General features: G+C 35.7%; 1 protein-coding gene across 1 annotated transcript; it reads right to left on the minus strand.

Annotated features, from left to right (window-relative positions):
• Positions 1-50762: 50762 nt before the first annotated feature.
• Positions 50763-121670, minus strand: LOC142347859 (uncharacterized). The gene is made up of 4 exons (XM_075398996.1): positions 121141-121670; positions 88850-89117; positions 87400-87447; positions 50763-52388 (listed from the first exon to the last, which is right to left on the minus strand). Exons 1-4 carry the CDS (start codon positions 121636-121638, stop codon positions 51568-51570), a joined length of 1635 nt encoding a protein of 544 aa, XP_075255111.1. The 5' UTR covers positions 121639-121670; the 3' UTR covers positions 50763-51567.
• Between the last annotated feature and the right edge of the window lie 6988 nt (positions 121671-128658).

A 128658-nucleotide genomic window follows, 5' to 3' on the forward strand; every position in this document is an offset into this window, starting at 1 on the left:
CCTCTTAGCTTTTTATGATAACTGTTTGTCGAAAAAGGGTCATATATGATATCCCGGTAATCATACAAAATCATTGATGATTTCCTAGCAATCATACAAGGAGCCTTAACTTTTTATGGTATCCTGGTTGTCGAACAAGGGTCATATATGGTGTCCCGGTAATCATACAAAATCATTAGTGGTTTCCTAGCAATCATACAAGGAGCGTACTAAGAAATAGCGTATGATTTGTATGACATCATATATGATCCTTTTATGACTACTAAGAATTAACAACCCGGGATCATGTGCATGTATGATAGTTTGATAGGATTTCTATAGCATTCAAAAGTTTCCCTCTAGTTTTTAACAACCTGAGAAAATTTTTGCGAAAGCAGTGTATGTAGAATCTCCGACCCCTTCTCCGTATTAATCAATAGCTAAAAACAAAAATGTCTAGGAACGACGACTAGGAAAAACAAGAGAAATAAAATTAGTTTCTCTCTCATTCTGATTGTGGAACAAAAGCTTGTGAGTGCTAAGCTAAGATTAAAAAGGTATGCAGACATCGAATTTCAAATATAACAAGGAGGCTGGGTCATGTGCGTTTGCACATACTGTTCCGTCCCCTCTGAGCCACATCCGTTTTGACTGAATTATCTACCAAAGTAGATACACAACTTTCAAAAAATTTAAAAAATTGTTCGAAAAAACTTACATGTAAATAAAAATTGCTTCAACATCAAACTACTCTGCATTGATAACTTTTAAAAAACTACTATACAAGGCATATATCCGAACAAAATATATGCAAACCACGACAATTAACTACGACAAAAACTTAATAATAAATTTTTTCTAAAAAACATAAAAACACAGTAAAATATAGCAGCAGATAAAACTTGAAATAACCCGATAAAACTGTACTTAATTTGAAAGGAAATGGGATCTGAGTATAGACCGTGTGTTGTTGAATACTTCTGAGCGCATTTTTGTACTCTTTGTAATTTAATTGCTCTTTATTGTTTGTGTGTTGTTTCACGCGGTCTCCATATCAATTAGCGTCAATCTCATGGGACAAAAACTGGTTGGAGAGGTTGTATTATGATCAGCACTATGATTCTGATGACTTCCGGCTAGAAGTTGCTTTGCTGACATTTCTGTGTGATTTTAACAGGCAGCAATTAAACAATCATTATGTAAGTCATTAATGTCAGAGAACTTTACACAGCAAGTAATTATGCGAAAAGCAAAGATCTGCTGCGTTTGCAGGTGATTCCGGTTTGTATTACTGATTGTAGAAGCCCAACTTGGAGCACCACAGTTCAGGACGCTACCACCGTTAGCTTTATGTTGCTGAGTGTCTCTTTTGTGAGACCCCAGTCGCTACCAGCGATCTTTTTCAGTATATCATCAAGCTTTTGTAATTTCTCTTGGGTGGTTCTTTTATGTTCTCCAAAATTTTAGCCTCCTCCCTCCAGGTTGGGAACATAGTTGCACTTGATCTTTCAGCTGATAACCTAAATTTTTGTGATTCAAGCCAATTGTGTATTGTATTTAGGTATGGAGTGTTCATGTCACGTAATTATTTAACCTGCTGGTGAGAGGTAGTTAAACTGCTCAGATGTATTTGAAGTGTTGAGATATAGTTGAAGTTTTGAGATGTAGTTAAATTGGTGAGATGTAGTTGAAGTGTTGAGATGTATTTAAAATGGTGAGATGTAGTTAAAGTGCTGAAATGTAGTTGAAGTGTTGAGATGTAGTTAAAGTGGTGAGATGTAGTTAAAGTGCTGAGATGTAGTTGAAGTGTTGAGATGTAGTTAAAGTGGTGAGATGTAGTTGAAGTGTTGAGTTGTAGTTAAAGTGCTGAGATGTAGTCGAAGTGTTGAGATGTAGTTAAAGTGGTGAGATGTAGTTGAAGTGTTGAGATGTAGATGAATTGTTGAGATGTAGTTAAAGTGTTGAGATGTAGTTAAAGTGGTGAGATGTAGTTGAAGTGTTGAGAGGTAGTTGAAGTGTTGAGATGCAGTTAAAGTATTGAGATGTAGTTAAAGTGGTGAGATGTAGTTGAAGTGTTGAGATGTAGATGAATTGTTGAGATGTAGTTAAAGTGGTGAGATGTAGTTGAAGTGTTGAGATGTAGTTGACGTGTTGAGATGTAGTTAAAGTATTGAGATGTAGTTAAAGTGGTGAGATGTAGTTAAATTGATGAGATGCAGTTGAAGTGTTGAGATGTAGTTAAATTGATGAGATGCAGTTGAAGTGTTGATATGTAGTTAAACTGGTGAGATGTAGTTGAAGTGTTGAGATGTAGTTAAATTGGTGAGATGTAGTTGAAGTGTTGAGATGTAATTAAATAGTGAGATGTAGTTGAAGTGTTGAAATGCAGTTAAATTGGTGAGATGTAGTTGAAGTGTTGAGATGTAGTTAAAGTGGTGAGATGTATTTAAAGTGGTGAGATGTATTTAAAGTGGTGAGATGTATTGAAAGTGGTGAGATGTATTTAGAGTAGCCACTGTACTTCATTTTTGATCTCTGGTAGTAACTCTCCTCCTGCCGTCTGTTCAAACTATTTGCAAGTTTTCAGAGAAAAAAAACGTTTTTTTTATTCAATGTACAGTGGCAGCGAAATATTGGCTTTTGGTTTCACTTTAAGCTATTCAATTTCTTTACGTCTTTCTAATTTCACTGGAAGTTGAGTTTTAGGTCTCAACGAAGAGACGTAGACAATGTTAGGCAAATCATTTATATATCGCCTCGATGTTTATTGACGGCGAGCTTAACTCTCTTGTAGCTCTCTTATACTTTTGTTAAAGTGTCTATAAACATACTTAGCAAGGCAAGACATGATTATAAACTACTAAGTGGGGATTCAGAGTGGGATATTGGTAATTGGACCACTAAGCTGGGGTTGCTATAAAGACCCTAAAGCTTTCCTGACCAGCTGTGTGTGAAACGTCAAGAATCCTTCGAGCCGTCTTGTTACATAGTTCTTTGCTGTTCAGAGGAAAGACAATTTTTTCTTGTACTACAAAAGTCGGGATACCCTCTGAAAAGCAAAGCACTATGTAACAAGACGGCTCGAAGGATTCTGACGTTGCACATGGTGAGATGTAGTAGAAGGGTGACAAAATTGAAGCATCAACAATTGCGTGCCACCTAAGTGTCCCTAAGTGTCACCTAAGGGTCAGGATATCTTTAGGGTCTTTGTCATTATAGCAACCCCAGCTTAGTGGTCCGATTACAAATATCCACACTCAGAAAGCAAAATGAAAATTAAGAATTTCCCCTCCCCAACAATGGGTGGTCCGGGGCCCTCTCGGCACTAAGACTTCATAAAGCATTTCGTATTGCTCAAATCTATCAATAAAACAAAAATACTAAACATCCGCTGACAAAAAGGAAAAAGAACAGACAGACAGTCCTAGAACACAAATAATTTATGGCGAAAGTTTCAAACTAACAGCTTCCCTTCCTCAACAACAGCTAAAATTGAAGCATCAACAATTGCGTGCCACCTAAGTGTCCCTGAGCCTCGAAAGCAGCGGAAGGAATTCTCGAACAGCATAGTTGTCCACTTTTCGCGCTGGGAGCTTCGATGCCAATTGTTTCAGCGCATTTTAGGCTGGTGGGCCAGCTCCACCGGTGCATTTGAAGACAAGTAGAAAAATATTGCTTCCTCAATATCAATTACTCTTACTTCAGATTTATTCTTTTTTATAGATATGTAATATTTGTAGGCTTCGCTACTGCTTTCAGGACATTTTAGGGGGTTGAGAACGTTTACATTAGGAGCGTTTAGTTGGACCTGGATTCCCGAAGTCCGCCAGCCTTGATATGTAATCTTGCATCATCAGTTTTCGTTGATTTAAGAGCGAAGATTTCACCCTGCAACGGTTGAAGATGAAGTTTCATCTCGTTATCATCACAGTTATCACTTACCAAATCCGCAAACGAATAGCGAAGTTCATTATGTCTCATATGGTTGTATTCTCCTCTTGGACAGCAGAGCGCATGTGCCACAGTAAAGATTTCACTGCATGCAAATATTGACGATAATTTTCCTGTGTCCCTATTATAGCGAAGGACAATGTCATCACAAAACTGGCCATCGTTAGGTCAAAGTGATTTTGCTTTAATTGGATAGCGTTCAACCAGCTTGATAGTCCTTTTTTAACTAACTAAAGATTACTAAGACAAGTGAGCGAATCTCGTCTTTCTTCAATTCGCTCTTAATTATTGTCTTCTCCATTTGATATCAATCCCTTTCTGAGTATATGTTAGAGTATAGTTCTGGGAAGCCTAAGGCAATTAGAGCTCAGAGCCGAGGGCGCTTGCTTAGACCTCAATATACACTGAATTATTTAGACCTCAATTTCACTGTTCAAAACTCAAAGAGAGATTTCAATTAAAAGTTATATTAATCCTTTATATTATTCCTTTTTCTCTCCTATATTAATCCTCCTATATTATTCTTTTTTCTTTATGCTCTTCTTGCTCGCCAAACATAACCAGTTCCGTTCCAAATGGGAATCGTTGTCGAAAGCATTATCTCATTAGCTCCTTTCTGAGTTTTTTTTTTGACGTTTGATCTTGAATAAAAGTTTTTCTAGGAGAAGTATTTTTATTAGCATTGTCTTTCAGACAGCTGCCTTGCAGATACGAATAGTATTTACTTGAACATTGAATAAGTATCCGTTCGTTTTCTTCGTTCGGCTCATCGCTTTTCTTTTTTTCGTTGAGATGGATCAAGGGTGATGCTAAGGCGTTTTAGGTTGCTTTTTGCACCGAGTCAGATCGAACATATTCTTGCAAGGCAGAGCTACTTCTTTGGCCGGTAGCTTTTTCCACCGAAACCTCTGGGAATTGTTTTTCCATCAATCTAGATGCAGCGGTTGCTCAAAGAGAATGTTCAGTCCACAATTGAGTTGTATCCCAGCTGGCTTCAGAGGCTATTCTTTAGTTATGCCAAGTTACATTTTTCCAACAGGTGAATTCTGATACCGTTTTTTAATGTTAAAGTTTGAATTCGGTCTTCAATAAAATTATTGGAACCAGCCCAAGTTATTTTGATGTTTTTTATAAGAGAAACCTGGCAGAATCTACAGACAAATTTGTGATTTTGGACAGACTTGTGCTTGTAATCTTTCATGCCGCCTTTGGCGTGTGCTTGTATTCTTTCATGCCACCTTGATATTTCTTTGAATTCGTTTCACCATACACGATCAGTTCTTGTCGTTCATTCCCTCAACTTTTATTTGTGCTTCAACGCCTGCACTGAGATTCATATGTTCCTGATAGAGATCGAAGAGCAAAGAACTTTCCAACGAGGAAGTAAACGTAATGCAGAAATGTTCTTGGATCATCGATTTCCAAATTATTTCTCTAGAACAGGTCAATTTCCATGTCTTCATTAACTCTGTTGGCCTGTATTTTTGGTTTTTGAAAACCGTCCAAAGTTCTGTGTTTCAGTGTTTCGTCCAGATAACGACGACATCTCTCGAAGTCCCTGTCTGAACACATATTGTAATCCAACTTGAGTTCCTTTGCGTACATGTTGATTATATATAACATTTAATTTAAATTTTTCGGTGGAAAAAGCGAAGCATCACGTTTGCGAATATCTAAGAAAAATTTTGCAAGGTAACCATTTATTAGGGGCCTGAAACTTGTTAGCAGGCTCTTCAAAATGCACTCTGGTTGGCGCTGGTTGGCTCTTGTGCAGCGAATCAATCCATTAATTGAATAATCGTTCAACCCGAAAGAAAAATTTTTTCTGAATTCCCTTTTATTATTTGAGGAGCGAATGGATCGCAGAGGTCGTCAGCGGCTCTGTTTGTATCACATTCATTGTCACTCTTTATGGTTTCTGAAGACAGCAATTTTTAAAAATAATTTCTTAATATTGACTCAATTATAGACCACAAAAAAGAATCTGCCGAATTTGTTATATTTTGTGACCGTTTCCTGTTTTCAGTGATCCTCCTTAGTTATCTTTGAAAAGTGTATGCTTTAACTCATGAGAAAAAATTGGGTTTCTATTAAAAATTTTGAACAAACATGCCTTAAGTCTTCCAAGAATTTTTTCCAAGAAGTTTGCTTAGTTGATTGCTGATCTTATACATTTTTTAGGTAGAACTTTTCGAGACAAGTGTGAAACGTGAGCGAAAAGCTGATTAAGTTCAAAGCCTAGCGTGATATGAAACGTGAAACCTTGAAAAAAATGGGACGCTTGAACAAGTATGAAATAATGACTTCTTGCTCGATCAACTTTCAAAATTAGTGATCGAATCTAACTTTATTAATGATTTTCCCTAGCAGAAAAATTGAGGTCTAAGTTATTTCTTCATCTAATTGCCTAATTGCTGCTTTAGGTTAGGACAGAAAAACAGATAACGCACACAGAAGCTGAACTGATTGTTCGATTTCCTGAAAACGTGAAATAGTGTTAACCACTTTTTTTCACAAGCTATAATGTGCAAACGTTGAAATCAACACCAAAGGAGCCATAAGTGTTGTAGAAAATAATATTTTTCAAGAGTCTACACATCGGATTCCACCAATATTCTTTTTGAAAGGAGAGTACGGTTGTAGTCTCATTGAAGCAGAAAAAACACTGCGAGCTCAGAAAACAGTCGACAAGCAGGAAGGGGAGAAGTCCGAAAAAAAGAAGTTGAGAGTAGCGAAAACTGAAAACTTCTTTAAGCTAAACAGGACTTTTTTCAACCTGGTTTCCAACGTCTACAAAAAACTCGCAATGACAATGCACAAATAAACTACTGGCACCTCAAAAAATTCAACTACAACCAGGAAAACAAGTGTACATGGCACTTTATGTGGTTGCAGAAACTGTAATCCCATGAGAAAAATCAGTCAAAGTTCAACTGGACCAGCAAACTAGGTACAAATGTTTAAATCTAATTTTGCATCATCAGTTGTCGTTATTTTACGAGCAAAAAATTTCTCTTGCATTGGTTGAAGATGAGGTTCAATATCGTTGTGATCCCAGATATCAGTTGCCAAATTCGGAAAAGAATTGCGAAGTTCGTTATGTGTCATGAGGGTGTGTTCTGCTTTTGGACAGCGGAGGGCATGTGCCACAGCAAAGTTTTCACTGCATGCGAATAATGACGGCATTTTTATTGTGTCCCTACTATAGCGAAGGACAATTCCATCACGAAACTGGCCTGCGTTCGAAATGTAACAAACTGAATTTCAAAAAACTTCCTGTGTCCAAATGAATCATAAAAAAATGAAAATTGCACGAAATGAAAAGGATTTGGGAATCATTGTATCAGACACTCTAAACTGGAATGAAAATGCAAACAGGCGTCACTCCAAAGCACTACGAGCACTGTGGTCACTTAAGAGAAATCTGTCATCGTCCACTCACATGAAATCCCGGCTCAACGCTTACATCGGCAACATTGTTACCATAATCATGTTTGGTTATATAAGTAAAACAGACCTGAAGCTATTTGAGAAACTGCAAAAAGAGAAATCGAAATGGATATGCTGGTCTGAACCTGATTCGCTCTACGTTGAACTCCAAAGACTTTTATTGTAGTGCTCAATTATGGATGGATGGTACGATATCAAAATTAGCAATTTCATCAACATCAAGGCAAACGAGAGAACAATACAAAGCACGAACAACGATATTCTAAGACAGAAGAACAGACTAATTAAAACCGATGAAAAAACTTTGGCGCAGAGTGGCAATTCTTTTAAAAATGGTATCGAAATCAGTCAACCTGCAAGAACCAAACAAGAGGAAAGCTAGAATCACGGAGACCTACTGGAATTTCTTTCACAAGCACTACAATGAGCATAAATTATGCACATGGAAAATACTCTGTTTTTGTAGAAAGTGCAGCCCGCACAACATAGTCATTGTCCACTGAAAATACATAAGGGTACTAAAAACACCCCCGATTTAGGCCGCAAACCTGACCTACAACTACTACATAGCTTTCAAGCAGCTCGATAGTCCTTTTCACTATCTAACACAAGTTAGCCCATCTCGTTCTTCAATTCGCTCATAATTCGTGTTTTTTTTTCAATTTGATGTCAATCCCTTTCTCATTTCATGAATGATCTGTTTTTGCTTTAGTATTGTGGAGGGATAGGGATAAGAAATTTGAAAGTTGACAGATGGTGCGAATTCATTAAAACGTGAAAACGTTGAAACCAAAATCAAAGAAGCCAAAATGTTATAGAACTATTTTTTAAAAAAAGAATTAAAATATTAAACATCAGCTGAAAAAATTTTAAAACAACAGACAGACAGTACTAGAAAAACAAACAACGAGTGGCGAAATTATATAAGTTAAACTAGGAATTTCCCTTCTTCAACATGAGCTCCTATTGAACCATCAGCAATTGCGCGCCGCCTAAGTTTCCCTGAGCTTCGAAAGCAGCGGATAGAACTCTCCAACAGCATAGCGGTTCTCTTTTTGCGCAGGGAGCTTTGATTCTAGTTATTTCAGCGCTTTTTAGCCTGGTGGGCCAGCTCCACCAGTGCTTTCGAAGACAAGTAGAAAAAAGTTGCTTTCTCAATATCAATTACTTCTTAGTTCGTATTCAGTCTTTTTAATAGATTTATGATATTTTTAGGCTTTGATGCTGCTTTCTGCTGTCTGAAGGTTGGGAAGGTTAAAGTTTCTGGTTGAGAACTTTAACGTCAAAGAAGGCTCAGCTGAATCTGGATACCCGAAGTTCGCAGGCCCTGATATCTAATCTTGTATCATCAATTGTCTTTGATTTAGGAGCAAAAGTTTCATCCTGCAACGGCTGAAGATGAAGTTTCATCTTGTCGTCATCACAGAGATCAGTTACCAAATCCACAAAGGAATTGCGAAGTTCATTATGTCTCATGTGGTTGTATCCTCTTCTTGGACAGCGAAGGGCATGTGTCTCAGTGAAGTCTTCACAGCATGCGAATAATGGCGGCATTTTCCCTGTTCTCTACTATAGCAAAGGACAACGCCATCACGAAACTGGCCTTCGTTAGGTCATTTTGGTTTTGCTTCAATTGCATTGCGTTAAAACAGTGTGATAGTCCTTTTTTAATAGCTAAGAAAAGGGAGCTGATTCTCGTTCTTCTTCAATTCGCCCATAATTCGTGTCTTTTTTTCGATTTAATATCAATCCCTTGTTAAATTCCTGTATGATTTTTCGCTTTTGGATTGGGGCAGATAAAGAGATAGGAAACATGAAACGCGACTGATCCTTCGAATTCTTTAAAACGTGAAAACGTTGAAACCAACATCGTAGAAGCCCATTATTTATTCCACGTACAATTTGTTTGTTCTTGCTCTAAATTAAGGCAATTAAAAGTTCAACTGATCGCCCAATTTCTTTAAAAAATAAACTGGACGAATTTTTTCACGAGATATAAGGTGCAAAAAATGAAATGAACAAGAAAAAGGCTAAAAAATCTTAGGAAACTATTTCTTTTAGCAAGAGTCAAACCATCTGATTCTTGTACACTCCCTTTTGAAAGAAGAGTACCATTGTAGTCTCAAAAACGCAGAAAATAAACATTGCGAGCTCGGAATACAGTTGAGCAGCATGAAGCAGGAATTCCAATTACAGAAGTCTAGAGTATTGAAAACTGATAACTTGTTTTAGCGAACAATGATCCTTTTCAACCTGGTTTCCAGCGTCTACAAAAAATTCCCGATTGCAATGAACAAATCAATTCCGACAAAACTGCAATGGCACTTCATTGAATTGAAATGCACCCAAGAAAAAATGCAGAAGGAGATTTCTATGCAGATGCGGAAACTGCATCCTCATGAGATAAATCACTCGAACTTAAACTGGAGCAACAAACTAGATGGATGGGTTGATATCCAGTAAAGCATTATCAGTTGTCGTTGATCAGAGAGCAAAGATTTCATTTTGCATCGGCTGAAGGTGAGGTACCATCTCGACGTCATAACAGATATCAGTTACCAATTTCGCAAAAAAATTGCAAAGTCCATAATGCCTCATGTGGGAGTACCCACATTTTGGACAGCGAAGGACATGTGCCACAGGGAAGTTTTCACAGCATGCGATTAATGACAGAGATTTTCCTGTGTCCCTACTATGGCGAAGGGCAAAGCCATCACGAAACTTGTCTTCGTTAGGTCAAAGTTATATTGCTTCAATTGCATAGCGTTCAAATAGCTTGACAGTCTTTTTCCACTAGTTAAGACAAGTGGGCGCATCTAGTTTTTCAACACACTCTTAATTATTGTTTTTTTCAATTTGATATCAATCCCTTTCTCATTAATTACTCCACGTACAATTTGTTTGTTGTTGCTCTACATTAAGGGACTTAAAAGTTCAACTGATCGTCCAAATTCTTTAAAAAATAAATTGCATGAATTTTTTCACAAGATATAAGGTACAAGAAATGAAACGAACACGAAAAAGACTTAAAAATCTTAGGAAACTATTTCTTTTAGCAAGGGTCAAAACATCTGATTCTTCTACTATTCCTTTTGAAAGAAGAGTACGATTGTAGTCTCGAAAACGCAGAAAAAAAAACATTGCGAGCTCGGAATACAGTTGAGCAGCAGGAAGCGGGAATTCCAAATACAGAAGTCTAGAGTATTGAAAACTGATAACTTCTTTTAGCGAACAATTATTCCTTACAATCTGGTTTCCAGCGGCTACAAAACCCCGATTTTTCGATTGCAATGAACAATTAAATTCCGAAAAAACAATACTGACTTTTCATTCAATGGAAATACAATCATGAAAACAACGCAGAAGGAGATTTCTATGCAGATGCGGAAACTGTAATGCCATGAGTAAATTCAGTCAAACTGAAATTCAATTAACGAACTAGGTGGATAGGTTTTCTAGTCTTGCATCATCAATTTGTTGCTGATTTAGGAGCAAATATTTCTTCACGAATCAAGTGAAGATGAATCAACTCAACGTCATCACAGATATCGGTCACCAAAATTGCAAAGGAATCGCGAAGTTCATATCCCATGCGGGTCTAACCCACCTTTTCGAGAGCGGCGGGCATGTGCCACAGTGACGTTTTCACAGCAAGCGAATAAAGACAGCCTTTTTCCTGCGTGCCTACAATAGCGAAAGGCAATGGCAAACTTGCCCTCGTTAAGTCAAATTGATATCGCTTCAATTGCTTAGCGTTCAAACAGCTTGATAGTCCTTTTTCACCAGTTCAGACAAGTGGGCCCTCTAGTTCTTCAACTCACTTTTAATTATTTTCAATTTCAATTTGATCTCAATCCCTTTCTCATTATCTATTTCATGTACGACTTTTTTGTGTTGTTGCTTTAGGATAGGAGCAGAGATAGGAATAATGGCCTTGAAAATTGAACTGAACGTCGGAAACATACGAAACGTGAAATACTGTAAACCATTTTTTTGGTAAAATATAAGATATAAACGTTGAAACGAATACCGAGCAGGCTAAACATGCTGTAGAGAATTTTTCTTTCTACAAGGGTCTACACATCTGATTCTTCTACTTTACCTTTTGAAAAGAGAGGACAGTTGTAGTGTCGATAACTCAAAAAACACTTCGAACTCGGAATACATTTGACAAGTAGGAAGCAGAGAATTGCCAATACAGAAGTCGACGTTATCATAAACTGATTTCTTTAATCGAACAAGGATCCTTTTTAATCTGGTTTCCAATTTGTACGAAAAATTCGCGATTGCATGGAACAAAGCAACTCCGACAAAACTATACTGTTACTTCACTGAATTGAAATACAACCAACAGAAAAATTCAAAAAAGTGAATTCTATGTAGATGCGGAAGCTGTAATCCCATGAGTAAAATCAGTCAAACATTAAATGGATTAACGAACTAGGTGGAAAGGTTTTCTAGTCTTATATCATCAGTTTGTTGCTGATTTAGGAGCAAAAATTTCTTCATGAATCGACTGAAGATGGGTTTCCACCTCGACATCATCACATATGTCAGTTGCCAAAATCGCAAAAGAATCGCGAAGTTCATATCTTATGCGGGTGTAATCCACCTTTTGACAGCATATGGTTTGTGGCACAGTGACATTTTCCCAGCAGGCGAATATTAACGGCATTTTTCCTGTGTCCCTACTATAGCGAAGGCCAATGCCATCACGAAACTCACTTTCGTTAGGTCGAAGTGATATCGCTTCAATTGCATAGCGTTCAAACAGCTTGATAGTCATTTTAACTAGTTAAGACAAGTGGGCGCTTCCAGTTTTTCCACTCACTCTCAATTATTGTCTTTTTCATTTTGATCTCAATCCCTTTCTCATTATTTACATCATGTACAATTTGTTTGTGTTGTTGCTTTAGGATTGGGGCAGAGATAGGGACAATGGCGTTGAAAAATAAACTGATCGTCTAACATTTTCGAAACGCGAAATAGTGGTAACTAATTTTTTTACAAGATATGAGATGAAAACGTTCAAACGAATACCAAACAGGCTAAAACTGCTGTAGAATTTTTTTCATTTTACAAGGGTCTACACATCTGACCTTCTACTATACCGATTGAGAAGAGAGTACAATTACAGTATCAATAACTCAAAAAACACTGCGAACTAGGAAAACAGTTGACAAGTAGGATGCGGAAAATTCCGAAGACAGAAGTTGACGTTATCATAAGCTGACAACTTCTTTAAGCGAACAAGGATCCGTTTCAATCTGGCTTCCAACGTCTACAAAAAATTTGCGATTGCAAGGAACAAATCAACTCCAACAAAACTATTCTGGCACTTCACTGAATTGAAATACAACCAAGAAATCATTGCAAAAGGAGATTTCCATGCAGATGCGGAAACTGTAATCCCGAAGGTAAAATCAGTTAAACTTAAACTGGATTAACAAACTAGGTGGAAAGGTTTTTCTTGTCTTGCATCATCAATTTGTTGCCGATTTAGGAGCAAAGATTTCTTCATGAATCAACTGAAGATGGGTTTCCAACTCAATGTCATCACAGATATCGGTCACCGAAATTGCAAAGGAATCGCGAAGTTCATATCCCATTCAGGTCTAACCCCCCTTTTCGTGAGCGGCGGGCATGTGCCACAGTGAGGTTTTCACAGCAAGCGAATAAAGACAGCGTTTTTCCTGTGTGCCTACTATAGCGAAGGGCAATGCCATCACAAAGCTCGCCTTCCTTAGGTCAAAGTGATATCGCTTCAATTGCATAGCGTTCAAAGAGCTTGATAGTCGTTTTAAGTAGTTTAGACAAGTGCGCGCTTCCAGTTTTTCCACTCAGTCTCATTTATTGTCTTTTTCAATTTGATCTCAATCCCTTTCTCATTATTTATTTCATGTACAATTTGTTTGTGTTGTTGCTTTAGGATTGGCGCAGAGATAGGGACAATGGCGTTGAAAATTAAACTGAAGGTCCAAAATTTTCGAAACGTGAAATAGTGCAAACTAATTTTTTTTACAAGATATGAGATGCAAACGTTCAAACGAATATCAAACAAGATAAATGTGCTGTAGAAATTTTTTCTTTTTACAAGGATCTACACATCTGATTCTGCTACTATACCTTTTGAAAAGAGAGTACAATTGCAGTCTCAATAAATCAAAAAACACTGCGAACTAGGAACATAGTTGACAAGTAGGATGCGGTGAATTCCAAAGACAGAAGTTGACGTTATCATAAACTGACAAATTCTTTAAGCGAACAAGGATCCGTTCCAACCTGGCCTCCAAAGTCTAAAAAAATTTGCGATTGCAAGGAACAAATCAACTCCAACAAATCTAAACTGGCACTTCACTGAATTGAAATACAACCAAGAGAAAAATGCAAAAAGTGAATTCTATGTAGATGCGGATGCTGTAATCCCGTAAGTAAAATCAGTCAAACTTAAACTGGATTCAACGAACTTGGTGGAAAGGTTTTTTTTCTTGCATCATCAATTTGTTGCAGATATAGGAGCAAAAATTTCTTCATAAATCAACTGAAGATGAATCAACTCAACGTCATCACAGATATCGGTCACCGAAATTGCAAAGGACTCGCGAAGTTCATATCCCATGCGGGTCTAACCTACCTTTTCGTGAGCGGCGGGCATGTGCCCCAGTGAGGTTTTCACAGCAAGCGAATAAAGACTGCAGTTTTCCTGTGTGCCTACTATAGTGAAGGGCAATGGCAAACTTGCCCTCGTTAGGTCAAATTGATATCGCTTCAATTGCTTAGCGTTCAAACAGCTTGATAGTCCTTTTTCACCAGTTCAGACAAGTGGGCCCTCTAGTTCTTCAACTATCTTTTAATCATTGCAAATTTCAATTTGATCTCAATCCCTTTCTCATGATCTATTTCATGTACGAATTTTTCTGTGTTGTTGCTTTAGGATAGGAGCAGAGATAGGAACAATGGCCTAGAAAATTGAACTGAACATTGGAAATATACAAAACGTGAAATAGTTAAAGCCAATTTTTTTTAGAAAACATAAGATGCAAACGTTGAAACGAATACCGAGCAGGCTAAACATGCTGTAGAGAATTTTTCTTTCTACAAGGGTCTACACATCTGATTCTTCTACTATACCTTTTGAAAAGAGAAGACAGTTGTAGTCTCAATAACTCAAAAAACACTGCGAACTCGGAAAACATTTGACAAGTAAGAAGCGGAGAATTGCCAAGACAGAAGTTGACGTTATCCTAAACTGACTTCTTTAATCGAACAAGAATCCTTTTCATTCTGGTTTCCAACTTCTACGAAAAATTCACGACTACAAGGAACAAAGCAACTCCGACAAAACTATACTGGCTCTTCACTGAATTGAAATACAACCAAGAAAAAAATGCAAAAAGTGAATTCTATGTAGATGCGGATGCTGTAACCCCATGAGTAAAATCAGTCAAACCTTAACTGGATTAACGAACTAGGTGGTAAGGTTTTCTAGTCTTGTATCATCAGTTTGTTGCTGATTTAGGAGCAAAAATTTCTTCATGAATCGACTGAAGATGGGCTTCCAACTCGACACCATCACATATATCAGTTACCAAAATCGCATAAGAATCGCGAAGTTCATATCTTTTGCGGGTGTAATCCACCTTTTGACAGCGAATGGCTTGTGGCACAGTGACATTGTCAAAGCATGCGAGGATCTTTTCCGTTTGTGCCCCCCAGCTTAGCGGGTGCATATTATTTGCAGCCCCCAGATGCACGTGCAATAATTTTACATAATGATTTACTATGTAATGACACGTGCTCTGTAACTGGGGGGAGCATAACGTACTGGGGGGGCACAAACGGAAAAGATCCGCATGCGAATATTAGCGACATTTTGTCGGTGTCCCTACTATAGCGAAGGGCAATGCCATCACAAAACTCGCCTTCCTTAGGTCAAAGTGATATCGCTTCAATTGCATAGCGTTCAAACAGCTTGATAGTCCTTTTAAGTAGTTTAGACAAGTGCGCGCTTCCAGTTTTTCCACTCAGTCTCAATTTTTGTCTTTTTCAATTTGATCTCAATCCCTTTTTCATTAATTATTTCATGTACAAATTGTTTGTGTTGTTGCTTAAAGATTGGCGCAGAGATAGGGAAAATGGCGTTGAAAATTAATCTGAACGTCCAAAATTTTCGAAACATGAAATAGTGCAAACTAATTTTTTTTACAAGATATGAGATGCAAACGTTCAAACGAATACCAAACAGGATAAATGTGCTGTAGAAATTTTTTCGTTTTACAAGGGTCTACACATCTGATTCTGCTACTATACCTTTTGAAAAGTGAGTACAATTGCAGTCTCAATAAATCAAAAAACACTGCGAACTAGGAACACAGTTGACAAGTAGGATGCGGAGAATTCCAAAGACAGAAGTTGGCGTTATCATCAACTGACAAATTCTTTCATTGAACAAGGATCCGTTTAAATCTGGTGTCCAACGTCTACAAAAAATTGGCGATTGCAAGGAACAAATCAACTCCAACAAAACTAAACTGGCACTTCACTGAATTGAAATACAACCAAGAAATCATTGCAAAAGGAGATTTCTATGCAGATGCGGAAACTAAAATCTCGTAAGTAAAATTAGTCAAACTTAAACTGGATTCAACGAACTAGGTGGAAAAGATTTTTGTCTTGCATCATCAATTTGTTGCTGATTTAGGAGCAAAGATTTCTTCGTGAATCGACTGATGATGGGTTTCCCACTCGACGTCATCACAAATATCAGTTACCGGATTTGCAAAGGAATCGCGGAGTTCATATCTTACGCAGGTGTAATCAACCTTTTCTATAGCAGAGGGCATAAGCCACAGTGACATTTTCAAAGCAAGCGAAAAAAGACGGTATTTTTCCTCTGTCCCTAATATAGCGAAAGGCAATGCCATCACAAAACTCGCCTCCGTTAGGTCAAAGTGAAATCGCTTCAATTGCATAGCGTTCAAACAGCTTGATAGTCCTTTTTCAATAGTAAGGACATCTTTTTCAATCTGGTTTCCAACGTCTACAAAAAATGGCGATTGCAAGGAACAAATCAACTTTGTCAAAACTATACCTGCACTTCACTGAATTGAAATGGAAACCTGAAAACAATGCACAAGGAGATTTCTGTGCAGATGCGGAAACCGTAATCCCATGAGTAAAATCTGTGAAAACTAAGCTGGACTAAGGAACTAGGTGGACAGGCTTTCTTGTCTTGCATCATAAATTTATTGCTCATTTAGGAGCAAAGATTTCTTCGTGAATAAGCTGAAGATGGGTTTCCACCTCGACATCATCACATATATCAGTTACCAAAATCGCATAAGAATTGCGAAGTTCATATCTTATGCGGGTGTAATCCACCTTTTGACAGCGAATGGCTTGTGGCACAGTGACATTGTCAAAGCATGCGAGGATCTTTTCCGTTTGTGCCCCCCAGCTTAGCGGGTGCATATTATTTGCAACCCCCAGATGCACGTGCAATAATTTTACATAATGATTTACTATGTAATGACACGTGCTCTGTAACTGGGGGGAGCATAACGTACTGGGGGGGCACAAACGGAAAAGTTCCGCATGCGAATATTAACGACTTTTTTTCGGTGTCCCTACCATAGCGAAGGGCAATGCCATCACAAAACTCGCCTTCCTTAGGTCAAAGTGATATCGCTTCAATTGCATAGCGTTCAAACAGCTTGATAGTCCTTTTAAGTAGTTTAGACAAGTGCGCGCTTCCAGTTTTTCCACTCAGTCTCAATTTTTGTCTTTTTCAATTTGATCTCAATCCCTTTTTCATTAATTATTTCATGTACAAATTGTTTGTGTTGTTGCTTAAAGATTGGCGCAGAGATAGGGAAAATGGCGTTGAAAATTAATCTGAACGTCCAAAATTTTCGAAACATGAAATAGTGCAAACTAATTTTTTTTACAAGATATGAGATGCAAACGTTCAAACGAATACCAAACAGGATAAATATGTGCTGTAGAAATTTTTTCGTTTTACAAGGGTCTACACATCTGATTCTGCTACTATACCTTTTGAAAAGTGAGTACAATTGCAGTCTCAATAAATCAAAAAACACTGCGAACTAGGAACACAGTTGACAAGTAGGATGCGGAGAATTCCAAAGACAGAAGTTGGCGTTATCATAAACTGACAACTTCTTTCAGCGAACAAGGATCCGTTTAAATCTGGTGTCCAACGTCTACAAAAAATTGGCGATTGCAAGGAACAAATCGACTCCAACAAAACTAAACTGGCACTTCACTGAATTGAAATACAACTATGAAATCATTGCAAAAGGAGATTTCTATGCAGATGCGGAAACTAAAATCCCGTAAGTAAAATTAGTCAAACTTAAACTGGATTCAACGAACTAGGTGGAAAAGATTTTTGTCTTGCATCATCAATTTGTTGCTGATTTAGGAGCAAAGATTTCTTCATGAATCGACTGATGATGGGTTTCCCACTCGACGTCCTCACAAATATCAGTTACCGGATTTGCAAAGTAATCGCGGAGTTCATATCTTACGCAGGTGTAATCAACCTTTTCTATAGCAGAGGGCATAAGCCACAGTGACGTTTTCAAAGCAAGCGAAAAAAGACGGTATTTTTCCTCTGTCCCTAATATAGCGAAAGGCAATGCCATCACAAAACTCGCCTCCGTTAGGTCAAAGTGAAATCGCTTCAATTGCATAGCGTTCAAACAGCTTGATAGTCCTTTTTCAATAGTTAGGACATCTTTTTCAATCTGGTTTCCAACGTCTACAAAAAATGGCGATTGCAAGGAACAAATCAACTTTGTCAAAACTATACCTGCACTTCACTGAATTGAAATAGAAACAAGAAAACAATGCACAAGGAGATTTCTGTGCAGATGCGGAAACCGTAATCTCATGAGTAAAATCTGTGAAAACTAAGCTGGACTAAGGAACTAGGTGGACAGGCTTTCTTGTCTTGCATCATAAATTTATTGCTCATTTAGGAGCAAAGATTTCTTCGTGAATAAGCTGAAGATGGGTTTCCAACTCGACATCATCATATATATCAGTTACCAAAATCGCATAAGAATTGCGAAGTTCATATCTTATGCGGGTGTAATCCACCTTTTGACAGCCAATGGCTTGTGGCACAGTGACATTTTCAAAGCATGCGAATATTAACGGCATTTTTCCTGTGTCCCTACTATAACGAAGGGCAGTGCCATTACAAAACTCGCCTTCGTTAGGTCAAAATGATATCGCTTCAACTGCATATCGTTCAAACAGCTTGATAGTCTTTTTTCACTAGTTAAAACAAGTGGGCGCATCTAGTTCTTCAACTCACTTTTTACTATTGTCGTATTTAATTTGATCTCAATCCCTTTCTCCTTACTTATTTCATTCATTTTTGTGTTGTTACTTTAGAATAGGAGTACAGACAAGGATAATGGCTTTCAAAATTGAACTTAACGTCCGAACTATCCGAAACGTCAAATAGTGCTAACCAATTTATTTTACATGATATAAGAAGCAAACGTTGAAACAAATACCAAAAAAGATAACTATGCTGTAGAAATTATTTCTTTTTACAAGTGTCCACACATCTGATTCTTCTACTATACCTCTTGGAAAGAGAGTACGATTGTAATCTGAACAACTCAAAAAACACTGCAAACTTGGAAAACAGTTGACAAGTAGGAAGTGGAGAATTCCAAATACAGAAGTCGACACTATATTAAAATTACAACTTCCTTAAGCGAACAAGGATCCTTTTCAATCTGGTTTCCAACGTCTAAAAAAATGGCGATTGCAAGGAACAAATCAACTGCGTCAAAACTAAACCTCCACTTCACTGAATTGAAATAGAACCAAGAAAGCAATACACAAGGTGATTTCTCTGCAGATGCGGAAATTGTAATCCCATGAGCAAAATCTGTCACAATTAAGCTGGACTAAGGAAGTAGGTGGACAGGCTTTCTTGTCTTGCATCATAAATTTATTGCTGGTTTAGGAGCAATTATTTCTTCATGAATCCACTGAAGAAGAATTTTCATCTCGACGTCATCACAGATATCAGTTACCGAAATTGCAAAGGAATCGCGAAGTTCAAATCTTATGCGGAAGTAATCCAACTTTTCGAGAGCGGTGGGCATGTGCCACAGTGACGTTCTCACAGCAAGCGAATAAAGACAGAATTTTTTCTCTGTTCCTAGTTTAGCGAAGGGCAATGCCCTCACGAAACTCTTCTTCGTTAGGTCGAAGTGATATCGCTTCAATTGCATAGCGTTCAAACAGCTTGATAGTCCTTTTTCACTAGTTAGGAAAAGTGGCGCATCTAGTTCTTCAACTCAATCTAAACTATTGTCCTCTTCAATTAGATCTCAATCCCTTTCTCATAATTTATGTCATTCATGTATGATTTGTTTGTGTTGTATTATTAGGATAGGAGCCGAGATAGGGATAATGGCCTCGAAAATTGAGCTCAACGTCCGAATTATCCGAAACGTCAAATAGTGCTAACCAAATAATTTTACATGATAGGAGATGCAAACGTTGAAACAAATACCAAAAAGGCTAAATATGCTGTAGAAATTATTTCTTTTAACAAGGGTCCACACATCTGATTCTTCCAATTTACTTTTTGGAAAGAGAGTACAATTGAAATCTGAATAACTCAAAAAACACTGCGAGCTTGGAAAACAGTTGACAAGTAGGAAGCGTAGAATTCCAAATACAGAAGTCGATACAAGCATAAACTGACAACTTCTTTAAGAGAACAGGGATCCTTTTCAATCTGTTTTCCAACGTCTACAAAAAGTTCGCGATTGCAAGGAACAAATCAACTTCGCCAAAAATATACTGACATTTCACTGAATTGAAATAAAACCAAGAAAACAATGCACATAGAGATTTCTATTCAGATGCGGAAATTGCAATCCCATAAAATCAGTCAAAATTCAGCTGCATTAACGAACTAGGTGGACAGGCTTTCTTGTCTTGCATCTTCAATTTTTTGCTGGATTAGGAGCAAAGATTTCTTCATGATTCAACTGAAGATAGATTTCTAACTCGACGTCATCAGAGATATCAGTTACCTAAATCGCAAAGGAATCGCGAAGCTCATCTCTTATGCGGGTCTAATCCATTTTTTCGAGGTCGGAGGGCATGGGCCGCAGCGACGTTTTCACAGAAAGTGGATAAAGACAGCTTTTTTCCTGTGTCCCTGCTATAGCGAAGGGCAATGCCATCACGAAACTCGACTTCCTTAGGTCAAAATGATATCGCTTCAATTGCATAGCGTTCAAACAGCTTGGTAGTCCTTTTTCACTATTTAAGACAAGTTAGCGCATCTAGTAACTCTTCAACTTGCTCTTAATTATTGTAATTTTGATTTGATATCATTACCTATCTCTGTTATTAGTTCATCTGCTTTGATTTTGCTTTAGGATAGGGGCTAAGATTGGCAAAACGGACATAAAATAAGACTGAACGTCCGAAATAACCGAAACGTGAACTAGTGCTAACCAATTTTTTGTCACAAGATATAAGTTGCAAACTCTGAAACGAATACCAAGCAGGCTAAAGATGCTGTAGAATTTATTTCGTTTTACAAGGGTCTCCACATCTGATTCTTCGACTATATTTTTTGAAAAGAGCACGATTGTAGTCTCAATAACACAAAAAACACTGCGAACTCGGAAAACAAAAGACACGTAGGAAGCGGAGAATTCAAAATACAGAAGTCGGCACTATCACAAACTGACAACTTCTTAAGCGAACGAGGATCCTTGTTGCCAATGCAAATGCGTTCAAGCGAGAGGAAATAACATGTGCGTTCGCACAGATTGTTCTATAGCCCATTTCGCCGAGCGGTTAAGACCTCTGGCCCGCGCCCCAGAGGTCGCTGGTTCGAATCCCGTAAAAGTCAGAACTTTTTGCCCCCATAAAATTTTGTGTATGGTTTTTAGGTTAAACTTAATAGGTTTTTGACCTCTTTTCGACCTTCAACTAGAGATCAAAGATACGTTTGGCGGACGACCTTCTGGTTGTCTAATGCAGTAAAAAACATGCGGTTTTCTCTCGTATAGAGAGCTTATGGTTTTTTTTGTGTGTTATCATATGTAATGTTATCGTCTTGTACGTTCGAGATACGCTTGTTACACATGTTTCTATACGTAAATAGATCATGAAAATTTCTTCGTGTGTTTGTCTATGTCCCGATACATAGTAAAGCCTTACAAATTGAGTCTTGAATTTTATATACTTTTTCTTTCAAGAAATATTCAAACTTATTACTCGATACGAGAACGAGGCACAACATTTGGTCCACCGACAGTGATAACGAACCAGAATCATTTCACAGCCGATTTCCGGACTCCACAAAGAGAGAGAAGTGTGGTTTTGGTCACCAACGCTAGGAGTGAAACTGATGACCGAAGCACATTGAGCGAGGCTTCTGGAAAACCAAAAGTGAATGTACTGAGGATTTCAAGGGCGAAACGTCAGAAAAACTGTAAGATCGAAACATTTTAAATGAAAAAACTGGGATACGACAGAAATTGATGATATAGCGTCAAAATAGACGAAAAAACCCGACAACTGACAAAAAACTGGTTTTAGTCGAAAAACTTGAACATCATATTTGGGCATTAATTTGATATTAGCCAAACGTGTCTGAGGGGTGGGAACTTGAAAAACCAGCTTTCAAAAAAATTCGATAAATTTATCGAATTTTTTTGCAATTTTTAGGTCGAAAATTTGAAAAATCAAAAATTTGGTCGAAATTTTGAGAAACTGGTAAATTATTGCTCAGTATAGTTGGGGTAACACTATAATACAGGTATTCAACAAAAAATTTGAATTTTGACCAAATTTTTGAAAATTGTCGATTTTACCAATTTTTGAAAAAAAATCTCAAAAAACATCAAAAAACAGGAAAGGTTCGTAGTTTTTTGTCCCCATACAGTAAATACACGTTGATGTGAGCATATGGTATTCATTTTGGGTGCTAGTTCGTTGTTCCACGCCATAAATATTCCACCAAAAAACAGTCAAAATCGGTATACAAGCACTGTATTTTCACTTCCCGGTTTAAGCTTGAATCCTTTCGCTGTTAACTATAGAAAAACGGTACAATATCAGTTGGATAACGTTTTCCGGCACAAAAGTGATATAATCATCTGGCACGACGCCATAAAGAATTTGTTAACATCGCATAGAACGAATAACTACCGCGAACTTGCGTTGCCGGAACTTGCTACCGTATTAGAACATTATCAAGACCGTTTGAAAGCAATTGTTTATTGTCCGCGTAACGGCGCACCAAACATCTTTGGTTTTCTTAAGCAAACAAGCATAGTGACTCTTCATGTGATCACTGATTTAGTATCGAAGCGCAAGCAAAAGGACCAGAACTTGATTAAAGAGTACTATCAATTGCATCAGAAAAATCATCTTGAATTAAAGTCACTTACATTAGTATTAAATCAATCAGAATTCACTTCGTTGCTTGCTTAAGAAAACTCGCCATAGTAAGCTCAATAAGCGACGCCGTAGAGCGAAAAAGAATAAAAAACTCGCCGCTGAAGCCGCAGCGGCGTCGATTTCTAACTAGGTTTACTTCTTTCTGGTTTTGTGACCTCAGTTTAGCTTACAGGGGTTATTAAGCTAGTTAGTTGTGATACCTAGTCGTTCCGCCGTGTCTCGTCTTCGTTGCGCGTCGTCCGTGCGTTTAACCGCTCGCTTTTCGCGTCCGCTCATCCAGAGCTTGCTTTCGTTCCTTTTCCCGCCTTTGCGTTTCCGTTTCCGCCGGTCGCACTTAAATCGTTCGGCTTCTTCACCTCGTTTCGCACGTTGCATGTTTCACTCGCCGTCCCCCGTTTTCTGGGTCTCAAAAGCTTTTGAGTTATTGTGTCCCCGGTTCTAACTACAGGGGTTACGAGACTCAAGAGTGTTTTGAGACTCAGCCGTCCGCTGCGCTCGGTTACGTCTCGACCGCCGTGCGTTTCCAGCACCATTTTTCGATACCGTACTACTTGTCCGCCTTTACACCCCGTGCTTCGTTCGTGCTCCACGACTTGGCCTGACTTCATTAGTGTTAACCCCTTTTGTATTTTTGTTTCAATTGTGTACGTTCAAGCGTTGAGACCATTATCCCCAAATCCTTTCAAAAGTAAACCCGTAATAAATCAGCATGTCAAAATCTATTGGAGAGCGAGTTCTTAAGTTTCTTGACGCAAGAACGAAAAATGAGAGAGAGCTTTGCACAGCCTATGGGAGTATCGATGACGCAATTCAGGAACGCGCCAGACGCGTAAAAGTAGAGAGGCTAGTAACTAGGTGCAAAGTTCTCTTAATGAGTGCCATCTCTAAAAATGATCAATTACTAGCACTCGCCGCGAAAACTGAGCAGGCAGAGAAAAATAAAGCAGAAGTTGAGGAATGGCTAGAAACTGTTAACAAAAGGCATGATGATTACATGAAAACCGCTCGAAAATACATAGACTCAGTCCTAGATACTGATAGTTCTAGCAAGTTGTCTCACCATTCCAAAAAGACTTCCACATGCAGAACAGCATCAAATGCTTCCACACTGCGTAGAAAAGAACTACTTTTGGCTAAACTCAGACGCGAGGAAATAGAAGAGGAGAACAAAGCCGCAGCGCGAATTTCCGAAAGAGAATATGATTTTGAGATGGCTCTAAGGGAGCGAGATTTGGCCGAAATGAAACATGACATGGAACTCTTCGCTAAGAAACGCCAAAATGATCTTGATAAAATGCAGGAAGAAAACCGTAAACGACTCATTGAGGCAAAAATGCAAGAAATTGATCTCATGGATACTGAATCGTTGTTTAGCTAGAGTAAGGCAGACAAAGAATCAAGACGTGGTAGCTACCATTCAATGAAGAATGACGACCTTGTAAATGAATGGCTTGAGTCTGCTGACAATGAAAACACGCTCACTGCTCCAGATAAGACAGTTCAAACGAATTCCGGTCAAAATCAGGAGCACCGAACGAAATCAGGTCACAACAAGGAACCGTCATCAGATCCAGCCCAGACTGCAGACCGTGATAGTCAATTACCGCCTCTCATTCAGCAATCTTCCTTTGACGTTAACGAAACTGGCATAGAAAACGGAAAAGCTTCATTCCCGTTCCCCCGATCGAACGAACCGAGAGAGAGTTCACTTGCTGGCGAACTTGTTGATCGAGCGCCTGAAAGCGGCCGATTGCCTAATGTTGAATATCCAATCAACTTGAACACAAACACAAACCATTTGACAGATCCCTTGATTAACACATCAACGCATGTTTGGAACACATACGCAGAGCAAGAAGCCGCATACTATCGTAGTTTACTGGCTTATTCACAAAACTTTTTCGTGCCACCAGCGAACAACGTCGTCGATAGTAGCACAGTAACTGTGCCCTCGACTGCTGATTTGTTGAACACAGCACCCGTTCTGAATTTAACAACACCGATTTACACTTCTTATCCAAGACAAAATGCTGCGCAATCCGTACATAACTTAACGCAGAACATGTCGTCCAATATACCTAGTGGGGATATCATATCCCGAAACCGTCCTCAAGTATCAGTGCCCTCTTCAGTCATTATGTCCCAAACTTAGCCTCATGGAAGTTGGCCAGTGTAAACCCGTCTACCGCTACCGTAAATTGTCCCCCAAATTTGTCTCAAAGCACATCCGTAAATGTGAACAGTGTACCGGTTTCGGCCGCCACAGTTGGCGGTACAACATACTACCAAAATCCGATCTCGAGCACGAGTGTATCTGCGCAGGTACTTTCTCCAGCGTCCGCCCCGGGCTACGCGATGCCGACACTCCCGTATTACCCGTTTCCTCCTCCAATGATTAACCCCGCAATGCATCAAGTACCGAGTACGGTTACAATGAAAGACCTAGCTGAACTTCTTACTCTCAACAAGAAGGATCTCCTACCAAATTGGAACCTAGCTAAGTTTAATGGTAATCCCTTGCAGTGGCATGAATGGTACGGCCAATTTAAGAGCGCTATTGATTCGCAGGCCCTAAGTGATGACATCAAGTTGACATATTTGAAAGCTCTCGTGGTAGGTAAAGCCAAAGATGCCATTGCAGAATTCGCTTATTGTGGAAAAATGTATAGAGATGCACTGAAAAAACTTGAGCGAAAGTTCGGACAACCCCAAACAGTTGTCACTGCTCACCTTGACAAATTGGCAAACTACCCTTCAATTAAGATGCACAGCTCTGATCAAATCATCCATTTTTCCACAACTGTCTCTAGTCTTGTTGGCGTCTTCAGATCTTTGTCCTATGATGCAGATCTTCAGAGTTCATCACTCTTGAATCAGGCAGTTCAGAAATTGCCACCAAATTTGAAGGAATCATGGTCACTGCACACTGTGAAAAAAGACTTGATTGGCCCTACAATGTTGGATTTCAACGATTGGTTGAAAGAAAGAGCGGAGGGTCATGATCGCATGAAAACCACTTCTTTCAGAAGCAAACCAGAAGACACCAACAGCAATGGTGCAGTAAAGAACAAAGTGTCTTCGAAAGTATTCGCATCCAACTCGAAGTCATATAGTGTTAATAGGCAGTCTCAAAGTTCAAAGAATGATCACGAACCTTGCGTACTTTGTAAATCACAACATCCGATATGGCGATGTCAGACTTTTAAGGAAAAAACTCCGACGCAGCGTGCTAAAATAGCCGCAGAGAACCAACTCTGCTTTTCGTGCTTGAATGGTAAGCATTCGTTTCGTACGTGTCCGAATCAGTGCAAATGTAATCGCGAAGGCTGTTGCAGTACCCATAACATCTTGCTGCATGGTGCTGAGTGGATTTTCCCAGCAAGCGGCCGAAACAAATCTGCTGATGCATCACAACCAAAAGTCAACACAACAAAAACGTCACAACAACCGCTGTAGATGATGCAAGTACTCACGGAACAAGCAGCACATCAGGACTCACATCGATCACTGATGTCAAGGGTCTTTTGCAGGTCCTCGAAGTCGATCTAGAGGGACAGTCACAGAAGTGCGCACGAGCACTTGTTCTCTGCGATACAGCATGCAGTCACTCCTGGATCTCCAGTGAACTCGCGAAACGTCTCCATTTGAGAGGAACACCGTTCAATTTGACGGTGAACGGTATCAATGCGCAAGAGACAATCAACACTGAAGCTGTTCAGGTTAAAGTGACCCCAATTGTTGAGAATACCTGTTCTCCGTTTGAGTTGTTGCCGTACGTGAAAGAAAACCTTCGCGTTGGGTCTGACAAAATTGATATCGTTACCCTGCAAGATAAATATCCTCATTTGAGTGTGTTACCTCCAAAGAGTTATGATTACGCGAACGTAGAGATGATACTTGGTCAAGACGCGTACCACGCCATCCGCCCGCTCGAGTATTTCGAAACCGACTCGAAATCCTCACCCGTTGCCGTTCGTTTACCGTTAGGATGGGTACTAAGTGGTCCAATGCCGTCAGCGTCCGGTCTAATCTCGACAAGTTTTAAAGCGGTAGTTGAACATGACTCTGAGTTGGCGACACAAATCAAGTCGTGGTATGACATGGAATCATACGGGGCTGTTAAGCAAGTGGATCCGTGCTCAGCGTCCGACCGTCGAAATTCTCGATCAGTCAACCGTACACGAGAAAGGTCGTTATTTCGTTGGTATGTTGTGGTCCTCCGATGAAGTCAAACTTCCCAACAATTATTTTTCTGCATTGGTCCAGCTGAAGTCCTTAGAGAAGAGACTTAGTAAAGATCCCGACCTACGCGAACGCTACGCACAAACAATACGAGAAGATTTGAGTAAAAAGTATGTTGTTAAAGTGCAAACCGGTGAGGAAACTGAACATCAACCCGGCAGGAAATGGTATTTGCCGCATCATCCGGTCATGAACCCAAACAAACCTGGTAAGGTGCGAAGGGTCCTCAATGGTGCCTCCAAGTTTCAAGGAGTTTCTTTGAACAAAGTGTTGCTAACTGGTCCAGATCTTCTACAGAAATTGATTCACACGCTGATCAGATTCTGTCAGCATCAAATTGCTGTATCCGCTGACATTGAGGGAATGTTCCTGCAGGTAGGTGTGTTGCCATCTGATCAACCAGCTCTCCGTTTTTTGTGGCGGGAGGACCCCTCAAAGACCGTTGAGGTGTATCAGTACACTCGACACATCTTCGGCGCAAAAGACTCACCGACTTGCACAAATTACGCGTTGCAGCGAACAGCACGAGATCATGAAAAAGAGTATCCAGACGCAGCAAAGGCCGTTCATGAAAAATTCTATATGGATGATTACCTGGACTCAATGGAATCTCCTGATGAGGCGCTCAAGCGGTCACGAGAATTGGTCAAATTACTTAGTAAGGGTGGTTTCAAACTAACTAAGTTCATTAGTAACGTGCCAGGTTTACTAGAAGAGCTTTAAGATCAATCAGCTGAGTCTGTTCCGAAAGTCATTGGTGCATCAATGGAAGAGTCATCCTTCCATGTTTTGGGATTAAAAAGGGATCATACCAAAGACACTCTAGTAGTAAGTCGCGGCACTTCTTGTGATTGCAGTAAAGCTGTCACGCAAAGGTTGGTTTTGAGTTTAGTAGCCAAAGTATTCGATCCCATTGGCTTAGTTGCTCCTTTTACCGTCACAGCACGACTTCTCCTGAAAAATGTCTGGCGTTTACATGGTCAGAGCTGGGATAAAAGACTCCCCAATGAAATGATTGATCAATTCTCCTCCTGGAGTTCTGAGTTACCAACGCTGGCTTTGTTAACCATACCTCGCTGCTATTTTTCCGGTCCTTTTGAACACCTCGAATTGCACGTATTCGGAGATAGTTCTCAGGAAGTTTTCAGCGCAGTTGCGTTCTTGCGTGCACTTGTCAGTCCACCATCTGAAAATAAACGTACGGAACTTGCATTCGTGATTGGAAAAGCGCGTGTCGCCCCAATCAAGACACTCACCGTGCCGAAGCTTGAGCTACAGGCAGCTTTGCTTGCAGCCCGATTGAGAGAAGAAGTATGCAAAGCACTTACCGTACCTGTTCAAAACACGTTTATGTGGACAGACAGCACTACTGTCCTCCAATGGTTGAACTCACTGGACAAGCAACCGATATTTGTCGCAAACCGCGTCTCGGAGATTCTTGAAGGGACAAGTGTTGATCAATGGCATCATGTTGCATCTCATGCTAATCCAGCCAACGCAGGTACCAGAGGAATGTCTTCTGAAGCGCTCCAAAAAAGCAGTTGGTTGCATGGTCCCCAGTTTCTCCGAACGTCCGATTTCCCGTTCCAGCCGAATACCTATGTAGTCAAAAACATCAAATTGAAGAGTCATTCAACTGAAGCATCCTCTTCAGAGAAGACTTCCACTTTGATAACCGACGTTTTCAAAAGTGACTTTAGCCTTCCGTTCCGTAAGTTCAGTTCGTATCCTAAACTGCTTAGGATTCTTGCGTATTGCATGCGATTACTTCCTCGTCATCTCGCCTATCGGTCTTCTGGAAAGGAAATAGTTGATCCGGAAAAACTTAGCGCTGCAGAACAAAAGCTGCAGTTAATTTTTCAGTCTGAATCATTCCCCATTGAGCGACAACAGCTTGCTCAAGAAAAACAAGTTAACACGAAAAGCCGTATTGCCGTTTACTCGCCGTTAATTGGACCTGGTGGCCTACTACGGTCCACCGGTCGCATTAAACGACTCGCCGAAATTGACTTTGACTTGAAGAATCCAATAATACTTGATGGACGCCATCCATTAGTTCTGTTGTTCCTACGCCACACGCATCTGAAACATCACCATGAAGGTGTTGATTATCTCCGTGCACTTATCCAACAAAGATTTGCGGTCCTGAAACTTCGTTCAACACTCCGTTCTATTCGCTTCAGTTGCGTTCTTTGCCGAAAAAAAATGCAACACCCGTCCAGCCGATGATGGCTGATCTTCCGTCTGAACGACTTGGGTTTCAGAGTCCGCCTTTCACCAACGTGGGGTCTAGATTACTTTGGACCTTTTTACGTAACGATACGCCGCTCATCTGAGAAAAGATGGGGCTTCTTGTTCACATGTCTCACGACTCGTGCCGTGCATGTTGAGATAGCGCACTCGATGGATGCAAACACCTGTGTGATGGGTATCGAGCGATTCATCGCACACCGTGGAATGCCATCAGTAATCTGGTCAGATAATAGGACGAACTTTGTCGGTGCAGAAAAGGACCTATTGGCATGTCTGCTCAATTGGGATGCAAAATTGATAGCTTCAAAACTCGCACAGAAGGGAATCAAATGGAAATTTAATCCGCCTGCGTCGCCGCATCACGGAGGCGTCTGGGAAAGGCTTGTGCGTAGTTTCAAGCGAACTTTGTACGCCATACTCGACAACCGCCGACTTACTGATGAAATACTTCATACGACTTTCTGTTTAGTCGAACAGACGCTGAATAACCGCCCGCTGACGCCGGTTAGTTCCGACGCTAACGGCTTCGACGCCTTGACGCCGAACCACTTCCTCCTTGGAAATCGCAGTTCCTGTTTGCCTTCACTCGCTCCGGTTGATGACTTTAACCATCGTAAGAGGTATGCTAGAGCGCAAGCTTACGCGAATGAGATTTGGAAGCGTTGGTTAAAAGAGTACGTCCCTGCGTTGAACCGCCGCCCCAAATGGAGAACTCAACCAACCGGAATGCTGAAAACTGGCGACTTAGTCTGGATAGTCGATGACGACAGCCCAAGGGGCCACTATCCACTCGCTAGAATTTCGAGTATGCGTTACATTAACGATGGAATCGCGCGATCTGCCGAAGTGCAAACGCCAAACGGCACCCTATCCCGCCCCGTAATTAATCTAATGCCTGTCTTAGAATCATCACTTTTGGGGCCGGAGGATGTTGCCAATGTTACTCGATGCGAGAACGAGGCACAACAATCCTTTTCAATCTGTTTTCCAACCTCTACAAAAAAATTGCGATTGCAAAGAACAAATCAACCCGCACAAAATTATACTGGCACTACATGGAATTGAAATACAACCAAGAAAACAATGCACAAGTAAATTTCTATGCAGATGCGGAAAAGGTAATCCCATAAGTAAACTCAGTCAAACTTGTACTAGATTATCGAACTAGGTGGATAGGCTTTCTTGTCTTGCTTCATCAATTTGTTGCTGCTTTAGACGCAAAGATTTCCTCATGAATCAACTGAAGATAGTTTTCTAACTCGGCGTCATCACAGATATCAGTTACCTAAATTGCAAAGGAATCGCGAAGCTCATAGCTTATGCGGTTCTAATCCACTTTTTCGAGAGCGGAGTGCATGGGCACATCTAGTTCTTCTTCAACTCACTCTTGGTTATTGTTTGTTCGATTTTATATCAATCCCTTTCTCATTATTTACTTCAATGGTTTGTGGTATTGATTTAGGATAGCGGCAGAGATAGGGATAAAGGACTTGAAAACTGAATTGAACGTCCGAATTATCCGAAACGTGAAATAGTGCTAATCATAACCCTTTTTTCACAATATATATTATGCAAACGTTGAAACGAACACCAAAAGGCTAAATACGCTGTAGAAATTGTTTCCTTTTACAGGGGTTTACACATCTGACTCTTCAACTATACCTTTTGAAAAGAGAGCACGATTGTAGTCTCAATAAATCAAAAAACACTGCAAAGTCGGAAAACAGTAGACACGTAGGAAGCGGAGCATTTCAAATACAGAAGTCGGCACTATCATACACTGACAACTTCTTTAAGCAAACAAGGATCCTTTTCAATCTGTTTTCCAACATCTACAAAAAATTTGCGATTCCTAGGAACAAATCAACTCCGACAAAACCATCCTGGCATATCTCTGAATTGAAATAGAACCAAGAAAACAATGCACAATGAGATTTCTATGCAGATGCGGAAAATGTGATCCCATGTGTAAAATCAGTCAAACTTAAACTGGATTAACGAACCAGGTGGATAGATTTTCTTTTCTTGCATCATCAAATTGTTGATGATTTAGGAGCAGGGAATTCTTCATGAATCAACTGAAGATGGGTTTCCAACTCGATATCATCACAGATATCAGTTACCGAAATCGCAAAGATGTCTTCATGAATCAGCTGAAGATGGGTTAGCAACTCCACGTCATCAAAGATATCAGTTACAGAAATTGCAAAGGAATTTCAAATCTCATATCCTATGCGGGTGTAGTCCACCTTTTCGATAGCGTAGGGTATGTGCCACAATGCCGTTTTCACATCAAGCGGATAAAGAGGGCTTTTTCCCTGTGTCCCTGCTATAGCGAAAAGCAATGCCATCACAAAACTTGACTTCTTTATGTCAAAGTGATATCGCTTCATTTGCATAGCATTCAAACACCTTGATAGTCTTTTTTCACTTTTTAAGACCAGCGAGCGAATCTAGTTCTTCTTCAACTGACTCTTAATTATTGTCTTTTCCATTTGATATCAATCCCTTTCTCCTTATTTATTTCATGTAAAAAATGTTTGTGGTGTTGATTTAGGATAGCGGCAGAGATAGGGATAATGGACTTGAAAGTTGAACTGAACGTCCGAATTATCCGAAACGTGAGATAGTGCTAATCATAACCAACTTTTTTCAGAAGATTTAATGTGAAAACGTTGAAACGAACACCAGAGGCTAAAAACGCTGTAGAAATTTTTTCTTTTTACAGGGGTCTTCACATCTGATTTTTTTTTACTATACCTTTTGAAAAGAGCACGAGTGTAGTCTCGAAGACTCGAAAAGCACTGCGAACTCCGAAAACAGTAGACACGTAGGAAGCGGAAAATTCCAAATACAGAAGTTGGCACCATCATAAACTAACAACTCCTTTAAGCGAATGAGGCTCCTTTAAATCTGTTTTCCAACGTCTACAAAAAATTTCCAATTGCAAGGAACAGATGAACTCCGACAAAACTATGCTTGAACTTCGCTGAATTGAAATACAATCAAGAAAACAATGCACAAGGATATTTCTATGTAGATGAGGAAACTGTAATCCCGTGAGGAAAATTAGTCAAACCTAAACTGGATTAAAGAACTAGGTAGATAGGTTTTGTTGTGTTGCGTCATCAATTTGTGGCTGATTTAGGAGCAAAGATTTCTTCATAAATCAAATGAAGATAGTTTTCTAACTCGACGTCATCACAGATATGAGTTACCGAAATCGCAAAGGAATTGCGAAGCTCATATCTTATGCAGGTCTTATCCACCTTTTCGAGAGCGGAGGGCATGGGCCACTGTGACGTATTCACAGCCAGCGGATAAAGACGGCTTTTCGCCTGTGTCTTTGCTATAGCGAAGGGCAATGCCATCACGAAACTCGCCTTCCCTAGGTCAAAGTGATAACGCTTCATTTCCGTAGGGTTAAAACAGCTTGATAGTCTCTTTTCACTTTTCACTCTTGATTTTTGTCTTTTCGATTTGATATCAATCCCTTTCTCATTACTTTTTTCATGTATAAATTGTTTGCGGTGTTGATTTAGGATAGCGGCAGAGATAGGGATAATGGACTTAAAAGTTGAACTGAACGTCCGAATTATTTACCAAACGAGAACTAGTGCTAATCATAACCAATTTTTTTCAAAATATATAATGTGCAAACGTTGAAACGAACACCAGAGGCTAAAAACGCTGCAGAAATTATTTCTTTTTACAGGGTTCTACACATCTGATTCTTTTACTATACCTTTTGAAAAGAGCAGGATTGTAGTCTCAAAAACTCAAAAAGCACTGCGAACTTGGAAAGAAGTAGACACGTAGGAAGCGAAGAATTTCAAATACAGAAGTCGGCACTATCATACACTGACAACTTCTTTAAGCGAACAAGGATCCTTTTCAATCTGTTTTCCAACGTGTACAAAAAATTTTCGATTGAAAGGAACAAATCAACTCGCACAAAACTATACTGGCACTTCACTGAATTGAAATACAACCAAGAAAACAATGCACAAAGAGATTTCTATGCAGATGCGAACCTGTAATCCTATGAAAAAAATCAGTCAAACTTATATTGGATTAACGATTTAGGTGGTTAGGCTTTCTTGTCTTGCGTCATCAATTCGTTGCTGCTTTAGGAGCAAAGATTTCTTCATGAATCAACTGAAGACCGGTTTCCAACTCGACGTCATCACGGATATCAGTTAACGAAATTACAACGGATTCGCGAAGTCCATATCTTTTGCAGATGTAATCCTCCTTTTCGACAGCGGAGGGCATGTGCCACAGTTACGTGTTTACAGTATTCGAATATTGACAGCATTTGTCCTGTGTCCCTACTGTAGCGAAGGGCAATGCCATCACGCCTTCGTTAGGTCAAAGTTATATTGCTTCAATTGCTCAATTGCATAGCGTTCAAACAACTTGGTAGTCCTTTTTCACTAGTAGAGACAAAAGGGCGCATCTAGTTCTTTAACTCGCCTTTAATTTTTGTCTTTTTCTATTTTATCTCAACCTTTTCTCTTTTTTTACTTCATGTAAGATTTGTTGGTGTTTTTGTTTTATGGTAGGGGCAGAGATAGGGATTTTGGCATTGAAAACTGAACTGAACGTCCGAATTATCCAAAAAGTGAAAGAGTGCTTACCAATTTTTTTCACAAGATATAAGATGCAAACGTTGAAACGAACACCAAACAGGCTAAAAATGCTGTAGAATTTTTTTACAAGGGTCTACACATCCAATTTTTCTACTATACTTTTTGAAAAGAGAGTACGATTGTAGTTTCAAAAACTCAAAAAAAACATTGCAAACTCGGAAAACAGTCGACAATTAGGAAGCGGAGAGTTCCAAATACAGAAGTCGGCACTATCATAAACTGACACTTTCTTTAAGCGAACAAGGATCCTCTTCAATCTGGTTTCCAACGTCCACAAAAATTTCGCGATTGCAAGGAACAAATCAACTCCGACAAAATTATACTGGCACTTCACTGAATTGAAATACAACCAAGAAAACAATGCACAAGGAGATTTCTTTGTAGATGCGGAAACTGTAATCCATGAGTAAAATCACTCAAACTTAAACTGTATTATCGAACTAGGTGGATAGGTTTTTTATTCTTGCATCATCAATTTTTTGCTGATTTAGGGGCAAAGATTTCTTCGTGAGTCAACTGTAGATGGGTTTCCAACTCAACGTCATCACAGATATCAGTTATCGAAGCCGCAAAGGAATCGCGAAGTTCATATCTTATGCGGGTGTAATCTACCTTTTCGGCAGCGGAGGTCATGTGCCACAGTGGCGTTTTCACAGCATGCGAATAATAACAGCAATTTTCCTGTGTCCCTACTATGGCGAAATGCAATGCCATCAGGGAACTCGCCTTCGTTAGGTCAGCGTTATATTGCTTCAATTGCAAAGCGTTCAAATAGCTTGATAGTCTTTTTCCACTAGTTAAGACAAGTGCTCGCATCTAGTTCATCAACTCACTCTTAATTATTATCTTTTGCAATTTGGTCTCAATCCCTTTCTCATTTTTTAATTCAAGTACGATTTGTTTGTGTTGTTGTTTTAGGATAGGGGCAGAGATAGGGATAATGGCCTTGAAAGTTAATCTAAAAGCCGATTTATCCGAAACGTCATATAGTGCTACCAATTTTTTTCACAAGATTTAAGATGCAGAAGTTGAAAAGAATATCAAACAGGCTAAATATGCTGTAGAAAATTTTTCTCTTTAGAAGGGTGTACACATCTGATTCTTGTACTATACCTTTTGAAAAGAGAATGCGATTGTAGTCTCAATAACTCAAAAAAAACACAGCGAACTCGGAAAGCAGTTGACAAATACGAAGCGGATTTTTCCAATTAAAGAAGTCGACACTATCATAAACTGGCAATTTTTTTCAGCGGAAAAGGATCCTTTTAAACCCGGTTAACAACGTCTACAAAAAAATTGCCATATCAAGGAAGAAATCAGCTCCGATAAAACTACACTGGCACTTCACTGAATTGAAATACAACCAAGGAAACAATGCACAAGGAGATTTCTATGCAGTTGCGGAAACTGTAAACTCAGTCAAAATTAAACTGGAATAACGAACTGGGTTGACAGGTTTCCTTGTCTTGCATCATCAATTTGTTGATGATTTAGGTGCATAGATTTTTTCACGAATCAACTGAAGATGGGTTTCCACCTCGACGTCATCACAGATATCTGTTACCGAAAATGCAAAGGAATCGTGAAGCTGATATCTTATGCGGTTGTAATCCACTTCTTCGACAGCGGAGGACATGTGCCACAGTGACGTTTTCACATCATGCGAATAATGAAGGCCTTTTCTTGTGTCCCTACTATAGCGAAGGACAATTCCATCACAAAACTTGCCCTCGTTAGGTCGGAGTGATATCTCTTCAATTGCATAGCGTTCAAACAGCTTGATAGTCCTCTTTCACAAGTTAAGACAGGTGGGAGCAAATCATCTAGTTCTTCAATTCACTCATAATTATTATCCTTTTCAATTTGATCTCTATCCCTTTCTCTTTGTTTATTTTATGTACGATTTTTTTCTGTTGTTGCTTTAGGATAGTGGCAGAGATGGGGACAATGGTCTAAAAAATTAAACTGAACGTCCAACATTTTCGAAACGCGAAATAGTGGTAACCAATTTTTTTTTACAAGATATAAGATGAGAACGTTGAAACGAATACAAAACAGGCTAATTAAGCTGTAGATTTTTTTTCTTTTTACAAGGGTCTTCATATCTGATTCTTCTACTATAACTTTTGAAAAAAGAGTAAGATTGTATCCTCAATATATCAAAAAACACTGCGAACTCGGAAAACAGTTGGCAAGTAGGAAGCGGAGAATTTCAAATACAGAATTCGACACTATCATAAACCGACAACTTCTTCTAGCGAACAGTTCTGACGCGCTCATTTTGCCCAAATAAAAACAATTTGAAAAGTTTTAGAAAACAATCATCAAATCCAAATGATGACAGTTTCGTCAGTGAAATATTAAAGTTCACGCAGTCAAAGGCTTTGGAGAAGTCTAGATATACATCTACCTGTTCTAAGTTGTTGTCAAAATTAGCGTAAATTTCATCAAGATATGCAAGTAATTGAGTAATAGTCGAATGCCCGCGTCTGAATCCAGGCTGCTTAGAGTTTAATTTATATCGTAATTTGGATTACAAAAAATCGAAAACATTTCGTTCAAAAAGTAAAGACAATCCAGGAAGAATGGAGATAGGCCTATAAATTTCAAAATTGTTCCTGGACTCCTTCTTGTGTATTGGGGTTACAAAAGCACATTTCCAAAACTGAGGCCACTCACACGTTTCCATTATGTGTGAGAATAACTGATGAATGTGAACCGCTGAAAATTCAGCACATGACCTCCAAACAAAATGTGGTACATCTTCACAGGTCAAAAAGGATCCCGGTGGTATATTTTTCATTTCCAAGCAAATTTTTGTTGTTTCTATGACAATGTCGGAATAAAAAATGTCGGAATTGCCCCAATAGCGCTGAATACGTTGTACAATTTATTTCTCTTTACTAGGGTCTACAAATCTGATTCTTCTACTATAACCTTTGAAAGGAGAGTATAATTGTAGTGTCAATAACTAAAAAAAGCCCTGCGAACTCGGAAAACAGTTGATAAGCAAGAAACGGAGAAATCCAAAAACAGAAGTCGAAATTCGCGAAAACTGACAACTCCTTCAAATGAACAAGGATCCTTTTCAACATCGTTTCCAACGCCTACAAAAATTTGCCATTGCAAAGAACCATTTAACTCCAACAAAATTATACTGGCACTTCACTGAATTGAAAAACATCCAAGAAAGCAAGGCAGGGAGATTTATTTGCAGATGCGGAAACTGTAATCCCACGAGTAAAATCAGTTCAAATTTAAACCGAAACAGCAAACTATATGGATAGGATGATTTCTAGTATTGCATCATTGGTTGTCGGTGATTTAGGAGCAAAGATTTCTTCATGAGTCGACTGAAGATGGATTTCCAACTCGAAGTCATCACAGATATCAGTTACTAAGTTTTCTAAGGAATGGCGAAGTTCAGAATACTTTATGTGCGTGCAACCTCCTTTAGCACAGCGGAGGGCATGTGCCACAGTGAAGTTTTCACAGCATGCTAATAATGACGACATTTTTTCTATCTAGTTTTCTTTTTCAATTTACTCTTAATTAATGTATTTTTGATTTGATATCAATCCCTTTCTCATTATTTCATTTGATTTGTTGTTGCTGTAGGATATTCGCAGAGATAGGGATAATGGACTTGAAATTTGAACTGACCGTCCAAAATATCCGAAACTTGAAATATTCCTAACCAATTTTTTGCAAAATATAAGATGCAAACGTTGAAACGAATACCGAGCAGGCTAAATATGATGTAGAATTTTTTTCTTCTTACAAGGGTCTACACATCTGATCCTTCCACTATACTTTTTGAATAGAGAGGACAATTTTAGTCTCAATAACTCAAAAAACACTTCAAACTCGGAATACATTTGACAAGTAGGAAGCGGAGAATTGCCAATACAGAAGTCGACGTTATCATAAACTGAAAACTTCTTTAATCGAACAAGGATCCTTTTCAATCTGGTTTCCAACTTCTACAAAAAATTCGCGATTGCAAGGAACAAATCAACTCCGACAAATCTACATACATACTCGCACTCCACTGAATTGAAATACAACCAAGAGAAAAATGCAACAAGAGATTTCTATGCAGATGAGGAAACCGGAACTAGTGCTAACCAATTTTTTTTGAAAATTTTTTTTACAAGATATATGGTGCAAACGTTGAAACGAACACCAAAGAGGCGAAATATGCTGTAGAAGTTGTTTGTTTTTACAAGGGTCTACACATTTGTTTCTTCTACTACACCTTTTGAAAGGAGAGTACGATTGTAGTCTCAATAAGTTAAAAAAATCCTGTGAGCTCGGAAAACATTTGACAAGTAGAAAGCGGAGAATTCCATATTCAGATGTCGAGACTCCCAAAAACAGACAACTTCTTCAAAATGAACCAGGATCCTTTTCAACCTGGTTTCAAACGTCTACAAAACAATTCGGGATTGCAAGGAACAAATTAACTCCGACAAAATTTGTAAAGAGATTTCTATGCAGATGCGGCTTCTTCACTACTATAGCTCCGGGCAAAACCTCTCAAAAATTGCTTTTAGTTAAGTCAGAAAGATGTCGCTTTGATGGCATAGCGTTCGACCAGCTTGACGTTCCTTTTTCACTAGTTAAGACAAGTGAGCGCATCTAGTTCTTCTTCAACTCACTTTTAATTATTGTCTTTTCGATTTGATATCAAACCCTTTCTCAGTTATTATTTAATCTCATTGGTTGTTGCTTTAGGATAGGGGCAGAGATAGAGATAATGGACGTAAAAGTTAAACTGATTGTTCGAATTATCCGAAAACTGAACTAGCGCAAACCATTTTTTTACATAACATAAGGTGCAAACGTTGAAACGAACAAGAAATAGGCTAAATATACTGTGGAAGTTATTCCTTTTTACAAGGGTCTACACAGTTGATTCTTCTAGATTACATTTTGAAAGGATAGTACAATTGGGGTCACAATAACTCAAAAAACCTGCGAACTCGGAAAACAGTTGACAAGCAGGAAGCTGAGAATTCCAAAATCAGAAGTCGAGAAGTCGAAAACTGACAACCCTTTCAAACAGACCAGGATCCTTTTCAACCTGGTTTCCAACGTCTACAAAACAAGCCGCGATTGCAATGAACAAACCAAATCCGATAAAACTATTCTGGCACCTCATTGAATTCAGCTACAAATAAGAAAACAATACACATGGAGAGTTCTATGCAGATGCGGCAGTGGGTCACTACTATAGCTAAGGGCAAAACCGTCACGAAAATTTTTTTTAATTAGGTCAAAAAGATATCGCGTCGGCGGCATAGCGTTCAACCAGCTTGACGGTCCTTTTTCAATAGGTTAGACAATTGAGCGTATCTAGTTCTTCTTCAACTCACTCTTAGATATTTTCTTTTCGATTTGATATCAAACCCTTTCTCAGTTATTTTTTAATCTTATTGGTTGTTGCTTTAGGATAGTTGCAGAGATAGAGATAATGGAAATAAAAGTTAAACTGAATGTTCGAATTATCCGAAACCTGAACTAGCGCTAACAATTTTTTTTACATAATATAAGGTGCAAAAGTTGAAACGAACAAGAAAGAGGCTAAATATACTGTAGAAGTTATTGCTTTTTACAAGGATCAACACATTTGATTTTTCTACTATACCTTTTGAAAGGAGACTACGATTACAGTCTCAATGACTTGAAAAAAAAACCGCGAACTCGGAAAACAGTTGACAAGCAGGAAGCAGAGAATTTTGAATTCAGAAGTCGAGACACGAGACAACTGACAACTCTTTCAAACAAACCAGGATCTTTTTCAACCTGGTTTGAACGTCTACAAAACAATTAGCGATTGCAATGAACAAATCAAATCTGATAAAACTGTACTGGCACTTCATTGAATTAGGCTACAGCTAAGAAAACAATGCACATGGAGATTTCTATGCAGATGCGGCATCTTCAGTGGGTCCCTACTATAGCTCAGGGCAAAACCGTCACGAAAATTGCTTTTAGTTAGGTCAAAAAGATATCGCTACGATGGCTTAACGTTCAACTAGCTTGACGGTCCTTTTTCACTAGTTAAGACAAGTGAGCGCATCTAGTTCTTCTTCAACTCACTTTTAATTATTGTCTTTTCGATTTGATATCAAACCCTTTCTCAGTTATTATTTAATCTCCTTGGTTGTTGCTTTAGGATAGGGGCAGAGATAGAGATAATGGACGTAAAAATTAAACTGAATGTTCGAATTATCCGAAACCTGAACTAGCGCTAACCGTTTTTTTACATAATATAAGGTGCAAATGTTGAAACGAACAAGAAATAGGCTAAATATACTGTAGAAGTTATTCCTTTTTACAAGGGTCTACACAGCTGATTCTTCTAGATTACATTTTGAAAGGATAGTACAATTGTGTTCACAATAACTCAAAAAACCTGCGAACTCGGAAAACAGTTGACAAGCAGGAAGCTGAGAATTCCAAATTCCGAAGTCGAGAAGTCGAAAACTGACAACCCTTTCAAACAGACCAGGATCCTTTTCAACCTGGTTTCCAACGTCTACAAAACAAGTCGCGATTTCAATGAACAAATCAAATCCGATAAAACTATTCTGGCACCTCATTGAATTCAGCTACAAATAAGAAAACAATGCACATGGAGATTTCTATGCAGATGCGGCAGTGGGTCACTACTATAGCTAAGGGCAAAACTGTCACGAAAATTGTTTTTAATTAGGTCAAAAGGATATCGCGTCGGCGGCATAGCGTTCAACCAGCTTGGCGTTCTTTTTTCAATAGGTTAGACAAGTGAGCGTATCTAGTTCTTCTTCAACTCACTCTTAGATATTGTCTTTTCGATTTGATATCAAACCCTTTCTCAGTTATTTTTTAATCTGATTGGTTGTTGCTCTAGGATAGTTGCAGAGATAGAGATAATGGAATTAAAAATTAAACTGAATGTTCGAATTATCCGAAACCTGAACTAGCGCTAACAATTTTTTTTACATAATATAAGGTGCAAACGTTGAAACGAACAAGAAAGGGGCTAAATATACTGTAGAAGTTATTCCTTTTTACAGGGGTCTACACAATTGATTCTTCTACTATACCTTTTGAAAGGAGAGTACGATTGCAGTCTCAATGACTTGAAACAAAACCCGCGAACTCGGAAAACAGTTGACAAGCAGGAAGCAGAGAATTTTGAATTCAGAAGTCGAGACACGAGAAAACTGACAACTCTTTCAAACAAACCAGGATCCTTTTCAACCTGGTTTCAACGTCTACAAAACAATTAGCGATTGTAATGAACAAATCAAAACTGATAAAACTGTACTGGCACTTCATTGAATTAAGCTACAACTAAGAAAACAATGCACATGGAGATTTCTATGCAGATGCGGCATCTTCAGTGGGTCCCTACTATAGCTCAGGGCAAAACCGTCACGAAAATTGCTTTTAGTTAGGTCAAAAAGATATCGCTACGATGGCTTAGCGTTCAACCAGCTTGACGGTTCTTTTTCACTAGTTTAGACAAGTGAGTGTATCCAGTTCTTCTTCAACTAACTCTTATTTATTGTCTTTTTGATTTGATATCAATCCCTTTCTCAGTTATTATTTCATCTGATTTAATGCAAAAGATAAAAGGTGCAAACGTTGAAACGAAAACCAAAGAAGCTGAATATGCTTGTGATACCTCTTGCTTTGGGAAGTATGCAAATGAGCTACAGGTACGAAGTAGATTATTGGAATCGGATTAGAGGCGCTAGTCCACAGTTTTTACTAAACGTCGGAATACCGCTTTTATTTCTATTCTGCAATACTGATACAGATGAAGCTCTATCATGAGGACGTGGAATGCTATCTCGAATCCAGATAGAACTATTCTGACTGAAAACTGAAGAGATTGACAACATCTGAATTTCAGGAATTAAGTTAGGCGAATGAATGTTAACAAATATAATAGTGGGAACAAACTGAATACCCGACTTTATAGACGGCGCTTAAGTTTTAGTGACGTGAATACAATATTGATGACTTCTAACTACACGAGGACAACTTAAATAATTAAGCACAGATAATGAAAGTCTGGTACAACCGTAGCACATATCCACCACTTCAGCAAAATTTTAAACTGCACATGTATAAAATTTTGTAATACTATTAACATGTGTACTGGTTACTATAAAAATATTTTTTAATATTCACTTGAACAATAACTGATGAACAGATTTAGTGCACGGGAATTGTAATAACAATTCAACTTAAACATTAAGGGTTATGTAAATGAAGCTCCATTCGATTCGTATTTAAATGATTAGTGCACAGTATTAGTTTTTTCCAGTGGAGATTAGATGTGATATAAACCAATTAAATTTTACCGTTAGATTTTACCAATAAACTTAAACCGAAAGCAGAAGTTATTGCTCAAAGGTAGCGCTATTTCTGTATCATTTAATTCAACACCTGACAAAGACACAAAATATTGTGGCAATATGAACAGCTAACAAAATGAAATTATCCATTAGAATTAGGTTATTCAGTTTTTCGAATTGAAATTGAACATTAATAAGTCTTATTTTGGTTGAATGTCAAAAGTTTCTGAAACTTTGAATTTGATTTTCGGCGTCAAATACAACCATGCCTATCTCACTCTCTCATAATCCTCATAATTGTACTCGTCTGGGGACCAAGATCCAATAGGTTGAGGTGCTGGAGGGCTTACGACCGGCATTTCGAAAGAAGTCACTGCTGCTGGAGATAGCAAAGCTTCTTCTTGAATCACCGTCTTGATTACTGGATTAATTTGTTTCGGTCTCTTTGGTGCTGGGACGGAATCGATATCACTGACGGTGCATACTGAGCTCTTGAAACCGAAATAGTCGGGTGCTTTTCTTGCACTTTTCGAATTTGAAGAGGTGGGAGTTGTTGACAAGAGAAGTGACTGACGACGCAGCAACTGACCAGGCATTGGACGTATTAGGAGTTGCTGAAGATTGCCGTGAGCGGCTTTTCCCTGCTTCAGGCTTCTTAGGCTTCCAAGAGGACATTGCTTTACAGATGTTGCTATTTGCAGAGGAAATGCTGGATGCATTTTCAGTTGTTGTTGGGCGTTGTCAAATCTTAATTGCACCCCGGTACTTCTTTTTGAGTTCCTTGAGTGCTGAGCTATTTTCTCCTCCTTTGTTTTGTCATAAGGGAGGGGCCTTCTCTGTGCATATTGCCAAAGTTTGGTTTTCCTTTCTGTTCGTGTTCCAAACATAGCAATGTCACTGTATCCAACTTTGACCTCAGGAACGCAAAGTTCTTTAATAGCAGTTGTTTTGGGCGGTGTCCTGACCACTGTGCTGCCTGGGGCCAGTGTCTCCCAAAGCCCCCTCAGATCCCATTTAGAGCGTTTGGACAATTTTCTATCTAGCTACAGTTCGAGGAATAGGGTTAGTCAATTTACGGTCAAGATAAATCTAGAGATTGATTTGTTTTTGTCACCATTGTACCTCCTGCCTGCATCTTCTTGGACTTTTGACATAGCCTCCTCGATTAGAATGTCGCTGCGGTCGCCCGTCAACCAGCTATTATCGTCTACATATTCTTCCACTGGGACTGTATCAGCGTCTAAATCTTGGTAGAGAATATTTTCATATGACAAAATAGATGAATTTGGTATCGTGCTAATGTTACTTAATGGTGTTTTTGGCTTTTTTCCAAAGTGTGCTTGAAGAAGTGTTTCGTTTGTCGTCTTTTGTTTACCTTTGCCTAATTGATATACTATTGACTTTATTGCTTCTTTAATTGTGAATGTATTGTTTCTATTATCTAATTTCGTGCAGCTTAGACGCCTTCTAATTGTTTGTATCAAACGCTCCACTAATCCAATAACTCTATGGTCATTACCAGGAGCAGTGATAATGTTAAGATTATGTTGTTTACATAAATTCTTTACTTTATATCCGATTAAATATCCTGCTTGATCTAATCTAATATTTCGGAACACCGTGTGTTTGAATATATTCATCTAGAAATTTAATTACATTGGGTCCATTAGCTTTAGCAAAAATTTCTACTGTAGGGTATTTAGAAGAACGGTCATTACATGCGAGGAAATGTATATCTTGATCGTTTTCGTTTGTAATGGAACCTCCGAAATCAATTTGTATTTCTTCGTTAGGTTCGGAACAATTTAATAAAGGTTTCCATTTTGACGCTGGAACGACAGCCAGAATGCATATTGTCTGAGTGTAATTGTACCCCAACTGCCGGGTTGTGTGAGGTGGAGAGACTCAAGTACTGCGTCTTGTATTGAGTGGGGAATTGCTACGCATTCATCAACGCAGACGCAAATGAACATGCAGATCCCTCCAGTAAGAGTAGAGGTATGGGTTGACTTCCATGCATCTCTGGGCATCATTCTGGAGAATGCAGTCTCTCATCTCCTAAAACTGCATCCTTGCTTGTCAACACTGCTAGGAAGCCTTTAATGAATAATTGTGTCAAATTACTCTCAAAGACTTCCTCCTTTGAGAAGTCAACATTTAGAGCGGTTTGTCCGTCATTGGATGAGCGGGTTGAATTGACTGCCGAATTCGGCGTTGATTGGAAAGTTACTCTACTGGTTGCGGGTGTTGGTGGAGTTTGAGGATTAGTCTTTGGGCTGCTCATGTTTGAATTGTTATTCAAGTGGAATTGTGCTGCGTTTTCAGTATTATCAAGAAGCAACTGAATTGTATGGCGATTTAAGGCAGAAAGCAAATTGGAATGATTTGTTGAGTGAGTATTTCAGGCACGTGTGGAATGTGTGTGATTGACGCCGCTAAAGTGCTGTGATTGGTAGTTTTGTGGTGTGGTATTTACATAAATTTCTGCAATCGCGTCACGAATGCGGGTAACTGTTGCTACCGCGAATTCCTCATCATAATTGTAATTTTTCTGGTTGATTTGGTCGGCGGGGAAATTAAACTACCAGCCCCAATTTTTTGCCTGGTATGTGTTCGATGTTAAAATCAAATGGTTAAGAGTCGATCCGCCCAACGGGTTAAACGACTATTATAGGACTTGTTAGACCGGTGTTCTCTCATTATTGAAAGGTTTGCTCCATGATCTGTAATGATAATGAATGATTCTCCGAATAAATAATATTTAAAATATTCTACGGATCAACGGATCACAAAACCTCTAATACTTTTAATTCATTAATACTGTAACGGTCCGCGTATGAGTTTAGGAAACCAGACTCATAAATGTATGCCAACCTGTCGTGAACGCTTTTCTAATGCTGCTCCTAATCCTGCTCTAGATGCATTGGATTTGATCCGGGTTTTCAAATGTGGATTAAAATGCGTGTTTTCTGTTGCGTTTGCCAAATTATTTTTAATCGATTGGAAAGGAGTTTCGAGTTCATCATTCCAAACAAATTTTGTGTTCTTTTTAAGCAAAGGTCTAAGTGGATGACATAATTAAGAAAGATTAGGTATAAACTGCCTGAGATAATGAACAGAGCCTAAAGATGATCGTAATTGTTTCAAATTGTTAGCTGCTGTTAAATTTGAAATTGCTGCTGTTTTAATTTCAAGTGGTTCGATTCCAGATTGAGTAAATTTATGGCCTAACTATTCTATTTTGGTTTTAGCGAAGTGACATTTAGGTAAAATTATTCTCAAATTATCTTAGTCAAATTTTTTTAGACACTTTTTAACTAACTTTAGATGATCTTGTTTAGAACCGGGGCTGACAATTTTAATATCATCTAGAAAACAATAGGCATTATCTAGGCCGACTATTGTATGGTCCATTACTTTTTGGAATGCTGCTGTCATGTCAGTTAATCCGTAAAATCCTGTAATGAAGCGGTATGTACCAGTACCCTCGCCACTAACGATGTTTAAGTTGCAATGCCTAGCCGTTTCCGGGTCTAAATTATGTTGGCTGGACGCGTACTTCAAATCCGGAGTTGAAAAATATGCTGTTTCGTGAGATGCGTTTGCATTTAAATTTTGTTGTTTTTGTCAATTAAGTTGTCTAAATTTGGCATCTGATATTTATTTTTATGAACAGATTTATATGAAATTTTTAAGTCTAGGGCCAACTTAACTTTTTTCTCTTTTTACCGTGATAACTATTGGTGATATGAAAGTTTTATCAGAACAACTATTTAACTTTATGATGTGTTTTTCATCGGGTATTTTTTTTAATTTCTTCATTAATTAAAGGTTGAAGATCAATTGGGACCCTACGTCTTTTTGGTGTGTAGGTGTAAAGACTTTATGAAACATAGATTTAACTGAATGTTTGATTGATTTACCAATTCTTGAGATTAGACCTGGAAAATCAAATGCTATCTGTTTCTTGATTAAACATAGATTTTGGTCAACATTTGAGACTTGTTTGATTTGGCTAAGTGAGAGACCAAGTTGTGAAAAGAGATCTCGTCCAATTATTGGTCCATGGCCATCTTCCACAATTGTGACATTAACATCTGTTGCTACCCAATCGTTACATTTGACTGAAGTCTTGATTACTCCGATAGTTTTAATTAATTCATTAGAGAAAGTTTTGAGTTCAAGCATTTCTAGTGATTGTACCCAAAAGCTCTCTTGACAATCCGACACTATTGCGTTCGCAAGACTTTTGTTAATGATGGTGCAAACGCTTCCCGAATCCACTAAAGCTTTTTTACTGGTATTCCGGGTGCAAATGTTTACATTCATTGGCTCTACTTCTCTAAGGTTGTCAATGGAGATTGTTGCAACACAATTATCATCAAATTTGTCATAATCAGAATTGAAGTTTTCATCGTAGATACTGTTTTTGAAGCAATCTATCAATATGATTAACCTGCTCTCAAACGGATGCTGAACTCGAAAATGGAATCATTAACATTGTTGACTCTAGGCTTCGGCTTAAATGGTTGTTTAGGCTTTCTACATATTTTTGCAAAATGATTTGCAATTCCACAGTTTTTGAAATTTTTTCCGCTTGCAGGACAATTTTGTGGATGAGTGGCCGACCACCCATAGCCACAACTAGGACAAATTGTAGGTTTGACGAAATTGCTCGTTGAGGGTTGAGATCGGTTCCATGAACTTTGTATGTTGTTGATGATTGTTGTCGTGACTTCATTTGTAGTCTGGTGAATAGCGGTTCCAGATACCTTCAACTGATTCGGTATGCCCATCTCAATACTCATTGCCACTTCCAAATCCTTTTTAGCCGATATCGTTTCTTTTAGTAATTCTCTCTGAATCTCACTGTCTTGCATATTTGCTATGAAGACGTCCCGAATGATGGATTCCTCGTGACTGCCTAGATCGCAATTCAAAGACATTTCCCGGAGACAACCGTAGAACTTTTCGACTGGTTGTCCCTTTCTTTGTTTCCTCGTTAGGAATGTATAACGGTCGAAAGTTATATTGTACTGCTTTGTGTATAACTGATCTAAACTCTCCCCAAGATCCTTTGTAGATATCCGATCAATATGAAGAGTTGGTTCATGGGAACAATTATTCGACGTATTTCCATCCCGAGACTAACATGAGTCGGCGAGACCGCTTTGTTGTCACAAACTTCCACGGCATACGGCCGCACAATGTTCCTGCGAGTTCAATTTTCTGACATCTGATAAGCCATGCATTCTTGAGTTGTTCATTCCGAGTTTTGCTATCTGTTTCACTTTCCGTCGTGCAGTTTTCTACGTTTTCTTCGTAGATGGGTTCGGCAGGAAAGGTGACTTTGTCTGGTGGAGCTTCACGGAGAGTATTGATCGAAATAACCTCTTTAGCAAGGATGGCCAGCTTCAACATTATCTGCCAACGTTCCCATCGCAACTGTGGTTCTAAAGTCGGTTTTTCCCAAAAGGGTTCAATTCCAAGAACGACACGTTCTTTGACTACCGACTGCGCCATGTGATACCTCTTGCTTTGGGAGGTACGCAATTGAGCTACGGGTACGTAGTAGATTATTGGAATCGGATTCGAGTTGGAAATCCACAGCATTTCCTAAACGTCGGAAAACCGCTTTCCTTTCTATTCTGCAATAGTGCTACAGATGCAGCTCTATTATGATGACGTTGAATTCTATCTCGAATCCAGATAGAACTATTCTGACTGTAAAACTGGAGAGATTGAGAACAACTCAATTTCATGAATTAAGTTAAGCGAATGAATGTTAATAAATATAAAAGTGAGAACAAGCTCAATACCTGATCTAATAGTCTGCGGTAAAGTTTTAGTGACGTTAATATAGTATTGGCGACTTCTGACTACACAAGGACAATTCAAATCAATTAAGTACAGATTTTGAAAGTACCACAATGCTGTAGAATTTACAAGGGTCTACACATCTGATTCTTCTAATATACTTTTTAAAGGAGAATACGATTGTACTCTCAATAACTCAACAAAAAACCAGCGAACTCGGAAAACATTTGACAAGCAGAAAGCGGAAAATTCCAATTTCAGAAGTCGAGACAACTGAACGCGAAAACTGACAACTTCTTCAATCGAACCAGTATCCTTTTCAACCTGGTTTACAACTTCTACAAAACAATTCGCAATTGCAAGGAAAAAAAATCCGAAAAAACTATACTGGCACTTCATTGATTTCAGCCACAACTAAGAAAACAATGCACATGGAGATTTCTATGCAGATGCGGCATCTTCAGTGGGTCCCTACTATAGCTCCGGGCAAAACCTCACAAAAATTGCTTTTAGTTAGGTCAACAAGATATTACTTCGATGCATAGCGTTCAACCGGCTTGACGGCCCTTTTTAACTAGTTGAGACAAGTGAGCGCATCTAGTTCTTCTTCCACTCACTCTTAATTAATGTCTTTTCGATTTGATATCAATCCCTTTCTCAGTTATTATTTCATCTGATTTGTTGTTGCATTGTGATAGTTGCAGAGATAGGGATAATGGCCTCAAAAGCTCAACTGAACGTCCGATTATCCGAAACCTGAACTCGTGCTAACCAATTTTTTTCACAAGTTATAGGGTGCAAACGATGAAACGAACACCAAAGCGGCTGAATATGCTGTTGAAATTATTTCTTTTTACAAGGGTCTACACATCTGATTCTTCTAGAATACATTTGAAAGGAGAGTACGACTTACGCTCAATAACTCAAAAAGAAACAGCGAACTCGGAAAAACAGCTGACAAGCAGGAAGCGGAGAATTTCAAATTCAGAAGTCGAGATTCGCGAAAACTGAGAACTCCTTCAAACGAACTAGAATCTTTTTCAATCTGGCTTCCAACGTCTACAAAACAATTCGCGACTGCAATGAACAAATCAACTCCGGCAAAGTTATACTGGCACTTCTCTGAATTCAACTACAACTCAGAAAACAATGCAAACGGAGATTTCTATGCAGATGCGGCATCTTCAGTGGGTCCCTACTATAGCTAAGGGCCAAAGCGGCATCTTCAGAGGTTTATTTAAGTCAAAAAAATATCACTAAAAACGTCTCCGAGATTAACTATTAACCAAGATGAGACGTCAAAGAAATCGCAGAGAATTAATGATAAACTATAAGCGGAAGCTGTTTTTCGCCGACGATTCCAACTTGGAACGACAATTGGTTTTGTTTGGCGAGCAGTAAGAGCATAAAAAATAGAAAAAACTAATGAAATTATCTCTAAGAGAAAAACGACTGGATGAAAAAATGTGCTCTGGAAATATGCAGACTTGCATGGTTTCGGTGAAAAACCCCAGAGGTTTCGGTGAAAAAATTACCAGCCACAGAAGTAGCTATGCCTTGCAAGAATATGTTCGATCTCACTCGGTGCAAAAAGCAACCTCAAACGCCTTAGCATCACCCTTGATCCAATTGAACAAAAAATGAGAAACGTTGAACCGAACGAAGAAAACGAACGGATACTTATTCAATGTTCAGGTAAAAACTATTCGTATCTGCAAGGCAGCTGTCTGAAAAACAATGCTAATAAAATAACTTCTCCAAGAAAAACTTGCTTAAGATGAAACGTCAAAAGATTGCAGAAAAGTGTTAATGAGAAACTATACGCGGAAGATGATTTCAACAACGAATCATATTTGGAACGACAACTGGTTTTGTTTGGTGAGCAGGAAGAGCATAAAGAAATAGAACAAACTAATGAAAATATCTCTAAGAAAAAAAGCGACTGGACGAAAAAGTGTGCTTTGGAAACATGCAGAATTGCAATGTTGCTATAAATTTTAATTGATTTCTCTCTTTGAGTTTCAGACAGCGAAATTGAGGTCTAAATAAGTTAGAGTGTAGTTCTGGGAAGCCTTCGGCATTTCGTGCTGAGCCTCGGGTGCAAGCGGCCTCGGCTCTGAGCTCTAATTGCCTTAGGCTTCCCAGAAATATACTCTTACATATACTTAGAGTCTTTCATTTTTTAATCCTTTCAAAAAGCCCTATATAAGGAGGAGAAAAACTCCTTCTTCTAGACTTAGCCAAATGTGCTATAAAGTCTTTCTCTAATTAACATTTTTTATAACTACCTACCCTAGACGGCAGGATTTGTAATTAAATTTCTAATATATGTGCTTTTTACTCAGAGTAAAACAATCACTTTTTTAAGAGGAATACATAACCTATGTTAATTAGTTGTTTGGAGGATGATAATCTGAAATTCTCGGCGTTTTCATTTCGTTTAACATTACGGAATATCGTGTGCTATCAATTTTGAAAACCTACAATCCAGAGATAACTCAGCAATCTGTTCAATTTCACACAAACTAGGCGGATAGGTTGATATCTTATCTTGCTTTCGGAGCACATAGAAAACGGATAAAAGTCATTTTTTGTTGAATTTTTTCAAATATGTTTACTAGCGATACAATTTCCAGTTACAACATTTCTTCCTATATGTTTATGTACATTAGACTGCAGATACAAAATAGCAAATATATTTACATACATACACATGGTGATAGGAGACAAGTAGATGCGCAATAATGTTCATTGTCATTAATTGGCCAATCAGTCAATCGCCACATATCCCCGTTTTAAAATAGCAGGATAGGAATATTATTACCACTTATATTACTTGAAGTGAAAAGAAAGGCGGTGGTCTTAGAATGGAAAATATCACAAAAATTTACATAATTCCAATGACTATTTATTCAATTTTGGTCTCAATGTAAACCCTAACTTTGTGAGTTTGTTAAAGTTTAACCAATATTGTTGACGCAACGTGAGATTGCTTTGGATAAATTAGCCTGAGTTCTTTATCGCGCAAATTTTTCTAGCACATACACAAACACACAGTATTCATTGTTAACTACAGTGCGTTGCTATGTATGTATACATTGGCACGTTTAGGTATATCGGATTCTACCAGCCAAAATCGTTGCTTTTGATTAGCTCTGAATTGCCTCGATCCTCATGTTGAGCGTATTTTTATTCATACCACATACAATCAACGCTCTTAGATCCCTTATACGGTAATAAATTCTCCAGGGTGGAAAGATGAAGCCTAAAGAAACGCTAGAGCCCGTGTATTAAGATAGTGAAACGAACTCGCAGACATTTGGGAGTAAGTTTCCTACTCTCTTAAATGCGTGTCAAACTACGTAGCAACGGATAGTAAAGAATCAGTTAAGGTTATCAGGTTCAACTTCAACGATACCAGTTGGGCGAATGAGAACTCTCTGTAGCTGGGCGCTCATATTTCCAGCTAAACGCTTTAGTTCATACTCATCGTTTTGATAAGCCAACCTCATCATGTTTTTCAATTTCTGTGATTGTATGTACATCATCATTTTAGCCAGCTCAGTGTAGATTCTGGGGAGGAGAGCAGTTCCCTGATTGTGAATTCCAACTGTGGTCAACAGGTAATCTTTAGTTGGTACCCCGTCCTGGTATTCGAATAGCCTTTTGTATTGCTCGCAGCAGAGGGAAATTATTCGGTCTCTTCTTTCTAGATTTGGGAGCCGATTGGAAAAAGCTCTCAATTCAGGAAACTCCCTAAATAGCCTATCCTCAATCAATGTGTGAAATTGATCAGTATCAATTGTTCTCGGTGTCACAAAATGATCCAGGACTGTCTCTTTCAAATCATAACAAATGAATTCAATCAGAAATTCACTGGGCACGCCTAGTTCCTGTATGAAGAATCGGGTCCAATGATTTCCCAGACACCTCAGAAACTCAGAGACAGTATTCACTGTGAAATCTGCACTGCTTTCAGTGTGTCGTAGTTCAACGCGATTCAATAGCTTAAACGTTATTATTTGATCTGTCCGGGATCCTAATTGGAACGAGATTGAATTATGATTGGCTAAATTGGGCACATCGGTTCGGAAGTCATAATGAAGAGTGAAAAAGTTTCCCCAGTTTCCATTCTGTCTTGGTTGAGTATTCAAGAATCGCACCGACTGAAGTTCTCCGAAATCAAGAGCTGGAGCATCGGGTTCTAAAATGTACCATTGTACTAGAATATGTCAAATTAAGCAAATTCCTCAAAAATTGCGTTAAATTGGTTATAGTAGTTTTGATTTTAAAAGCAAACAAGGATTTTCATCGGCTGTGAGTAGCCAGGAAGTAATTCAACCCATGAAAACAGTCATCCGATAGCCGAAGACAAAAAATGGTAGCCTCCTTTTGAAGTGTCCAAAAGTTCCCAATTGCAAAGAACAATTTTTTTTGCAATTTTGATTGAACAATTAGGTATCAAAAATGAAAGCTATAGTAGTAGCAGTAGTAAAGTCTTCAGGGATTATTACACCCATTGGTTCGCAACCAAATGTTGAGTTTAATGAATTTCAGTTGAAGCTTTTTGAGTTTTTCACCGGGGTTGCATGAGCCGCAGTAGCTTTTTATTATGCCAGTACACGAATCCGTTTCGCTGTATTTCCCAAAGTAAATCTAGTACAAAAACGTGGGGTCTTTACAGTGCGATCTAGAGGAACCGTAACCCGTTATTGGAATCACGTAGCGGCTTAAGCATTGAATTTTGTTGTAACCATACAGAATTTCAATAAACGTCTGAATGAGTGTAGAGAACCAATAGCTTTCTTGCATCTTTTGTCAGTATTTGTGTCCCAAGACAGATTAGATTTTATTATTAAACCCAGGATCTGATGAGAAGCTGCTGCCGATGAGAAGTTACTGGATTACCCATCAATTCCGCCTTGAGCGGTGCCTCGAAGTCTACCAGTGTGCATTTTCCTTCGTTTAGTCTCATTCAGTTTACAGAGCTCCACAATGCAATGTTTGAACAAGTCTTGTTCATTGTTGTCTGATATGTAGAAATAGCTTTTTAGTTGCATAGCAGTCGCCCGTGCGCAAGATTTACTATCTTTAGTAATTGAGCCTGGTACTTGTTTAAAAAACAAGGATTGAAGTTTAATTAATAAGTAGATAAAAGCAGAAGAGAATAAATGATGGTTTCAAATAAATGATGATCTAATAGAGTGATTAACTCTGAAGGTAGGTTTGGTGTTCCATGAATGAGTTTTATCCTCAGTTTTGTCCGTACCCAGTATCGGTTCTATCACCGTGGTAAATTAACCAAGTAAATACTGATGTGTCACAATTGTTAGTATTGCTCAAAGCCCGAGCTTTGTCTATTTCAATTTGTCGACACCTATCAAGATTGTGTCAGTCATTAATCATGTAATAAAGTAAAATTTAAACTAAATCTTTGATCTTGAAACCCAAGGTTTTTTAGTACACCTTTTTTATATACGTGTGACACTCACACAGCCCCCCTCTCAATAAGAATAGAGTGTGCCACTCACTCACATAAAAATCAAACAAACTTTACAGCTCTTGATGCATGAACGTTTTAAAATACGAAAAACTTGTACTTTTCATATAAAAAGTGTAGGTATCAGTTTTCGTCATTCATGACTTTCTCTGCCTCGTCCAGCCCGAAATTGTTGTACGTTTCTCGCGCCCCATCGTTCATCAGTATCTGGTCTGCTCGGTTAATGGTCTTGAAAAACTCCTCATCTCCACCAACATCAGGGTGCGTCAACAAGCTCATTGAACTTGAGTTCACGTGTTTCTCAAAATCAAATTCATCCCTATGCTTTTTAATATTGTCAGCTTTATTTTGTTGTACTCTTGACTTTTTTCAAAGTTTTCCGCACATGCGATTCTCGCATTTTTGTAAAATTTCTTTGGTTCTAATGTAGGGTTCAGAACTCGAACCCATACGACATCATCAACCATGTCATTCAGCGATCTCGCTATTAATAAGTGTGATTTGTATTCAAACTCTTCCATGGGTTCGACTATAATTTCTGTTTGCTGTGTTATGTTACCTTTTTCTTCGATAATTTTGCATATAATGAAACCCTCGCAGCGACGAGGTAATTCGTGATCCTCAGCAGCAATTAAAAACAGATTCTTATGACTTCTTTGGGACGGGGACAATTGTAATGTTTTCCCAATTGTCCCGCAAAAAATGTCGTTCTTTCTGAGATTTTAAATACAGTCAAAATTGTATAAGAATTCCAAGCCTAATAAAGAAGGCGTTATCTCAATTCTGGTCACTAGAAATTTAACTGTTATTTCACATGTAAGTTTTCGAAGTTGAACTTGGATATCTGCTGACCCCATTACAGGCATTTTCTCGTTGTCGGCAGCTATTATATTTTTATTGCACATTCTGATCTGGCTCGGTTCCCCCAATTACTTGTAGAGTGTGTCGCTTATAATATTAACAATACTTCCACTATCAATTAAGGCCATTATCAATTTGTCTTTTATCGTTTTTTTTGCAAACAACGCCTCCACTGGGCTGTTTCCGCCACGCAAGGTTTTTACGTAGCCGGCTGAAAAGAAACCCTGCCATTTCCAGCTAGTTCTCGTTTAATTACGGACAATTTCGTTTGAAGTGATTTGGGCTCCCACATTCGAAACAATTTTTGCATTGCCTAGATGCATAGTTTCGCTGACCGCAACGGCGACATTTTTCTTTCTCAAAACTCACCGCTGCCTTCGACTGCTCGGCACGACTCTCGTGCGATCGATCTCGGCTTCTATTCTCACCTCACGGTGTGGGCGAACGCGCTCTATTTTTGTTAGTGTTTTGTCTATGTTCAGCGCTGCTTCTGGTATAGCTATTAGTACTTCTATTTCTATCTCCGTTCCCTCTGGAACTTCGCTCACTACCGCACAGGAACTCTTTTGGCCGCGCTCCTTGCGATAAAAACTGTTAATTCTCTTACCTATTAGGTTGATTAGTCTGCAGTGTTCGCACTAAATCGTTAATCGAATTAAATAGATGTGTTTTTTCATTCGACTGGACGGCAGAAACCCGGGGCTCATTATCCTCCTCCTCAATTCTCTTGACTGCTTCAATATGTAGTGCTCTTTCTAAAGCTTTGTCTAAAGTCATATCCGCGTCACCCAAATTTTGGAAAAACTCTCAATTCAGGAAACTCCCTAAATAGCCCATCCTCAATCAATTTGTGAAACTGATCAGTATCAATTGTTCTGGGTGTCAAAAAATGATCCAGGACAGTCTCTTTCAAATCATAACAATTGAACTCAATCAGAAATTCACTGGGCACGCCTAGTTCCTGTATGAAGAATCGGGTCTAACGACTTCCCAGACACCTCAGAAACTCAGAGACAGTATTCACTGTGAAATCTGGACTGCTTTCAGTGCTTCGTAGTTCAACGCGATACAATAGCTTAAACGTTATTATTTGATCTGTCCGGGATCTTGATTGGAACGAGATGGAATTAAGGTTGGCTAAATTGGGCACATCGGTTCGGAAGTTATAATGAAGAGTGAAAAGGTTTCCCCAGTTTCCATTCTGTCTTGGTTGAGTATTCAAGAATCGCATCGACTGAAGTTCTCCGAAATCAAGAGCTGGAGCATCGGGTTCTAAAATGTACCATTGTACTAGAACATGTCAAATTAAACAAATTCCTCAAAAATTGCGTTAAATTGGTTATAGTAGTTTTGATTTTAAAAGCAAACAAGGATTTTCATCGGCTGTGAGTAGCCAGGAAGTAATTCCACCCATAAAAACAGTCATCCGATAGCCGAAGACAAAAAATGCTAGCCTCCTTTTGAAGTGTTCAATAGTTCCCAATTGCAAAGAGCAATTTTTTTTGAAATTTTTAGTTACAATGGCATAGTGAACAATTAGGTATCAAAAATGAAAGCTATAGTAGTAGCAGTAGTAAAGTCTTCAGGAATTATTATACCCATTGGTTCGCAACCGAATGTTGAGTTTATTCAATTTCAGTTGAAGTTTTTGAGTTTTTCACCGGGGTTGCATGAGCCGCAGTAGCATTTTATTATCCCAGTACAAAAATCCGTTTCGCTGTGTTTCTCAAAGTAAATCTAGTACAAAAACGTGAGGTCTTTATAGTGAGATCTAGAGGAACCGTAAATCGCTATTGGAATCACGTAGCGGCTTAAGGATTTAATTTTGTTGTAACCATACAGAATTTCAATAAGCGTCTGAATGAGTATAGAGAGTCAATAGCTTTCTTCCATCTTTTGTCAGTATTTGTTCCCAAGACAGATTAGATTTTATTATTAAACCCAGTTTCTGATGAGAAGCTGCTGCCGATGAGAAGTTACTGGATTACCCATCAAATTCCGCCTTGAGCGGTTCCTGGAATTCTACCAGTATGCATTTTCCTTCGTTTAGTCTCATTCAGTTTACAGAGCACCACAAGGCTATGTTTGAACAAAACTTGTTCATTGCTGTCTGATCTGTAGAAATAGCTTTTTAGTTGTATAGCAGCCGACTGTTCGCAAGATTTATTATCTTTAGTAATTGAGCGTGGTACTTGTTCAAAATACAAGGATTGAAGTTTAATTAATAAGTAGATAAAAGCAGAAGAGAATGGTTTTCTTATAAATGAAGATCTAATAGAGTGATTAACTCTGAAGGTAGGTTGGGTTTTCCATGAATGAGTTTTATCCTCAGTTTTGTCCGTACCCAGTATCGGTTCTATCACCGTGGTAAATTAACCAAATAAATAATGATATGTTACAATTGTTAGTATTGCTCGAAGCCCGAGTTTTGTCTGTATCAATTTGTCGAAACCTATCAAGATTGTGTCAGTCATGAATCAAGTAATATATTAAAATTTAAACTAAATCTTTGACCTTGAAACCCAAGGTTTTTTAGTACACCTTTTTTTATACGTGTGACCCTCACACTGCCCCCCTCTCAATAAGAATAGAGTTTGCCACTCACTCACATAAAAATCAAACCAATTTTACAGCTCTTGATGCATGAACGTTTTAAAATACGAAAAGTTTGTACTTTTCATATAAAAAGTTTAGGTATCAGTTTTCGTCATTCATGACTTTCTCTGCCTCCTCCAGCCCGAAATTGTTGTACGCTTCTCGCTCCCCATCGTTCATCAGTATTTGGTATGCTCGATTAATGTTCTTGAAAAATTCCTCATCTCCACCAGCATCAGGGTGCGTCATCAAGCTCATTGAACTTGAGTTCACGTGTTTCTCAAAATCAAATTCATCCTATGCTTTTTTATTATTGTCAGGGTTATTTTGTTGTACTCTTGAATTTTTGTCAATGTTTTCCGCACATGCGATTGTCGCATTTTTGTAAACTTTCTTTGGTTCTAATGTAGGGTTCAGAACTCGAACCCATACGTCATCAATCATGTCATTCAGCAATCTCGCTATTAATAAGTGTGATTTGTCTTCAAACTCTTTCATGGGTTCGACTATAATTTCTGTTTGCTGTGTTATGTTACCTTTTTCGTCGATAATTTTGCATTTAATGAAACCCTCGCAGCGACGAGGTAATTCGTGATCCTCAGCAGCAATTAAAAACAGATTCTTATTAGTTCTTTGGGATGGGGACAATTGTAATGTTTTCCCAATTGTCCCGCGAAAAACTTCGTTCTTTCTGAGATTTAAAATACAGTCAAGATTGTATAAGAGCTCCATGCCTAATAAACAAGGCGTTATCTCATTTCTGTTCACTAGAAATTTAACTGTTATTTCACATGTAAATTTCTGAAGTTGAACTTGAATATCTGCTGACCCCATTACAGGCATTTTCTCGTTGTCGGCAGCTATTATATTTTTATTGCACATTCTGATCTGGCTCAGTTCCCCCAATTACTTGTAGAGTGTGTCGCTTATAATATTAACAAAACTTCCACTATCAATTAAGACCATTATCAATTTGTCTTTTATCATTCTTTTTGCAAACAACGCCTCCACTTGTCTGTTTCCGCCACGCAAGGTTTTTACGTAGCCGGCTGAAAATGAAGCTCTGCCATTTCCAGCTAGTTCTCGTTTAAATACGGACAATTTCGTTTGAAGTGATTTGGGCTCCCACATTCGAAACAATTTTTGCATTCCCTAGATGCATGGTTTCGCTGACCGCAACGGCAACATTTTTCTTTCTCGAAACTCACCACTGCCTTCGACTGCTCGGCACGACTCTTGTGCGATCGATCTCGGTTTCTGTTCTCACCTCCCGGTGTTGGCAAACGCGCTCTACTTTCGTAAGTGTTTCGTCTATGTTCAGCTCTGCTTCTGGTATAGCTATTAGTACTTCTATTTCTATCTCCGTTCTCTTTTGAACTTCGCTCACTACAGCGCAGAAACTCTTTTGGCCGCGCTCCTTGCGATGAAAACTTTTAATTCTCTTGCCTATTAGGTTGATTAGTCTGCAGTGTTCGCACTAAATCGTTAATCGAATTAACTAGTTGTGTGTTTTCATTCGACTGGATGGCAGAAACCCGCGGCTCATTATCCTCCTCCTCAATTCTCGACACTGCTTCAATATGTAGTGTTCTTTCTAAAGTTTTGTCTAAAGTCACATCATCGTCACCCAAGTTCTTTTTCAGGTCGATTCGCACCTGACTATTTTCTATGCCTTCGAGGATTCCCCTCAAATTGAGATGTTCTCTTATCTATTCCAATTTATTAGGGAGTACTCACTTGAAAGTTCGAAGATGGCAGTTGTTCTTGTCGACTCCCGACAGCAGTCCACAATTCCTCTTCCGGGTCGAGATGTTAAGACGTCAAACTCGAGTTTAAAAGTTAGTTTTCAAACAAAAAATAGATTTTTTTTGGAAATTAGTACAACGCTCAATATTTTTGTGTGGTGGTTTTCTGTTTACTTTTAAACTCTGTCGCCACTATAGCAGCCGCCTGTGCGCAATATTTATTATCTTTAGTAACTGAGCGTGGTATTTGTTCAAAATACAAGGATTGAAGTATAATTATTAAGTAGATAAAAGCAGAAGCGAATGGTCTCAAATAAATGAAGATCTAATAGAGTTATTAACTCTGAAGGTAGGTATAGTGTTCCATGAATGAGTTTTATCCTCAGTTTTGTCCGTACCCAGTATCTGTTCTATCACCGTGGTAGCCAAGTAAATACTGATAAGTCACAATTGTTAGTATTGCTCGAAGCCCGGGCTTTGTCTATTTCAATTTGTCGACACCTATCAAGAATGTGTCTTTAAGCAAGTAATAAATTAAAACTTAAACTAAATCTTTGACCTTGAATCTCAAGGTTTTTTATTACACTTTTTTATATACGTGTGACAGTTGTCGGATTCCGGTTCACTAAGCTGAGCACCTTACTTCCAAAACGTTTGTTCTGTAATTTTCTAATTTAGGTAATTTTCTAATTAGTATTATTTTGGGCACATAGTCAAAAGCCTTCTCGACGTCTAGGTAGGGTACCCATATGTTAGATATAGCTCGTTGATCAAAGAGCTTGTAAGTTTCATAGAGATAGGATAGTAACTGCAAGATAGATCTCTTTTTACAAAACCCGAATTGCGACTGGTAAGGGTGATCTTTAACTTTTTCGTAGATATATTCAAAAATAAGTTTTTTCAATACTATGGACAGGCAGTTTCGTATGAATATAGAGACCTCCATCTTTGAATATAGAGACAACCCTATTTATCTTCCACTGAGTTTGATATATAACTTTAATAGGTAACTTTTGAAAGATTAAAGACAAAGTTTTTGATAGAGAAGGTGAGAGACGTTTTAGGGGCAAGATTCTGAGGCCGTCTGGCCCAATCATGTTAATTACGTCTGGGTGATTTAGCAGGGTACTGATGGGAGGTTCTGTGAAAATTTTGAGGTTGAACATGCAGTTCGTATGGAATTTAGTATGTAATTTTGAAAGCGCTACAGAAAAAACTATTAATTGCTTTGCATTTAGCGTTATCAGTTTTCAGATAGTTCATTACGTATCGCATTAGAGACAGAAACGTCGGTTGTTTTATCTATTTTCTAAGAAATTTCTATAACCAGCATTTTTTGCCAAATCCGGTTCAGGCACGATGCATGCGCTCAATGTGATGCTCAAGAAGGTTACAAGGTTGCAAAAAATACCAACCCTCTGGGAAATTGCCGCGGTAACACCAATCCACAAAAAAGCTGAAATGTACCTCGTCAAAAACTGTCGGCTGATCTCACTATTGAATATTGACAGCAAAGTTCTTGACATATGACATTATGTTGACTTGGACGACCATTTCTCAAAGTTTCTCACCACCCGTCAACACGGATTTGTTCGACAAAAATCCACAGTCACGAAAATGTTGTTTTCTGCAAAAGTTTCACAGAGCGGTTGACGAAGATAGTAGCAGTGCAACTGTTGCCTTCTCCAAAGCCTTTGATAAGGTGCCCCACTTTGAGTTAATATCCAAAGTAGCGGAAATCGGCATCGGATGATGCATCCGCGAGGTCTTATTCGACTACCTGAAGAACCGGAAGCAGTTTGTAAGAAAGGAAAATGTCTGCTCGCAGACGAAAGATGTTAGTAGGGGTGTACCTCAAGGGTCCCTACTAGACCTCTTGGTGTTTTGTATATTCGTTAACAATCTATCCGAGGCCCTGATTTTCATTTAAACATGATCGCAAGTTTCTTTTAATTAACCGCACTCCAGCTCAAATTCAGAGAGACCTGCATTCCATCGAAAACTGGCTTAGCTCAAAGAAAATGGAATTTACCTTAGACAAATGTGCCAAAGTGACGCTACGTTGTGATGATGACTCCTTCAATCTCTTCAATGTAGTGCTGAACAGTGAAAAAAAACTAGAGATTGAGGAATCCTAGTGACTTTGGACCTGAATTGGAACGCTCATATCAACAAACGTATAGGTAAGTAAACAGTGTCTTTTAATTACTCCGAAGAATTATTGCCTAAAATGTGAGCATGAGAGCTGCCTCTGCAAATCGCTGATACTGCCAATTCTCCATTATGGCATCCAATGCATATATTTGTCAAAGTCGAATGTTCCGATCTTGGAAACATTTTTAAAGAAAGTAGAGTCAATGGATCTGAGGTAATTTTCTAATTAGTAGTAAATTGGGCACATAGTCAAAAGCCTTTTCGAAATCTAGGCAGGGTACCGATAGGTTAGATGTAGCTTGTTGATCAAAGAGCTTGTAAGTTTGATAGAGATAGGCTGGTAACTGCAAGATAGAGATCTCTTTTTACAAAATCCGAATTGCGATTCGTGAAGGTGATCTTTAACTTTTTAGCAGATATATTCAAAAAGAAGTTTTTCCAATACTATGGACAGGCAGGTTCGTATGTTTATAGGAAGGTATCTGTTTATTTGAATTTTGTCTCCATATTTGAATAAAGAGACAACCTCATTTATCTTCCACTGAGTTGGGTATGCACCTTTAATAAGTAACTTTTGAAAGGTTAAAGACAAAGATTTTGATAGAGAAGGTGGTAGACGTTTTAGGGCATCCAATGCATATGTTTGTCAAAGTTGAATTTTCACATCTTGGAAACATTTTAAAAGGAAGTAGAGTCAAATGGATCTAAGGAACTGCTCACACATTCAACAGATCAGAATGATGAATATACTACCGCTACCAATATACATACAGTCGCTAAATTTATTGCTACTTTCACAGCTCTCAAACAAACCACAAACCAGCATTGACATACTACATATACAGGATTTGTTATCACGATGGAATGCCCTGTTCAAACTGTCAAAGACTAGGACAGGAAAAATGCGAAAAGATATTGTCTTTTGCGCATCTAAACTGGCCAACAAAGCAAATCGTATTAAACAGATGCTCTGGAGTTTCATGGAGACGAAATGCAACAAAAAAATATCTGCACCTGGCAGCTCGCACGCGATTGAGAAAACTGCGGAGAAAATTGAACAATTTTCTAAATTGAGTGCCTGGGATAAATGTACATCAGCTTTGTTGTAAAGACGTCACATTAACAACAGCAACAACAACAACAAAAACAACAACAGCAAGAACAACAAAAACAACAACAACAACAAGTATCACGCTGAACTTTCTCGCATGAAAAAAGATCTAATTCAAAGATTTCAACAAGTAGTAGACAGTGAATTTCTTTGAACTAATACCAAATTTTCCTCCGTTTTTTGAATAAATAAAGACTTGTTGTGCTCTGCAGGCTCATTATTTGGAAAAAGTTTGAAGAAAATTTAAAAACACATTGACATAAAAAAACAGGCAGAAAGTATCAGTCAAACAAAAGAAAACAAAGTAAACCGCAAAAACAAAAGTGCAAAGAATTTGTTGAATTTTTAACTCACTTTTCTAGCATTAGCTTATTTTCCAACGATTGATTGATTCTGCAGAGACAACTAGTGCACATTTCATTGAAAAAAGTTTTTCCCCAAATTTTTTTAATGAAATGTGCACTAGTTGTCTATGCAGAATCAATCACTTGTTGGAAAAGAAGTTAATGCTAGAAAAGTGAGTTAAAACTACAAAATGGGGCAAACGTTTCAGAGTGTCTTAAAAGATTAAGAAAACCGCCACCTGAAGTTTATTTTTCCAATTTAAAATTTTTTATTGGTGCTGTATGTATACAACCACATTGAACATTGCGTTTAGGGAAGAAAAAGAACAGTTCCTTTTCCTCTATTCTTATGCAGTAACGCAAAGATTTTCTGTCCTGGAGCCTCTATTAGTAGAAATAGAAATAACAGTTCCATCCATTATACGTCAACATTTTTCCATTGGTCCATCTTAGTTCTCCTCTAATGTTTTACAACTGAACTTGTATTTGTCAGAGTCTGACTCTGTCAAACAAAAAAGTTTGCTGCAAAGAAAAAATCTGTCTTCTTCTTCTGAACTCGTTTTTAAGCAAAACTTGTTTCGTTCGTTGTGCATATTAAGGACAACAAAATCATGGGAAGAGTTTCTGAATAGCATCCGTTTTAAAAGAGTAATCCAAATCTTTCTGTCTCAACACTTCCCCGTCTCTTTTTTCAGCTAATCAACTGCATTCATACCAATTGATGTGAGACAAAGATAAATCGAAAGATTTTTTATCTAACTATTTTCTCAAATCTAACCAATCGCAATCTGTCAAAGAGGTTATAGTAGAGCACCAATGAACAAAGGTTGTCTTATTGAGAATCAAAATCCTATTACGACAATTTTGTTGGTTGCTTGTTGTGTTTTATTGTCAATCATTTTCATTGGTCTCTGTATGTTGGCGCCGGTTCAAATCAGAATCAAGAGCCATCAGACAGCAAATGTTTTAATTTATTTATTCTTTGATCCTTTGGTTGTTTATTGATGATGGATTGTCATACAATTGAGGCATTTAGAGTTAGGCACATATCAGCCTTGCTTATGTCAACAAAAGCAAAAATTGCATTAATTTGATTTTTACATTGTAAATTTTGAGCTAAATCATTTACTCGATTAACCAATCAGAAACGAGTAGCAATGATGATGAAAATTAATAATGTAAATGATAATTATCTGATTAACTAATTTAGCCGAATTGTTTGAATACTGAATATGTATTGTCGCTAGAACCATTATAAACTGTTACCAAGAACCATTAGAAGTTAGCAACAATAAGGGCATTTGGTTGGTGCCTCAAAAACTTCTGCACGAGATTGAACATAGATTATCACTGAGGGTTTTCTTAATTCAGTCGACAAATTCAAGTTACAGTCCTTTAAACTCCGAACGACCTGATGAACATGTTTTCCCATTCATCCATACCGGAATCAACTACTTCAAGTAAATTGAAGTTCACAAGACGTACTTGAAGAGATGGTGCTGCCTGTTCACTTGTCTAACAACGTGAGCAGTGCACATCGAAGTCGCACAGTCATTGGACTCCGAGTCATGTCTAGCTGCAGTGACAAGATTCATTGCAAGACGCGGCTACCCAGTTCAGCGACAACGGAACAAATTTTGATGGAGCAGCCAGTGATCTGAAAGCATTCATGAACGAGTGGGATAAAGCTAAGATTGAAAGTGACTTAGAACAGAAAAATAACGTTTGGAAGTTCAAACCTCCCGGAGCCCCAAAATTTGGGGGAATGTGAGAAAGATTGGTTCAAAGTGGCAACAAAATCATGATGGAAATCTGGGACATCCTAAGTCTCAGAGGAGATGTACATATGACAACAATGTGTATTTTGGATCAAATTGTCAATGCAAGACCCCTGACAGCAGAAAATGACACAGATTTGACAGCGGGCACAACTAATGATTCCTTGCTAGGGCATGAAAACGCAAGTACCACCTTCATGCCACCCAGCGATTAATACCATGGTTTGAAAAATTGATCCATTACGGCTCAAGCATATGACGACAAGATCTGGAAAATTTGCAGTGGAAATTTTTCCAATGAAATCAGAGATCGAATTGGGCAAAAGAAGATGTGCGAAGACTGAAAGAGAGAAAACTTGATTGAATGGTAGATGATTCAGTGAAAAGATGTTATTACAAAACAGATTGGGTTATCCAAGTGTTCAAAGTCGACGATAGCGTCGTACGATCAGCAAGATTCACAATGCCACATTGTGATTTCAACATACCGGAAGCGAAATTGGCGCCAGTACTCTATGGTGGTGTTTTTCAGATCAAAAGCAGGGCGTGCGATGTTGGCGCCACTACAAACAATCAACTAGAGACATCAGACAGCAAGAAAAAGTTTTTGAAACTGAAGAGTCCTAGAATTTGTCAAAATAGTCAAAACTGGAAAATTTTACAATTTTTGTACCCAAAATTGGTACACCACCTCCCGATTTTCGGATGGAAAAATTGAGATAACCGAGGTTAGGGTAACCTCTAGACTATTAATGGACACGATGAACATTACCGCATCAAACCCAAAAGTGTGGCCATTAGCAATTATATTGTGCAAAAAGTGCATTTCATGATTTTTTATTGTCAATTTTCCTGAATTGTTAGTTCTTTGATCCATTTGGTGTTTATTCATGATCGAATGTAATAGAACTGAGGAATTTATAATTACGTGCCCATCAGCCTTGCTAATGTCAACAAAAGCAAGTTTTGCAGTAATTTTACATTTACTATTGATTAAATATTGATCTAAATCATTTACTTGAATAACCAATCAGAAACGAGTAGCATTGATGTTATAAATGATATCTTCCTGATTATTTACTCAAACCGAATTTTTTGAATGGTGAAAACATTTTGTTTTAGAACCAATAGAAACTGTTACCAAGAGCAGTTGGCTCTCAGAATAGACTAAAATTTGATTCATCCTTAAATTCAGTCTTATATTTTAAGTTGGATAAATCTTAAAATCTGTAGATTTGAAGTTAATTGAGCTTTTTATAAGAAGTTAGCAACAAAAATAGCATTTGGTTGGAGCCTCACAAACTTCAGCACAATATTGAACATGGATTATCACCGAGGATTTTCTTAACTTCAATCATCAAACTAAAGTTACAGTACTCTAGATGTCCTTTAAACTGATTATTTCCATGAGATCAATAAACAATCGCATTCAGCGAAGAACCAGACTGCAATATTTTGGTTCCGCTGAGATTTTTGAGGAGCTGAAAAATTGGTCCGCCGACGCATAAAACAACCACAACACTGACAAAAACAGCAGCCAATCTTCAATTCAGTGTGTTGGATCAAAGCGCAACCATTACTGATGGCAAGCAAAAGTCCGAGTAATGACTGAAAAAACAGTTGATTGGGAATTGGGTTTTCATCTCATGACTTTAGAGAAGAAACAGGCTGAACTATTAAAGGTGTACTGCAGACAACACGCCGAGCTAGAGGGTTACCTGACTCAAAACAAAACATTGACAGCCGGTAGTGCCTATCGATTCTTCTTCAAGACGTACGACAACTTAGAAGACAAAAAACAGTGTTTTGAAAAATTCGACAAAGACACCAAGCGTGTGTTAGAATAAAAGTGTAAAGTTTTGCAATAAGTGGTTTACAAAAAACCATTTCTCCGCGATTTTGAAAGTTCTTGCACAAGAGTCATCGACTGTCGGAAAGACATATTGCAAGCTTTCAAAATAGCGGAGGCTGCTGTCCCACTTTGAGTCAACTGTCAAGGTTTGAGAGGAAGTTCAAGGCAGAGAACTTAATCGACTCTGGAAAACAGACATTGCAGATTAAACTGGAAGAGCTAATATGAAAGCTAAATGAAGTTACGCAAAACGGATCCAAATAATAAAACTAAATAGTTGCACTAAAAAATTTGTGGTCTTCAGTGATAGCAGGAGTTACAATCGAGACCTTATCAAGCAGAGAGGGGGTGGTAACCAAACATCCCTAGTGGCATCCGTATCGAGTAGCAACAATAATCAAAACAAAAAATTACGCCACAAAAAATGCTTCAAATGCAAATGGAGAAACCGTTGAGGTCTCTTCTCAGAAGCCTGCGACCAACACGATTAAAAAAGAACGAAGTGTTGCTAAGTACTGCTTGTCGAGACAACGTGAAGTTGAGCGAGTGGAACTTGAAAACTTGGTGGCCGAGCCAGAAGAGGAGAAGCAGCTGAGAGACCGGCAAATTCAAATAGAGAATGAAAGAGAAGTAACGGAGCTGCAACTACAACAGCAAGGACAGGATTCTTGTCTTCAAGAGCGAGAGAAGAACTCGAACACGAATAAGAGAAAGCTGAGCCCGGCAAAGAGCAAAGCTTCTAAATCTTGAACTGACCAAAGGAAGCTCAAAAGCACGTGGATCATTGGCAGCAGATGAGATAGAAAGTGCTGAATCAACAGATAACCAAAATGATAAACGGGATGGGCAAAATCTGTGGCTCAACCGTCTTTCCCTAGCCGGCCACTATCTTCAATCTGTGTTATCGACCCTGCAACGATTGTAACATAAGCCAGAGGCGACAAAGTTTCTGCGCCTATCCGAAAACTGCCCCGCTATTTCAACTGGGTGTAGTTTTCTTTTCAGCGCCACTGACTGAGTCTAGCCTTCTCAAGAAACCAGAAATCAATCAATCAATTAGAGAAACGGAGCCGCAGGCACCGTTCACCGCCAAAGATACTTTTCAGCAGCAAGGGATATTAGCATTTCAAAACCGAACCAGGAGGCAAAGTCCAGTAAACAACTTTGGAAACAGATCTGCCTTGAGTAGTAATAGGAGCACGGCGAACGAAACCATTCTCCAAGTCAGATACCAACCATTGCAGAGCGGTGATGCCAATGGCTTGCCAAAACTAACGCTAAGTGAGTTTTTATGAGATCCTCTGGAGTGGCCTTTTGATAATGTTGTTTATCTAAAACAAATCAGCGACAAGGAAAAGACGCAATACCTGAAGACCAGTCGCACGGTTCAAATGAAAGAAGCAATGTCGGGAATGAGATTCAGCTCACAATCATACTATCATGCTGGGGAAAAACTCTGTGAGAAGTATGGCAGATCAGATGTCATAGTCAATGCTCAATTCAGTAAAATACCTACTCGTCCTCCAGTTTAGCACGACAATTCTACGAGGCGTCGTTAAAAATGCAATGGTGGCTACAAAGAGTGTAAACACTTTAGCTCAACTGGGATACACATCCCACTTAGAAGCAGAACTAGGGCTAAGTTCAACAATGGAAAAAATTCTCAACAATTGAGAAAACAGTGGTTGCAGTATAAGCAAGTTCTTTTATTACCGAGAGGCAACCTGATTGTTTTCAAAGAGTGGCTTACCTATAAAGCGTTAATTCATGAGAATTTGTAAGCACACTCAGATTCGTCGTTTAACAGAAATAAATTTCACAGCAGTGTTCAGTCGAAGACGAGTACCTTTGTAACAACCGCTGACGACTCAAGCAAACCTAAGAACCTCGAATGTACCTTTAAGGACGGACAACACCCTTTTTGGACTTGGAGTCGTGAAAATGTCCAGAAAGAGAATGAACATTGAGAGCTTGTCCAGAAGGTCGGACTGTCCAGAAGTAGAGTGAATTAGAGCTTGTCTAGAAGGTCCGACTGTGTTTCAATTGTTTGAGACCGGGTTACCTGTCGAAGGACTGCAAAAGTAACACATTTTTTGCACCCAACTATGGAAATCAACACAACAGTCTTCTGCACAGCAACTACTCGTAGAAGATGACAACAAGGAATGTGTCAGATACCACAATGGCAGCATCAGGTAACATCGCTCCAGGAGGTCTCCCAGTGTTGCAAATCAAACTGACCAACATAGACTTAGACTATATGTCCTAGCAATCTGTGATTCACGATCCTCAATCTCAGGCTTTCAAATTCCTCAATTCACGATCCTCAATCTCAGTGGTGTTGATACTTCAGCTACAAGGCCGCAAAGCGTCCATATCAGTAGCAGGCATCCATGGCTCACAAGAGGTCAAGAGACTGAAATAGTGCCGATGGCTGTTTCATCAATAAAAAGTCTCGACCACTGAAATAAATTGAATTTTATGTTCACGAGAAACTGAACGTGGGTGACCAACTTTGGAGATTCAAGAGTTCAAGTCAGGCCTACAATCTAAACGAGGTTCAAGTGCTTGTTATGACATCCAGGAAAAAAACGGTTACGACATCCATCAATGTTTCGAATTCAAGAAGTCAGACGACAAATCTGCACACGAGCAGTGAAATCAAAGAATGACAGGGCCTTAATATTTCCGCTACCATCGCTACATCTGCTACAGAAGTTGAGTTCTGTGGCGAGAGGACAAATTGACGTTACATAACAGCTTCTACCCTGTAATGGGGCAACTCAAGTCCCAGAATGACGCCTAGAGAAAGATGAAGCGCTAGAAAAGCGCTACCAGGAAACCATTGACACAGATAACAACGCAGGATACGTTCGCAAAACTGACCAAATTGAACTGGATGAAACCAAAACAAAAGACAAGTGTATTTGCCACATCATCCTGTCATTAAATTGCCAAAAACTGAAAAGGCCAAAAGAGTTTGCAACGCAGCAGCATAGTATCAAGGCGAAGTACCCACAAAAGCCTGCTGCAACGTCTAATCGTAATTATTTTTCCTTTTCGATAACAGCAAATAGCTTAATCAGCAGACATAGAAGCAAGGTCTTTTTGAAACGCCGTCCCAAGCGACGACAGTCGATAACTATGATTTTTCTGGCGAGAAGATCCAGGGCAGAAGACAGAAATCTTCAAGTACACTCGACACGTTTTTACGTTGAAAAGCTCGCCGACTTGTGCAAATTACTCTTTGCACCAAGTGGCGAAGGATAATGCAGTCAAAGAAGAAAGCCTCGTCTAAACGCTTCAGGGAAACTTCTACGTGAACGAATTCTTTCAGTCAGACAGAACCGTCAAGAAGCAACTGAAACTTGCGAAAGAAATCGAGAAATCAGCAAAATTGGATTCAAACTGATGAAATGAATCACAACTGACGATGAAGTCTGAAGACTGAGATCCCTGAGACAGACAGGATAAAAAAGTAGTGGAATATTTCGAAGCTGAACAGCAATAATCTTCAAGCCCTGAACTCATGGAATTTGAAAACAGATGTTCTCAGTGTCTGTCTTGGAATTGAGCAAAAATATCTAGCAAAAATTATTCAAAGAATTAAAATATCATTTTTCTCAGCAGTGTTCGACACATTTGGGATATTTTCACCCTCCACCAACCAAATGCGATCTATACTTATGAGCATTTGGGCAGCAATGGGAAACGAAGGGAAAAAAGAAGGGGTCAGCAAAGCACTCAAAACAGTTCATTGATTGGTGCTCTGAGTTGAGAGATAAAGACAATGTCAATAATCGGTCATTATTTCGAAAATGGTTGTTCAAAATTGAGACTTCACATCCTTAAAGATGCATCAGAAGAAGCAATTGGCATTGTGGTATATCTGCAAGATAAAATAACGCTAAGATTGCTAAAAATGACCCATGTAAAAGGAAAATGTCGTGTAGCACCCATCGGACACATGACAATTCCAAAGATAGAACTAAAGACCACAGTATACGGAGTTCTTCTCAGAAAGCAGATAGTCAGCGAACTCGATGTGAGAATTGACAAAATCTGTCGTTGGACCGACTGATCAACGTTCCTACAATAGTTACAAGCAGCGCACAAGAAACAAGCAGCGTAAAAGCTGGAAAACTCATCGATGCATCAATGGAGATACGTCAAATGTGTCGACAACACTGCAGACATAAGAACCCGAGGAAGATCTATTAAACGACTTTGGAGTTCGTGCAGTTAAACGAGTTGGGATGCCTACAAAAGGACAAAGACAAAGACAAGTGTCCAAAGCCATGGTGTCAAGAGAATGAAATTGAACCCGAGCAAGTTATTAGTACTGTAGCCACAGAAAATAAACTAGATCAACCATTTGACTGGAGACGATGCAATTCACTCAACCGAATTAGAAACTTCAGTGCGTATTGCAAGAGGTACACAACGAAGCTGAAGGAAACCCTTAAGGCAGACAAAGTTCATCAAGCCGAGCAAATACTGTTTCAATTTGTTCAAAACGAAAACCTCCCGAATGTTTCGAAGTCAATAGCAAACAGCAAAAAAATCTACAAGACACTGAACATCGCCAAACTCTCACCCTTCATAGAAGATCATGGAACAATTAGAGTGAAAGGTCGACTGAAGCATTCAATCTTTGATTGCAATGCGAAACACACAATTTTGTTAATAGCGAAACATCTAGTTGTACGAATTCTGTTCAACAATGGAAAAAATTCTCAACAATTGAGAAAACAGTGGTTGCAGTATAAGCAAGTTCTTTTATTACCGAGAGGCAACCTGATTGTTTTCAAAGAGTGGCTTACCTATAAAGCGTTAATTCATGAGAATTTGTAAGCACACTCAGATTCGTCGTTTAACAGAAATAAATTTCACAGCAGTGTTCAGTCGAAGACGAGTACCTTTGTAACAACCGCTGACGACTCAAGCAAACCTAAGAACCTCGAATGTACCTTTAAGGACGGACAACACCCTTTTTGGACTTGGAGTCGTGAAGATGTCCAGAAAGAGAATGAACATTGAGAGCTTGTCCAGAAGGTCGGACTGTCCAGAGGTAGAGTGAATTAGAGCTTGTCTAGAAGGTCCGACTGTGTTTCAATTGTTTGAGACCGGGTTACCTGTCGAAGGACTGCAAAATTAGGACATTTTTGCACCCAACTATGGAAATCAACACAACAGTCTTCTGCACAGCAACTACTCGTAGAAGCTGACAACAAGGAATGTGTCAGATACCACAATGGCAGTATCAGATAACATCGCTCCAGGAGGTCTCCCAGTGTTGCAAATCAAACTGACCAACATAGACTTAGACTATATGTCCTAGCAATCTGTGATTCACGATCCTCAATCTCAGGCTTTCAAATTCCTCAATTCACGATCCTCAATCTCAGTGGTGTCGATACTTCAGCTACAAGTTCGCAAAAGGTCCATATCAGTAGCAGGCATCCATGGCTCACAAGAGGTCAAGCGGCTGAAATAGTGCCGATGGCTGTTTCATCAATAAGAAGTCTCGACCACTGAAATAAATTGAATTTTATGTTCACGGGAAACTGAACGTGGGTGACCAATTTTGGAGATTCAAGAGTTCAAGTCAGGCCTACAATCTAAACGAGGTTCAAGTGCTTGTTATGACATCCAGGAAAAAAACAGTTACGACATCCATCAATGTTTCGAATTCAAGAAGTCAGACGACAAATCTGCACACGAGCAGTGAAATCAAAGAATGACAGGGCCTTAATATTTCCGCTACCATCGCTACATCTGCTACAGAAGTTGAGTTCTGTGGCGAGATGACAAATTGACGTTACCGAACAGCTTATACCCTGAAATGGGGCAACTCAAGTCCCAGAATGACGCCTAGAGAAAGATGAAGCGCTAGAAAAGCGCTACCAGGAAACCATTGACACAGATAACAACGCAGGATACGTTCGCAAAACTGACCAAATTGAACTGGATGAGACCAAAACAAAAGACAAGTGTATTTGCCAGATCATCCTGTCATTAAAGTGCAAAAAACTGAAAAGCCCAAAAGAGTTTGCAACGCAGCAGCAAAGTATCAAGGCGAAGCACCCACGAAAGCCTGCTGCAACGTCTAATCGTAATTATTTTTCCTTTCCGATAACAACAAATAGCTTAATCAGCAGACATAGAAGAAAGGTCTTTTTGAAACGCCGTCCCAAGCAACGACAGTCGATAACTATGATTTTTCTGGCGAGAAGATCCAGGGCAGAAGACAGAAATCTTCAAGTACACTCGACACGTTTTTACGTTGAAAAGCTCGCCGACTTGTGCAAATTACTCTTTGCACCAAGTGGCGAAGGATAATGCAGTCAAAGAAGAAAGCCTCGTCTAAACGCTTCAGGGAAATTTCTACGTGAACGAATTCCTTCAGTCAGACAGAACCCCTCAAGAAGCAACTGAAACTTGCGAAAGAAATCGAGAAATCAGCAAAATTGGTTTCAAATTGATGAAATGAATCAAAACTGACGATGAAGTCTGAAGACTGAGATCCCTGAGACAGACAGGATAAAAAAAGTAGTGGAATATTTCGAAGCTGAACAGCAATAATCTTCAAGCCCTGAACTCATGGAATTTGAAAACAGATGTTCTCAATGTCTGTCGTGGATTTGAGCAAAAATATCTAGCAAAAATTATTCAAAGAATTAAAATATCATTTTTCTCAGCAGTGTTCGACACATTTGGGATATTTTCACCCTCCACCAACCAAATGCGATCTATACTTATGAGCATTTGGGCCGCAATGGGAAACGAAGGGAAAAAAGAAGGGGTCAGCAAAGCACTCAAAACAGTTCATTGATTGGTGCTCTGAGTTGAGAGATAAAGACAATGTAAATAATCGGTCATTATTTCGAAAATGATTGTTCAAAATTGAGACTTCACATCCTTAAAGATGCATCAGAAGAAGCAATTGGCATTGTGGTATATCTGCAAGATAAAGTAACGCTAAGATTGCTAAAAATGACCCATGTAAAAGGAAAATGTCGTGTAGCACCCATCGGACACATGACAATTCCAAAGATAGAACTAAAGACCACAGTATACGGAGTTCTTCTCAGAAAGCAGATAGTCAGCGAACTCGATGTGAGAATTGACAAAATCTGTCGTTGGACCGACTGATCAACGTTCCTACAATAGTTACAAGCAGCGCACAAGAAACAAGCAGCGTAAAAGCTGGAAAACTCATCGATGCATCAATGGAGATACGACAAATGTGTCGACAACCCTGCAGACATAAGAACCCGAGGGAGATCTATTAAATGACTTCGGAGTTCGTGCAGTTAAACGAGTTGGGATGCCTACAAAAGGACAAAGACAAAGACAAGTGTCCAAAGCCATGGTGTCAAGAGAATGAAATTGAACCCGAGCAAGTTATTAGTACTGTAGCCACAGAAAATAAACTAGATCAACCATTTGACTGGAGACGATGCAGTTCACTCAACCGAATTAGAAACTTCAATGCGTATTGCATGAGATACACAACGAAGCTGAATGAAACCCTTAAGGCAGACAAAGTTCATCAAGCCGAGCAAATACTGTTTCAATTTGTTCAAAACGAAACCCTCCCGAATGTTTCGAAGTCAATAGCAAACAGCAAAGAAATCTACAAGACACTGAACATCACCAAACTCTCACCCTTCATAGAAGATCATGGAACAATTAGAGTGAAAGGTCGACTGAAGCATTCAATCTTTGATTGCAATGCGAAACACACAATTTTGTTAATAGCAAAACATCTAGTTGTACGAATTCTGTTGGAGAAAGCACCCCGACACAACCTACATGAAGGCACAGCGTATGTGAGACACTTTCTTCAACAAACATTTTGGATTTTTGGACTGCGAACCGCATGGAGAAAAATCAAGTTGAGGTTTATCAAATGCAGACACAGGAACGCCAATCCAATCCACCGACCGATGGCAGAACTAACCCGAGAACGACTTGATAAATATGTGTTCCTATTTACCCATACCGGTGTTGATTACTTCGGACCTGTCGAAGTGAAGTTCTTTGACGTACCTCGAAAAGATGGTGCTGCCTCTTCACTTGTCTAACAACGAGAGCAATGCACATCGAAGTCGTACAGTCAACGGACACCGAGTAATGTCTAGCTGCAGTGACAAGATTCAATGCAAGACGTGGCTACCCAAGTACCATCATCAGCGGCAAGGGAATAAAACTTTGTGGGGGCAGCCAACGAGCTGAAAGCATTCATGAACGAGTAGGATAAAGCTAATTCAATCCACCTGGAGCCCCACACCTTGGTGGAATCTGGGGAAGACTGGTTCAAAGATGCAACAAAATCATGATTGCTATCTTGAACAACCGAAGCCTTACCGACAAGGTACTGAGCACAACAATGTGTCTTGTAGAGCAGACTCTCATCGCAAGACCCCTGACAGCAGTAAGTGACATAGATTTGACAGCACTCACAGCTAATGATTCATTGCAAACAATCAGTGCTATAGTGACAGAAACAAAGGCTAAGCAACCATTTGACTGGAACCTATTCAAAACATCAAAAGAATCAGAAACTTTAAAGCCTACTTCATGAGGTTCAAGTCAATGCAGAAGGAGACAAAATTTGACAAAATTTGAGTGAATGATCAAATGAAGAATTCCAATCTTGATTATAATGCCAAACACTGAATTTTGTCAACGGCGAAGCATCCAGTTGTACAATTTCAGGAGAGTGCACATCGCGATAACTTACATGAGGGCACAGAAGATGTGAGAAACAATCGTCAACAAGAGTTCTCGGTTGTTTGATGGCGGATATCATTAAGAAATACTATGTCGAGATGTATCAAATGCAGACACAAGAAGGCCAACCCAATCCACCCATCGACGGCGGACCTAGCTGCAGTGATAAGATTCAATGCAAGTTATGGCAACCCAAGTACCATCATCAGAGACAACGGAACAAGTTTCGTTGGAGCAGCCAACGAGCTGAAAGCTTTCATGGACGAGTGGGACAAAGCTAAGATTGAAAGTGACTGAGAACAGAAAAATAACGTTTGGAAGTTCAAACCTCCCGGAGCCCCAAGATTTGGGGGAGTCTGGGAGAGATTTGTTCAAAGTGGCAACAAAATCATGATGGAAATCTTGGACATTCTAAGTCTCAGAGGAGAGGTACTTAGGACAACAATGTGTCTTATGGAACAAATTGTCAATGCAAGACCACTGACAGCAGTAAGTGAGAAAGATTTGACACCATCCAAAACTGATGATTCCTTGCTAGGGCAAGAAAACGCGAGTACCACCTTCATGCCACCCAGCTATTATTATTACCATGGTTTGAAAAAATGATCCATTATGGCTCAAGCATATGCAGATAAGATCTGGAAAAGTTGGACTCGTGGATATCTTCCTAAAGAAATCAGAGATTGAAGTGGGCAAAAGAAGATGTGCGAATACTGAAAGAAAGAAAACTTGTTTGGATGGCAGTTGATTCAGTGAGAAGATGTGATTACAAAACGGATTGGGTTATACAAGTGTTCAAAGGCGACGATAGCGGCGTAGGATCAGCGAGATTCACAATGCCACATGGTGAATTCAACAGGCCGGTAGTGAATTGGCGCCAGTACTCTACGGTGGTGCCATCAGACTGCAAGAAATAGCTTTTGAAACTGAAGTGTCCTAGAATTTGTCAAAATTCAAAAATGACCAAAACAAATTGGTTCCCAAAATTTGAACACCACCTTGCTATTTTGGGAAGGGAAAACCTGAGATACCCGAGGTTATGCCAAATGCTTAGGGTAACCTCTAGACTTTTAATGGACCCGACGAACATTACCGCATCAAACCCAGATGTGTGGCCATTAGCACTTATATGGAGCAAAAATGCATTTCATGATATTTTATTGTCAAATTTTCTGAATTGTTAGTTTCTTGATCCATTTGGTGTTTATTTATGATCGAATGTCATACCTTTGAGGAAATAATAATGACGTGCCTATCAGCCTTGCTTATGTCAACAAAAGCAAATAATGCAGTAATTTGACATTTACTATTGATTTAATGTTGATCCAAATCATTTACTTGATTAACCAATCAGAAACGAGAGGAATTGATGTTATAAATGATATTTATCTGATTATCTACTCTAACCAAGTTTTTTGAATAGTGAAACCATTTTGTATTTTGAACCATAAGAATCTGTTACCGAGAGCAGTTGGCTCTAAGAAAAGACTAAAATTTGATTCTTCATTAACTTCAGTCTTTTATTCTAAGTTTGGTAGATTTAATATCCTTCGAATTGAAGCTAGTTGAGCTTTCTTATAAGAATTTAGCAACAATAATAGTATTTCCATGGCGCAATCATCAACTTCAGCACGAGATCGAACATAGATTATCACTGAGGATTTTCTTAACTTCAATCAACAAACTAAAGTTACAGTCCCTCGAATTTTCTACAAACCAATTATTCCCACAAGATCATTAGACAATGGGATGTACTGAAAAATCAGGCAGTGATGTTTCGGTTCTTCTGAGATTTTTGAGCAGCCGCAACACTGTATGTCTGCTTTTGTCCATACATATGACAACCGTATGTGCTGTTACTCAACAAAATTATAGTTTCAGCAACAACATCGGATTGAGAGTACTCAAATTCGGCTCTCCTATAATTTATAGTAATTTGTTTTGAAAAGCTGCTTTGTTCATGTTGTCCCTAGGATAACCTAGGCTAACGTTGAGGTTTGCAAAACAAGAGTAAAATTTAAAAATTTACACTTCAAGTGCTCGGGAGCTTCCAGATCGCGTTGTTTGTATCCAAACTTTTTTGTCATCTCTTTTCTGGCTTGCGTGTACGTTTTCATTAGAAACAATTTGAGGAAGATCTTTCTCTCGTACTGTCTGACAATTGCTTTTTCTTTAACATCTTCCCAATTTTTACAAAACAAGAGTGTTTTCCTTGCTTTATGGTTAACCTCTTCTCAATTCGTCATGCTCTCTCTTTCTAAATACTCTCTGTTTTTCAAATTTCGAGCGACTTGCTTTAGATTTCTGACAATTAGCGAATAGAAAGCAACCCCTCATGGCTTCAAACTCTGCATTGCAAATTCCGAAAAAAAACAATTACGCTAAAACAGCCAAAATGTTTAAGGCAAAAGTTTTCTGGCAGTATAGTAGCTGTTAATATTAACTTCAAAATGCTTTGATAGAACATACAATAATTTTTTTCAATTCTTCAATTGTTTCACGACAATCAAGCTCTGACAATTTGAAGTTGAATACTCAATGACTGCCATTTCCACTATCAGTATCATCACAGAAGCGTTGACAAGCACTAAGTTCCTGTTGAAATTAATCGTTGTTTTTTCAAGTTTATCTATTTCTAGAACCTTATTCAGCTTTACTCTCAATTCAGGTCAGCTTCTCATCAAACCATTCACAGAGGACTAAGTTTTGCGTCCCTAGTAGTGTTACAGTTAGAATATTGGTAATCCATGTCCCCAATTCTTGCTTATAGAGAATTGTGCATAATTTTGGGACAAAATTAACTTTATTGTAACAAGAGTTTTTGTGTCAAACTATGTGTTCCTTAAAAACAATCTATCAGCAATTTTATCATTTAAATTTGAGTTCTCTATCAAGAGCAGGCATTGTAACGTTTAGCTCAACAACAGTTAAAGTCCGTTGAAATGCTGAGCAAAATATTTCGACTATAACAAAGAGAGAAAGAAACCAGTTACTTTTATTTGAAAAAGTACGCAGCTATGACTCATCCTTCCACATATGGAAAGGAAGCCGTTACCATTTTAAAAAACTTGTTATCATAATAAAACTTTCTAAAACGTAATGAAAGAAGCAAACAGATTCTAGCGTTTACTTTAAAACATATCATTTAAACGTTAACTTCAATTGGGATTTCGTTTGATGGCGTAAATTCAAAAATCTTACGAATAGTTTCAATTAAATTCTCATAAAAATCCTAATTGCGTCTAAAAATAGTCCCAAAAAATACTCACAACATAAGAAAAAACTTTAACAACTTATGCCAACTGCGCAGTTGCTTATTTGTTTAACCACTCCTGATATTATTCGGTTCTTGCAAAAAAGTTTTTCGTTAATAAAGAATTTAACGAGCCGCTGGGTCTGCTTTTACATAAAAGATAAGGACAATTATAAATAAAAAAGTAACCAGTAATCAGTAATATCCGAGGAAGATATATTCACTGTGAGTAATGTGTATATTGGTACCTCCGCACCATAGAGCCGCGATACGGTACCAATATACACATTACTCTAATTCCGCGATACGGTACCAATATACGCATTACTCTATGGTGGGGAGGTACCAATATACACATTACTACTGTGCAGTAAACAATTTTGACTTGGATTGTCCCATCCAATCAAAATTCGGCAATAGCAAAAATTTCGGAGAGTTCAAGATTTCACACTATTCGAGTGGTTCTTTAACACTAACCTTTTTTACATAAATTGATTATTGCATAAACTTTGGTTCAAACGCAAAAACAATAGTTCAAAGATCGTTTACTAATTTTTTGAAAAAAAAACAATTAAAGGAGAAAAAAGAAAGGAATTGCCGATGCATAAAACAATGAGGACGCTGATTTTGATTCCTAATTTTTAAAAAATGTTCGGTCATTTATTTTGAAAAAGTGGAAAATCTGATTTAGTAAAAAACTTGAAAACAAAACCATTTCTACTGATAAACTTGAAATTGATTTTATCATACGAAAAACATTCTTTCGTGTTTTACAATGATGTGTCTCAGCTACATACTATCAATTACATTTTTACTTCATATTCAATACTAACAACTATTTTTAGTTTATATTCGATTCAGCTCAGTTTTTTGAAGCAGTACCGAAACCTGGCTCAAGCCAACTCTATCGCAATTCACGATTCTATAGGAGTCAAATCACTTCTCTAGAGCGCGTTTTTTTTCCAATATTATACAAAGCCAAATGCAGGGGGGGGGGGAAAACTTCGCAATTCCTAACCAAAATAATGAAATGTTTAAATCGAAATTTGGAGATATTTCCGAGACTGATTTAAAACTTCTAGGAACAGAACAAAATTCATAAGAGCTTGGCATCTTTGTTAAAAGGTGTCAATTCGCTCCCACTCAACTATCCATATTTACCAAACAAATATTCTGTTCGCGCGCTAAACTTATTACCAAAAATTTGATAGGGGACTTTTTGAACATTAGGGCTTTAGTTTTGAAATCAGAACGTCATTTTTTTACAAGTTTCTCCCTTCTTTGAATACGATATAATTCTGATTTTACCTGATTTAGTTGATGACGTCTCAAAGTTAACTTAACCTCCGTTTTTCATCAACTTGCTGAATTTCACTCTAATTTGCTCTTATTTGTTGCTTTCACTATTTCCTTACTTTACAAAATATTTATGCTTTAGTTTAGATTGAAGAATTCGTCTGTAATTTTCTGCGTTTTTTTGTTTTTGCTAATACAACTACTTGCAATGCAACAAAGTATATGCCTACTCTTTTTTTCTATCGTGCTTAAGTTTTTTTCAGCTCTTTTCAAATTTTCTCTCCTTTGGTAATTTTTCACACTATTTTTTCTCAATCATTTTCATCTTATCAATTTGAATCAGTTCGACATTTATTACCAGTGGTAGGTTCCAATTACGCAAACTCAAATCGGAACCCATGCGAAGGGTGAACAATGTAGCTGTCATCAGCTGTCATTAATGTCCTTCCTTTGCAAACATAGAGTATTCTTCCAATTATGATAGTGACAGCATTCATTACAACTCTTTTTTGGCACGGATACGAACTTCAGACACTTTTTACTCTATTCCATTTTTAAATATTTTTTAGAGTTCAGAGGAGGAATCAGAGAATTGACTCCAAAATCTGGCAAAGACTGATGTGAGCGAGCCGTGTATTGACGCTAGCACCTTATCTGAAAACGATCAGCTGAAAATTTATCCATCGCAGTGTTATGACTCTACTAATATCGTATACTCCAACAAGGACAATCCCCAACGCAGACGATTGAACACCTCACTATCTAACTTTATGGAGTGATGAAAAAGCTACTTCCAGTAGTGTTGAAACTGCAGTGAAATTGCAACTTTCTGGGTTAACAGGAAAAGCTATTCAACATTTGCCAGACTATGTTATTAGTATTCGATTTAAGTATATTTTCCTATTTATAAAATTCTTTGTAAAGACTCAGCTCAAATAATTTTCTTGTGTGATTATTAGGTTTTCATTTTATATTTACGCCTTTTAAAAATAGTTTTAAAAACGCTGGTTAAAACAAAACATGTGTTAAACATTTGTTTTTTAATGATTCAAAATCTTGATATATAATTTTTCTAAAACAAGTCATTGATGAAAGAATTTTAACGGTTTGACAAACAACTTGGTACAAATTTTGACATTTAACAAGAAGAACAGTATCAGAACTCGATAGTTAGGAACATTAGCTGATCTATGTATTGATAAACAAGAAGAAAACTGTACAGAAAACTGACTTTAAAGTTAAAAAAGAAAAAAAATTCGACATAGAAAGTGTTTAAGCACAAGCACACATTTTCATCTAAAAACTCATTTTTTTTCATTTTTGAACAGAATACAAACAACTTAAATTGGCAACCTATATTGGGAAAAACGTGTGTTTCTTTTATACGGAGTGATTTTTTTTATTTTATTTTTTTTTTAAAAATGTTTTCTTTTAAAAATGGAACTTCAAAAAATTGTTTTTGAGAAAATAGGTTTTTAGCAAATTATCTACTATAAAATTTGACATGTAAGTAAGCAAGTGGTGTCAAAGTAAACGTTTGAGAAAAAAGTTGTAAAAATAGGGGATTTTAGAAGCTTTTTATTTAAAAAAAAAAACAAAATTCTCGGTAACTAATGAAAAGTGACGCAATTAAAAAAGTGTAGCGGAATCTAACTTGAAAAATTAAACGGAGTGTCGTCAATTAAGCCAGGTCCATCTAACAAATATTCAATAAATTTTATTATTTAACTCTATTTAAAGCTGTTGTCCGACTTATCTTTGTCAAAAAAAAATAGCCTATCTCATTCCTTTGTTCGAACCGTGGTAGATTTCTCTGGATCTGCTTTCTATTCAATCTCTTCTCTGACCCACTGTCTAACTTGTCAACAAGATTGTTGTTATAATTGTGTTATACTGTTTTTTCTACAGAACAAGGTAAAGGCAAGTCCAGAACACAGATTTGATGTGTCTAACAAATAATGAGCAATCAACAGTATGAAATAAAGACTTTGGGGTTTTAAAGTAAATCCTTAAAAAACCTAAAATTAGAACAGTTTTTAGGGGTCAAAAACTAATTTGTGGCGGAGCAAAGTATTCATTTGTAAGAGTATTGTGCCTGCAATCTTTGACATATTCTGTAAAAATCCGTCAAAATTTTCCACATAGTTTCTTTCGTTCTCTGAACTATTTAAAAAGAAATAACGTATAATTCATATAGACAGGCCAAGTAAAAAATTAGCTAGTTTAGCTTCAATTATATAAGAGTTCAATATGAGTAAAGACCCAATTTAAATAACAGCTGGTTAAAAACAAGTTATGCGCTAAATATCTGTTTTTTAATGATTCAAAATTTTGTTATATAATTTTTCTGAAACAAGTCATCCAGATTTTGAAATAAAAATTTGAACGGTTTGACAAACAACCTGGTAAAATTTTGAAATTTAACAAGAAGAGCAATATGAGAACCCGATAGTTAAGAACATTAACTGATCTGTCTATTGATAAACAAGCGGAAAACTGTACAGAAAATTGACTTTAAAATTAATAAAGAAAAAAATTTCGACATACAAAGTGTTTAAGCTCAAGCAAACATTTTCATTTCATAAACTCAAAATGTTTTCATTTTGGTGCAGAATAAAAACAATTTAAAATGGGAAAATTGGGAAAAAACTGTGTTCCTTTTATCTGGTTTGATTTTATTTTATTTTAATTTAAATAAACGTTTTCTTGTAAAACTGGAACTTCAAAAACTATTTGTGAGAAAAAAAAGTTTGTAGCTAAACTATTTACAAAGAAATTTGACTTGTAAATAAGTAAATGGTGTCAAAGTGGGCGTAAGAAAAAAGATAGTAAATAAAAATGGATTTTAGAAGCTTTCTATTTTTTAATAAAACAATATTGCCGGTAAATTTTGAAAAGAAATTGCGCAATTACAAAAAGTAATCTGCAATTACAATAATGTAGTAGAATCTAACTTCAAAAAACAACAGAGGGTCGTCAATTAAGCCAGGTCCATCTAACAAATATTCAATGGTTTTTAATATTTAACTCTATTTAAAGCTGTTGTCCGACTTATCTATGTCAAAAAAATAGCCTATCTCATTCCTTTGTTCGAACCGTGGTAGATTTCTCTGGATCTTCTTTCTATTCAATCTCTTCTCTGGCCCACTGCCTAACTTGTCAACAAGATTGTTGTCATAATTGTGTTATACTGTTTTTTTTCACAGAACAGGGTAAAGACAAGTCCAGAACACAGATTTGATGTGTCTAAAAACTAATGCGTATAAGCAATCAACTGTATGAAAAAAAGATTTTGGATTTTCTAAAGTAGTTCCTTGAAGAAAAATGTAACATTGGAACAACTTTTAGGGAGCAGAAACTAATATGTGACGCAGCAAAGTATTCATTTGTGAGAATATTTTGTCTGTAATCTTTGACAAATAAAAAAATTTAACTCAATTTTCCAAAAAAAATATTTTGTAAAAGTCTGTCAAACAAATAAAAAAAATTATCGGTTACTATTGAAAAGTGACGCAATTAAAAAAGCGTAGCGGCATTTAACTTCAAAATACAACAGAGTGTCGTCGATTAAGCCAGGTCCATCTAACAAATATTCAATAGTTTTTATTTTTCAACTCTATTTAAAGCTGTTGTCCGACTTATCTAGGTCAAAAAAATAGCCTATCTCATTCCTTTGTTCGAACCGTGGTAGATTTCTCTGGATCTTCTTTCTATTCAATCTCTTCTCTGGCCCACTGCCTAACTTGTCAACAAGATTGTTGTCATAATTGTGTTATACTGTTTTTTTTTCACAGAACAGTGTAAAGACAAGCCCAGAACACAGATTTGATGTGTCTAAAAACTAATGCGTATAAGCAATCAACTGTATGAAAAAAAGATTTTGGATTTTCTAAAGTAGTTCCTTGAAGAAAAATGTAACATTGGAACAACTTTTAGGGAGCAGAAACTAATATGTGACGCAGCAAAGTATTCATTTGTGAGAATATTTTGTCTGTAATCTTTGACATATATAAAATTTTAACTCAATTGTCCAAAAAAATATTCTGTAAAAGTCCGTCAAAGTTTTCCACAGTTGCTTTCGTTCTCTGAACTATTTGAAAAGAAGTAACCTAACATTTAATTAGCCAGGCCAAGTAACAAAATGATCTAATTTAGCTTCAATTAATCAGAGTTCAATATGAGCAAAGACCCAATTCAAATAACAGCGGGTTGAAAAATTATGTGCTATTTTTTGTTTTCAATGATTCAGATGGCTTCCTTGAGCATTTCTGTTTACAAATTTTTTAGGAAAAAAAACAGAATGAGGTGTTTTTTTTCATCAGGGAAATTTCAGAAAACTTTTTTACCCTAAGAATAGTTCTGCGTTGAAGACGGGAATTAGTTCTAAGTCGCCTCGTGGCTTGCAGATTTTACGTAAATGTCTCTCGCCAAAGATTTCCCTTTTACTCTAGCGGGTCATTAATCTTTACAGATTCTCAAAGAAAGTTGCGAACAAAATCAATCAATTTTTCTACAGATTTGATTCTCATCGAAAACAGTTTGGAAAATTTACTGTGTTCCAGAATTTGGAGTTTGACAAAGTTACTCTTAACCAGCTTCTCACATCTTAAAAGGACAAATCTGGAACACTTGAAAGTTATCAGGAATTGAGAAGTTGATATCACAAACTCAAAAAAAATGTCCCTTCACGATCAATCTGTTGAATGGAGAACGGATAAGACAACAGAACTCAGCTCAATTTAAAAATATCGCTACTCTGAAAGATGTGCTGCGTCAATGTCGCAAAAAAGAAAGAGAATATCATTAGAAAATATAAGATTTTACGTTGTTTTCATAAAAAACAATCGAGAGAACCCAAAGACAGTTCATTTTCAAATTCAAAAAAGAAAGTCAATTATCTCAGCTATGTAGGAAAGATATCGAAGAGCTGATTCAAAATTTGAAAGATCTTTCCATATACTTAGCGTTGTACAATCAACAGTAACTCTCTTCAACTTTCAAAGTTCTTTTTCTGAGGAAAAATGAGCGCATTTTATGTCTTAGAAACGTAATCTGACGTGGAAGAGACAAAGCAAAAGTTGTCATATCGAACTACATCACGATCTTTGAAATGAGCATGAACGGAAGTTCCAGATTTTTGATTTTAGGAGGATTGTTCAAATTGAAGTCCAAAAAATTTATAACATTCTGTTCTGACAAAAAAATCTCTATTTCTCAACAAGACTAGAAACGGTTTCTTTTGAGTTTTCAATCACAAATTGATTATAAAACGGGGAAAAAAACTTGAAAATCATTTGATCATTTATCAAATCTTCCTTCTATAACAAATTCAATAAATTACTTTAGATGTTCAAGACAAAACGAGGCAGACTTTGTCGCTCGGGTAAACGTTTCCATTTGTTAAGGAAACATAATTTCAATGTGCCCTCCGAGATCAAAGATTTTTGTCTAAAACAAAACGAAAAAAGGTAAAATCATATAAGTTTGCAGACAATGCGGACAGTTTTAGATTTTTAAAACCGCTTAGTTAATTCCCAACAATTTTATTACTTTCTAATGTAGTAACTCTTCTTGATGACACAATAAAACTTTACACTGCGAGGAGAAGAAAACTTATGCTTCAAAACTTGGATTTTTAACTCAAATTTTTGACAAAGTTTAGTAATTTTAAAGTCTTCACGTTTTCTATTGTAATGTGTCTTAATGTACTCTATTTCCATAAATTCTATTTCATAAATTCGTTGTTTAGTTAAATTGCGTCAGAAACCGAGTGAGTTGAGAAAGTTAGTCCAAGGCTTAAGCAGTTATTCTTTAACTCAATTCACTTACATTTTACAGTTTTTACATTTTCAATTAAATTTTATTCCCCTTATAATCTTTTTTTCATTACCAATTCTTGTGACGAGACAGTGTTTCGGATCTTCTTTTGGATCGCCGTTTTTGAGAACTCACGCATTTTTTAACCTATATGACTTTAATTTCATTTGAAAAACTTTTTTCTTCATTTTATTGATTAAGTTTAAATGAAAGCAAATTTAGATAAGAGGTTCATTTTTGCTAATTTTGTCCTTGATGATGATTGTCGAGAAGGATAATTGTACAAATGTTCCGGACTGACTTTTAATACATCACGAGTTGTTCTTCAAGCTGAGTTGTTTGTCATACACTCTTACAAAATCGGCACTTTGTTTAGTTAGAATTAGAGTTGCACCAACGTGCGAAGAAACAACAGTCTGAATTGCAATCGTTTGAAGTGCAGTTTGCATTGGTTTTTACTTTCACCTAAATTAGAATGCTATTTCAACAATGGAAGAACATTTTTTAAGGGGATCTTGGAAATCTCTTTTCTACGCAATGAGTAGGTGACAGTTGTAAGTTTTCCAATCCGAGTTTGATACGATTTACTACTATCAACATTATCAATCTCTTCGTGAATTAATGTCCAGAAAAATTGAAAACATCTAACTTATTCAAGTAGTGGTCTCTGGAGTTATTCAAAACTTGCTGAATAGCGAAACAGCTTCTCTGTTATTTGACAACTCTAGTGAGAAGATTTCTAGATCTGAAAATTTGGTTAAAGTTACGACGACTGGAAAGCATAAAGTACACTGCACAACCTATTCCTAAAGCAATTTGTTCTATCAGAGTAGATTAGGAAGATATTTAGAGCTGCCAAGTACTCAAGTTGTTCGCTTCAGATCTCCTAGAAATGTGCTGAAAATAAACACCCTTAATCAACAGTTGGGGCTAGGATCACAATTGAAATGCATACAAAAAGCAGTTTCAATTTCTTAATACCATTTAACTGTTATTTGGCTCCTAACACAATCAACTATTTCCTACGTTGTACAAATACCAGATCAATTTCTTAAATATTCCTCTTCTTCATTTTTCCTTGAGTGTTGAGTGATGAGCAACCAACTTCACTCAATGTGAAAAATTTCAATATTGAAAAGCATGACAAAATAAAGTATTGAGACGAAACTCATCCATCTCGTTCTGAAATGAACTCGAATGAATAAAGGAGACCAATTATAATTTCAAAAAAGCAACAAAATATTATTATATTATTTTTGCCTCAACTTTGTCTATCACTAGTTGTTTGTATTGAAATGAAACGGTTTGTTTTGATTAATCAAGTACTCTAGGACTAAAAACCTAAAATGGAAGTTAAAAAGTCGGAAAAAGTTGAGGAAAAGTGGTTTCCGTCCATTTAGAATTGGGCGCATCAAGAATATAATTGATTGATGATGATATAGATGATAAATTGCGGAGATACAATTCATGCAGTTGCTTCCTTGATAACGGTCTATTTTACAGAATAATTGACGCTACTGGGCTCAATTATCAAAGAGTACTAAAGAAAGATGCGAAAAGCAAAAACATAAGGAGCCGGATAGCTTTCATAATCTGAAGAATTCAAGATAAATAGATTGTATGGGAAGAAAGAGAAGATTTTGGATGAGCCTAAAACCGACAAAAAGCAAGTGCATTACCAAGAAAAAAAAGTTGCTAACAATCCATACGGTAAATATTTTAAGGCAGATTACCGCAATTCCACGCGAAATTTTAAAAATTACCCAAATTTGCTAAGCAAAGCAATGACTTGATCTGGCCTTTAAAGATTAGGTATAGGGTTCATCGTTTGAAAGCAATTATAAACTTTAGTTTAAAGTCTTGTTTTAAACAATCTGGAGTACAATTCGTGCTCAAAAACAATGAAATGAGTGTAAACTTCTACTTGTTGAAGAGCCGCATTTGTTAAGTGGTTCTATCATTTAAAATTATGAATCTGTTCTGTTTTGCCCCCCCCCCCCACACACACACATACACACAGCTTGGTGGGATTATACTTTTACGCTGCGGAAAACAGAATAGATTCAAAATCGTATTCCTTATGCTCTATGCCATACGCCAAGTTTTGAGATCAAACTATTGGAGTGAGATTTTGACAAAGTATTTTGAGGAAGAGAAAAAGATAGCTTGCCTGGTAAATAAAGAGCCACTTGAGGTGTTGTCTCAGAGTTGCCTCTCCCTTCACAAAGATGCAAAATATATTCTGATCCAAGCATTTTTCGCCCGAAATATTATGCCTTGTTTTAATTTCAAATGATCCTTTTTTCAAACTCCGTAAATTGCAGAATGACAAAAGGACTTCTTAGTTTGAGGTGAGGGTTAATGATCAGACAATTAAAAACGCACAGGGGGTGGGGAGGGGGGTAAAGTGCGTTTTTGACTGCATGGACGAGCGTCATATTAAAGTCTGCCGACATGAACGATCTTCCTAGTCAAAGTCAGTCTAAAGTGTGATCATTAACGAGCTAAATTCTGATCATTAACGACCTGAATTGTGATCATTAACGAACTAAAGTATGATCATTAGCGGGATAAATTGTGATAATTTACGAGCTAACGAGCTTAATTCTGATCATTTACGAGCTGAAGGCTGATCATTAACGAGATTATTTCGTTTGAGCGCAGCTTTTAGGATTGTGATAGAACATTATATCGCCAAATTATCTAGAGTTGATTGAAAAAAAAACAATTTTTCAGATGCTCCTGTACTTTCGACTACTAATACTAATTCTCTTGCTGTTGCTGCTGCTGCTTGCGAGCTTAATTCTAACGAGCTTAATTCTTATCATTAACGAGCTAAATTCTGATCATTAACAAGTTGAATTGTGATCATTCACGAGCTAAAGTTTGATCATTAGCGGGCTAAATTGTGGTCATTAACGAGCTAAAGAGCTTAATTCTGATCATTAACGAGCTAAAGGCTGATCATTAACGAGATTATTTCTTTTGAGCGCAGCTTTTAGAATTGTGATAGAACATAATGTCGCAAAATTATCTCGAGTTGGTTGAGAAAACAATTTTTCAGATGTTCCTATATTTTCGACTACTAATACTACTTCTCTTGCTGTTGCTGCTGCTACTACTACTACTACTTCTCTTGCTGTTGCTGCTGCTGCTGCTACTACTACTACTACTACTACTACTACTACTACTACTACTACTACTACTACTACTACTACTACTACTACTTTCACTGTCCTACTGATCGCCGAGTCGAAAACATGAAATGCAACTTGGAAGAAATTTTTCAGTTGAATACCTACGGGTACTAAGTTGCCTGCAAGATTGTTGCAAGTTTTTCGTTTCACTTGCAAAAATCTTGCAAGTTAACCGATTCAATTGCAAGATTACTTACAAGATGAATAGACAAGCTTGCAAGATGAACCGAAAATCTTGCAAGAATCTTGCAAGCTTTTCGATTCGAATGCTGGGGAAAGGGGCAGACGGAGAAAGGGTGGAAATTTTTTCAGCAGTAAACTTATCTTAGCTTTTGCATGAGTTTTTTAAACTTTTTTGAAGAATAGAACCTTTGCATAAACTGATCTTATGACTGTTTTGTCTTGCATCTCTGTAAAGAAAACCGGAAAGTGCATTGGGTTGGTCTTGGCTGCGAGCTCCAAATTCCACGTTCAACCCAATTGGATAGCAGCGCCAGTTTTCTTTCCAGCAAAACTGATTTTTCTCATGTCTGGTTAAAGTTCGGCAGTCAAACTCCAATTGAAATCTTCTTTTTCTGACATTGGTATTCTCGTCTTCAATTTGTTTCATTGTGAAGAATGGTGTATTTTCCTCCGCCTCTAACAACTTTCGTTCGTCAAATGAAGTGACCAAAGAAAGAAGTTGATAAACCTAAAACTGTGGCAGTTAAGAATTCGCATCCAAGCGTTTGTTAGACACTCGTTTCTATTGAGCAACTAAAGTGTATATGAGTGCTTCCGTATAAATGAGCCATCTAGCCATAATGCTTAAATTTGCTAATTTTTACATTTAATAAATTTAACTCATTTTTACTAATATTTTCTTCATCTTAATATTTATTGTTATTTTACTCTAAAAAAACAATAATAAAAAATGAGTCATAAAATCCAAATTTGCAATTTTTACATTTACTAAATTCAGCCCATTTTTACTAATATTTTCTTTAATTTAATATTTCTCGATATTTTGCTCTAAAAACAATAATAATAAATTTAGTCATAATGCTCAAATTTGCTATTAAAAAATTAAGCTTAGTCTTTTCTCTATAAAACAATAATAAAAATAGCCAAATATAAGCTTCAACTCGCATGCTTAGCGCACAACATGCGCACCGCACTGGCAGCGCATAGTTTCCTACTCAAAACAATGCGCAAGTATGCGGGCATGCGCTTATTTCTTAATTTTTTCAAATGTTATAATTTTAATTTGGCTTGAGATAATGCTTGAGATAAGGCTAGAGATAAGGCTAGAGATAAGGCTAATCAGGGAACCTGCTTCGCAGATGATAATGATAATGATATAAAAAGTATTTAGAAATAAACTATTCTAATAATTTATCTATATCTATACCTTTGGCTAATAATTTACAATATATTATATAATACTTATAATACTCTGATTCTTCTTTGGCATGAAAACCCCCGGTTAGATCTATATCTTTATGAGAATTTTTCATATGGCTCCTTAAACCGCTAAAACTAATTGTCGAAGTACAATATTCACACTTAACCTTAGTTGAACTGCATACTTTACATATTGCCTTCTTTTTATCAAAACATATTATTCGTTTTAAAACTCTACAATTATTACAAATTTATTTTTTTAAAAAAATTTTTTTTCTGTATCAATGAATTTGCAAAACAGCTCCGCTGGACTGCTTTGCAGATTAGAATCAGAATTAGAAACAGTATTAGAATTAAAAACAGAATTAGAATTAGAAACAGAATTAGAAACAGAATTAGAATTAGAATTAGATTTAGAATTAGAATTAGAATTAGAATTAGAATTAGAAATAGAATTAGAATTAGAATTAGAGCTAGAGCTAGAGCTAGAGCTAGAACATTTGGAAGCAATACCTCTTATTTTAGAGAAATTACTTCCACACAATTACCTCTTATTGTTTGATTTCCACATGCACACGTACTATCTTTATCTTTATGTTCCATTTTATATTGACAAAGCAGATTGTCTGGGGTTCCAAATTCATAATTACAATCCAACTATTTCATACCCAATATTTATCAGGAACCTAATTTTTATTTATTTATTTATTTCTTAGCTTATATTTATAGTTATAATTATTTATTTGTTTATATTTATATTGATAATTATTTATTTATTTACATTTATAGTTATATTTATACTTATATTTATTTATTCATATTTATATTTATATTTATATTTATTGTTATAGTTATACTTATAATAATTTATTCATTTATATTTATACTTATAATTATTTATTTTTTTATATCTATATTTATATTTATACTTATATTTATATTTATATTTTTATTTATATTTATATTTATATTTATATTTATAGTTATAGTTACAATTATTTATCATTAGTTATAAATTCAATTAAATCTTTAGTATAATCTTTAGAGAAGGCAAACTTAGCTAGAGTTTCCTTGCACAAATTATTAGGAGTATTATGTTTATATCTTTTAACTAAAACCTTTTCATTACCCAATTCAGTTTTATCTCCAACGAAATTTTTAACTTCATCTCTATATTTTTTTTTATTTTTTATAGAGATCATTTGAATCATCTCTACCTTTTTTGTTTAAAGCTTCAGTCTCTTCATCAATTTACTCTTCTTGTTGATTGGTATTACTAGCTTCATCATACTCTTGATATGAAGCTGGTGAGGACCCGCTGTTATCTATGGTTTTAATTGGACGATCATCCTCGCCATAAGCAAAGTTAAATAATGGGGCCGCTAGATTTAACATATGGCTTGTATTTGCCGCTATTTGTGCTGCAGTTTTTACTGCTGGGTCAGGTTCAAAATAATTATACATCACACAAGTTGAAGATATAATTCCAACTATAGGCGCTATTTTGTTTACACCTTCAGCTCTAACTTTTTTTTTATTTAGAACGTCTTTTTGACTTCTAATATTGTTTAAATTAAGAAGTTCATTAAACTAGAATACATAGTTATCTTTATTAATACCAGCTCTATCTGTAGCATTTTTCATTAGAGGTTTCATATACGCTATAAGTTTATCTATCTCATGACTTTCTAATTTATCTTTTAAACTAATAGCTTTAAGGTCTATGAATCCAACCGTCGATTCATTTATCATAGTTCTATTTTTATCAATAATAATAAAAGTTTCTTCCTTCTTATTATACTTAAACATAATGCTATATAAGAGATAATGCTAATCAGGGAACCTGCTTCGCAGATCATAATGATAATGATATAAAGAATTTTTAGAAATCTACTATTCTAATAATTTATCTATATCTATACCTTTGGCTAATAATTTACAATATATTATCTAATATTTATAATACTCTGATTCTTCATCGGCATGAATACCCCCGGTTAGATCTATATCTTTATGAGAATTTTTCATATGGCTCCTCAAACCGCTAAAACTAATTGTCGAAGTACAATATTCACACTTAACCTTAGTTGAATTGCATACTTTACATATTGCCTTCTTTTTATCAAAACATATTATTTGTTTTTAAATTCTACAATTATTACAAGTTTTATTTTTATATAAAACTTTGTTTCTGTATCAATGAATTTGCAAAACAGCTCCGCCGGACTGCTTTGCTGATTAGAATCAGGATTAGAAACAGTATTAGAATTAGAAACAGAATTAGAAATAGAAACAGAATTAGAATCAGAATTAGAATTAGAATTAGATTTAGAATAAGAATTAGAATTAGAATTAGAATTAGAATTAGAATCAGAATTAGAGTTAGAATTAGAGCTAGAGCTAGAGCTAGAACATTTGGAAGCAATACCTCTTAACTTAGAAGAAAATACTTCCACACAATTACCTCTTACTGTTTGATTTCAACATGCACACGTACTATCTTTATCTTTATGTTCCATTTTATATTGACAAAGCAGAATGTCTGGGGTTCCAAATTCATAATTACAATCCAAACATTTCATACCCATTATTTATCAGGAACCCAATTTTTATTTATTTAATTATTTCTTAGCTTATATTTGTAGTTATAATTATTTATTTGTTTATATTTATATTGATAATTATTTGTTTATTTACATTTATAGTTATATTTATACTTATATTTATTTATTCATATTTATATTTATATATACAGTTATAGTTATACTTATAATAAGTTTTATTCTTTTATATTTATACTTATAATTATTTATTCATTTATATCTTTATTTATATTTATATTTATATTTTTATTTATATTTATTTTTATATTTATATTTATAGTTATAGTTACAATTATTTATCATTAGCTATAAAATCAATTAAATCTTTAGCATAAACATTAGAGAAGGCAAACTTAGCTAGCGTTTCCTTGCACAACTTATTAGGAGTATTATGTTCATATCTTTTAACTAAAATCTTTTCATTACCCAATTCAGTTTTATCTCCAACGAAATTTTTAACTTCATCTCTATATTTTTTTATAGAGATCAATTAAATCATCTCTACCTTTTTTGTTTGAAAATTCAGTCTCTTCATCAATTTACTCTTCTTGTTGATTGGTTTTACTAGCTTCATCATACTCTTGATATGAAGCTGGTGAGGACCCGCTGTTATCTATGGTTTTAATTGGACGGTCATCCTCACCATAAGCAAAGTTAAATAATGGGGCCGCTATATTTAACATATGGCTTGTATGTGCCGCTATTTGTGCTGCAGTTTTTACTGCTGGGTCAGGTTTAAAATAATTATATATCACACAAGTTGAAGATATAATTCCAACTATAGGCTCTATTTTGTTTAAACCTTCAGCTCTAACTTTTTTTTTAGTTAGAACGTCTTTTTTACTTTTAATTTTGTTTAAATTAAGAAGTTCATTAAAATAGAATACATAGTTATCTTTATTAATACCAACTCTATCTGTAGCATTTTTCATTAGAGGTTTCATATACGCTATAAGTTTATCTATCTCATGACTTTCTAAATTACCTTTTAAACTAATGGCTTTAAGGTCTATGAATCCAACTGTCGATTCATATATCATAGTTCTATTTTTATCAATAATAATAAAAGTTTCTTCCTTCTTATTATTCTTAAACATACCATAACGAAGCTCGGGGTCTAATCCATCTGTGCAATTATAGTAAATATTATTTAACTCTTGAATTATGCCATGGAAGTCATACATTTATATATTTCATTAAAATTTTAAAATAAATCAGCCCCATTATAAGTTGTTATATAAATAGTGTCACAACTCAATCTAGCCATATTATCTATCTGAGCTGGTTTATGCCTTATTACAATCATTTGAACACCTTAAATCTTCCTTCTGTAAAATGATATGCTATATCCTTATTTAACCTATCTCCCATATCATCAAGAACAATTACACTATTTTCGAATTTCAGTATATTCTTCATTGTTATCATATTTATATCACCCATTTCAAATCCGGCAGAGGGAACACCAGTCCTGGGATCAATCCAATCGTTTTCATCTTTACATACTATGATAATTCGCTTTTGTTCTTAATTCTGATTGGTCTCCGACCATGCTTTTCCATTCTGATTCTGATTCTGATTCTGATCTTGATTTTGATTCTGATCTTGATTCCGATCCTGATTTTGATTCTGATTCCGATTCTGATCTTTATTCTGATTCTGATTCTGATCGCCATCTAAGTATAACTTTAAATATTGTCTAACAAAATAAGTCTTGCCCGTGCCAGTAGAACCATAAAAAATAGTATGTAATGGGGACTTTTCAAATTCAAACATAACTACTCTTTTATTCACAAACCCGGCAAAGTTTTCTTCTAGTTTTGTATGTTTATTGGCAAGTCACAATACGTTAAAAACATAGCACTGCTACTAAGAAGCATATAAGAACTAAAGGGCCGCTCTGCATTTTTATATCTTAAATATAGACTTAAACATAGATATAGACTACATATAATTAGATTTAGAATTGGGGTTATAATTAGACTTATACTTAGACTTATAATCAGACTTATAATTAGACTTATAATTGGGCCTATAATTAGACTTATAATTAAACTTATATTTATACTCCTAGACCCTCAGTCATACCCTCAGTTAGACCTAGAAATAAACATTACTACTAATTATATAAAAATGCTTATTCGAAGTTTTGAAGAATTCAATAATGAATTTGGTATTGATAATGAACCTATGAGTAATATCAGAATAAAAGATATAGGTAAAGATATAAGTCTAACTCCAATTGGGATAATAATGAGAGATGAGAAACCCAGTAGTATCAATGAGAAAAGGTTCAACATTATTTTAAATATACATCCAACTGAAGGCACCCATTGGGTTTTAGTTATAAGAAGGGGAGGTGGAAACATTTATTGCTTCGACAGTTTTGGTGTTGAGACCCCGCCATTATTCTTAAAGGAAAATAACGATCTTGTTCTAATGAAAGAATACAGGTTTATCATGAATCTTATTGTGGAGCATATTTTTCATGTATGATCTATCTTATTGATAGAAGATTTACAATAGAGGGTGCCCTGGATATTCTATTTAATCAAGTTAAATGTCTCGAAGGTTATAAAAAGTGTCAGTGTTTAGGTTGCAAAGCTAAAGTTAAACCCGGAGTTGAAGTTGAAGTTGGAGTTCAGTTAAAGATAATGGTAATGATAATGGCAATGATGATGCAATGATAAAGGTAATGATAAAGGTAATGATAATGTTAATGTTAATGGCAATGATAAAGGTAATGATAAAGGTAATGGTAATGGTAAGGTTAATGGTAATGACATTGACAATGGTAATGGTAATGATAATGTTAATGGTAATGATAATCGTAATAGTAATCCAGGAACCTGCTTCGCAGATGGTAATGGTAATGATAAAGGTAATGATAATGGTAATGGTAAGGGTAACGATATTGGTAATGGTAATGGTAACGGTAATGGTAATGGTAATGGTAATGGTAACGGTAATGGTAATTGTAATGTTAATGGTTATGGTAATGGTAATGACAATGGCAATCAAGTAACCTACTTATCAGATGATGATGATGAATATATTAGTATTTTTAGTTTAAGGAAACAAAGAGATAAGACTGTTCTCTATGTGTCAAGCCAAGGCGGACCTCCCTTTCACCAGTAAAAAGTAAATGGAATTTTTTAATTAATGTTAATTGAACTCTACAATCATGGATAACTGATAGTAATATAACAGTCTATGCCCCCTTCCCAGAAAACCTTACTTGTATAATAGCGGGTGCAAGTGAGTGTGGCAAGATAGTCGTATTAAAGAATCTATTTATACCTAGCGTGCAATTTGATAAATTTTATATCATTGGACCTACTGGTAATCAATATGATGATTTTGAGTATAGAGAAACTATTTCTATTAAGGATATAAAAAAATTACCTCGCCCTGATGATTTACCAAAAGATATAAAGAATTCCATTATATTTGATGATGTTATAGCTAAGGAGCCAATTATTAATGAATACTTTTGTAGGGGTAGACATGAAAATCTTGATATGTTATATCTAAGTTAAAATATATTCTCAGCAGATAGACAGAATGTTGAAGAGATTTGCAATATTTTTATTTTCTTTGAACAAACAGGTAGAGCCGTCATTTCTATATATTACGATCATTTTACTGGATCTCAACTTAGTTATAATGATTTTAAAAATATATTTGAAAAGGTGTGGGGTGAGCCATATAATTACATTGTCATTGATAATCCTAAAAATAGATATGATTGTGGTAAACTAAGAACTAATTGGGATTGGAGAGTTTTTTAAGTAAGTATAAGTCTAAGTGAAAGAATAAGTATAAGTCTAAGTCTAAGTCTATGTTTATGACTACGACTATGGCTATGATTATGATTATGACTATGACTATGATTATGACTATGACTATGACTATTACTATGATTATGATTATGATTATGATTATGATTATGATTATGACTATGACTATGACTATGACTATGATTATGATTATGACAAAGTCTAAGTATAAGTCTAATTATAACTATAAGTCTAATTATAAGTAAAAGTCTAATTATAAGTATATGTCTAATTATAGGGCTAAGTCTAAATCAAATGCAAAGTAAAACTCAACAAATCACCATTGAAATCAATTGGTCTTCAATGCTCATCGTTAAAATGTAACTCAATATATTGTAATCTATTCTTTGTTACATTTTGATATAAGATTTTAGTTGGTATAATATTTAATAGATAGCCTGGTGGTTCAGTTAGAGTAAAAGTATATTGTATGTCTGTGTTATTACCATTATCTTTGATACCAGATTTAAGATTACAATGAATATTAATAGTACTAAAACTCAAAACATCAAAAATCTTTTGAGATATTTATTTACCTTGTTCATATACTTTTTTTTCGAAATCCTAGCAATGAGGCTTTTGAGTTTCGTACATCGAAGTTAATTGCTCATTGTTTGATTTCCATTTTAATTTTCATTGTATTCTTATCTGTTTCTTTTCTAACATTAAAATCAGTTTCTTCTTTTAAAAATTCTGCTATTTCATTTAATTCAAATGCGCCTGGTATAACAACTAAAATATTGGTCTCTGACCATGCTTTGTCATCACCCTCATATAAAATTGATTATTCCTTCTTTTCACATTAGTAACCGAACTAAAAACCGATAATCCAATTTAACCTAATTTTGATGAGTTAAGTATATTAAAGTTCGCTAAAGTTAAATTTTTCTGTCGACTTTATCATTCTGAAGTTAAATGTATGCTCTTCTTTAGTTTTAGTTCGAGCTTCATGCATCTTTTGTAGTTCCCGTAAGATTAAATTTTCAGCCTTTTTTAACTCCTAAAAACGGACCTTGATTTGAAAACAACTTATGGATATAAAAATGATATAGACAAAAATAAGATTATAAAATACAAGTCAAATAATCTAGCAACAATTAATACGGTTAATAATAATTTTATTATCATTCTCAATAGAGAAGAGAATAATTTAAATATACATGATTCAAATCTAGAGATAGAGTTTGTTGTTTCAGATGATACTGGTTGCGCATTTGCTAATGATGCTAATATCAGATTAGTTAATTATGGTGTGATGGTATTATTTAGTTCAATTAAGCTTGAGACTAGTGGTGGAAGAACAATTGAACAAATAGATCCTTGTCATCCTAATCTAATAATGTATAAATTACTATAAATTACTGATTTTGAATAAGTGAGTGGTTTTGTTAGAAATCAAGGTAATAGGGATAGTCAACTCAAAGGTGATCATGCTGCCGCACATATAGGTCATATGGATATGACGATTAAAATCGGTGATCTATTTGGGTTTGTAAATGAATTAGAAAAGATTATAAATGGGTTAGGATTTAAACTAATATTGAAAAGAAAAAATAATCATAGAGCTCTATTCAGAGTTGGTGCTGGTGCTGCTGCTGTAGCTAAAGATGGAAAAATATAGAAATTAGAGACAAATCATGGTGCGTGCAAAGTATTGATCCTAGTAATTATAATAGAATTATTGTACAGAAAGGATTAAATAAAAAAGAATATATTTGATTTCAGTTATTATGAAAGGAAAACATTTTACATGAATGTACCCAATGCTACTAGCTCCTTATTGGTATCTTGGTATCGAGAGTGGTATGGAAAGACCACAATATATAACAGTCGGCTTTGAGAATAATAATGTCAATGAACAAACTCATGATGCAAGTACATTTCATATAATGAACGTACTTGCATCATGAGTTTGTTATTGTTATTGTAACAACTGAATGTTATTGTAAGATTGGTAGTGAGTTTTATCCTGAGGATAGGATGAATATTAATTATGGAACGAATATTTATAATGAGGCTTTTAAAGAGATTGTTATAATGCATTATAATGGATTATCTCATAATATTAAACCATATATAAATCATAGAGCTTCAAAAGTAGTTATTGAATATATGCATTCGATACTAGATATAAAAATGATCATATAGGTCTAAAACCAATACAACTTAATTTTAAATTTAGTGCTGCAGTTGCGGATGTTATATGTCATGCATTAGTGTTAACTAGAAAAGTTATTAGCGTTAATAGTGATGGTAATAAGGTGCTTGATATAGTGTCGTAGTTATAGACTTTATCTTAATCATACTATTTCCTACGAGTCTTAACAAAACCTTTATCATAAATAGTATCGAGTTTCTTTTTGTTCTCTAGGATTAGAGCTCTAGCTTCAAGTTTAGTCTTAGGCTTTGGCTTAGTCCGAGCTCTAGGTGGTGGCTTAGGCTTAGTCTTAACAACAAAGAGCTTACATTTTTTAACTTCCATTATTTTTTATATGTAAATATGATTTGCTTTAATAAGTTTAGAACTAATTCTTATTGTGTTGGTGGTAGGCATTATAGTGGTACTAATAATATTCAAGGGGTTATTACTTCAAAAAGTACTAGGATGTTAAAGGGCCATTGTGTTAAATGTAGAAGGAATAAGTCAATGACGGAAAGAAAGTTGATAATAATCATGTAAGTGCTTTAGTGATTGCAAGTAAAATAGGAAGTGCAGCTGCAACTAGAAACCCTAAAGCAGCTCTAGCGGCCACACCTGATTGAAACAAATTTGCAACTAGTGGTGAAGGTATAAGAGTAGTACAGAAGGGTGGAGAGTTACAAAGAAGAGATAGTTCAATTATATTAGAGTTTAAATATAAATATGACTATATCTACTATCTAATGGTAAATATTATTACTAATATTATTATTACTAAATATGTTATTATAACTTAACACTAAAAGCCTTAGTTTAAAAAAAATACTCAAATTGTTTTTCTTGTTCTTCTTATATTCCTCATATACCTTAATTGACTCATTATATTTGTCATTATCTATTTTATTATCACCCATTGATTTAGTATATAGTTTATTATACTTATCACTCAATTGTTTACTTAAATTTTACATTTGTGAATACTTTATAATTTTGTTTCTTATTTTAGTATTATTTGTTTTTGATAATGAACCACAAACAGTTGCTGTAGCAAAAGCTGTTGGTATAGAATAAGGTAAGCCTATGCCCGTTAATGCAACTGATGTTGATGTTGCAGTTGTTGCTATTGATGATAACAGTATTTTTCTTATCACAGCAATGTTAATATAATTCTCATATCTACTTAACTTCTTATTATAGTTGTTAGTTTCAGTTTCATAATAATTGCTAATATCTTTCATAATGTTAATGTTGTTTTTAAATTTGTTATTAGCTTGAATCTTTCCATTATGTATTGTTCCTTAATCCTTGAAGCGGTTTCACTGATGGACGATAAGTTTGGATATAATAATTTCTCACACGGTGCTGATGGTTGCCTCATTTCCAATAGTAAAATAACTCTCAAAATCTGACATTATATCTTCTGTTTAAAATCATAATGCATATCTAGTCTTACTTGTTCTTTGTTGTCTACCAGCTTATCTCTAATAATATAGGTATTATATATTTTACAACTATCTTCATCATTAGTATATGGTTTTCTCTTAAACCTCTCTATCTATCAACACATGCATCACCTAATTGAATATTAGTAATTGACTAATTAAACTTATTGTTATCAAACTCCACTTTTAATTCATTATATTTAAAAATGGTATCAGCGGAAACTTTGTTGCCAAAATGAACAATTTTAGTTTGAATTTATCAGTCAACTTATTGGCTAATGTGGATATATTAGATGAGTTAAGAGGAACTAGTTCAACTGTATGACTATCAATCCATACAGTATCTCCATTGGTTTTAGATGATGGCCAACCAATAATGTTTGCATTTAGTTGGCCAATTGTAACTTCTTCAAATCTACCGTTCCTCAGTTCAGTTATGTTTTTACTTAAAAATCTATTTTATTTTTGGAAGATAATTTGTGGTTATTGTCACAATACTCTTTAATAACAACTTATTTTTGATCTATGGGGAGTGTGTACTCTTGTAATTTTATAGGTATCCTTCATGTCAATGTTATCATTTTATTCTAGGAATAAACCACGAGCCTTACTTAGTGTTAAGTTGCTAGTTGATCCCTGATGCGGGTCCCCCGATTGACGATGCCCTCGCCCGGTGGATCCAATTGCTTGGTTAAATCTATTTCTTGTCCTCTTCGTATTTGTTTACAGAAAGAATTATTCCTAATGATTCCAAAACTTTATTATTAGATTCGAAAACAAACTCAGATTTTAATAATTCCTGTTCATAATATTTACCTTCTATTATTCGACCAATAAAATCTTCTATTTTATATTTTGGTGGTTGGGTTTTTAGAACTTCGTTCACTTTAAACAATTCTCTGATCCAATTAGAAGTGTATTCTTTAGAGAAAATGTTACGTTTGTCAGCATTTCTAACATAATCACCAATTTAAAAATTAGGTTTAATAATCTTAATACTAAAAGACTTTTTTAACCCTATCGTGATTTTTAGAAGCACCAACGGGTGTCATTTTAATTGTCGAATGAATGTTATTGTTATAAGTTATTACTGCATCGTTTAATATATTTACCCAATTACCATCACCATTGATGAAAATTGGTTTATTTATTATGTGTAACGCTCTCTATAAACACAGCCTTTAAATCACTATAAGTAGAATACAGTTCTGTCTCATATTCTTTAAGTAATGATTTAAATGTTTTATTGTAAAACTCACTACCTCTATCGAACCATAACTTTTCTGGTTATCGACTTTCAGATTCACACTGTGGACCTTCGCCTAATACTATTTTAAAGCCATTAGTTATAGATAAACCAGATTTATTCTTCAATGGAACAGCCCAGGCATATTTTGTGAATATATCTATAAAAGTTAGTATAAACTTATAAATTTTAATATATTTACTTAGAGATGATTTGTCTATCAAATCAGCTGACCATATTTTATCTTTATATAATGATATTAATCTTTCTCTTCTAAACTTTGTTATTTGAGCGTTGAATACTTCTTCAGCTAGTAGTTGTTGTTTAGTTTTAACTGTTTCTTGTTGTTTTTCCACCATTACTTATTCAACATAATTAAAAACAAAAATATCTTGTTGTTCATGATTAAAAATATTCATAGAAAAAGGTTGTTTAGATATATTTAACATCTCATCGTATAAACCACCATGGCCAGCTTTTATTTCTAATATAAGTATTTCTAGTCTTTCTACTAAATTATTTGGGTTAGGGTTTCTATTCCACTAGCTTTTATTTGTTTATCAGTCTCGTAAACAGTTTCTTCCTCTTCTTCTTCTACTACTGCCCCTTGTTTATAATCACTAGTATCACGTCGATGTTTTTCGTCTTCACTGGAGGTTGATATTGATATATACTTAGAAGTGAGTTCCCCTATACTAACAAACATTTTTCTTATAAGTTTTGATCTATTACTTTTACTATCTCCTCTTTGTTTATAACCAATATGTTTTAGAAATTGTTTTTTTTTATTTCATCACCTTTTATATCTCTTTCGGTTACAACTTTTTTAGTAATAAACATGGCGAAGCCCTTAGAAAAATCATAGACTTTTCCTTTCATTTTAATACCATCTGGTACTAGAGATACATCTATATCATTTATTTTAAATTTGTTTGAATTTTCATCAACTGATATTAATTGGAATTGTTTATTTCTTTGTTTACCCATTTTTAGCAAAAAACCGACCATATCAATGTCTACGGCAATTGTTTTGCCTCAATCATCTTTTAATGTTACGGGTGGATCAGTTGTGGGTGCTATGAGAGCAGCTCATTCATCAAGAGAGCTGTTTTGTTGATGGTGCCATTGACTCTTTAAAGCATTAGTATTACTGTCTAATGCGGCTAAAGTTTTGTTTTGAAGACCTTTATTGTCTCGTTATGGGCCTGCTATGCTTCGCTATTAGTGTTTTAGTTAGAGGATCAAATAAAGCTTCTATATCGCCATAATAATCTTGTTGTCTTAATTTATCTTCTAATCTATTTCTTCTGTTTAGTTTTTCTATTTTTTTTAATTCTATAAGTTTATCTAGTTTAGTCATTTTCTCAATTTTTAAAATAAAATTTGAGTTTTATGGTTTATCTCCAATATTATATTTCTTCGCATATTCTACGAGTCTTTCTTTCGAGCGAGTAAAACTATTTCTACTAAGATAAACGCATATCCTATAAGTAAAATGTTTAAATCTGAAGTGGGTTATATGTATATTTACTTTACACATTCCACATACTAAATATTGATTAGGATCATTAAAATGTATATGCATATGATCATGTCTCTCTCTAGATGTTATAATATCATTACATACAAAACAAAGGAAAGGTTTACTTTGACATTCATCTCAACTCCAACACCACGCCTTATCTTTACACTTATCACTTTTGGTGGTAATCATTTTTATAGTATTGAAGAGGTATATAAATATTATTATTTCAAAATTTGGGGTAAAAAAATGATTGCGCGCGATAATAACGGTTACATTCAATCTGAATCTGAACAAGTCCAATTTGGAGGCGGCAAGCCCAATCTTCAAGTGGGAAATCTAGAAGTGAGCAAGCTCAATCAAGTTCTTCCGATATGGCAGTCCAAATGTTGTTAGTTAAAAACAATAGAAAAGTAGAAAACAATCCAATAGATAAAGAAGAACAAAAGAAGTAAGAACAAGATCCTTTAGAACCAATCAGAAGGTTTAATCAAATAAATGAAGAGATAAAGAATTCTTATGATGAATATGCTGCAAAAACAAAACAGCGGGAAAAGAATATTCGAGAGAATAGAATATGCGTGAAAAGAATATGCGTGAAAAGAATATGCGGAAATACCTAAAAGATGAAGATGGAGAATCATCTAGGGATCGAGATAAAAATTCAGATTCATCTAGAGAAAGAGATAAGGATTCAGATTTGATCTATTACTTTTACTATCTCCTCTTTGTTTATAACCATGTTTTAGAAATTGTTTTTTTATTTCATCACCTTTTATATCTCTTTCGGTTACAATTTTTCTAGCAATAAACATGGCAAAGCCCTTAGAAAAATCATTGACTTTTCTTTTCATTTTAATACCATCTGGTACTAGAGATACATCTATATCATTTATTTTAAATTTGTTTGAATTTGCATCAACTGATATTAATTGGAATTGTTTATTTCTTTGTTTCCCATTTCTAGCAAAAAGTCAACCATATCATTGTCTACGGCAATTGTTTTGCCTCCATCATCTTTTAATGTTACGGGCGGATCAGTTGTGGGTGCTATGAGAGCAGCTCATTCATCAAGAAAGCTGTTCTGTTGATGGTGCCATTGACTCTTTAAAGCATTAGTATTACTGTCTAATGCGGCTAAAATTTTGTTTTGAAGACCTTTATTGTCTCGTTATGGGCCTGCTATGCTTCGCTATTAGTGTTTTAGTTAGAGGATCAAATAAAGCTTCTGTATCGCCATAATAATCTTGTTGTCCTAATTTATCTTCTAATCTATTTCTTCTGTTTGGTTTTTCTATTTTTTTTAATTCTATAAGTTTATCTAGCTTAGTCATTTTTTTGTTTTTTAAGATAAAATTTGAGTTTTATGGTTTAACTTCAATATTATATTTCTTCGCATATTCTACGAATCTTTCTGTAGAGCGAGTCAAAATATTTCTACTAAAATTAACGCATATCCTATAAGTAAAATGTTTAAATCTGAAATGGGTTATATGTTTATTTTTTTACACATTCCACATAGTGAATATTGATTAGGATCATTGAATTGTTATGCATATGATCATGTCTCTCTCTAGATGTTATAATATCATTACATACAAAGCAAAAGAAAGGTTTACTTTGACATTCATCTCAACTCCAACACCACGCCTTATCTTTACACTTATCACTTTTGGTGGTAATCATTTTTGTAGTATTGAAAAAGTATATAAATGAAATTATTTCAAAATTTGGGTTAAAAAAATGATTGCGCGCGATAATAACGGTTACATTCAATTTGAAACTGAACAAGTCCAATTTGGAGGCGGGCAAGCCCAATCTTCAAGTCGGAAATCTAGAAGTGAGCAAGCTCAATCAAGTTCTTCCGATATGGCAGTCCAAATGTTGTTAGTTAAAAACAAAAGAAAAGTAGAAAACAATCCAATAGATAAAGAAGAACAAAAAAGAAAGAACAAGATCCTTTAGAACCAATCAGAAGGTTTAATCAAATAAATGAAGAGATAAAGAAGTCTTATGATGAATATGCTGCAAAAACAAAACAGCGGGAAAAGAATATGCGAGAGAATAGAATATGCGTGATAAGAATAAGCGTGAAAAGAATATGCGGAAATAATTAAAGATGATGATGGAGAATCATCTAGGGATCGAGATAAAAATTCAGATTCATATTCATCTAGAGAAAGAGATAAAGATTCAGATTCAGAATCTGATTCATCTAAAGATTCGGATTCTGATTCATCTGATGATTATGTTTATTCTAAAAAGCCTAAAACTAATTCTACTAAGATTAGATGTGAAGAATGTAATGAAGAGTTAACTCAAAAGAATTATGGTAGACTCATTCAATCAATTAAACATAAAAAGAATGAGCGACTATATAACAGAAATAAAATTATTGAGGACGCTAATGAGAGTGGGAAGAAAGTTACTAATTAAGATATCGAACAAAAGTTGGATAAGCAGTATTCACAACTAGAAGGAATAGAGTATTTTGATAGTTGTGACCAGTATCTTGATAATAATACTGCTTATAAAAAACATGTGACAACATTAAAGCATAAGAATAATGTAAGTCTAAATGATGGAGAGATAATAAAAAATGGAGATAGGTTTGAATGTGTACCAAGTGAGACTTCCCTGAGTCATTATAGTGTGGATCAACATTTTAAATAAGAGACAGATCTAGATAATGTCAACGGGATAACTAAAGATCTGCAAAGCTGTTGGGGAACCAAGGGCGAATCCCCTTTCAATGATACTTCAGGTTACTGTAAAAACTGTAACACTAAATATGATATTAAAAAGAAACACAACGAATCAGATGAACATAAAGAAAATGATAAACAGAAAAAACTTACTGATGTAAGATGAAGAGAGAAAGTTTATGAGTCAGGATTAGATCATAACATGAAGCATAATCAAATAATAATATCCAGTAGTGATTATGGAGATCTTAGATTCTTGGAAGCATCGGAGGAAATGCACAACATACATCCACATAATAAGTTGAAAACCATTGATGTGGTGAAGTATACAAAACCTACAGATGATAAGATAGAAGAAAATGAATTTACATTTAGGTTAATGACTAGACAATATAATGGACCCTATGACTTGGATATATTGAATGGTGAACTTGAACCTAGAATGCAGCAACGAGAAATGAATCTATCTGGATGGAGTATGCAAAGATTTATTATAAGAACTATGTATTTACTCAGGTTTTATCCTACTGGTGGGTGTACCACTAAGGTGCCATTCACATCTAGATATATACTCAATATACATAATACTGGTAACAAATGTTTACTCTGGTGTATAATGGCTCATCTACATCCTGCTAAAGTTAATTCTAATAAAGTTAGTATTTAAAATAAACCTGAATATGTTAATGAGATAAACCTGCCAAAGATACCACCTACCTTATGGATATAAGGAACTACAGAAAATACAAGAAATGAATAAAGATAAAGTATTATTTAATGTGTTTAATCTAAGTAAAAATAAATTTATTTATCCCGTATTAATCAATCATAATGATCCTAAAGGATGTAATATATTATAATGGGATAGTCATTATCTATTATGTAAAAATGTATCATTCATATTAAAATCATGTAAAAAAATGTTGTCCATGTCTGAAGTATTGTGTGTTATTTAGAACTGAAGATAAAATAAATAAACATTTAGAGATGTGTAATGATATTGGAAGAAGAACATTTGGTAATAATGATTATCTAAAGTTTGATAGGATCCAATATAAGAACAGAGTACAATTTGCTATGCATTATGAATTTGAATGTATACTAAAAGATGGGAAACACTTACCTATTGCTTGTGGGTTATATATAAAAAGTGACTATCCTGATATATTAGAAGATGAGTATGAATGATACTGTGGAGAAGATGTCGTTGAATGGTTTATAAGTAGGATGAGTTGTTATAAAAATTTATTTAAAGATATATTTAGTAAAAATAATCAATTAAAAGAAGATAGTCTTTCCCCGTTATATAGTAGATGTTATTATTGTAATGAAGAAATGAATAACGACATTGTTAGAGATCATGATCATCTAAAGGAAAAATTTAGAGGGTATGCTCACAATAAATGTAACCTTCAAGCTAAGAATAAATTTGTACCAATATATGCATTTAATGCTACTAGTTATAATAACCACCTATTTATGACTAAACTGGCAAAAAAGTTAGACTAAAGGTACCAGCTAAAACTGATAAGAATTATAATTGTATTCATATAGCTCATGCAAAAGCGTTAGATACGTTTAGGTTCCTCCATCCACTTAGCTTAGATGCTATAAGTAAAACATTGAGTGATGAAGAATGTGTAACATTAAACAAACATGGATAAGAGGGATGTAAAGTTATATTCCCAAATGAGTGGTTTCATAGTATGGATAAACTTATACAGAACTGGCACCTAAAGAAGCATTCTATTCTAAGTTGAAACAAAGTGGTATTACAGATAAGGAATATAAGCAAGAAATAGATTGTTGGAAAAATATTGGATGTAAGACAATAACAGATTATATGATGTTGTATCTTAAAACTGATGTATTATTATCGGTAGATGCATTTGAAAAATTTAGAAATAAGTGTTTAGAATATTATGAAATAGATCCTTGTTATACAAATTCCACTCCTGGATTGACATGGTTATGCGGATTGAAATATACTAGTGTTGAAATTAAATACTATAAAGAAAATACAGTTAATATCTAAGGTATTAGAGGAGGATTAGCTTCAGTATTAGGTGATTGTCCTATAAAATGTATGAATAAACAGATAGATCCTGAGTATACAGCGACAGAGAACTAATTAAATTTTTTAGACTTCAACTCATTGTATTACTCTGCTATGGTGCAAGCTTTACCTACTGGTGAGATTAGTGTTTGTGATAACAATAGCCATACTAGATCTACCTCTAACACTGGCTATATCTATACCATTGATATAAAGTATAATGATGAGTTGGAACAGAAAACAAAGAAGTATCCCTTCCTTCCAGAAAAGACTAAAACAAACATTGATCAGTTTACAGACTATCAAAATAAAAATAAAGAAAGGATATAAACCTTATGAAAAATTGATGTTAAAGTTATCAGATAAGTTGGACTATGTAATTGATGGAGAGATATTAGATTGGTATCTAAGTAATGGATTGAAGATGCAAGATTTTACAATTACGCAAAAAATGGAGTATGGCAAAAGTGAATGGTTAAAGCCTTATAATAAATTTAATATTCAGAAAAGAAAAAAAGCTAAAGATAATGGTGATAAATTTGGAGATGTATTCATTAAGTTAATGAATAATGCCTTCTATGGAAAAACAATAGAAAACGTGTACAATAGACAAGATGTAGAGTTAGTTAATGATGTAGATAGATATATTAAATTAGTAAAAGATGTTAGTTATAAGTATGCTGTAGAGTTTGATGATGACCTAGTGGCAGTACATAAAACAAGAAGTAATATTAAGTTAGATAAGTTTAATTATATTTGTTTTGCTATATTAGAGAAAGCTAAACTATTTATCTATGAAGCCATATATGATTACCTTGAGAAAGAGTTAGATTGTAGTTATCATTATACAGATACTGATAGTGTATTTATAAATATTAATGTTCCTTTAGATGTAGATATAGAAATTGAAATGAATAAAATAATTGGTATATTACATAATAAAGTGTTGGGTAAGATGAAAGATGAAATGCATAATGATACTATTATAGAAGCTTGTTTCCTTAAAACTAAGGCATATTGTTTTATTACAGTTAAAGGGGAAGAAGAAAAGAAGTTAAAAGGAATAACTAAAGCTACTATTAAAAACCAAATTAATATAAAAGATTATACTAGTGCTATACATGAAGGAAAAATTAAATAAGTAACAAATTTTAATTTTGATAGTAATAGGCATCATTTAGAAAAAAAGGAACAGTATAAGATATCTATAGATCCATTTGATGATAAAGGCATTAGAGATAGTAATGGTAAATTTAGGTTCTATGAGTAAAATAACACGAAATATTAAGTTAAAGAAAATATTAGCAAATATAAAATTAATTTAATGAAAGCAAATTTAAGCATTATGACTAATTTTATTATTATTGTTTTTAAAATAAAATAACAAGAAATATTAAATTCATGAAAATTTTAGTAAAAATGCGCTAAATTTAATAATTTTAAAAATGGCAAATTTAAATACTATGACTCATTTTTTATTATTGTTTTTTTAATGTAATGTAACAAGAAATATTGAGATGAAGAAAATATCAGTAAAAATGAGCGAAACTTAATAAATATAAAAATTAGCAAATTTAAGCATTATGTCTCGATGGCTCATTTATACCGAAGCACTCATATACACATTACTTGATCTGTTTATTGTGTTTCCTTGAGTATCTGATACAATAAAAGCAAATTTCTTTCAAAATTGTTAAATATTGTTTGATAGCAGTTCAAAAAGATTTTTTTTCTGCTAAAGAAAACAAAAAGAAAATTTAAAAAAAATTTAAAAAAGTTAAGGAAAATTAAGAAAAAAATTTCCTCTTCATTTTAGAAGGATGTGATGGAGCGATATGAGAACTGAAATTTAGTTTTAAATTACCTTTAAAACTACAATTCAGCGAATTTTTATTTCTTAAACTAAAAAACCGCGACAAAAAATGTAGAGCAAATAGCTTCCAAGATTACACAGAAAAATTATCCTGATAAAAAACTCGAAGAAACATTAAAGAGTCAAAGTGCCGCACGTGAACAAAAAATCAGCACCGACAAAACTAATTTTTCTTCGAACACCATTTCTCGCTCTCCTTAGAAATGGGCTGGGAAAATTTAGTTTACAAACCACTTGCCTTATGCATCTCCTTCCTCTATCCGCTTGACCAAATGCACTACTCCAATATATAAAATATTTTCACCGCGTATTTCTTACATCTTTTTGCGGTGAATGCGCTGAATCGCGGTGAATTTTTTATTTTCAACTCGTTCTCAGTATTCTTACAAAAATGAAAGTTCCATACATGGGTTTGAACATCTCTCCTCATGCATGCCTTCAACTTTTTATTCCACTGCGCCCTCTCTCACGTTCTTCGTTAATATTTCTTGTGAATTTAAATCAGATTCCATAAACTTTGGAAATCATATGCGGTGAGTTTTTTTTAGAAATGCGGTGATTTTCGCGGTGAGATTTTGTGAGAAGTGCTGTGAATTTTGCAGTGAATTTTTGTAAGAAAAGCGGTGAAATGCTGCAAGTTGTTTTTTTTTTCACTGCATTCATCGCATTCAACGTCTTTCTTACATTGATTTTCCACGAAAGTCGATGCGGTTAATTTATGTAAGATCTGTGCTAAACTCAACGCAAAATATGTAAGATATACGCTCAGTTCAACGCAAAATATGTAAGATTTGCATTGAATGCGTTGAGTTTTTGCCCAAGCGTTGATCTTACATCAATTCAACGCATTCAACGCCAATGTTACATAATTTTGCGTTTTTTAGTGTTGACACGTCGCCCCAGGAATGCGGTGAATTTTGCGGTGAATTTTTGTAAGACATGCGATAAAATGCAGTGAGCCGCATTTTATCGCATATCTTTTATTCACCGCAATCACCACTTTGTTTACAAAAATTCATCCAATAAACTCGACCCTGGTAACGGATCTATCGCGAGACAAATAAAGACAGCTCCCAGATGAACTTCTTTCAATTCCAGTAAATCAAGTTGGCGTAAACATTTCGATTACTTTTTAAAATTTCAAAATTTTCAAAATTTTAAAATGGTCTCAAGAGATAACTTTGTCTCTTTTGACGGAAAAATTGCCAGACAAACAATGCTACAATTACACAATGACTTAAATCTGTCTGACACTTTGTTTATAAAATGATATTGAAAACAGTAACTGGCAAAATTGTTCTTGCTTGCCTTCTTAAGGCTAAATATAGAGCTAACACAAAATCCAAAATTTTGCCAGTAAGCTAAAATGATTATTTTGAAATGAACAGTGAAAAATTGTATCTTCAAAAACATCATCTGATTTACAACCCATTAGACATATTTTATGAATGGCTCTGAAAAGTGAACAACATACCAAAAATTAACGGAAATTACCAACCATTGATCCCATAGCAGCAATTGGGATTGAGGGTTTGAAATACAATGATTTAAAATAACTGTTGTACAGAAAAAAATGTTAAGGTGCAAATTAATTTGATTGGATTTCGTAGTTATGCATAATCCTTAATGAGAAGGTGCAGAGGTTAGTATCAATGCCAAACCCGATTAGAGATATTAACTAAGATTTATAGGAACAAAGTTCAAGCAGCTGATGTAAAAATGGGGTTCATGGGCTTATACCGTTTCTATGTTGATTTTCGAAGCACTTTGTTGTCTTCCATAGTTAACATAATTATCTCAAACAATCGAACGAAAATAGGCCTTGATCTCAAAAACAGGCTGTGTCTTCGATCTCAAAAAATAGGCGATAAACGTTATAATATCGGAAGCTTCTTTTTGATAACCTGTGAGGCTTCCAAACAGAGGACGAAGAACAGTTTTCTTAATTTAGAGGAAAAATCAATAAGTTAGACTTCTGAGAACATTTAAAAAAATTCAGACACCCAATCAAATTTGAAATTTTTGAGTTCTTTGCCGAGTTCGAAACAAAACATACCCGCAGATTGCCGGAAAAAAAATCTGCCGATGATTCCCATAACCAAGATTGGGATTAAAAGAACAGAAACAAAATCTCTGTACAAAAACATTTTCAATGTGCAACGAATTTTGATGCTATTTCGTTGTTGAATATACTCCGGTTACATAGCGAGAGGATACAGGGGCTAGTAAAAAAACCAATAAGCTTCAGAGATGGTAACTTGGACTTATAATACAAAGTTTAAGTAACGGGCCTCTAAAATTGGGCTTTGTGCGTTTATCTCTTTTCTAATTCTGAGCTCTTTTCTTTATTTTATTTCTGTTCATTTTGAGTTGCTTAGTTGAGTAACTGCTGTTTAAAAGCACTTTGAGCAGAATGGGAGAACAATGAAACTAGCTTAGAGAAATGAAAAAAGATTTCACGCAAAAAGCCGAAAAAGCGACTATGGGGTAATGCAAAAGGCGAAGTGGGGTACTGCAAAACATTTTTTCGTTCAGGAAAGTTAGGGCACATCAAAAGCTTTCATAAATGATGTAAATAACATATTTGGCAAAACGCAAAGATATGCAGGCAAAACTTTCAAAAAAAATCACGTGCATTAAAAAAAAGTGGTATCAAAATCAACAAAACCGATAACTGATGGCTAAAATTTTTTTCATTTTGATTAGCTTTGCTGAGTAACTGCTGTTTGAAAGCACTTTTAGCAGAATGAGAAAAGAGTGAAACTGTCCTAAGGAAATGAAAAAACGATTTCAGGCAAAAAGTCGAAAAAGCGGCGTCTGGTAATGCAAACAAACTTTTTGTACGGCGAAGTAAAAACCCTAACAAGTCCTGATTTACAATCCAAAGAAAAGTAAAACAATAATTCCTGATAAATATAAATTTAAAAAAAGATCAAGTGTGCCACTTTCAAAAACTTAAACCGACTAATATCGGAAGAATTGTTTTCGAACGACAGGAGGGATAAAAAACACTAGTCAAGCCCGGGATTCCAACAATTGAGCTCCCAATCCCTAACCAGAAGCACAGCCCACTGGGCTATCAGTCCCTTCTTCTTCCAACCAATTTTACATTAGCAACAAGCTTTACTTCGGAGTTCGAGTAATAGAGATCACTCAAAAATGAAGAAAAGTGTGAATTAATCACCTGAGAAGTCAAAAAATGTTCTAGAACAAAAGCGCAAAATCGTTCAACCGACAAAATTGCATTAAAAAGGACCAACACGTTTACAATAATTGCTATGCACTTCGTTCAATAAAATTAGAACGAAACAACAAAATAACACCAACAGTTCTGTATTAAAACGGATCACCCCTGAATTATTTAGTTACATTTTGTCAAAGGCATTAAACCTGATAACTGATTTCTGCTTACTTTGGGTTGCTGTCATCGTAGGGTTAGTTTTATTTAGTCCATCAATACCGTTCATGGTAGCTGGAATTCAAACACTTGAGATAACAAAGATATGCGCGCGACGTCAAGGAAGCACCTGGATTTGTCAAAAAAAGTGTCCTCAAGTGAATAAAAGTTATAACTGACAGCTAAATGTATTATTCGCTATCATCTACGAGATTTTAGTGCTTTAGTGCTCATTGATTCCATTCTTAATAGCAGGATTTGAAACAATTGACAAAACAAAAAATCTGGCCAAAATAAAACAAATTAGGTATGAATTTCGAGAAAAGTGAGGGTTCTCGAAATCCAAAGAATTGCAACTGATTGCTAAAACTGTTGTCGAAGATGATACACAGGAAAGTTATGGCACATAAATATAGTAAATAGCATATTTGACAAAAACGCGGGCAAAAATTTCAAAAAATCTTGTGCTTTTAAACAAAGCGGTATCAAACTCAAGAAAACTGATAGCTGATTACTTAATTTCATGCCCACTGTCATCTACAAGTCATCTAACTCTTCTAAAATCCGTCGTTAAAACAGCAATTAACGCTTTTAACAAAACATGAAGAGATTCGGTTGAAATTCAAAAATCACGTGGGTCTTTAAAATAAGTTGTCTCAAAGTTATTAAAATTGATACCTGACTGCTAAAATTTGGTCTGATAACATTAAAGGACACATAAGTCCCGCTGAGACCAATCATGATGGCCGTAATTAACACGTTGCAGAGGTATAAAGTATTTGAACAAAACTCAAAATTACACCTAACTTATTTTTGAAGACACGTGTTTTCAAACTCATAAAATCCAAAAAGGCACAGTAAAACATCCGATCAGGCAAAAATGTGCTTTTAGACAACAAATTCGAACTAATACTGATATTGAGGTCACTTAAGACCAAATTGGAAAAACAATAAGAAATGGGTGAAAAAGAGCAAGAGGACCTCAAAAAACTGCTTGACCAGTCCACAAATGGGTCTCAAAATCATTCTTGCTGAAAATGCTCAAAATTTTGTTTCTTTAACTCTAATACACTATACTACTACCTTTGCGAAGTTTACAGTCATAGAAATTATTTCTTCTTTGAATGAAAAAAATTAACTTTAAACTCACTTCCAAAACACAACTTGGAAACAGCAGAAAAAATCCTAAAAAGCCCTCCAAAAAATTGCATAAACTTAACGAAACGATCAATTTAACAAGGCCAGACAAACAGTCTAGAAAACATCTTACAAAACACAGCAGGAAAAATTCTCAATTAAAATACAACGAATGGAAATCATTAAGTACTCAAAATCCTATATATTAAACGCATGACAGTTTATAAGGCACCATGTTTAACGAAAGGCGGTAATGCATATTTAAGACGCCTCTGAAGAACATGTTTAAGAACTATGGAAGAGCATGCTTAAGAGCTCTCGAGCAGCATGGTAAAGAAGGCAGATTGCGAGGGTTCAAAAACTTCTCACGTAAAAGGTTAATGTCCGAAAAAGCGCAGACTGCAACAGAGTCATTGACCAAATGCAAAAATAACCGATAATTCAACTGCCAAAAAGTTCACGCGCCGCAAAAAGACAAGAAAAGTCATTCACCGAAAAAATGTTAATTAGAAATAGTTACAAAAAGATGGTATTGCTATTTTTGGTCTTTTCAACTTTTTTATTTCGTGTTGGTTGCAAAAATATGAGGTTAAACTACTCTATTCAGTTGCTCTCAAACGAAGTTTGTAGCAATTATATTAGTCGCGACCCAAAAGTGACCCATCTGACTTTTTGTCCTTAAAAACGGGATGAAGAGGTAGCGCCCAGCAGGCATAAATTTCATTAGAGTTCCCCAGCCGCGTTTAGTTGTCCTTCAAGTGCTTAGTGAGGTGAAGCTACTGGGAAAACAGTAGTTAGAGGTTAAAAAGTCATTTCTAGTAATCTTTGAGCCCAAAACGTTTTAAAATTTTGTTTTTTTTTTATTTTTTTGTTGGAGCAGTCTTCAATTGAGGTTGGTTAAAGATGATGAAGGTCTTTTACAAGACATAAGTATTTTTTATGACCATTTTAAGATCTATATGTTTTTGAAATTTTCGGTTTCTATTTGATTTAATTACTAATAAGGCTAGAAAATTAGAAGTTGCGGAGTCGAATCTCATCATTGAATATTTTTTGAGCTCTCTCTCTCTCTGTCGGTTGGTGTTTCTTTCCTTCTCTTTCTCGTTCACGTTTTATCTCTTACAATCTATCTCAAACGAAGTTTGTAGCAATTATATTAAACCTGTCGGTCTTTTATATGCGGTTCTTTAGCGCGACCAATTTTTCGTCAGTTCTCAGAAACACGACAAAGAAGTAGCGCCTAGTGAGTATTAAGTTCTCTTAGAGCCCTTCAGTTTATTCCAAGTGTGCGAATCGCAGAAACTGTTTTGGAGATTTATATTGATGGTGTGAAGTGCGCTTCTGTGAAATGGTTTTTCCCAATCCCATCCCCCATATCAGCCCCCAGCAATCCCCACCACGGCCGTAAGAGCCCCATTCAGTCAAGGATCACCTACCACCATTGCCCACCTCCCCCAAAGTTGCCTCGCTGCATTGCACTCCCTGCTCACCTCACGCCCGTTCAATTAGGCTAAAGCCAGCCTCATTAAACCGTGGCTAGCTACTAACCGTGCCAACCGCTGGCTGGTCGTTTGAGAGCCATTCGCCTGACGGCAATTGGTTTTATTTCAACTTTTGCGAAGTAGGTCTTGTTGGCTTAAGGAGTTTTACGATTTTTCGCCTACGATAGAATATATAATACGTTAACTGCTTTCCATCAAAATTTTTCAGCGATATTTCTGACTGATAGATCTGGAGTTTTGATATACTTGTTTGCCTTTGTATTAATGATTTTCTCCTTAACCTTTTTCAAGAACCATTTTTAATTTAGAAAGTGAGCTGGAGTGTGCACCAATTATATTAAAAGTTTATCGAATGTTCTTGCACTGGTATAAGATGCTTGAAGAGGTTTTCAGTTTACCGCCAACACAGGTTGGATTTATCCCCTACTTCTTTTCGAGGGTGTTTCTTTGTATGTTAGTCGGAAGTTGCATCGTCATCAGAACAGAGCACAGAACTTTTGTTTGTATACAAATTTAGCAGTTTTGCTTAATTTTACTAATTGTGGCCATCCATTGCGCTCGTTCTCCTTTTTTTGCCGGATGTTTGCATTTACTTCACGATCGTATACAATTTTTCAGTTTTCCTTAAATGCATCAATTGATAATGGGATGCGCATATTTCTTCGTCCAAATTTTTTAGAAAGTTTTTGAAAAAAAGTTTATTTAGATTGCTTTTACGGACCTGCTAGTTTAACACTTAACAGAAAGATTGATTCTATATAGACAAACATGAACCGACTAATGTGCGAAGAATTGCTCTCAAGCGACATAATTTGCATGAAAAAGACCAACACGTTTACAATAGTTGCTATGAATTTCGTTCAAGAGCAATTAACAAGTCTCCTTGACCCTATATGCTCAAAACATTGAGTCCAATAAAGATGGAATTTGAAAACAGCAAACAAATGGGTGAAAAAAGTCAAGAGGACCACAAAAAACTACTTGACCAGTCCGCAAATGGGTATCGATAACTTTCTGACTGAAAGTGCTCAATAATTTTTTTAAAATTCTAATACTATCTTCTTTAACTACCTTTGTAATTTGAAAGTCATAAAATGCAGGAAAACTTACAATACTGCAGGAAAAATTCCTAAAAGCCCTCAAAAATCTCATGTTACTAGCTGATGAACTTAACAAGGCCAGACAAATAGTCTAGAAAACTGAGGGCTAAAGTTAAAAAAAAATTTAAAAATCATCATCGCTAAACCTCTTGAAATTTATACCTTAACGACCAAGTTTTATCCATCCAAAAATAGCACTAACGCACTCTCCACGCTTGAAGGAGTTTTTTGGCCATCAAAGATTAAAAAACGCAATAAGATAAATGCCTATAATTTAACAATTGAATTATTCTTGAAAATTTTATGAATTTTGCAATATTAATAAAACTAAACCGTTTTTTGTCTCTTGAATCTGTACAGTAACCCACTTTCAAGACCTAACATTTCGTTGGCCCATAAAGTTCGATAGACTCAGCAAAAAATGAAACAATTGCAAAATTTATAGTGCATTTTTTAATAATTCGAGGTACGAACATATTTAGAACCAATTCATTGTCTCGAAAAACTACCCAGTAGCCCCATTCCAAGCCAAAAAACATTCACTGGCCCATAAAGATCAATAGATATCAAAAAAATCACGAAAAATTTAAAAACAACATTGAAATCAATTGCAGACTTTATTGATCAATTGGATAAAAGTTTTTATTGATTGATAGTTCTTTCCTTACCACCAAAATGTACCATAAAATTCGTAATGTTTGGGGACTAACCCATAATAAATCGTTGCGCACAATTCGTAACAGTTGGGGGCGTCCACACTTGGCGATAACTGCCTTTTTGTACACTACACATGTCAGTTAAAAAAAATTTAACGGTCTTTGAAAAGTTATCTGGATCTAAGGATGTGCATGGAAAATTGCGTCTACTAGAAGATGAACTTCCTAGAAACAGTTAGTTTAAAAAATGCTTTAAAATCCCATGTTTCTTCTTTAATGGTAAATACATATGTTAAAAAATACACATTAAATAAACTTCAAGTGATTTCATTTTATCTGAGAAAACACCTCGGTGAAAATTTTCAAGTAGTTCTGACCCATTTAAACATGCATTAACTTACTCAACTTCATCAAAATACTTTAAGGGCACCACCTGTACTTTAACCTGAACATGCCCTAAATTTAACTGAAAAACACAACTAAACAGATCAGGCAAAATTTCCTTAACTGATTTGCGAAAACTTTTCTTTAAAATTATCTTTATTTTAACCTGAACTTTTAAAATAGATAATAAAAGCAAAGGTAATAATATTTAATAGGTAATGAAAAAAAACAAAAAATTAAAGGTGCTTTTGAGGTTATCCAGGATTTGAAATTCAAATGAGGCCCCTCAATTTTACAGGTAAATTTCAGTGAAAAAACAAAGAACTAAAAGTTAAATTTTGCAAGCGTTAAGGTGTAATAAAAGAACTAGGGCAAGGCAAACAACTTGAACCAATCTTGAAAAAAGGCTATGAAAAAATTTATGCTAGTTAAAAGAGCAACCATTACTTACTGACAATTTTTACTCCCCTATGATTAGTCAATTAAATTGTTGCTTGGTAGTAGGTCATATAACTGCAATTGAAAAAAGCACAGGAAGAATGAATTCAAAATGTTTTTACAGAGAAAAAATTATTGCAGATGACTGAGAAAACAAAAAATTTAAAAAAAAGTTTTGAACAAAACTTGTATTTCGTTTTTGTCCTAGGAAGGGAAGCGTCTTGTCAAATATTTGAAGTTCAAATGGTGCCCCTCAGTTTTTCAGGTAAATTATAGGAAAAAAACGAAGAACTAAAAATTAAATTTTGCAAGCGTTAAGGTGTAATAAAAGAATTAGGGCAAGGCAAACAACTTCAACCAGTCTTGAAAAAAGGCTATGAAAAACTTTATGCTAATTAAAAGAGCAACCATTACTTACTGACAATTTTTACTCCCCTATGATTAGTCAATTAATTTGTTGCTTGGTAGTGGGTCACAAAACTGCAATTGAAAAAAGGACAGGAAGAATGAATTCAAAATCTTTTTACAGAGAAAAAAAATAATCATAAATGAATGAGAAAACAAAAAGTTAAAAAAAGTTTTTGAACAAGATTTGTATTTCGTTTTTGTCCTAGGAAGGTAAGCGTTTTGGCATTTATTTTTGATCAGTGTAAAACATTCATGAGTTGATTTGTTCCGCAAAATTTTCCTTGGCTTCCTTTATTTCAATTTAATATTAGATTTCCACAAATAGAATTTTTTTCCTTGTTAGCATCCCAATTATTACTAAAATAGCTTGAAGTGATACAAAAACGGTTTCCTTTGGTTTGAGTGGTGTATTTATTGATGCATGTTGAAAAAACTTGGATTCAATAATCTGAGCTCAGAACTAAATATAAAGATTTCATATGCAATTATAACTAAACATTATTAAGTTAAAATTTTTTTTCGTTAATTCAAGTCAGGGCGAAGTAAAGGCAAGGGTTAGCTTAAATTTACTTTAAGTAAAGTTTACCTCAACTCCTTTAAAACAAAGTTAACCTATTTATTTCAGGTTGTATCGAATAAAGTCCGCCAGTCGTAATAGACAGTTTTTGCGTGGGACCCACAATAAATATTTCGTGGGACCCACAATATCCCCAGCAAAATCCCCAGGTGCAAACGTTGATTCTTTGCATAGAAACTTCTACAAACAACCACAAAAATTATAAATGGGGTCAAATGAATGTTTTTTATCAATAATGTGTAATTGAGTTTTTGATTGCCCTACTTTCCCATAAACAACAGTTTACCATGATTCCTGCGAGGTTAATTTACCTATTTTTTTTATTTATTTGACTATCAAACAAAAAACAGCAACATTGGATAAAAACTGCTATTCTGTTTTGTTGGATCTACAATCTCCCAGAGCGCGCATGTTATTTTTATACACAGCACAACTTCTATAAACCAACACAAAATTAATAAGTTGGGGTACTTGAATGATTTTCTGAGAAAATAATCTTAGAATGCTGATTTAAAAACCATTCTGAAATTTTGAAAGTATTAAATTTGGTTTTTGTTAAAGGAGTGGGACTTATTTTGCTCCTTTTGTAAAAAACAAATTATGAGTTGATGACTTACCGAAGAGCGTCTTTAATCCACTTTACCTTCATTTGTTTCTATAATCTTAAATCGCAACTTTTTCATTATTCGAGCCCCAATTAATACTGAAAATGAATGGAATTGATAAAAAATTGTTTTCGTTAGATTTGAGATTCACTTTTGCTGATGCATGAACACGAAATTCGGATTCAAAAACCAAAGCACAGAACAAAAAAAGTTTTTGTTGAAGGAGTGGGACCTATTTTGCTTCTTTTATAAAAAAAAATTAAGAGTTGATGATTTACCGAAGAGCTTCTTTGATCCACTTTACACTCATTTTTTTCTAGAATCATAAATATTGCATTTTTTTCAGTTTTCGTGCCCCAATTAATAATGAAAATGAGTGGAAGCGATACAAAAAACTGTTGTCTATAGATTTGAGATGCACTTCTGATGCACGACCAGGAAACCCGGATTCAAGAACACAAGCACAGAACAAAAAAAGTTCTGGTTATTTGTAGTGACTTTATTTGAAAAGGATTAGGATATATTATTAGTTTAGCTCTCCTTAATGAGAAGTTAAGTTCAAAGTTGCCCTAATTTTTTATTACCAACAGTTTACCTTAGGTCCGTCGATGTAAATTAACCTTATTTTTTTGTTTGACTATCATAAAAACGGTAATGGAAAAAAAATGCAATTTGCAGTTTTTCCATTGGATCCCCAGTATCCCCGGGCGCACACGTCATGTCTTTACGCAACACAACTTCCATATAGCAACAAATATATAATAGGGGGCACTTGAATGATTTTCCAACAAACAATAATCGTAGCAGACTGATTTGAAAAAAAAATAGTCTGCATTTAAATTGAAAGAATTGAATTTGGTTTTCTTTTCATAGGAGTGGAATTTTTTTGGCGACCTATTTTTGCTCATTATATAATAGAACATTTTCATGACCTGATATCATAACCAAAAAGTGTTTTTGGTCCACTTTTTCTTGGTTTGTTTATAAATATCTACAAACTGCAATATTTTCAATGTTCGTATTCAACTAATTCTAAAATGAGTTGAAGTGATACAAAAACGGCCTTCTATGGTTTTGAGAGGTGTTTTTCTGGATGCATAATGAACTAACTCGGATTCAAGAACCAGAGGACAGAAAAAAAACAAAGTAATTGAAGGTAATTCTCTCTAAAAAACGATTAAGGCAACGTTTTTTTTTATTACATTAACTCAAGTTAAGGCAAATTTGAGACAAGGGTTTGCTTAACTACATTTTAACAGCTGTTTACCCTGAATCCGTCAAGGTAAATTTACTGAAAAATTTTTTGTTTGAGTATCAAACAAATAACCGCAACTTTGGAAAAAAAATAATTTCGCAAATTTTTTGGTTTGCCGGCAGTCTCCCCGGTCGCACATGCTATTACATAGCAACTTTTATGTACCAACACAAATTTTATAAGTGGGGCATTCGTAGGGGGGTACTATAACGAGCAAAGTCCTACTACTATACTGGGGGCAGAGTAAATCCATGGTTTTAAATGAAAAATGAAATCAATAGGGAATCAATTGGAGCAATACAGTTGATTGTACTTTATTTGTACAAATGTCTTACAAAAATGAAACTAGGCTGAAAAGGTGATTTTGTTTATTTTGAGTTGAACTTGTAAAGAGGCCTGAGTAAATACCTGATGCAGTGAAAAAGAATCGACGTTATTTTACTCACTGTATCATACTTTATTCCAACAGGTGAGAAACTGAAGGAAGTTATGCAAACACCCTCTTGGTACACTAGGATGTCTCTCCTTGGCACTCTTCCTGTAACTTGAAAACCCCCAACATCTGTCATCTCTATCCAGGGTAACTCTACTTTGACTTTTTGCAGAAACATCACTTCTTGTTGTTGTGAAACGATTATCACGGGGGTGACTAACACACAATCTTCAAAACCCAATTTGGATTGCGCTTTAACACGATCAGTTCCATGCACTCCTGGACTTAATCTCTCGCTTAGGCATATGGACCTGTAGATGTCACTGTGAAGGTAAAATTTAGATTGTGGCACAAACACTTCGAACCTAACCTCTCGAGAACCCAAAACGCTAAATGGTGGAAAGGTAACCTTCATTCGTAGCTTTCCGTGGGGTAGAGATTTATAATGGAACAATACTGTCATGCCCTTTTCCGTAACAGACAGCTGATGGAACTCATGGTTGCTCTCCATTGCAAAACTCTTTGTGCTCTCAGCTCGCGCGCTTTCTCCTAAATAGAAATTCCAAATAAAAATAAATCTTTGATATCAAGGGATTTTTTTCAAATATTTTGAGCCATATAATGTTTGTCCTGTTTTTCTGTCTAGTTCTAACATAATTTCGAATTTCCGAATATTTTATACAGTTCAAAATTAATAGCACAATTTCAAGAAAATAAATTGATATTGCAAATATTTACAAATAAACAAGCAGCAAAATGTACTTTAGAGCTTTTTTTGATCACAGAAAAGATTTTGCATAGCAAATTTTGCATAAGCATTTTCTGAATAAGCATTTTGTAAAAAAGACCAAATTTTTCTGTATAAGCATTTTTGAGAATCTTATAGGTTACGCAAATGAAACTCAAAATGTTAAGCCCAAAACAATTCAAAGAGCAATTAAAAATGGTTTTTATTTTAGGCCACTTATCCTTATAGACAAAACAGAGTGTCTTCTTAAACATACATTATTATATATAATTCGAATCCGTAAAGCCATGAAAAGACACTTTCAAAGCAGCCATGATGTTTTTGTTTTTGAAGGTTTTTTGCAAATCTATAGTATTAATGAAAACTGCAGGTCGAATGAAAAGACTTTCAACTAAGTTAGAAAAACCATTTTTCACGAATGAGGTTAAATTTTTTGAAATTCCTACATAAGTATCCAATATCAAACATAGCCGGCCAATTGCCGGAACAAAGCCGCCGTTGACCCACTTGACGCAAATCGGAGTTCAAACAGAAAAAGATGAAAAAGTTACGAGAAAGAAAGTGACCAAAATTTTTCTAACCGTCAATTTGCTCTTATTTTGTGTAAAAATTATGGATATTCAGTTAGATAGTAAAATTAGACTTAATTCAGACCCGAAACTGAAGGCTATTAGGAATAATACTGATACTAGCATAATACTAAGGCTATTAAGCATAATACCAATACAACGGTATTCACTACATTGCGTAATTCGAAACGTGAAAGAAGTAAAAATACATCCAGTTGAAACAGTGGGTGATATAGGTCAGAAGTTAAACGTGAAAGTGGTCACCTATGTGAAACAAAAGCAAAAAAAACGTGATCAAAAACTAAAGCGAATTCAAAAACATAGCAAGACAAGTCCCGACGTACATTTCAAAGAGTTCTCGGATCTGTTCGGTTTGTGCCCCCTGTACGTTATGCCCCACCCAGTTACTTACAGAGCACGTTCCATTACATAGTAAATCATTACGCAGAAATTTGATGCGCGAATCTGAGGGGTGCAAATAATATGAGCCCACTAAACTGGTGGGGCACAAACGGAAAAGATCCGAATTCTCACTGACTAAGCAAAAGATTAGACCTGGAATGGACTATGAGCAAATAGGGAAAACTATTTCTAAATTTATCAGATCAAAAAGTAAAAAAAAGAAAGTCAATGTCAAAATGCTGCTTGTGAACAAAAAACCACTAGCAAGAAATGATGGAAATTTGGTTCAAACAGACTGGGCCTAGAATGACTGGGCCATGAACTGTGAATGGATTTGGAAAAATGTTTAGAAAAAAAATTGGATAAAAATTTCAAAAAAAAGTAAAAATTGAAATGAAACTTCCGCATGTGAAAAAAAACAACTAGCAAGAAAGCTAATATTTATTTAAACACCATTTTCTTACTCTACTTACAAACTAGAGCGAAAAAATTTAACGCTGCAAAACCACTCGTTTTTTCACTCCACTTCCTGTTTCAGCCTGCGAAAAATCATTACTCCAATTTGACTTGAAAAATCATTAAAATGTGTAAACAGATCTGACAAAAAAGAAAATTTTCCTAATTGTGAAAAGGAGAGCGTCTAAACAATAGCCGCTGAGAAGCTGACGGCGGTTATTCACAAAAATATCAAAATAAAAATCTAGTCACAGCACAAAAATTTATAGTTGAATCCCTAAAGCAGAACAAGTATTCTCTGAAACAGAAAATGTTAGAGAATTGATTCTGTTTCCGGAAGTATTTCAAACATAAAAGCACTTAAAGTTGGGGAATTTCAACATCAGAAAACTTAAAGATATCAATATTTATCTAAATCAGTGCGCATGCAGAATGTCTTCCCAGCTTAAGTTTTGTTCATTTCAACATTCTAGTTTCGCACCACACTTTCCAGTCTTTCAACTAAGCATAATTTATATCAATTACTTTGCTCTATCGTAACATCTGCGACTGACATTATCTGGATAACCTAAATTTTGCAATCAATTTCAACTGATCAGTTTCGAAATAGATTTCTGCTTGCAACGAATAATTGTTGGAGCTTGCCAAATGTGGGTCTTGTCCCCTCTGTAATTAGTTTGACTGAATCTTTTCAAAAATGACACAGCAGCCAGATTTCTTCTATGGAAAAATGATATAATATGTTGTAATCGGATCACAGTTGCAAAGTTTCTTCGAGATCAAGTGTTTGGGTGTATGAGTGGCACAAAAGTATCGAAATTAGTTCAAGGATCTTTATTATAGCAGATTCCAAATTTTTCTAATGGATATTGAGAGTTTTTCAATACACATAGTTGTTGGCAAATAAAAATTTCAATATTTTGATTCCGATGCTCGTAAGATGTTTAAAATGGCAACGCGTACTCAAACCTTTCAAACTAAATCTAGCAATATTTCATCTTCAAAACAATTGATTGTGGTTAGAATTTTTCTTGCTTTTGACTAGTAAGTGCACATCTTTTTTCATTTTTTTTTTGGATGATGTCTCAATCTACCTATCGACAAAGAATTGTTTTTGTTTGTTGTCGATAAACAAACTGTGACGAGCTGATCCAACTACACTTTCATTGATAACAAGCACGCTTCATTGATCTCCGACTTCACAGTCGTTATTTGCTTGAAATTGTGCGACAATCCCAAATTCACAACTAAAGCGATGAGGGTGTAGGATTGCGAAGGCCAGATGAGAAGGGGCTTCAAACTGAAAAATGCGGAGGCTGGACAATGGGAGAGTTAGGGGTAACAGGGGGATTTGATGGCAAATAGGAACAGATAAGCACATTACACCGCAGAGGTATACCCAAATCGTCACGGTCAATTAATGCCCAATGCGTGTATCTCGTGCTCGTTTTTACAATGTTAATACATTGAAAATGGAACAAAATTGCGGAAAATACCTACTTTAGCAGAAACCGGCAAAATGGAAGGGAAATTCGAAACCCGTGTTTTCAAAAATGTCCTAATCCTAGCCGCGAAATACAAGTACAAACTTTATAACCTATTTTTCGCACGACTTGAATCACGCATCAGCTCCATTTATGTATCGATTTTTCGCACGCAATGTAGCTCGATTTCGCATATATTCCGCAACTAATCCTAATTTAATTAATATTTTTTTATTTAAACAAGCCCAACATATTACTAGTAGTAGTACTTTTTTACTACTGATTACTACTCTATTACTACTTATAGTATACTAGTACTACTTATTACTACTTATTAGTACTATTTATTTCTACTTAATAAAGTCGGCTGGTCCCACATTGATATACAAACCTTTGATGTGCGAGAGATTTTTCGGAAAAAAATCAGTTTTTGTGGTTGCCTGTTTTTAAGTCACTTTAAAGCTTTGAAAGCTTCAATTAAAAATATTAGAGTGCTTTTTATAAAGTATTAAATTACTTTGCATGCTCAGAAAGCGCGAGTTTAATTGGGCTCAGTACCGGATTACAGATAATTTTAATGCGAATAATAGATACCTAAAATGAGCGGAAACGTGCTACAAGACTTGTAACCTTCTTTTCGATCCAAATGTTCTTTTATTTCGCAAATTTGGCGGAACCCCTTTTGCGAAAAGTAAGATACAAAGAATGTCTCCTAGTTTTGTTCAATGTATGTATCTAATTTTCGAGCCAATTTTACTAAAGCGGAAATTGTGGGGTATACCTCTGCGGTGTAACTCAAAGGGGAACAAATTTTTGCCAGACGTATTAAAACACATTTGGGGCCTAATATGACTGACTGCAAAGATTACCGTGGTTAACGAAAGTAAATACAGGGAAGAAAAAATTTTCTATTTGTAGATTTTTTTTAATGAGGATGTAACCGAGGTGCTCGTGCAAAAAATATCTTTCAAGTCAGGAAAAGCGGTAATGCGACAGACAGCATCCTCAAAGCGAACTGTTGCCTGAAATACAATAATTGGCAGTGAAAAATGTGCTATTTTCTTTGAAAAACATCAGCACAAAATTTTGCGCAAATTTCATGAGAGGTCACATAGGAATGCCGTTACCATCATTGGCAAAACAGAAAAAAAACAAAATAGAAAAGACACAAAGTCGCAGTCCAAAACGCACAGATCAAAAACCTAAAAGAGGAAAAGTTAAAAACAAAAGTCACCAAGTCTATTCTAGAGCTCAAAATGAAAGGTAATAACTCTTTGCAAAGTAAGATCTAGAACCCAGCGTAAAAAAAACGATTAAGAATTGGAATCTTTTTCTGAGTTAACCGAACGATGTTTTCTAACTAAGAAGTTTAAACTATTACTATTGAGGGGACTTTGCCATTCCGCGGAAATTTATGAAATAATAGTGAATAATACTATAAGGTTGGTCAATACGCAATCTGGTCAGAACTGAGCATTGCTTTGTCAATTTTTTTCAGCATTTTTTTTAGTTTTCGGCTTCTTTGGAACTCCAGTACTTTTTTGGTTTTAGTTTGTTAGGTTAGCTCTGCTGTAAGGATTCAGTATAGCATTGCTTTTGAGGAACTTTGCTGCAATGAAGTGTTTTTCCTTCTGTAAGTCCTTCCCTCGGCATCTATGATATCGGTGCTCCAATCTGGGAAACAATTAATTTTTTCCTTTTAGAGAACTCACTTGTGAAATGTTAAAACTTTTTTAAGTTTACGCTAATTGATTTTAAGAGTTTTTCTTAACTATTTTTTACTCTCTCTTTTTCCGTGTCTCTTTTCTTCATATTTTTGACAACAACTAGTATCTAGGTAGATCCTGTTTTGGCAATTATTTCCAAGAAATCATACTTTTTCATTTATAATAAATAATGCTAAAGTTAGGGTTATACGATTATTACGTATTATATATCTACATTGTTTAATACACTACAGAATTAGTAAATATATGTATATAAACCTGAATAAATAATAAAGTTTAGTACAATAACAAGTATTTTCGGATGATTAATGTAAAATTACAAATAAAATTGTATTGCTGATATAAACCATACATCTTACAAAATTTAGTACTTACTCTTTTTTACATACAAACCCATTTTAAGTTTTTTTAAAAAAATTTTTATCTGGAAAATATCCATAACATAAACTAGATAGGTTTTTAATCAAACTTTAATTAACAACTACAATCAATTTCTATGTTATATTTGTTATGCATATCTGATTGAAATGAGCAAAAAATAAAAACACTAATAGAATTAAACAAAGTAGAAAAAGAAAACAGAAGAAATAGATTAGAAGATAAACAAAAAACAAGAATGTTAAGGTAACATCAAATATTTTTTCGATCCATTAATTGTATCTCTAATTGAGCAAACAATTGGCAATAGAGATTCACATTTAGCAAAAGACTTTAGATGGAATCGAAGACAGAAATAGGACATTAATTGAAATTGATAAGATTTTAAAAGAGGATAATAATGCTTATTAGAAATCTCATTACTTTAACAATAACTGATTACAAAGGCAAAACATTTGCTGCAAGCAAGGATGTGATTGAGAATCTAGAGGAAATGGAAAAACAAACAAATAAACAAATACAGTAAAAACGTTGATTCATCTTCAACCAAATTTGGAATTAATGATGTAGATGCATCTTAACCACCTCAAGGTATATAAGAAAATATAGTATTTAAAGCTTTCCTGAAGAACTTACTATGTTTATAACAAATTAACTTTTGAAGAACCCAGATTTTGGAGGTGATAAAGGCAAAATTTCAAGTTTTCTACGCGATAATATTTACAAACCATTAGATAATAGAAGTGGTAGAGGAATTGTTATCAGCACATTTAAGACAAATATTAACCCAACAAGGATAAGTTTTAATAGTGGATATGGAGTCACTAATAGAAAATAGTGCTAGTCAACTAAGAACTAATCCTAACGATTTAAAAGAATGGTCAGAAAATATTAAAACACAAGAAAAAATAAAAAGAACAACAGAAAACCATTAGGTTCACAGAAGTACTGGTTTTATAACAAAAACACTTGAATGTTCAATGACTGACCAAAATACCGAGTTATATTTAACATATAGTGACCAAATAGTGCCTCGAACGCGGTAATTTCAGAGAGATTTAATAGAACACTATTACTTGTAATTAAAAAAAACAGTTTTTATAGATCTGATTGTGATTGAACAAATCTATTAAGCGAGGCGATAAAAACATACAATTTTTTTTATACAATCAACAATCAACAATATCACCTGTTGATGCATGAGGCATTACTGAAAAGATTAGACATCTGATGACCGCTAGTAAACGCAATATCCTTTCAAAAGGATAAAAGTCTGAACAGAAGATAAAATTATGTAAAGTCAAAGAAGTTCTAAGTATTATGAACGGCTACTTAAGTCTAAAATCAACTTTGAATCCAATAGTAAATATTTAAAATCACGTAAAACAAATGATTACAAATAACAGATTCAAAATAATTGAAATAAAAAAAAATATTAACTAACCTGACATTAGGTACAGCACGCTATCTATTCTCAATAACAACCGAAGATAATAGCAACATTGATCCGAAAAAAAATGTAGATAAAAAGGTACACCAAACACTAAACCTGGATATGTTCTTAAAAAAGAGTTTTGTGTCAATAATTCCTTATACTCCAATAAGATGTCAATATATTTATTAAAAAAATCAATTGACCACCAATAGGAGAACTTGATAAAGTTACTGCTCAATCTCTACAACTAAAAAAACAATAGTTAAAAATGAACTGGTTGATAAATTTTTTAAATCAGCCATTGATTTTAAAAACTTATTTAATTTTTGTGA

Source organism: Convolutriloba macropyga, chromosome 10, assembly GCF_964194025.1.
Source record: "Convolutriloba macropyga chromosome 10, txConMacr16.3, whole genome shotgun sequence".
NCBI classification, from domain to species: Eukaryota; Metazoa; Xenacoelomorpha; order Acoela; family Convolutidae; genus Convolutriloba; species Convolutriloba macropyga.

What these genes read in the sequence shown, in the direction of transcription:
- LOC142347859 (XM_075398996.1), bottom strand. Translation starts at nt 121,638, where the DNA reads ATGGAGAGCAACCATGAGTTCCATCAGCTGTCTGTTACGGAAAAGGGC. An exon ending in CCAACCCAATGCACTTTCCG is followed by an intron (nt 87,448 to 88,849) that starts GTTTTCTTTACA and finishes ATCTTTGTGAAG; the next exon opens with GGAGAGGCAACTCTGAGACA. An exon ending in AGTGGCTCTTTATTTACCAG is followed by an intron (nt 52,389 to 87,399) that starts GCAAGCTATCTT and finishes GGTACATTTTAG; the next exon opens with AACCCGATGCTCCAGCTCTT.